We start from the raw sequence: 107,343 nt of genomic DNA on the forward strand, positions 1-107,343 counted from the left end.
AGCGTGTCCGGAGCATGTCGCCTGAGTCAGCTCTCCATACTCGTCCTGAGGTGCGTGCTAGCCGTCTGGTGAAGACTGTGCCAGCCCCACGCACCAGGCCTCCTGTGCACCTCCCCAGCCCTGCACGTCTTGTGCCAGCTTGGTGCTCCAGACCTCCAGTGCGCCTCCACAGCCCGGTGAGTCCTGCGCCGGCTCTACGCACGGTTTCCCCAGTTCGCCAGGAGAACCCAGTGCGGCCTGTTCCAGCTCCCCGCACGTGCCGGGCTAAAGTGGTCATGCAGCCAAGAGGAGCGGTGCAAGTGCTAAGCACCAAAGCTCCAGTGCTCCCCCACAGCCAGGTTCGACTTGTGCCTGCGCTCTGGAGGTGCCGGGCTGAAGTGAGCATTCAGCCTGGAAGAGTGGTGCCAAGGCTACGCACCAGATCTCCAGTGCTCCCCCACAGCCCGGTCTATCCTGTGCCTCCAGTAGGTCTCCCCAGCCTGGTTCATCCCGTGCCTCCTCCACGGACCAGGCATCCAGTAGGTCTCCCCAGCCTGGTGAGTCCGGTGCCTGCTCCACGGGCCAGTCCGGGGCCCGCAGCAAGGGGGCCAAGTCCGGGGCCTGCAGCAAGGGGGCCCAGTCCGGGGCCCGCAGCGAGGGTGCCCAGTCTGGGGCAAGCAGCGAGGGTGCCCAGTCGGGGGCCCACAGCGAGGGTGCCCAGTCCGGGGCCAGCAATGAGGGTCCCCAGTCCGGGGCCCGCAGAGAGGGTCCCCACAATTTTTGTTAGTGGCACTATAGCCCTGTAAGCTTCAAGGTCATTTTGTATTGTTTATTGTTTTTGTTGGCGACATCCTAATAGAAAGGAAAATTTACGCTAACCACGTTGCACTTTGGTCCACTTAATCCTTCCAGGAAGACGGCCATGACACAGATGTTGAGCAGTTGCCATACCAGGTGGTGATGCACCATGCTCTCCATGGTGCTGCTGTAGAACTTTTTGCGGATCTGGGGACCCATGCCAAATCTTTTCAGTCTCCTGAGGGGGGAGAGGTATTATTGTGTCCTCTTCACGACTGTCTTGGTGTGTTTGGACCATGATAGTTTGTTGGTGATGTGGACACTAAGGAACTTGAAATTCTCGACCCGCTCCAATACAGACCCGTCAATGTTAATGGGGGCCTGTTCGCCCCGCCTTTTCCTGTAGTCCACGATCATCTCCTTTGTCTTGCTCACATTGAGGGAGAGGTTGTTGTCCTGGCACCACACTGCCAGGTCTCTGACCTCCTCCCTATAGGCTTTCTCATTGTTGTCGGTTACCAGACCTAACACTGTTGTGTCGTCAGCAAACTTAATGATGGTGTTGGAGTTGTGCTTGGCCACGCAGTCGTGGGTGAACAGGGAATACAGGAGGGGACTAAGCACGCACCCATGAGGGGCCCCCGTGTTGAGGTCCAGGATCCAGTTTCAGAGGGAGGTGTTTAGTCCCAGGGTCCTTAGCTTAGTGATGAGCTTTGTGGGCACTATGGTGTTGAACGCTGAGCTGTAGTCAATGAACAGAATTCTCACATAGGTGTTCCTGTTGTCCAGGTAGGAAAGGGCAGTGTGGAGTCATCTGTGCATCTGTTGGGGTGGTATGCAAATTGGAGTGGGTCTAGGGCAGTGGTCGCCAACCGGTCGATCACGATCAATCTGCAAGGCATTCCTAGTCGATGACCAAATATTTCTGCAGAAAAGCCAAAGGCTTGCGCTCCTTTTTTAAAATCGTGTTGAGCTGTTGCCGGTAGTAGCACTTGATTCAAAAGTCCTGCGCAACCCTTTGGCTTTTCTACTTCCGCTCGGGCTACAGCTGCAATGACTGAATAGCCAAGTATCGATAGCCCTGCGTTTTATTTTTATTAGCAGCTCGTCGTGTCGATTTTAATATTAAGGAATATTTAACTTTCTCTGGTCATAGGAACAACATGAATTTGTGCATGAGGCAGATGCGGTGCGACTCGAGTTTCGCCATCAGGTGGAAGACGGTGTCCCCCCTCTCTGGTCAGTCTCACTGGAGGAAAGGAAGGAGAGAGCAGGGACTGTGAGAGGCGGTTGGGAAAAATCATTTTGAAATGTCATCCAACTTGGAATTCCTAGTCGGAAACTCGGGCATCTTTCTAGAGCTCCGAATTTTCGACCTGAAGATCACTGACGTGGTGATTTGACCTCGTTGACCATCAGATGCAGGTACCAATAGTCCAGTAACATAAAAAAGCTATTTTTTTTTAATTCATGCTCTTACAAGTGCTAAACCAACTGATCTATTTTGTTATCAAACCTGGAGTTTTTAAATTGAATATGGTCTGATTAACAATATTGGCAGGCCAATCATATAGCCAATATGCTGTGATAATGTATTAGGCCTACTGCCCAAACCTCCTTCCTACAAAACTGTTTGTGTGAGGTTAATGTAAAAAAGAATATGAGCAGTAGATCTCAACTTGCTTTTTGACTGGGAAAGTGATCTTGACCCAGAAAAGGTTGGTGACCACTGTTCAAGGGTATCCGGCATGATCATGCTGTTGATGTGAGCCATGACCAGCCTTTCGAAGCATTTCATTGCTACCAAACGTGAGTGCTACGGGGCGGTAATCATTTAGGCAGGTACCTTCGCTTCCTTAGACACAGGGTCTATGGTGTTCTGCTTGAAACATGTAGGTATTACAGACTCGGTCAGGGTGTAATCATTGTGATGACAACACACCAGTGTCTCCCCTACCATTGTACATTATACATAGGAAGGGAGGAGTGTGCCCCCACCAACTCCTTCCCCCTGCCTAAAATAATTAAGCTTAAATGGGTTTCAATTGACAATTCTGGTCAAAGAGGCGCAGGATGTGGATTTGGGGCCTTTGCGCCCCACCTGGAGAAAAACCTAATAATGAGAAACACTGCAACACACAGGGAATCCCTGGCCATAGCCCAATACTAACATTCGTTGCCTCCTCCTCTGCCCCTTCGCTTCCCTGCTCTGCAATGCAGCATCAGCTTGTTTAGCATTCTTACCTCTATCTCTCTCCTTTCCACTCTATCGTTCCATGGGGCGAATTGCCTTGTCACCTAAACAAAAGGCATTGCTTCCTGCATAGAAATGCAACACAGTGAGATGGGCCTGCATCTCTCCCCGGCCCTGCCCATGTAACCCCTTGAATACCAATATTGTCGGCCTAATTTAGAATGTAGATATTTCGATCAAAATGGATACAATGAATTATTTTCACCCATCGTATTCTGTTCTTCTTTTTGCCTGGGCATTGTGGTATTGTGGATTCGTTACAATATATTTAGTTTTGAGTCCTATTGTTTAATTTTAAACATAACAGAGAGGGACAGTTGGGTGTAGTTGTAACCCTATGGTATGTACCAATCCTAACCGTTCAGATCTCAGAGGGAGTCAACGGTAACAAGAGTTATTAGTGATTTGTAATCATCCCCAGCTCACTTTTCTGCAAGGTGCATGAACCACAGTGCCACAGCCCCACTTAGTGGCAAAACCACACAGAGACACAGCCCCACTTAGTGGCTAAACAACACAGAGACACAGCCCCACTTAGTGGCTAAACCACACAGAGCCACAGCCCCACTTAGTGGCTAAACAACACAGAGCCACAGCCCCACTTAGTGGCTAAACAACACAGAGCCACAGCCCCACTTGGTGGCTAAACCACACAGAGCCACAGCCCCACTTAGTGGCTAAACAACACAGAGCCACAGCCCCACTTAGTGGCTAAACCACACAGAGCCACAGCCCCACTTAGTGGCTAAACAACACAGAGCCACAGCCCCACTTAGTGGCTAAACCACACAGAGCCACAGCCCCACTTAGTGGTTAAACAACACAGAGCCACAGCCCCACTTAGTGGCTAAACAACACAGTACCACAGCCCCACTTTTTGGCAAAACAACACAGAGCCACAGCCCCACTTAGTTGCTAAACAACACAGAGCCACAGCCCCACCCAGTGGCTAACCAACACAGAGCCACAGCCCCACTTAGTTTCAAAACCACACAGAGCCACAGCCCCACTTAGTGGTTAAACAACACAGAGCCACAGCCCCCCTTAGTGGCTAAACCACACAGAGCCACAGCCCCACTTAGTGGCTAACCAACACAGAGCCACAGCCTCACTTAGTGGCTAAACAACACAGAGCCACAGCCCCACTTAGTGGTTAAACAACACAGAGCCACAGCCCCACTTAGTTTCAAAACCACACAGAGCCACAGCCCCACTTAGTGGCTAAACCACACAGAGCCACAGCCCCACTTATTGGCAAAACCACACAGAGCCACAGCCCCACTTAGTGGCTAAACATCACAGAGCCACAGCCCCACTTAGTTGCTAAACAACACAGAGCCACAGCCCCACTTAGTGGCTAAACATCACAGAGCCACAGCCCCACTTAGTTGCTAAACATAACAGAGCCACAGCCCCACTTAGTTGCTAAACAACACAGAGCCACAGCCCCACTTAGTTGCTAAACAACACAGAGCCACAGCCCCACTTAGTGGCTAAACAACACAGAGCCACAGCCCCACTTAGTTGCTAAACAACACAGAGCCACAGCCCCACTTAGTGGCAAAACTTCCCATCACAGCTGAGGCCTCCACTTAGTAATACAGGGCTACAAAGTCTGGCAAGTCAGGTAGGTATCTTAAATACAGCAGACTTTGCAAATTAGTGTGAAAATGTTTTAACAATGACTCAACTGAGACCTCGCGCTAATAGTGTTTCAATCGGTGATGTTACTCACTCTGAGACCTGAAGTAGTTGTTCCCCTTGCTCTGCAAGGGCTGTGGCTTTTGTGGAGAGATGGGTAAGGATGCTTCATGGGTGTCAGTTGTCTGTGTGTGCAGAGGAGCCCGGGTCGGGGCGAGGGGATGGACTAAAGTTAAACTGTTGCACTTGCAAGCCGAAGAACACCATCCCAACCGTGAAGCACGGGAGTGGCAGCATCATGTTGTGGGTTGTTTTGCTGCAGGAGGGACTGGTGCACTTCACTAAATAGATGGAATCATGAGAGAGGAAAATTGTGGATATATTGAAGCAACATCTCAAGACATCAGTCAGGAAGTTAAAGCTTGGTTGCAAATGGGTCTTCCAAATGGACAATAACCCCAAGCATACTTCCAAAGATGTGGCAAAATGGCTTAAGGACAACAAGGTCAAGGTATTGGAGTGGCCATCACAAAGCCCTGACCTCAATCCTATGGAACATTTGTAGGCAGAACTGAAAAGCGTGTGCAAGCAAGGAAGCCTACAAACCTGACTCAGTTACACCAGCTCTGTCAGGAGGATTGGGACAAAATTTACCCAACTTATTGTGGGAAGCTTGTGGAAGGCTACTCAAAACATTTGACCCAAGTTAAACAATTTAAAGGCAATGCTACCAAATACCAATTGAGTGTATGCAAACTCTTGACCCACTGGGAATGTGATGCAAGAAATAAAAGCTGAAATAAATCATTATCTCTACTATTATTCTGACATTTCACATTCTTAAAATAAAGTGGTGATCCTAACTGACCTAAGACAGGGAATTTTTACTGAGATTAAATGTCAGGAATTGTGAAAAACTGAGTTTAAATGTATTTGGCTAAAGTGTATGTTAACTTCCAACTTCAACAGTATATTTCATGAATTACTTGAAATTAGTAGACATCTAACAGACTGTGCCTTTAAATAGTCTAGTGAAACATCCAACTCATTTTGTGCCAGAGGTGGGATGGGGAATAGTGAGTGAGGACCATGTTTGGCGGAAACAGACTACATATGGTGGCAAAGCCTAGACCCCGCTAGTGACTGATCGTATTTCAGACATTTGGAATAAGAAAAAGAGCTCTGAAGAAGGCCTTGAGGCAGAAGCATAAAGCGTATTAAAGAGTAGTGATAGTAGCAGTGTGCGGGTTTCTATTTTTTTCTCATCTTGTTCAACTGTTGCCATGCACCTACAAAAAGGGATGGCTCAGATGTGCGAGTGCCCTATGAATTTTTGAGAAACAGGGAATAAAAGGCCCACATCTATGTGTTCACGTGTGCAGTGCATGAAGTTGTATTCGAAATGAACCGATTTCAGAAGTTTAGCCTACTCGTTTGACACTGTTTATACTGCATCAATGCCTCTATGTGCGAGTCCGACGAAGGCACGAATAGTCCTACAGCTGGTTACTGAGGCCTATTGGTTAAAACAGAGAAACACAACCGTGCTACTCACATGCATTATACAACAGACAAATACGTTGGGCTACATCTTCTGCCTTGTCTGTACAGCGAACACCGCTATCACAGATAGATGTGACGCTTCCTTGGGAAATGGTCGGACCACTCAGGATTCAGGAAATCTCTGCCCACACGTTCCTTGGCGTTTATTCCCAAAACTTTTGATTGGCTTTGTTGTAGACTTGGACTTGGAGACAGTGATATTGTTTCATTACGATGACCTGCATGAATGAATTCTGTGTCCAAAAAAATGCAGACCCTTTGATATTGTAGCGTCCCGCACATACAGCTGTGTGTTATGTGTTAGGCTAGTAGGTGGTTGTGTTGTACTTACCAGTACCCAGTGTTCGCTGGGTCCGACATGCCAATCAACCTGCTATCTGCCAATCACGGGAATGCCTGGAATGTTCTGATTCCGGGCATCCTGGCGGTTGGCGGAGTGGCGTGGAGGGGGGTTGGGCAGGGGGATGGAGCATTGGAAGTTAAGACCAGGTTTAGCCTTTGTTCTCTCTCTTACATCTGGGCTTCACAAGAGAAGGTCACAATTGGCTTGTGGGTTATCTTTCATTTATTTGGCGTGGGCTACGGCCAAACAGTATCCTGTGTAAAGTTGGTTTAATAAACCGTCAATTCGTAAACTCAAGCCTCTGTCTGGACAATTGTTCCTTTATGATCTAGTCAGGTCATTACAATATATTTTTTTTATTTTTTATATCAATATGCCTAGATATTTGTTAATGAGAGAATAACGTAAAACCACAGTCTGTAAGATTAATAGTAATTTCAACAAATAAATGATATACCCCATGAAATTCCATAGGCTTATTATTCTATACCAACGTTAAGCCGATAAAGACGATTTGATGCTCCTATAACTAATTTACGAAGTCTATGATCGTATTAATCCCACACAGCCTGTGTGGTGTGGGGATAACTTTGTCCACTGAGTGGGGACAGAGAGCCACATACACAGTTCGGAGTGTAGGCTACTTGGAGGAAGATTGGCCTGACAGTAGTATCATCTTGATTTGAGTTTGTTTGCGAGAGCTGTTGATGAGGGTAGGGCCTCTTTACACTGGGAAAAGTGGACACAGTAAAATGTTTTTGTTTCACCGATACATGTAGCTTATTCTGGGTTTCTGATTGTTGATGTTAGGGTATGCCTTTACATTGTCCCTGGTGGAAACATGTTTCTCATGTAGGCCTCCAAAATACATGGACACAACAGCTCTGGTGAGTGCTGCCGTGGGCCCAGGTTCATGTCAGGGTACCACAGGTTTCCTATGTCCTGTTCTTAATAAAGTGGGTGTGTTCATTCAATAGGATGGCACGGTAGGCTACACCTCCCATTGCTCTGGGGTGACATTTCCCCTATGAAGGCCTACAGATCTTGGATCAGCTTCCTTCCCGGAATCCTAACATCAACAATCAGTGGGGAAAATGCAACACTGGCCCAAGATCAGCCTCTAGGGTCAACTTCACCCTACTCCACACCTCCCATTCGGAGGCGGAGCCCCAAAGTCTCTTTACTTGAAATTGAACAGAGTTGAAGGTACTGCATCATTCTGCCAGCCTCACAGATAGAATTTTAAGGTCTTTCGAGTGGGAGTAGATCGTCAGCTGGACAAAGCTTTTTTGAAGAATGACTTCGAGGTGCCCCAGATGCACAAAAGATGTGTTTTTTGGTAAGGAATAGTTTTTGTAAATTTATAGCCCGCGCCAATGAAAAATGATCTGAATATTGAAGATGATCAGAGAATTTGGATTGCATATATTTAAGAGTGATGGTAATGATTTACGATAATTAAATGAGAATTTACTGAAAGAAAACATTCAAATGGTTATTGTAGGGATAATTTGTGCAGATACGAACATAATAGAATATAACTGAATCCAAACCCTGTATGTCTTGCAAATGCCTTTGTGAAGAGGAGAAAAATATATGTTATGTGAACAGTTTGACATTGAGGCGACCCGGAGCGTGTCGGGGGGCTGCATGAATGCCAAGTTGTCGCGGCTGATGACTTTGGGTTGCAGAACTGTCAGAATAGGCTAAACGTGTAGACTTTGTTATCATAAGATAATGTATTATCAAAATACAATAGAAAAACATAATTAAAGTGACCTTTTCAAAAGCAGGCTAAGGGAATGCATGCATACATTCTTAACCAGATGTCTCTGAAATGTTGACTGATTATTCCAAGACATTCAACGAGGATGAGTTAATACTTTACATGTTTATTTACTTTAACGTATAGGCAAGGTTACACGGGTTATATAAGTTAAACCACTGGAAGGAGGCTACAGGCTGCAGCTCTTGGTTGTTCCCACTCTTGTCTCTGAGCTGAAATACACTTTTGTCTATTGATTTATTGTCTGCAAGTTGAAACCTTATTTATGCTGAAGTGTGGTAACCCGTTATAGGCAGAGGGAGAGGGGTCAAAATGTCCAATAACATTTCAGGGAGAGGGTAGAGTACAAAGTCTGTGTTGGTTATAGCCTACCCTGTGAAACAACATAAAGGAAACCCTATGTATAATGTACCAAATAGAGATATACACTACCATGTCAAACGTTTTAGAACACCAACTCATTCAAGGGTTTTTCTGTATTTGTACTATTTTCTACATTCTAGCATAATAGTGAAGACATAACAACTATGAAATAACACATATGGAATCATGTAGTAATCAAAAAAGTGTTATATTGGAGATTCTTCAAATAGCCACCCTTTGTCTTGATGACAGCTTTGCACACTCTTGGCATTCTCTCAACCAGCTTCATGAGGTAGTCAGTCACCTGGAATACATTTCAATTAACAGGTGTGCCTTCTTAAAAGTTAATTTGGGGAATTTCTTTCCTTCTTAATGTGTTTGAGCCAATCAGTTGTGTTGATATACAGAAGATAGCCCAATTTGGTAAAAGACCAAGTCCATATTATGGTAAGAACAGCTCAAATAAGCAAATAGATTTGACAGTCCATTATTACTTTAAGACATGAAGGTCAGTCAATACGGAACACTTCAAGAACTTTGAAAGTTTCTTCAAGTGTGCAGTTGCAAAAACCATCAGGAGCTATGATGAAACTGTCTCTCATGTAGAAAATAGTAAAAATAAAGAGTAACCCTGAGTAGGTTACTGAATAAGTAGGTGTTCGAAAACTTTTGACCGGTAGATGCTACCCTAATCGGAATAAATAAACAAATGAATGAATTAATAAATAAATGGATGAATGAATGGAGGGGTTTGTATTTCATAGTATTTTTGTGTAATTATAGGGGATTAGTACAAGCAGGTTGGCTGCTAGGTAAAGGCCTTAACAAAGCCTTCCAAACTGGCAGCGACTACAGGGCAAAACAGACCTAATGGACATGGCAAAATGTTCAACCATTGAAGGTTTAAAGGTGCTACACATAATATTTATTAAAAATCTTTGCATTGTAATTTCTGAACATTTTCATAATATACACTACCGTTCAAAAGTTTGGGGTCACTTAGAAATGTCCTTGTTTTTGAAAGAAAAACTATTTTTTTTGTCCATTAACATAACATTGATCTGAAATGCAATGTAGACATTGTTAATGTTGTAAATGACTATTGTAGCTGGAAACGGCAGATTTTTTTTATGGAATATCTACATAGCCGTACAGAGGCCCATTATCAGCAACCATCACTCCTGTGTTCCAATGGCACGTTGTGTTAGCTAATCCAAGTTTATCATTTTAAAAGGCTAATTGATCATTAGAATACCCGTTTGCAATTATGCTAGCACAGCTGAAACTGTTGTGTTGATTAAAGAAACAATAAAACTGGCCTTCTTTAGACTAGTTGAGTATCTGGAGCATTAGCATTTGTGGGTTCGATTACAGGCTCAAAATGGACAGAAACAAAGAACTTTCTTCTGAAACTCATCAGTATATTCTTGTTCTGAGAAATGAAGGCTATTCCATGCGAGAAATTTCCAAGAAACTGAAGATCTCGTACAATGCTGTGTACTGCTACCTTCACAGAACAGAGCAAACTGTCTCGAACCAGAATAGAAAGAGGAGTGGGAGGCCCCGGTGCACAACTGAGCAAGAGGACGGGGTACATTAGAGTGTCTAGTTTGAGAAACAGACGCCTCATAAGTCCTCAACTGGCAGCTTAAATAAATAGTACCCGCATAACACCAGTCTCAACGTCAACAGTGAAGAGGCGACTCCGGGATGCTGGACTTCTAGGCAGAGTTGCAAAGAAAAAGCCATATCTCAGACTGGTCAATAAAAATAAAAGATTAAGATGGGCAAAAGAACACTGGACAGTGGAAGATTGGACAAAAATGTTGTGGACAGACGAATCTAAGTTTGAGGGGTTCGGATCACAAAGAACATTTGTGAGACGCAGAACAAATGAAAAGATGCTTGATGCCATCTGTCAAGCATTGTGGAGGCAATGTGGTGGTCTGGGGGTGCTTTGGTGGTAGTCAAGTGGGAGATTTGTACAGGTTAAAGGGATCTTGAAGAAGGAAGGCTATCACTATATTTTGCAATGCCATCCCCTGTGGATGGCTCTTAATTGGAGCCAATTTCCTCCTACAACAGTACAATGGTCCAAAGCACAGCTCCAAACTATGCAATAACTATTTAGGGAAGAAGCAGTCAGCTGGTATTCTGTCTATAATGGAGTGGTCAGCACAGTCACAGGATCTCATCCCTATTGAGCCGTTGTGGGAGCAGCTTGACCATATGGTACGTAAGTGTCACGAGCACGTGTCCTTGGTGCGCAGGGTACTTGGGTGACTGTTGGAGCATGACCTGTACGTCAAGGCTGAGAAATGCCTGCTCTTCCAGCAGGCCGTCTCCTTCCTAGGGTATCGCATTTCCACATTAGGGGTGGAGATGGAGAGTGACCGCATTTCAGCTGTGGGTAGTTGGCCGACTCCCACCACGGTAAAGGAAATGCAGCGGTTTCTAGGGTTTGCCAACTACTACCAGAGGTTTATCCGGGGCTTTGTTCAGGTAGAGGCTCCTATTACCTCACTGGTGAAGGGGGACTGGTGCGTTTGCAGTGATCGGCTGAGGCGGACAGGTCTTTTGGTCACCTGAGGGCTCTGTTTACCTCGGCTCCCGTGCTGGCGCATCCGGATCCCTCTTTGGCGTTCATAGTGGAGGTGGACGCGTCCGAGGCTGGGATAGGAGCCATGCTCTCTCAGCGCTTGGGTACGCCACCAAAGCTCCGCCCCTGTGCCTTCTTTTCGAAGAAAGCTCAGCCCAGCGGAGCGAAACTATGATGTGGGGGACTGGGAGTTGTTGGCTGTCGTCAAGGCGTTGAAGGCGTGGAGACATTGGCTTGAGGGGGATAAACACGCTTTTCTCATCTGGACTGACCACCGCAATCTGGAGTACATCCGGGCGGCGAGGAGACTGAACCCTCGTCAAGCAAGGTGGGCCATGTTCTTTACCCGTTTTGTCTTCACCCTGTCCTACAGACCAGGTTCCCAGAATGCTAAGGCAGACGCACTGTCCCGGATGTATGACACAGAGGAGCGGCCCATGGATCACCCTCCCATACTCCCGGCCTCTTGCCTGGTGGCACCGGTAATGTGGGAGCTGGACACGGACTTCAAGCAGGCAATACGTGCAGAGCCCACTCCCCTCCAGTGTCCAGCTGGAAGTCTGTACGTTCCGTCTGCTGTCCACAACCGTTTGATCTATTGGGCTCACACGTCACCCTCCTCTGGTCATCCGGGCATCGGTCGGACAGTGCGCTGTCTTAGTGGGATGTACTGGTGGCCCATCTTGGCTAAGGACATGAGGGTTTATGATTCCTCCTGCTTGGTGTGCGCTCAGTTCAAGGCCCCTAGGCACCTGCCCAGAGGGACGTTACAACCCTTACTCGTTCCACAACGGCCGTGGTCGCACCTGTTGGTGGACTTCCTGGCGGATCTTCCTCCCTCCCAGGGTAACATCACGATCCTGGTCGTTGTGGATCGGTTTTCTAAGTCCTGCCGTCTCCTCCCTTTGCCCGGTCTCCCTACGGCCCTACATACTGCGGAGGCTCTGTTCACTCACGTCTTCTGGCACTACGGGGTGCCTGAGGACATAGTATCTGATCGAGGTTCCCAGTTCACGTCAAGGATCTGGAGGGCATTCATGGAACGTCTGGGGGTCTCGATAAGTCTTACCTCAGGTTTTCACCCCAAGAGTAACGGGCAGGTGGAGAGAGTGAACCAGGATGTGGATAGGTTTCTGCGGTCCTATTTCCAGGACCGGCTGGGCGAGTGGGCGGCGTTCATACCCTGGTCAGAGATGGCCCAAAACTCGCTCCGTCACTCCTCCTCTAACCTCTCCCCCTTCCAGTGCGTACTGGGGTACCAGCCGGTTCTGGTGCCGTGGCATCAGAGCCAGATCGAGGCTCTTGCAGTGGACGACTGGTTTAGGCGCTCAGAGGAGACATGGGACGCCGCTCATGTGCACCTTCAGCGGGCCGTGAGGCATCAGAAGGCTGGCTCAGACCACCACTGCAGTGGGTCTGGCTCTCGAAACCTGCCCCTCCGCAAGCTGGGTCCGCGGTTTGTGAGGCCATTCCCGAGGAGAAGTCCTGAGGGGGGGGGGGGGGGGTACTGTTCCTCTCCTTGTTCGGGCTCTCCTTGTTCGCCGGTCTACTAGCCATCGCCGATCCACTTTTCATTTTCCATTTGTTTTGTCTTTGTTTCTACACACCTGTTTTTCATTCCCCTAATTATTGTTCATGTATTTAACCCTCTGTTTAAATACTGGTGTTGTGCGGGATTGTTTAATGTCATGTTCTGTAATGTTGGTGACTGGTTATTTCGACGGGTGCTGTTTCTTGCCCGTACGTAAACGTTGGTGTTCGTGTGTTTGTGTTTGGGCAAGTGTATTGTTTTACCTTGCACCATTCATTATTCTGAGTAAAGTTACGTTGCTCCCAATTCTCTGCTCTCCTGCTCCTGACTGCATACACCAGCTACACCCACCATTCTGACTGTAAGAAGTGCCCATCAAGCCAATCCAACTTGTGGGAGGTGCTTCAGGAAGCATGGGGTGAAATCTCTTCAGATTACCTCAACAAATTGACAACTAGAATGTCAAAGGTCTGCAAGGCTGCAAGGCTGTAATTTATGTAATTGATTCTCCTGCCGGAGTGGCATCTGTTGTAGAAATGGGAAAGGTGTTTTTTGACTTTGTAGCTGTGTTATCTAGTGGACATTGGGTCAAATGGCCATTGTAGAAATTGCTCTGTCATTTCTTGGTTTCAAAAATTCTACACCATTTGCTCAATTTTAGTTTGTGTGAGGATACAAGCACGTAGTAGTGTAGGGAATCATTGTACCATCTAAATTGCTGTGAAAGGCTCAACCTCGAGTCAATCACGGGTCTCCGCCATGTTACAGGGAAATGAGATCCGGGGTAGAGGGAGATTGATTTTGAATGCAGCTTAGTGCTGTTGCAATTCACCTTACATCCACATAGAGGAAATTCTAGGCATAGCACCTTTACGACTTGCTGCCACTCCAATCTGTCCTCTATACATTTTCAATTGATGGGGCACTATAATCACATCAGAGTAATATTGGTTCAGCATTCTCACTCACGAGTGCAACAAATATAGCATATTACAAGGCACGCCTAGAAATATGTTAATTACTGGAAACAACAAGGCCTACTCCATTGTTTTTACTGTGTTGTAATTTTCTCTCTCTTTCTGTCCTGCAGCTGAGAAAGTGAGCTCGCTGGGGAAGAACTGGCACCGGTTCTGCCTGAAATGCAAACGCTGTAACAAAACCCTGTCGGCTGGCAACCACGCTGAGGTAAAAGGAAGGCCTGTGACCGTAATCAAATCAAATATCCTATCTACAGAGAGGGAGATTTTATTTACTTATTTATACTTTATTTAACCAGACAAGTCAGTTAAGAGCAAATTCTTACTTACAATGATGGCCTACCCCGGCCAAACCCTCCCCTAACGCGGACGATACTTGGCCAATTGTGCGCCGCCCTATGGGACTCCCGATCACGGCAGGTTGTGATACAGCCTTAGACCACTGCGCCACTCGGGACGAGAGAGTGAGAGAGAGAGAGACAGAGAGAGAGAAAGAGAGGGGTGTGCTATCTTACCCAAGAATAAAGGGAGGGAGGGAGGTAGGGGGCGAGACAGAGAGAGATACAGCGAAGGGATGTGCTCTCCTACTCAAGAGAATGGGAGAGAAGGAAGGGGTTGCATGGGGACGGAGGGAGTAGGGCAGGCCACTAACCCCCATACAATGTAAAGCTATTTGAGCATAAACTGTATCACAACTAAGGGGTGTTGTCAGTTAAGTGAGTTGCTTTTAGGCCCATATATAAACTCAAATGAAAAGTTGCTGTGGCGCATCTACATTAGAAGTCAGATAACAGTGGCTGTGAAATTCAGTGGCCTAGAAATTCCAATCATCTCAAGAATGAAACTGTTGAGCGGCTATGTTTTTGTGGGTCCCTTTGATTGTAGCTGGTCTGTGAACCAAAGCGTGGGTTTAGAATAATCTGACACTCCTCCTTTGTCCACTCCGATCCCTCACCAGGCATCGTGACCCAGATCCTTTCTACTGTGTCTGTGTCCCAAATGGTACCCTATTCCCTACACTGACCAAAAAAATCCTGTTGTTTTTACAATAACTTAGTGTATATAGGGCACTACATAGGGAATATGGTGCCATTTAGAACACAGGCAGTGTCCTGCCACCTTTCATTGTCCCGCTCAAAAGATTTTCTAGCTCACTGAGCTGAATCGTTCAAGTTCAGAATCTAGGGCTTGTATATCTGACTGCACCCCCATCTCACAGACATGGGACACACACACACACACACACACACACAAACACACTGTGTCCTCCCCTGAGCATGGCAGTTAGCCAGCCTAGTAGTGGAATGGAATGTTAGCTCAGGGGACGTCTCTAATTCGAGTGAATGTTTAATGGAACTCTGTCAAGAGGACTTGTCTCTCGTTTCACCAGGGTGCTTCTTCCTCAAGACAAATATGACACTGAGGATGATGGATGGAAATAACGAAGGGTTGGGGAATGCAAGTATTAAGACTTTAGTAAGAGTCAGGGCCAGTATTCATAAAGCGTCTTAGAGTAGGAGTGCTGATCTAGGATCAGGATCCCACTGTCCATGTAATCTTCCTTAATTAAGATCTAAAATCAAAACCGAGGCTACATCAGCACTCCTAATCTGAGAATCTTTGTGAATATGATCCCAGATATTTGAAACAAAGTAATTCCATTAGTATCTAGAAAGTGTAGGGTTATGTTATTGCTAGTGTAGTATTAACAGTGTAACAGGACCCCACATTTCTGCCTAGTCATGCACAGTATATCCTGTTAAATGTAAGAAAGGAGCTTTACTGTACAGTCATAGTAACAGCAACTGTTCAAGGATGACTCATCCCCACAGTCAGAAAAATAATAAGCAAATCCCAGAAATATACATATCAAAAGAAAGATAACAGAGATTGAAAATAAGCTCAAAATGAAGGCCGCTCAGGTGGGCCTGGACAATGAAGACTCAGCTTGGTGCACGGATCCCCAGTGAGGGTTTATTGTACTAAAAATAGTAAAAGACAATAAATAAAACAATCAATAAACAATGGATAAAAACTACGCAGTGTCGAGCCAGTGGGGGACCACATATGCCCCCTGGCAGGGGGGGGTTTGAGTCCCGACTAGGCCTCTATCTGTGGCTGTCAAAAATTACAGAAGGGGATCAGAATTATTCTAGCCAGTGTCTGGAAAGGCTATATAACACATTCATCTAAATCTGCACTCTAAATTATATTTTTCACTTATCACAGACTCCAAGTAACTGAATTATAGTTAGAGGCCCAATATTCTGGTCAGGTATGGTTGGTCTCCTGACTAGTGTTCTCCAAGTCTCACAGAGTAGGATAAATGTCAAAGGGCTATAGTTGTTTTGGAAGCCTGTTTGATACCCTAACCCAGGGGTAAGTCATCGTCCTGGCCCAAACAAGTCTTTGAGTTGATTGATACTAGGGCTAATGAGACCACATGTGGCTGGAGGCTCCTTATTTGGGGAGGACAGGCTCATAGTAATGGCTGGAATGGAATTAATGGAATGGTATCGAACACATCAAACATATGGCTTTCATGTGTTTGATACCATTCAATTCACTCCAATATTATCAGCTATCCTCCCCTCAGCAGCCTCCTGTGACTGAGGCTACTCATTCAGGTCATTTCAGACCAGTAAGTGACAAAATCAAGCCTTGATTCAGTGTTTCAGTGTACATTCGTTTGGAGACTATGGGGTAGTTGGTTCAGTGGGCCAGGGAACATACAGTTGGTTCAGTTTGCCAGGGAACAGACAGTTGGTTCAGTGGGCAAGGGAACAGACAGTTGGTTCAGTGGGCCAGGGAACAGACAGTTGGTTCAGTGGGCCAGGGAACAGACAGTTGGTTCAGTGGGCCAGGGAACAGGCAGTTGGTTCAGTGGGCCAGAGAACAGACAGTTGGTTCAGTGGGCCAGGGAACAGACAGTAGGTTCAGTGGGCCAGGGAACAGACAGTTGGTTCAGTGGGCCAGGGAACAGACAGTTGGTTCAGTGGACCAGGGAACAGACAGTTGGTTCAGTTTACCAGGGAACAGACAGTTGGTTCAGTGGGCCAGGGAACAGGCAGTTGGTTCAGTGGGCCAGGGAACAGACAGTTGGTTCAGTGGGCCAGGGAACATACAGTTGGTTCAGTTTGCCAGGGAACAGACAGTAGGTTCAGTGGGCCAGGGAACATACAGTTGGTTCAGTGGGCCAGGGAACAGGCAGTTGGTTCAGTGGGCCAGGGAACAGACAGTTGGTTCAGTGGGCCAGGGAACAGACAGTTGGTTCAGTGGGCCAGGGAACAGGCAGTTGGTTCAGTTTGCCAGGGAACAGACAGTTAGTTCAGTGGACCAGGGAACAGGCAGTTGGTTCAGTGGGCCAGGGAACAGACAGTTGGTTCAGTGGGCCAGGGAACAGACAGTTGGTTCAGTGGGCCAGGGAACAGGCAGTTGGTTCAGTGGGCCAGGGAACAATTCATTCTTTATTTTTATGTTCTGATGGTCTCGTATGTCTTTCTGAAATGCTGACTTTGGCTAGAATTTTTTTCTACAGCTTTTTCATATAAAAAAAATACTTGCTGATAGAGTTCACAGGGAGCAGAATTCATGGCATGCTGTGGTTGTACTCTCTAGTCTAGTAGTCTTAACCTCCATACTGTCATTGTCCTTTCATCTGAAGACTAGTTGAATTTTAAAATTGCAATATGTAACATTTTGGGCAACCTGACCAAACTCACATAGAAATATGAGTTATGGATCTGTCATTCTCAAGAAGCAAGTCTAAGAAGCGGTATATCTGTTCTATGTGCGCTATTTCTATGCTTCCTCTTCTTAAGATTAATTTTTGCATCTTTTACTTTTGGTTTCATACACCAGCTTCAAACAGCTAAAAATACAATATTTCTAGTTATGAAAAAAAAAAATCACAGCGGTTTAGATGGTACAATGATTATCTACACGATACTTGCTTGTTTTGTCACATAAACTAACATTTGATTTCTGCATAGTGCACCTTTAAGGGTTACTTGTGGATGGAAGGGTTCACATGCTTGACTTTTGAGAGGTAATTGTTCTTACACAGGTCCTTCTGGACAGTACATGGAATAATGTACAAGCACTGCTAGTTCACTGTCACCAGCCCATATACTGTCTACTTCAGGGGTGTCAGTCTGCCAAAAGGTCCTCACCGTCAACTTTTTCTATGCTCCCTTACTGTCCAGCTTTCATTGTTTTGTGATTACTAGCGTGCTGGACACGGTCAAGAAACTGTATGAATGTAGGTCCATTGTCATTTATACACTGTTTCCATTTGATTTGAGTCATTTTAAAGTATAACAAATTCTCCCCTTCTCTCTCTCAGGGGTCAAATACATTTTTTTCATCAGGGAGGGACAGAGAGGGGACAATGGTTTTTGCATTCCTGAAAGGGTTTCTCATTCGGGGAACTCTCAGTACTTCTGGCTGTTGGGATCATTGAAAATACAGACATGCCAAAAGTCATGGGCACCTGATGTTGGCATCTTTAAAGTTAAGTAGATGTTAAAAGACTAAGTATACATTTATAATGACCTTGTCAGAGAGCCTGTAGCCTACAATGCTAACACATTCATCACATTGAAAAATGCCTGCTCCATGACATAACGCCCGCTAACAAATCTACGCTCGGAAAACAATGGTATAGCAAGGCCTTTTCATTACAACAATTATTATGAGAAAATACATGTACAAATATATATATATATTTTTTTGTCACACAGCAAAATATTTTGTTGCATATGCGACCAAATAGATCGCAGTTTAGAGCCCTGTATCCACATCAATGCAATTGAACCGCAAACAATTGCACACAAAATGCCATTTCTTAATATGTACCTACACAGTGTTACCATTGTTTCTGACAATGTAATAACCTTATGTCATACTGGGATGATCTGAAGCTATTTACGCAGCAAAAGGGTATTTCATTAGAGACTTCAGTGTTTTTGGAGAATCTTCTTTGGAGTTTTGGTTTGTCTTACTTTGTTGTTCTTGTGGCATAAGGGAGTTTGTCAAGTAATGAAATATTATTCTGCTTGAGGAAACACATCTCACACACACATATCTCGCACGTATGCACACAAACACACACACAGATCATTCCTGTGTGTTCAGAGTGAGCTGTGTCCGACAGTGTGTGTGCATTTATTCATATAGGTACTGTTTGAGCTGTGTCACACACAATAACCCAGTGTTGGTCCGAAAAGAGGTGTGTCACATTCATTGCGTGTTTCTAAGGTTGAGTCATAAAAGGCACCCTATTCACTAAATAGTGCACTACTTTTGACCCCATGGGCCCTGGTCAAAAGTAATGCAATAGGGTGCCTTTTGGGACTTACTCTCTATGGTTGGTTTCATATGCAGCCATTTAGATTGAAGAGCTTGAAGAGCCTGGTGAGGTCACAGCATCCTAAATCTCTGCTCTCAGAAGGGTGTTAGTTGTCTAAATATTGCTTTATTCCCAGTTCATGCCCCGAAATGTGAGGGAGCTAGCTAGAGCATATGGAAGCAGTTTGTTCAAATTAAAGTCTGAATTGGGGAGGTGTTTGACAGGAATTTGAGTTGGAAGGATCTCTCTGCTCTGCTCGGCCCAGTCCATTTTAGGACTGACAGAGAGAGCTCCTCCATAATTAACTTGAAGGGGTCAGGAGGAGAAGGCATTTGTATATATTTGAAAGACAATTGCTGCCCAATGGGCCCAGGTCAAATGCAGTGCACAATAAACAGAATATAGGATGCGATTTGTGACAATTCCAGTGACCGGTCAGCGGTCACATTCCTGAAATATAACCTCTGTCTGATTGGTTTAAACCCAATGCTTTACAATGACGCTGACTGGCTGTAAAGTTCAGTTTCAGTGAATTGTGAACCGTTTCAGTAGTTTCAACTTCAGTAAACAGTTTATTTCTGAAATAAGTAGAACTGTTTCAGTAAATAGTAACAGCTTCAGTAAACAGTTTATTTCTGAAATAAGTAGAACTGTTTCAGTAAATAGTAACAGCTTCAGTAAACAGTTTATTTATGTAATAAATAGAACTGTTTCAGTAAATAGTTACAGCTGAAGTTGAACTTAAATTGTATATTTGTTTTTATTAATGAACCATATTCAGCTATTTCTTCTGATTATAGATTATTTGTTAATATTAGACATTCTCTATCTTTCAGCATGATGGACTGCCCTACTGTCACAAACCATGCTACGGAACTCTCTTTGGACCCAAAGGTAAGAGATTACTGTTAAAAAGACTCATCACAAATATATGACGAGGAAGAATGGCTAATAGCATACATATAGGTTAATCTTTGTTGTCCCTGAGGGGGAAATTGTCTTAGATACACAGTGCTGCTGAATTTTAAAAAAATAACCCTATACCCGTTACACACACACTGTCACGCCCTGACCCGAGATATCTCGGTTTTCTTTATATTTTCGTTAGGTCAGGGTGTGACTAGGGTGGGTACGCTAGTTTTTGTATTGTCTAGGGGTTTTGTATTGTCTAGGGTTTTGTAGGTCTAGGTGATTTGTATGTTTATGGTGGCCTGACATGGTTCCCAATCAGAGGCAGCTGTTTATCGTTGTCTCTGATTGGGGATCATATTTAGGTAGCCATTTCCCTTTGGTGTTTGTGGGATCTTGTCTATGTGTAGTTGCCTGTCAGCACTCGTTTGTATAGCGTCACGTTTCATTTTGTTATTTTGTTAGTTTGTGCAGTGTCATTCTTTAAATAAGAATGTACGCCTACAACGCTGCGCCTTGGTCCGATCCTTATAACGAACGTGACAGAAGATCCCACCACAAATGGACCAAGTAGCATGTTCAGGAGGAATGGGAGGAGATTTTGGATGGAGCAGGACACTGGACGCAGGCAGGGGAGTATCGCCGTCCGAAGGAATGAAATTGAGGCAGCGAAAGCGGAACAGCGACATTACGAGGAGTTATACCAACGAGGTAGGTCACAGAAACAACAATAATTTTTGGGGGGGGCACACAGAGTGGTCGGCGAAGTTGAGGGGTGAGTCAGAGACTGCCGACGAGTTATTGGACAAATTGGAGGAGAGTGAACGGAGGGAGAGTTAGAAACCTTTGAGGAGCTGTTGGACAAATTGCAGGAGAGTGAAGAGAGAGAGCTGTTGGTTTGGCATAGTATGCATGGCATTCACCCTGAGGAGCGTGTTAGCCATCCGATGCCACCTGAGTCAGTTCCCTGCCCTCGCCCTGAGGTGCATGTCATCAGCCTGGTGCCACCTGTACCGGTCCCATGCATCAGGTCTCTAGTGCGCCTCCACAGTCCAGTACGTCCTGTGCGTCCTCTCCGCACTCGCCCTGAGGTGCGTGTCATCAGTCCGGTGCCACATGTACCGGTCCCATGCATCAGGTCTCCGGTGCGCATCCACAGTCCAGTACATCCTGTGCCTCCTCTCCGCACTCGCCCTGAGGTGCGTGTCATCAGCCAGGTACCACCAGTACCGGTCCCACGCATCAGGCCTCCAGTGCGCCTTCACAGTCCAGAGCTTCCAGCAACAGTTCCTAGTCCAGAGCTTCCAGCGACGTTTCACAGTCCGGAACCTCCAGAGACGGGCCACAGTCCGGAACCTCCAGCGACGGGCCACAGTCCGGAACCTCCAGCGACGGGCCACAGTCCGGAACCTCCAGCGACGGGCCACAGTCCGGAACCTCCAGCGACGGGCCACAGTCTGGAACCTCCAGCAACGGGCCACAGTCTGGAACCTCCAGCAACGGGCCACAGTCTGGAACCTCCAGCGACGGGCCACAGTCCGGAGCCTACAGCGACGGTCCCCAGTCCGGGGTTCTACAGTGACGGTCCCCAGTCCGGGGTCTCCAGCGACGGTCCCCAGTCCGGGGTCTCCAGCGACGGTCCCCAGTCCGGGGTCTACAGAGATGGTTCCCAGTCCGGGGCCTCCAGCGATGATCTGCAGTCCAGAGCCTCCGGCGATGATCCACGGTCCAGTTCTACAAAAGCGGAGAGATCAACGTAAAGAGGGGGACGGCGTCCAGAACCAGAGCCGCCACCGAGGGTAGATGCCCACACAGACCCTCCCCTATAGGTTCAGGTTTGCGGCTGGGAGTCCGCACCTTTGGGGGGGGGGGGGGGGGGGGGGGGGGGTATTGTCACGCCCTGACCTGAGATATCTCTGTTTTCTTTATATTTTGGTTAGGTCAGGGAGTGACCAGGGTGGGTATGCTATTTTTTTGTATTGTCTAGGGGTTTTGTATTGTCTAGGGTTTTTGTAGCTCTAGGTGATTTGTATGTTTATGGTGGCCTGACATGGTTCCCAATCAGAGGCAGCTGTTTATCGTTGTCTCTGATTGGGGATCATATTTAGGTAGCCATTTCCCTTTGGTGTTTGTGAGAGCCTGTCTATGTGTAGTTGCCTGTCAGCACTCGTTTGTATAGCTTCATGTTTCGTTTAGTTATTTTGTTAGTTTGTTCAGTGTGCATTCTTTAAATAGGAATGTATGTATACCACGCTGCACCTTGGTCCGATCCTTATAACGAACGTGACACACACACACACACACACACACACACACACACACACACACACACACTTAAACACCACCACACTTCATTCAGTATCACAAATGCACTCCTTTCCCCACTCACACAAACAGCCATAAAAGTAGTTGAATGATTAAGAAAACAGTGTTTAAAACATTAGACCATTTTATCACACAGATACTATATGGTTTTTCAAGGCATTTCCAATGCATCAAAGTGCATTGACCTCCTCAGTGTGCTGTGTGGAGCCCAGACAGATATTTATATATCTATAATGACCTCCTGCCCTGGTGTAATGCAGCCTGACCAGAGCCTATTCAATTATTACTCCTAACCAGGTGGGCCTCATTTCTTAAAGTTCCTTCAATTTCAATTTGCTTAAACCTTTGACAAAAATTTGAACCACACCAAAATCCTAGGATTTGTATGTGCCATTAAAAAAGTTGATTCATAATTATGGTGTACACATCACACCACACCACATTACATCATGTTGTTCTACGCAATGGAAGAAATACATACAACTTTGGGTTTATGAAGGCGTGAATGAACTCTGATGTAATCTGAGGTACTTCGCTTTTTTTAAAGTCAAAAGAACCACAAAAGGAGATTTTTATAAGCTCATAACATTTTTGTCTGACTACAGCTGGGGTGTACTCAGAAATATAGGTATTATTCTGGGTAAATATGAGATCCCAATTGGCACCCTATTCCCTATATAGTGCACTACTTTTGCCCAAAGCCCTATGGGCCCTGGTTAAAGGTGGTGCGCTATAAATGGAATATCGTGCCATTTGGACAGAACACAGACATGATTTCACTACTAAGATTTTAATTGGATTATTCCCCAATGTGATGCTTTAATCGTGTAGTAGTGTAAGAACACAAGGGCTTATTGAAGAACTGAAAGAAATATACATATCTACACACTGTTGAAAGCTACCACAGTTTATTGAGTGCAATGTTTCACTCTATTGAAAACCGACTACAGAGGCAACCAGCAACCTATTATGACCATGCCTGCATATTGCATGATTGTTGTTGTAGGGGTGCCATAACACCTGGAAGAGAAAGTGTAATCTAATTTCCTAGATGGGACCTGGGTTCTAGCAGTTAGGGGCCAATAGGGGAGGTTCATCAGACTGGGGAAGTTAAATGTAAAGAGGGTTACACATGTAAAGAGGGTTACAAACTTCCGCTCATATCAAATAAAATTATTTTGAGTAGCTTCATAGATTATCCATAAAGAATGAGATAATCCTACATTACAGTTGAGTTGACCCAGTCCATACATACATACAGAAACAAGGAATTTGTCTGGAATGTGTGTGTCTCTGGTGGTTTGGGTTGGATGGGGGCGGGGTTTGGTTCTGGATGTTTGGATAAAGGAACCTCAAACCCAACTGAAAAACAACAGGCATTTCCCCTTGGCCTCTTCTTCCTCTGTTTTCAGTCTATCATCCAAGATGGGAGTTATGCAGTAGGACCTCTACTGGGGCTTAAAACGTTTCCTTTTTTAAATAAATCACACTGACAACCAAATTCCTCTCCTCTCCTCTCCTCCAGGTGTGAACATCGGAGGGGCAGGCTCCTACATCTACGAGACTCCTCAACCCACCTTCGACTGCCCCTCCGAGGGATCCCCCACCACACCATGGACCACCATGCAGGTCACCTGGAACCAGCCCAAAGGCAAGGGACAGTAGATCCCAGATCTATTTGTCATGCTAAACAATGTCCACAGGAGCTGAGCAAGACAGCACAAACCGATTTGGGACCAGGCTAAAGCGAGGGGAGTAGTAGTATTATTAATTAAGGGAGCTTAGAGTAGCATATTGTCTTGATGAAAAACAAATACCCTCCTTAGCTCTCGCAACCTCGCGCACACACACACTGTTGGTTAAGGGCTTGTAAGTAAGCATTTCACGGTATGTTTGTATTCGGCGCATGTACCAATAAAGTTTGATTTGATTTGAACCTGTCCTTTTTATCAGGGCTGCTCAAATAAACTGGCCTTGCCAAATGCTCCAAGTATGACCGTTAAGGGTTAAATATAGCAACATAAAGGGAATAGAGAGAGGGTTACTCACCATCAAATGGTTGTAACGACTGTCTTGTTTCACACACAAACATACACACACTTGTAATGACCCTCTGTTTGTCACTGGGGAGGAATGAGGCATTTTCATTGGCCAGCTTTGATTGGCTCACTTCCTGAAATATTTTGCCTTAATGAGGCTTTTCCTACAGACGAGCCAATTGTGTTAGTGACACTTCACATGTGACAGGGGACGTAATGTTCCAAGTAAAATTGACACGTTACTTTGAGTTATACAAAAGGATGGCTTGTATCTAAGATACATTTCTAAGATATAAACCCTCTAAATCAGGACCAATGGTTTTGAAGTGATTTGCAGCACAAGAGATGTCTATCTCTGACTATGTCTTCAAAGAACCATCTCTGATTACAAGATTCAAGATTGACCAACAGATCTTTTTAAAAGATCTTCTCCACAATTTGTGATTAGCATTTCCTTTGAAGATTACAATTATTTTGACGGAAGGGGTGGGAGCATTGCTGATTGCTCATTATTACGATTACGATAAAAAACCTTTTTGCTACAGTATGTATCACACTGCGTTACTATTCAATCTGCAAACTGCGTGGTTCACTTAGAATAGATAAGTTGTGTATATTGAATCATTCTGTAAAGTAGGAGATTACATTTATTTTACAGTAGCAGCTGGACTTGGTCACTGGTATGCTGAGTTTGTGTCTGTTCTTATATTTGCTGTCTGGTTGGAGGAATACAATCTGCATGTTTCTGTGGTGTTAACTTCTGAGTTTAAGTGAGGTTAATTTATAAATTTATGTGGGGTGAACTTATGAATAACCTCCAGTCACTGTTGTTTTTCCCAGTTCTTCCCCCTCCAACCAGGACATTTGCTGGAGAGACCTCACTCTGTCCTGGCTGTGAGAAAGTGGTCTATTTCGGTATGTTTTGGTCAGACTGTTATTTTCAACATTTGCTTTCTTATGTTTATTTTCTATGTTGTCAACTACAACGGACTTGTACTGATAGTTTAGCAGATGTTTATATTTTCAAAGCAACATACAGTACAGTGAGTGCATATATTTTGGTGGGAATTGAACCCACGACCTTGTGTAACCTTTATTTAACTCGGCAAGTCAGTTAAGAACAAATTCTTATTTACAATGACAGCCTACACTGGCCAAACCCGGATGACGCTGGGCCAATTTTGCACCGCCCTATGGGACTCCCAATGATGGTCGGTTGTGATACAGCCTGGATTTAAACCAGGGTGTCTGTAGTGACGCCTAAAGCACTGAGATGCAGTGCCTTCGACCGCTGCACCACTCTGGAGACCTTAGCATTGCAATCACCACATTTTTACCAACTGAGCCACACAGAACCATGTGCACTGTTTATTAATGATCCTGACATGCCAGCTGAATGAGGTGGTAGTAGTGACGTGTTTGTCTGTATGTGCAGCAGAGAAGGTGATGTCCCTGGGTAGGAACTGGCACAGACCGTGCCTGCGCTGTGAGAGGTGTAAGAAGACACTGACCTCTGGTGGACATGCTGAGGTATTATATCCACATTATTACTGTAGTGGTTCCCAAACGGTGGGGTTCACCTGAGGGGCAAGCAAAATGTGTACAATTGCAAGAAATTAGCTTTAAAAAGGTAGGTTGACGTTTATTGTCATGAATCTTGCCCTGGTGGCAGAACTGACTGATTTCTGCAAGATGGTGCAAAGTCAAAATTGGCTTTATCCAAATAATTCATGAAAACAAAAACTTTATTTTTGGTCTTAATTTAAGGTTGGGGTTAGGCATTAGGGTTGGCAGTGTGGTTAAATTTAGGAATACTAGATTAAAGGAATACTAGATTTTGGCAAGGAGACCCTTTATCTACTTCCCCAGAGTCAGGGGAACTTGTGGATACCATTTTAATGTCTCTATGTCCAGTATGAAGGAAGTAAGAGGTCATTTTGTGTGCCAATGCTAACTAGCATTAGCGCAATGACTGGAAGTCTATGGGTATCTACTAGCATGCTAGCCTGGAAATGACTGGAAGTCTATGGGTATCTACTAGTGAGCTAGCAGATACCCATAGACTTCCAGTCATTGCGCTAATGCTAGTTAGCAATTGCCCTAGCTCTAGTTAGCAACTTCCTTTAAATTGCACGCTGAGACATAAAAATGATATTCACAAGTTCATCTGACTCCCGGAAGGTAGATAAAGGGCCTCCATGCCAAAATCCCGTAGTATCCCTTTAAAGTAAGGATTAGGATTAAAATCAGATTTTGTGATTTTGTGGCTGTCCCAGCTAGTGATCACTGCAGAGCTGTGAGGAGGGGGGTTAGTGTAAAGGTTTGGAAACCACTGCTGTAGATGACAGAAGCCAGGGGTGCTTTTAAGACTTGCATCAGTATTTTTGTAATGAAATGTGCAAGTGAGGTGATTTTATAAATTTTATTATTAAAGTATCTTGCATCTTCAGGATGCAAACATGGATTTATAACACAATCTGAAGATGCATTGATGTTGGTAAATTAAATCAGACTGAATCAAATCAATAGAAGTGTATTCTATTGAGGGGCAATTAAGAAGAGCTAAATACCCCTTCATGTATGTCTTATTCTGACATCTGTAGTCTAGGGTCATGAGACAGGCTCATGATAAAGAATGGATGTTGAATAATAATATCTATCAGATTCAAAACTATAATATGACATTGCTGATGTTTCCCTTGCTGCAGCATGAAGGGATACCTTACTGCCACGTCCCATGCTACGGCATCCTGTATGGACCAAAAGGAGTGAACATCGGCAACGTGGGCTGTTACATCTACGAGAAAGAAGGCATGGCGCAAACTGAAATACCCAGCCAGTCCTAGCCACACACTGAAAGTGAGATGAATGTTAATAGCCAATAGAAAACTCTGGTTAAATGTCCTCGGTTTGGGGTTTCAGTTTGATTTGGGTAATTTCAGTGACTGAATTGATTTAAATGACTGAATTGAGTGACTGAAGTTGTTGTGATGGAACTGACCACGTGATCACAGGTCAACATGAGGTCATGTTTCTTTATTTGTTTTCATGATCACAGAAATGATAACACATGGAAGGGACATTTACAAAAAACGTTCTGCATTTTATTCTAATGTATTAACGTAATAATGTTTAGGAATATTTAAATCACGTTTGCAACCTAAAGTTATATAGCATTATACCGGCACACTTTAAATGTTTTTACATATATATATATATATATTTAATATATGCGTGTACAGTACCAGTCAGAAGTTTGGATACACCTACTCATTCAACATTTTTTCTTAATTTTTAACATTTTCTACATTGTAGAATAATAGTGAAGACATCAAAACGATGAAATGGCACATATGGAATCATGTAGTAACCAAAAAAGTGTTAAACAAATCAAAATATATTTTAGATTTTAGATTCTTCAAAGTAGCCACCCTTTGCCTTGATGACAGCTTTTCACACTCTTGGCATTCTCTCAACCAGCTTCACCTGGAATGCTTTTCCAACAGTCTTGAAAGAGTTTCCACATATGCTGAGCACTTGTTGGCTGCTTTTCCTTCACTCTGCGGTCCAACTCATCCCAAACCATCTCAATTGGGTTGAGCTCGGGTGATTGTGGAGGCCTGGTTACCTGATGCAGCATCTGATTTGGGCTCATCAAACCAAAGGACAGATTTCCACCGGTGTAATGTCCATTGCTCGTGTTTCTTGGCCTAATTGGTGTCCTTTAGTAGTGGTTTCTTTGCAGCAATATTACCATGAAGGCCTGATTCACGCAGTCTGTTGAGATGTGTCTGTTACTTGAACTCTGTGAAGCATTTATTTGGGCTGAAATTTCTGAGGCTGTTAACTCTAATGAACTTATCCTCTGCAGCAGTCTTCCTTTCCTGTGGAGGTCCTCATGAGAGCCAGTTTCATCATAGCGCTTGATGGTTTTTGTGACTGCACTTGAAGAAACTTTCAAAGTTCTTGAAATGTATTAACTGACCTTCATGTCTTAAAGTAATGACTCTGCTTATTTGAGCTGTTCTTGCCATAATATTTGTATATATTTATTTGACCTTTATTTAACTAGGCAAGTCAGTTAAGAACAAATTCTTATTTTCAATGACGGCCTAGGAACAATGGGTTAACTGCCTGTTCAGGGACAGAATGACAGATTGTACCTTGTCAGCTCGGGGATTTGAACTTGCAACCTTTCGGTTACTAGTCCAACGCTCTAACCACTAGGCTACCCTGCCGCCACCAACTGATTGGCTCAAACACATTAAGAAGGAAAGAAATTCCTCAATTAACTTTTAACAAGGCACACCTGTTAATTGAAATGCATTCCAGGTGACTACCTCATGAAGCTGGTTGAGAGAATGCCTAGAGTGTGCAAAGCTGTAATCAAGGCAAAGGGTGGCTACTTTGAAGAATCTCAAGTATAAAATATTGATTTGTTTAATTGTAGTTAATACATGATTCCACATGCATTACTTAATAGTTTTGATGTCTTCACTATTATTCTATAATGTAGAAAATAGTATAAATAAAGAAAAACCGTTAAATGAGTAGGTGTGTCCAAACTTTTGACTGGTACTGTATAAAATGTGTATACAACAATAGGCTCATATTCAATATTAAAGATTGATTGCATGCATTTGCCAATGGTTATGGTGAAGAATAATGCACAAAGAGTTATGATACATTATCAAAGATAATCTTGTTCCTCATTGATATGAAACAGAAAAGGAGTCTTTTCTAAATAAGATAATGTAATATTGGAATTAAGTGTAAATTATCATTTGTATGTGACGAATAACACTTGAATTATGCTTCACACTTCAGGCTCTCTTTCTCTTTTGTTCTCTTGTATTTCGTTTATCTTTTTTTATAAGATCAGTGAGAGGTTTGAAGGTTGTTTTTGATGTGTAACAAACACACTGAGTGTGCAAAACATTAAAGAACACCTTCCTAATATTGAGTTACACCCATTTTGCCCTCAGAACAGCCTGAATTCATTGGGCATAGACTCTACAAGTTGTCAAAAGCATTCCACAGGGTGCACATTTGGGCATATCAAAAATATATACAGGAAGAATCTTAGTATCCATTTTCCACCTCATCATTGTCCTTTGATTTGAGAGGGATATCTGTTGTTTCCACAACTTGGGATCCAGCCAAACCTTTCCTAGAATGGTACATTAAAGAAATAGATATACAAATCATTGATAAAACATTTACTATGACATTCATAATTATCAATAATCATGTTTAGAAAGAAATTAATTCACCATTTTGACTGAAATCTATACTATGCAACTTTATTGTTACCCTGAAATGATATGGAGATAAAGTCCCTTGTTCTCGGCCTAAGGCTGGGATTCAATCCAAGGTAGGCTATAACGCAACGCATAACAACAGACTTTTAAAGGTAATTTACGCTTGAGCCGACATGCGAAGGGTTTACCATGAATGTGATCTCCCCAAACGTTGGGGAAAATGCCTTTAAAGGTGCAATACACTGTGTGCAACCCAACCAAATTCACTTAAAAATGTATGTTAAAAACCTGTCATTCTCATTGAAAGCAAGTCTAATAAGTGGTAGATCCATTCTATGTGCCCAATTGTTTATGCTTCCTTTCCTTAGTTTAGTTTTTGCGTCCTTTTACTTTAGATTGTGTACACCAGCTTTAAAAAGTAGAAAATACTATATTTTGGGTTATTGAAAATGCAGTATATTTCACAGCGGTTTAGATGGTACAATTAATCTCTACATTGCTTGTTATGTCACATAAACTGAAATTATAGGACAGTATTTTAGAATTTTAGCAACCACGCAATGGTGGAACGATTTCTGCATATTGGGCACATTGTCAGCGGTCAAGTGCGCCGCTCTATAATGCGCTCTATTGCATCCAACCTTAAGTGTCTGTATCACAGAGGCTATATCGTACCCTGTCTGCCAGTCCTCGACGTCCTGGATGGTCTCTGGTAGACAGCGGCCCCGTGTCTCCGGCAGCATCCTGGCCACCAGGCTAGCTAGCAGGGCTATGGAGCAGAGGAGGACCTGTGGAAGGTCCCTCCACACCTCGTCCAGCAGCAGGATCAGAGGGGCCAGAGACACTCCCAGACGACCCATGGATGAGTTGTAGCCCATGCCGTTCTGCCTGAGAGACAGAGAGAAAGACACAGAACACATGTTTTGACATGTCTTTAGTTACACTTTAAATCAGAATCCCAATCTCCTGATGTTGATCTCTTTCTGTATTTGTTCCATTCTTAATGACATTTCCACAGGAAAGTTGAAAGTAAAGGGGCATAGATAGGAAAGTGGCCAAGGTGAGAACCCACATCGCCAGGGGCATGTGGTTTTGAGTCTGCAGTGCAATCACTACCCTAAATCCCCATCAAATATTCATTTGTTAAAGAGAGAGTAGAGAGGAGAATCATTTACCTGACCACAGTAGGGAACAGCTCAGAGCTGTACAACACAACGGTTGTGAAGGATGTTGCCGAGCAACCCTTCCCCAACACCGCCACCACCGTCCTTAAAACAGACATGTCTGAAAGAGAGGATGGGAACAACATGACCTTTAACTCAAAGTTACGCACCTCATTTAAATCTTGAGGATGAGTCCATGAATAACTGAAACAGACTGGAACAGATCCCAGCAGTACTAGATGTGATGACACTTGTAGATTTGTGAATACTCCTGTGGAGTTGTGATTACTCTTGTAGAGTCGTGATTATTCCTGTAGAGTCGTGATTATTCCTGTAGAGTCGTGATTACTCCTGTAGAGTCGTGATTATTCCTGTAGAGTCGTGATTATTCCTGTAGAGTCGTGATTATTTCTGTAGAGTCGTGATTATTCTTGTAGAGTCGTGGTTACTCCTGTAGTCGTGGTTACTCCTGTAGAGTCGCGGTTATTCTTGTAGAGTCGCGGTTACTCCTGTAGAGTCGCGATAACTCCTGTAGAGTCGCGATAACTCCTGTAGAGTCGCGATAACTCCTGTAGAGTCGCGATAACTCCTGTAGTGTTGTGATATTTCTTGTAGAGTCGTGATAACTACTGTAGAGTCGTGATAACTCCTGTAGAGTCGTGATCTAGTAAGTGCCAGGGTATGTTCCACCCCAGCTACACACCTGATTCAACTAAGCATGGTCTTCTTGAGCTATTAGTTGAATCAGGTAGTATGTTAGTGCTGCACTGAAACAAAAGCCTGCACACACTGCAGCCCCTGCTGCAAACCCCAGTTTTTTACATGATAACTCCTATATTTAAGCAATAAGGCCCGAGGAGGTGGGGTATATGGCCAACATACCACGGCTAAGGTCTGTTCTGAAGCACGATGCAACGCGGAGATCCTGGATACAACCCTATTGTCCATATACCACAAACACTGAGGTGCTTTATTGCTATTATAAACTGGTTACCAACATAATTAGAGCAGTAAAAATAAATGGTTTTGTCATACCCACGGTATACAGTCTGATATATCACGGCTGTCAGCCAATCAGCATTCAGAGCTCAAACCACCCAGTTTATAAAAGATAATACTGCCTTCTGGACCGGAGTTGCTCACCTTTCTAATCAACAAAAAAAAGCACTCACCTCGGGGTATGAAGATGTTGATAGCGAGACAGATTCCAGCTCCTAGTAAAGATCCCACTTCTGTGTTTCTCCTGCCCACCTTATCCAGAAGGTAGTACGCTGATAGTTTGGCTGGCAGCTCTATGGCACCGTACACAAACTGGGTCAAATAGATATTGAGTCCAAATCCAGTGATGTTGAAGCTAATGCCATAAAATGTTGATGCCACACCATACCTTCGGTAGGAGAAATCAGGTTGGCATTGTTGGTGTTGTTAAACTGTGTAGACTGATGTCATGTGTCGTGACAGTTTGAGTTGAGCTAAAAGTTGACATTTCATGATATTTTCTTGAATTCATAAATAAATTCTTACATTACTCTTACGTTGTTATGTATAACCAGACTTGATGAACATGCATCTACTAAAGCGACTTGTAACAGACATCATGATCGAGGGGATACTCACCACACTATGCCTGTTAGTAGAGCCAGCCTCCTCATCTTTGGTGTCCTGACCAAGTCCAGGTAGGAGTGAGTTCTGTCTTTTCTCTCTGTCACAATGATACTGGATAGAGTCTGTTGGGAAGAAAAATAGAGGCGGATCAGTTTCTGAATCCCAAATCAACCCCTAATCCTTAGACTCAACCACCTAGGCACTTGTGTACATCTGAACCTATTGGATAAGTAAAGCAATATGGCAAAAATCACACCCAGCCTTTCAGAGGGAAAGTAACCTGGTCCCAGATCGGTTTGTGCTGTCTTGCCAAATCTGACCATAGGAGTTAGCAAGACAGCACAAACAGATATGGGACTAGGCTAGAAGGAAAGGTGAAGGAATTACGATATTGCTTAAACTTCCTGATCCTGATCCGATCCTGATATTCACTTACCTCTGGCGTAATTTTGGATCCAAACTCCTCCTTCTGGTTCATCTGGGCACATTGTTGCAAATAAAAGTTAGCTTTCTCAAACTTCCCATTGGCTATGAGCCACCTGGCTGATTCAGGAATCCACCTATTGGAGGAGGTAAAGATGTAATTCACAGTTACATAGCAACGGTTAACTGTCCATTCCTTTTTTTGTCCGTCCATCAGTCAGACCCTCCCTCTAACCTCCAGGTGAGTATGGCTAGAGCAAGAGGTGAGGTGACCGCTATGGTCAGCTGTCTCCAGTCGGTCACACAGTAGGCTATGGCTGGAATCATGCAGTTACCAAACGTCCAGGACAGGCTGTCAATCACTCCCACCAGCTTTCTGTGCTCAATGTCCACCCACTCCACACCTGAAGAGATGGGACAACACCACAACACAACCCCAGATGAGGAGAGGGTAGTGTCTGGGGTGCAACGTGGGTCATCTGTATTTGTCTAGGGTGGGTGGGCTTCATATTTGAGTGTGGGTGTGTGTGTGTGAGCCTGTGTGCATGTGTATAATTACTGAGTACTGATGAGACGATAACGATGCCGGTGATACCGAACCCAGTGAAGAACCTGAGCACAGCGAACATGATGAAAGAAGTGGAGAAAGCACTGGCAAAACCTAACAGCATGCCAGAGATATAGGACACCAGGAGCATGGGCTTCCTACCAAACCTAGAGAAAAAAAGACATGTAAAGAGAAGGTGAACAGAAACATCTACATACAGATGTAGGATCTTAATTTGATCACCATGTCGCAGAAGACCTTTCCTGCAATGCAGGAAATATAAAATGTGTAGTATATTTGAGGTATAAAAATGCTTCTGATATTTGTAATTTCCACTTTCAGACTTGATTTTCCCTGACCAAAAAATGATCAACCCCTACAAAAATGTCCATTAATTCTAATCCACATAATAATTCAAATTTCCTGTTGCTGCAGGATTATTTTCTATAGCAAACTGGCTCAAATTAAGATCCTACTTCTGTACATTCAGTAGCCTTATCCGAGCCAGAACGGCCCATAGGGCAGGAGCCTCTCCTGTTTCTGTAGCGTGAGGCAGTTCCCTTTTTCAATTAGAAAGATAAGATTATCTTATTATGTAGAGAGAATACAAAAACAAAATTCCTCTTGATTGGATTTATTTAAAAATATTTAAGTCCAAATGCAGCAGTTTTTATATCAACATCAAACCATTATTGGGTAACAATTAAGTACCTCAATGCAACAGTATTCTATTCAAATGGTCAAAAAGAAACAAGGCTATGGGCCAAAACATACTAACACCTGCAAAATCGCGATTTGTCCAAATGATCAATGATTATCGTAGCATCCCATAGTCTGTTGACAGACACTACCATAGCAGTTCTGATACATGCATCTATACATAAGAGATTAGGTTAAAGGTGACTCTAAAATCTACTGTCTGTGAATGAATAAATGACTGTTAACTTACCTGTCACTCAGGCTTCCAAAGGTCATAGCTCCGAACATCACTCCTATGAAGAAGATGGTTGTTGTCGCCTTATTTTGCCCTTTCTGGTCACACACCAAGTCCCACTGATGAGAGAGGTGGAATTAAGAATAAACTCCTTCAATGTATAAATGAGAACGGCTTCTCTACTTTCCTTTTGTGAAAGACTTTCATTGAGTAGCTAGCAATGCAACAATATTCAAATATGCTTTGAAAGTACGAATAACACTTAAATTATATGCAACATCTGTAGTGGTCAAATAATGACATTCAATGAGTACAACATGACCTTTCATTGAATGAGACATTCAATGACTACAACATGACCTTTCGACTTCTATGGTCTTGTGACAAAGAGACAGTAAGACTTACCTCTGTAGCCAGAGTGGATTTGAAGGTGCTGTTGTCATATGCCCATCCATTCTGACAGGGGACTGTAACTAGGTCACAGTCATTGGAGTTGGAAAGGAGCTGGAACTGGGGCTCTGGGAACATCTTACAGGAGCTTGGAGTCCCATCTTCCTGTACTGGAACGCTGACAGTCAGTCTCTGCTCCTGGGTCAGATTCCCAAAGAGGCTGCCATCATCCAGAGCGCTGAGGTCACAGTGGTGAGAGGGCACAGCTGCTATGAAGTTGTTCAGCAGGAAGTGACATGGCAGGGTGAATCGACCAATAAAGCTGATGATAATGATCATCATCTGGAACCGTCCAAATCCATTGACCACCGAGAGTAGGTGTTCGAACTTCATCTTCATCTTCCACTTGGTCCACACAGACTTCTTGTCCACAGACTTCTTGTCCACAGACTCGTAATATCAACAGCAATCCCTCTCTCATTCACCAACGTTGAATCCAAAAAAACATGTCATAATCTTTCACCAAGTCTAAAGGTTGTCTGTTGGTCCCATTGTCTCATTGTTAGGTAAACCATGTGAAATTGATCAATCTTTGACAGTGCAAAACCACTTAAACCTCTTTTGTTTGTGGAAGAATGCCTTCATCTACATTAATTGGTGACACATTGACAGAAAGGAGTTGCTTGAGCAACTGAAGACTATTTCACAATTTCAAACTTTCTAGAATTCAATAACATGTTACCATTTCTAAGTTCAAAATGAGAATAGGACGTGATGTTTGTGCTCTTGCCAACTCCATCACTCATTGTCAAGCCAAACATACATTGTACCATGACAATGGGTGGGTGACAAGGACTTGATAGCATGATGGTACCAACAGGCTGGCACTCAGGCTAGTTCCCACACAAGTTTGTAAAAAGAAAAAAGCGAAAATAGAAGAAGGCTAGATATCTTGAAATGAGACAAAGGCTAGATATCCTGAAATGAGACGAATGCTAAACGAGACGAAGGCTAGATATACTGAAACGAGACGAAGGCTAGATATCCTGAATAGAGACGAATGCTAAACGAGACGAAGGCTAGATATACTGAAACGAGACGAAGGCTAGAGATCCTGAATAGAGACGAATGCTAAACGAGACGAAGGCAAAACGAGACGAAGGCTAGATATCCTGAATAGAGACGAATGCTAAACGAGACGAAGGCTAGATATACTGAAACGAGACGAAGGCTAGATATCCTGAATAGAGACGAATGCTAAACGAGACGAAGGCTAAACGAGACGAAGGCTAGATATACTGAAACGAGACGAAGGCTAAACGAGACAAAGGCTAAATATACTGAAATTAGACGAAGGCTAAACGAGACGAAGGCTAGATATTCTGAAACGAGACGAAGGCTAGATATCCTGAAATGAGACGAAGGCTAGATATACTGAAACGAGACGAAGGCTAAACAAGACGAAGGCTAGATATACTGAAATGAGACGAAGGCTAGATATACTGAAACGAGACGAAGGCTAGATATACTGAAACGAGACGAAGCCTAAAAGAGACGAGGGCTAGATATACTGAAACGAGACGAAGGCTAAAAGAGACGAGGGCTAGATATACTGAAACGAGACGAAGGCTAAAAGAGACGAGAGCTAGATATACTGAAACGAGACGAAGGCTAGATATACTGAAATGCTTCACAGTGTTTTAGATAATATGTTCTATTGAACAGTCCACCACAATAAAGGTATTTATCTGATGGAAAACACAAGTTCCAACTCGTGACAGTGGTTTAAGAGGAAGGAACTAACCCTAACCCTTAGGGTAACTCAGTAGAGGAAACAGATCTATAGAACATGGGTTTATTGCCAAGCCCCACAGGAAGACATACCAACACCAGTATTTATGAAAAACAAAACAGGAGATGAATTGATGACCGTGTGAGAAAAACAGACTACAATTCATTTTACAGTGCTCTTTCACTGTGTAATAACCAGATTAACAAGAACTGTTGTCAAGTGTGTTACTTAAATGATTATATTGTTGTTTTTTGGTTGTTTTGGTTACGTTAGTAGGGCCCTAGTGCATCTATGCTTTGGTCCATCCATTATCTTCTGGCTAGATATTCTGCTCTATGTTCATATTTCATGCGCTTGCTTTAAAACTACTGTTTCTCTGAGTGACATGGATTCACATAGAATTATAGAATCCCTTTGTAATTTAATAGAACGTCTGTGTGGATTCATGCAACTTCAGCTGTTCCATTTCTGTTTTCATCAGAAGTGATTCAGTGGAATGGCACTTTCTCCATTCAGTTTCGCTCTGCAAATGAGAAAAGGTGCAATTAGATGTTAGATGGCCATTTGTCCAATTATGAATACTGATTTAATACTGAATTAAATACCTTTATTTAAAGCATCTTGGTAAAAAAAAAAGTATATCTTGCTATAAGCATGTCTTTATAATGTCTTATAACCAGGCTCATGACAAGTCTTACAATGCATCATATAACTGCATCATAAATGTACAATTTAAGTACTTGATGAATATTGTCATATAAGCAATATGGGCTGTAAAATCATCTATCAATAAATCATAATAAAATCATCAATCAATCAATAATATAGCTGGAGGCTTTAAATACAGTGTTAGCAAATACAATTCCTCCTCTACCTTGGTGACCTTATGTCCTCTATGAACTCTGGCAGGCGAACATTGAGTGTTTCTGGGAGGAGCAAAGCCACTAGTCTGGTACCAACAATCACCAAGCTATTATATTACAGCAGGAAGGACCTCCCAAATATCGTCTAATAGTGTGACGAGAGGGAGCGATGGACACGCCCAGTCGACCCACAAACGAGATGTAGTCAACGCCGCTCTGCATGAGGGACCAAACTTGTTAGTTTGAGGACCAAACTAACAAGTTATTTAAGGTGCAAGAGGAGAGATCTGTGAGGGGAAAAAAACACATTATTATGTAGCAGCATGACGTACTTTGAAACTTCTTGTCAACAATATGTGTTATAAAGAGGCCACTATAAAGAGCAACCCAATGAACAAGTCTCGATATTAGGTCTCTGTTTCTATGAACATCATAACCAAAAAGGGGTCCGTCTCAGGAGGGCAACAAACAACGTTACAAAACATTCAGATATAAATGTATTCTTTAGAAAATAGTTGATTGTCTTGCTACATTTCTATCTGCAACATTGTAAATGACGTTTCACCTCACTGAATACACCGAAGGACTCATTACATTAAGTGAACAAATGTGATATAGTAGTTTATTGGTCACTCACTAAACTACTGTTGGGTAGAGCTCAGTGGTATAAAGGAACATTATTGTGAAGGACGCTTCTGTAATGAGTACGATGGGAGACAGAGCTAGTTTTCAGCACAGGGTCCAGCAGATGTTTCTTTGTAAAGGACCACAGGAGGAGGCAGGTAGCTGGGTCCAGGGGCAGGCAGAATTACACATTCAGGGGATCTACATGTTTGAGAGTGTGAGTTGGAAGCAGATGTTACAGTTTGACAGGCTTTTCCCAAAAAGACCCATGATGGTACAAAACACCCACATACAGTGCATTCAGAAGTATTCAGACACCTTCACTTTTTTCACATTTTGTTACGTTACAGCCTTATTCTAAAATTGATTAAATGTTTTTTTCCCCCCTCATTAATCTACACACAATACCCCATAATGACAAAGAAAAAACAGCTTTTTTTAAATGTTTGCAAATGTACTAAAAATAAAAAACTGAAATATTCCATTTAAATAAGTATTCAGACCCTTTACTCAGTACTTTGTTGAAGCACCTTTGCCAGTGATTACAGCCTCGAGTCTTCTTGGATATGACGCTTCAAGCTTGGTACAACTGTATTTTGAGAGTTTCTCCCATTCTTCTCTGCAAATCCTCTCAAGCTCTGTCAGGTTGTTTGGAGAGCGTCACTGCACAGCTATTTTCAGGTCTCTTCAGAGATGTTATATTGAGTTAAAGTCAGGGCTCTGGCCGGGCCACCCAAGGACATGCAGAGACTTGTCCCATAGCCACTCCTGCGTTGTCTTGGCTGTGTGCTTAAAGTCGTTGTCCTATTGGAAGGTGAACCTTCGCCCCAGTCTGAGGTCCTGAGCGCTCTGGAACAGGTTTTCATCAAGGATCTCTCTATACTTTTCTCCATTCATCTTTCTCTCGATCCTGACTAGTCTTCCAGTCCCTGCCGCTGAAAAACATCCCCACAGCACGATGTTGCCACCACCATGCTTCACCGTGTGGATGGTTTTGACCAAGTGATGAGTGGTGCCCGGTTTTCTCCAGACGTGACGCTTGGCATTCAGGCCATAGAGTTCAATCTTGGTTTCATCAGACCAGATAATCTTGTCTCTCATTGGGAGTCCTTTAGGTGCCTTTTTCTCAAACTCCAAGAGGGCTGTCATGAGCCTTTTACTGAGGAGTGGCTTCCGTCTGGCCACTCTACCATAAAGGCCAGATTGGTGGAGTGCTGGTTGTCTTTCTGGAAGGTTCTCCCATCTCCACAGAGGAACTCTGGAGCTCTGTCAGAGTGACCATTGGGTTCATGGTCACCTCCCTGACCAAGGCCCTTCTCCCCCGATTGCTCAGTTTTGCCGGGCAGACGGCTCAAGGAAGAGTCTTGGTGGTTCTTCCATTTAAGAATGATGGAGGCCACTGTGTTTTTGGTGTCCTTCAATGCTGCAGAAATGTTTTGGTACCCTTCCCCAGAGCTATGCCTCAACACAATCCTGTCTCGGAGCTCTACGGAAAATTTATTTGACCTCATGGCTTGGTTTTATATAAGGTGTGACCTTACATAGACAGGTGTGTGCCTTTCCAAATCATGTCCAATCAATTTATTTTACCACAGGTGGACTCTAATCAAGTTGTAGAAACATCTCAAGGATGATCAATGGAAACAGGATGCACCTGAGCTCGATTTCGATTCTCATAGCAAATGGTCTGAATACTTATGTAAATAAGGTATTTCTGTTTTTGTTTTTTTATACATTTGTCATTATGAGGTATTGTGTAGATTGATGTGGAAAAACAATTGTTTAATCCACTTTAGAATAAGGTTGTAAGGTAACAAAATCTGGAAAAAGTGAAGGGGTCTGAATACTTTCCAAATGCACGGTACCTGAGTGAAGATATGAAAACATGAATGACTGATTCTAAGGCTAACAACTGACAAGTAACACACAGGGCTCAAAATGCAAGTGCAGAAAGAGAAAACAAACTGTGTCGATGGCCACAAGGAACTCAAAGGTATGTAAGTAAGTAAGTAGAAACGTAAAGTGAAGTAAAATCTTAACATGTGTAGCGCATTGTTGCAAAGTCGAATACTACATTATTTGCTAACAATATATTTTAGGAACCAACAAATACCTTGAGGAGCAAATATGTTGAAGACACAGGCTCCAGTCAAAAGCAGTGTCCCAACCTTTCCAGGTTTTCGGCCAATCTTGTTCAAGAAGTGATAGACTGCAATCTTTCCAGGCATCTCCATGGCAACATATATGAACTGTGTGAAGTAGATGTTCATGCCAAACCCAGTGTTGTTCAGGCTGATTCAGTAATATGTGAACACAACTCCATACCTACAGGTCACATAAAATAAGGAACTTAAGAAAAAAATATGCAACAGGTTATACATGTGACATTTTAACTAGCAACTAGTGTCAAATGACAATGGATGGCCCAATGGATGGCCCAATGGAATATGATAAAGTAAGAAGCAGTACTAAGACATTTTAAGAGTTTCTAAGCATGCTGCTCCTTTAAATGTAGAACAAAGAACAATCTGAATAGAACAAAGAACAATCTGAATAGAACAAAGAACAATCTGAATAGAACAAAGAACAATCTGAATAGAACAAAGAACAAGCAAAATAGAACAAAAGAACAAGCTGAATAGAACAAAAGAACAAGCTGAATAGAACAAAAGAACAAGCAAAATAGAACAAAGTACAAGCTGAATAGAACAAAAGAACAAGTTGAATAGAACAAAGAACAATCTGAATAGAACAAAATAACAAGCTGAATAGAACAAAAGAACAAGTTGAATAGAACAAAGAACAATCTGAATAGAACAAAAGAACAAGCTGACTAGAACAAACGAACAAGCTGAATAGAACAAGCTGAATAGAACAAACGAACAAGCTGAATAGAACAAGCTGAATAGAACAAAGAACAAGCTGAATAGAACAAGCTGAATAGAACAAGCTGAATAGAACAAGCTGAATAGAACAAAAGAACAAGCTGAATAGAACAAGCTGAATAGAACAAAGTACAAGCTGAATAGAACAAAAGAACAAGCTGAATAGAACAAAAGAACAAGCTGAATAGAACAAGCTGAATAGAACAAAGAACAAGCTGAATAGAACAAAGTACAAGCTGAATAGAACAAGCTGAATAGAACAAAAGAACAAGCTGAATAGAACAAGCTGAATAGAACAAAGAACAAGCTGAATAGAACAAAGTACAAGCTGAATAGAACAAAGAACAAGATGAATATTCCAAGAAACTTCAGCATTAATTAACATCACAGATCCCTGAGTCATGCAATATATCACTAAATCAGTCATCAACCTTTTCATATGAATAATGTATGAAATCCCAGTGTATTGGAACTGACTTTATAAAAATATTTCCTGTATATAGTAAGCTTACTTACTTTATTGTATTATTTCTTGTGTGTTTTTTCTAGTAATACATTGTTATTGATTATTGCATTGTTGGGTTTTGAGTTAGCAAGAAAGGCATTTCACTGTACTTGTGCATGTGACATTAAAACTTGAAACTATTTCATTTAACCCCTAATTTAACCAAGATCAATTCCCTTGCGGTTTAATGCCTGTTTTTCGAGGGATATTATAATAATACATATTAAAGTATTATACGATATATAACACTATAGAAAACAAAGTACAATCAGTCACTAACTCAGTGAGTACAGTGGAGATTATGCTTATTCCAGAGAATGTCCCTCCAGTGAAGTATCTCATGATACAAAACATGATATAGGAGGTAGAGAAGGCATTGTTTAAGGCAATCACCATATTTGACAGGTACGCTTGCCACCATCAGCGTTTCCCACTGGCCAAATCGGATCAAATAAGGCATTTTAAAGGCTCATACTGTAACGATATTCGTCTGAGGAAGAAGGAGTAGACCAAAGCACAGCGTGGTACGTGTTCATATTTCCTTTAATTAACTGAACACTAAATACAAAAGAATGAGAATAAATTAAAACCGAAACAGTCCCATATGGTGCAAACACTGAAACGGAAAACAACTACCCACAACCCATAGTGGGAAAACAGGCTGCCTAAGTATGGTTCTCAATCAGAGACAACGATTGACAGCTGCCTCTGATTGGGAACCATACCAGGCCAAACACCTAGAAATATAACACACAGAACCAAAACATAGAATGCCCACCCCAACTCACACCCTGACCAAACTAAAATAGAGACATAAAAATGGAACTACGGTCAGGAAGTGACACATACGTGATTATAACATGTTATAAAGCATTATACCGACACACTAAGTGTTTTTACATACACACATATATATATTTAATATATGCATATACAGTACCAGTCAGAAGTTTGGACACAGCAACTCATTCAAGGGTTTTTCTTTAGTTTGACTATTTTCTACATTGTAGAATAATAGTGAAGACATCAGAACTATGAAATAACGCATATGGAATCGTGTAGTAACCAAAAAAAATTGTTTAAAAAATATAAATATATTTTAGATTTTTCAAAGTAGCAAACCCTTTGCCTGATGACAGCTTTGCACACTCTTGGCATTTTCTCAACCAGCTTCATGAAGAATGCTTTTCCAAGAGTCTTGAAGGAGTTCCTACATATGCTGACACTTGTTGACTGCTTTTCCTTCACTCTGCGGTTCATCTCATCCAAAATCATCTCAATTGTGTTGAGCTCGGGTGATTGCAGAGGTCAGGTCATCTGATGTAGCACCATCACTCTCCTTAGTCAAATATCCCTTATACAGCCTGGAGGTGTGTTGGGTCATTGTCCTGTTGAAAAACAAATTATAGTCCCACTAAGTGCAAACCAGATGGAATGGTGGATCGCTGCAGAATGCTGTGGTAGCCATGCTGGTTAAGTGTGCCTAGAATTCTAAATAAATCCCAGACGATGTCACCAGCAAAGCACCCCCACACCATCACACCTCCTCCATGCTTCATGGTGGGATGCACACATGTAGAGATCATCCGTTCACCTACTCTGCTTCTCATAAAGACACGGTGGTTGGAACCAAAAACCTCAAATTTGGACTCATTAGCCAAAGGACAGATTTCCACCATTCTAATGTCCATTGCTCATGTTTCTTGGCCCAAGCAAGTCTCTTCTTAATAATGGTGTCCTTTGGTAGTGGTTTCTTTGCAGCTATTCGACCATGAAGGCCTGATTCACACAGTCTCCTCTGAACAGTTGATGTTTACATGTGTCTGTGTCACGGCCGTTGAATGAAGAGGACCAAGGTGCAGTGTGGTGTGCATACATATTATTTTTATTAGAAAAGACGCCAAACAAAACAATAAACACTACAAAACAAACCGTGAGGCTAAAGGCTATGTGCCATAAACAAAGTCAACTTCCCAATCTCCTCGTGTGCCCCCCAAATTTTTTTCTTGGGGCTGCCTCTCGGGCTTCCATGCTAGCCATGTCCCCTTGTATCGTCGCCGTTCCTTCTGCGCTGTTTCCACCTGCTTCCATGGCAGAGTCTTGTCCCCTGCCATTACCTCCTCCCAGGTCCAAGAAGTCCACTCATCTTTCTCCCGGGCCCAGGATGTCCACTCCTCTTGAGCACACTGCTTGGTCCTTTTATGGTGGATTCTTCTGTCACGTTCGTTGTATGGAGGAGACCAAGGCGCAACGTTGTCAGCGTACATACTTATTTTATTAAAGAAAGAACACTGAACAAACTAACAAAATAACAACACGACCGTGACGCTATATTAAACAAGTGCTGACAGGCAACTACACAGACAAGAACCCACAAATACTCTAGACAAAATGGCTACCTAAATATGGTCCCCAATCAGAGACAACGATAAACAGCTGCCTCTGATTGGGAACCAATTCAGGCCACCATAGACATACAAATACCTAGACTTACAAAAAACCCTAGATATACAAAAAACCATAACAATACAAAAACAAACATACCCACCCTAGTCACACCCTGACCTAACCAAAATAAAGATAACAAAAATAACTAAGGTCAGGGCGTGACAGTCTTATTTATTTGGGCTGCAATCTGAGGTGCAGTTAAGTTTAATGAACTCTGGGTCTTCCTTTCCTGTGGCGGTCCTCACGAGAGCCAGTTTCATCATAGCGCTTGATGGTTTTTGTGACTGCAATTGAAGAAACTTTCAAAGTTCATGAAATTTTCCAGATCGACTGATCTTCATGTCTTACACGGACTGTCGTTTCTCTTATTTGAGCTGTTCTTGCCATAATATGGACTTGGTCTTTGACCAAATAGGACTATCTTCTGTATACCCACACTTACCTTGTCACAACACAATTTATTGGCTCAAATGCAGTAAGAAAGAAAGAAATTCCACAAATGAACTTTTAACAAGGCATACCTGTTAATTGAAATGCATTCCAGGTGACTACCTCATGAAGCTGGTTGAGAGAATGCCAAGAGTGTGCAAAGCTGTCTTCAAGGCAAAGGGTGGCTACATGTAACACTTTTTTTTGTTTTGGTTACTATATGATTCCATATGTGTTATTTCATAGTTTTGAGTTTCTACAATGTAGAAAATAGTAAAAATAAAGAAAAACCCTGGAATGAGTAGTTGTCCAAACTTTTGACTGGTACTGTATATATAATATATATAAACAAATTATTTAACTAACCATTGTAAACCACTTATAAACCACGGAATCACTATAATCAGTATACCATAACGTAAAGTTGCAATATTTCTATACACAATGCAGCTAAGTGAAAGACAACATTCTATTAAACATACTTTTAGAAATGATCAGAGTATTTAATTTCTGCATGAAAATTAAAATGTGTACATTTAACAGATACTCTTATCCAGAGCGACTTTCTCCCTCGTGAGAATTGTACCCAGAACTCTGGCATTAAAAGCCCCATGCTCTATCAACTGAGCCACACAGGACCTGAACACCAATGGTTTAAAGCTTGCAGCTATTTTCCACAGGAAACTTGTGTTGTATCAGTAGTGTTAGTATATGTGAGTTTGTGTGAAGTAGTAAGGGTTCTGTATAGTGCATACCGGTCACTGAAGAAACCAAATAAAGGAGCCCTACACATTACTCCAATGAAGAAACTGGTGGCAGATGTTTTGTTCACCTCTTTTCTATCGCAAACAAGGTCCCACTTTAAAGAGATCATAACAATAACACTGGTGTCACTGGTCTCTTGGGAACAGAACAGCTACAAAGTCAGTCTCTGCTCCCAAGTCAGATTCCCAACTACACTGCCAGCATGGTGTGGCAGGGTAGCCTAGTGGTTAGAGCGTTGGACTAGTGTCACGAACCGACTCAAAGCTCGTAACAAAAGGGAGACAACGTGGAGATAAGGAGTAACAAAATATATATTTATTTAAATAAACTATCTAAGTATAATATACAATGGTGTGTGTAATCAGTAATTAGTAGTGTAAGTGAGTGTTTTGCATGCAGGATGTTGATAATGCAGGATGTTGAAAGATGCCAAAGCAAACAATAAAAAAATAAAAAAACCCACCAAGAAACACAACAAAATCTATAAAGGCGTCTGCATGGAGAGAGTCTCCTCCATGAATGGGGAAGTGGTGTATTTATCCTGGGACACACCGGCCCCAGGTGTTTCCCATGTAGCTGACGACCCTTCCAACTCCGCCCACCGGCATCCTAATAAGGAAACAAGAACAAAGAGAGAATACGGCAGATAGAGTGGGAGGGTCTTCACACTAGTAACCGGAAGGTTGCAAGTTCAAACCCCAAAGCTGACAAGGTACAAATCTGTCGTTCTGCCCCTGAACAGGCAGTTAACCCACTGTTCCTAGGCTGTCATTGAAAATAATAATTTGTTCTTAACTGACTTGACTAGTTAAATAAAGGTTTAAAAAAATACATTAATAAAATATATATAAAAAAATCCAGAGCGCTGAGGACAAAGTGGTGAGAGGGCAGTTGTTCAGTAAGAAGTGACACGGCAGGTTCAAAACTCTCTAAATAAGGTAACAACAACCAGCGCTAATGCTGTCTGCAGAGACAATCCTCTAGCCCTCTGCTCTTCTTACAGTTGATCATTCATTATGTGTGTTGTACAAAAGTTGGAGAGTCAGATAGGACACATGCACCAGCATTTACCAGCATCGTGTTAACCATTAGTCATTGATCATACGCAGAGATACAGTACAAGCTGATAAAGCAAAAGCTTGGTCCCAGTAAATGGGATGCTATATTAAATGTGATGTTATTCATATGTTAATTGTATTGTACGTTTAGGCAAGTGTCACAGGTGTGACAAATGCCTTTAATTACTCTGCACGCTTTTGCCCTAATTGAGTGTTCCTAATTGATTGATTCATGGAGCAATGTGATTGGCTCTGTTTATAACCCTTGTTACCGTTATTTGTTGTGTGGCTCCTCACAGGAACTTAATGCAGTCTGGAGGCATGGTGGATGTCCAGGTTTTGCTAGTGCATGTAGGGTGTCGGTTGTTGAGCGCATGTATAATGGAGGTTGTTTAAGATGAAATTGAAGTCTTTAGAAGCTGGACGCCTCTCTCCTGTAGTCTAAACCGAGGTGTAGTAGGATCTATGCTACTGAACTGTCTAGTCACAGCCCCTTCAAGGTGTGACATTTAGGTGTTGTCGGCACGATTTGGGCAGTGAGTGGATAACACGGAATGGCTTCAAGTGTGTTAATGATTTGCATGTCCCTTCTCTACTCTTTGCATTCTGTTGTGAGTTGACATATTCCTCCAGGTTTCTGATGTGGTTGCAGGTCTGGGGAACTGGCTGCTCCCTCCCCCCTTGTGCATACTTCCTGAGGTGGACTCTTAAAATACTCAGGTGCTATATGGGTGGATGCTGTGCTGGTGTGTGCAAACCATGCTATTTAGTAGCTGGATATGGTGGCACCAGAGGAGACTGCCCGGTTGAAAGCCTCCTCTTATCTGGTGGGACAACTGACGAGGTGTCCCACTCCTAGTGAGCGGTTGGGATTCAGGAAGCATGGCCAAGATAGGACACCTTGCAGCTAAATGGACCTGCTGGTGCCAATCAAGCCTGGTCTGGAGAGGAGCCTATGGGTGTGGTCTACAGATGTGGGTGAGCAACACAGTATGGAGGCCTCCATGGGCCCTAACCTTGAGGAGTAGCTTCAGTACACAGGTGAGGGAGAGAAGCACAACCGGTCAAACTATTGAGCATTCAATATGGAACTTAGGGACAACTAAATGCTTGGAGGAAGTTGTTGTGCTAAGTGTGACAGAACTTGAGCCATTTTTTTGGTGTGAACATTTATTTGCATGTTTTTGAATTGCTAGCATTGCCTTTTCTATTTAGTCAAATGTGTGGACATCTTTTGTCTTAATGGGCGAGCATGTCGCAGGAGTGACATGCCGTTAATTACTTTGCATGCTATTGCCCTAATTGAGTGTTCCTAACTGATAGATTCACGGAGCAATGTGATTGGCTCTGTATAACCCTTATTGCCTCTGAGATAGATGCTCAGATCAATTAACTCAACATTTCTACGATCCACTAACCCTAAACTTAACACTCTGCCATATAGGCCTACTCGGATGTGTTTATGGGCCTGTTTGAGGTGTTTTTGCTTTAGTCCTCAAGTCATGGTTATATATTGCAATTGGGCTAGTAAGTTTATTTTGCAAGTTTATTCTATTCCCAACTATTTTCTGTCAACTGTAAATGCAACTTCTGGATCTTGTCTATCACCTGCCCTGTAAAATAAATCTCACCTGTTTTAGCACCTTAACCTCTGACTCCATCTCAACTGTTTCTGCCCCACACCAACTAAATAGGCTGCTGAATTCCTATTTCATTAGATTTTATTTGCAACATACAAATTAGCTAATGTATTGTAGTGCCTGTTACTAGTCAATAGAATGTAATGGCTGTTTCTGCTAGTGATAGGTAGTCAGGCTAATACCAAACTCTTCAGTCTTCCTGATGTCAGTCTTGGCTCCTTGTTGTAGGCATGTGGCGATAATGATGGGGGGGGGGGGGGGGCTGTGCTTTTTTTACTGATTGGTTCTGATCCAGGAAACAAACATTTGAGAACCAATCCAAGCTCAGCCCATTTATGTAAGACTACTGCATTTACAACAGGCACCTGTCCAGACCAGTGTCACAGCTCTCTCTCGCTGTGTACCATGTGAGTCGTGTCAGCCAGGCTAACTGAGGGACATAATACACTCATATGGAAGCAGGAATAGAGTTAGACTTATGTCTAAGTAGATAATAGGAAGTAGTCAAATTCTCTTTCGTGCTTTGGTCCTTGACACACATTGTGCATAGGTAAGACATCTAACGGCATCAGTCGCTTAACACCGAGTTATTTCTAATGCATGCCCATGGGGAACAACCACGTCTGTAGGCCTAAGCACTAATAGATATTTAAACACATGCCTATTCAATTATATGAAGATCTAGTCAGAGGATAAACATGTATACTTTTAAGATGCAATCAGTGGCCTGTTTTAGCTAACCACCTCGTTAACAAATGGATCGCTCCTAGACAATGTCTTGCTATATAAAGAAGGCATCGAGGCATTCAGTTACTGTTTGATTGAACGGTAGAATGGCCAAAACGACTGACCTAAGAGACTTTGAGCGTGTTATGATTGTCGGTTCCAGGTGTGCCGGATCCAGTTTCTCAAACAGCTGCCCTCCTGGGCTTTTCACACGACTGTCTAAGGTTTATCGCAAATGGTGCGACAAAATAAAATCATCCAGTCAGCGGCAGTCCTATAGGCAAAAACAGCTTGTTGATGAGCGGTCGAAGGAGAATAGCAAGAAGAGACAAATAACCGCGTGGAACGGCACTTCAGGATGCACACCTCGTCGATCCTTGTCATGGATGGGCTATGGCAGCAGACGACCACACTGGATTCCACTCCTATCAGCTAAAAACAAGCTAATTTCCAATAAATATCGAGGGTCTCATTCTGGTGACATGATGCTTGGCTGCCGTTTGACAAATTAAAATAATTATGCTCTTTTGTCCATAATCTCATGTAGGCCAGTGGTTCAATTTTTTTGGGGGGGGTTGCTGTGCCACCAAGTACATTTGGTTTTACCCAAAGTAGGCCTATGCTTGTAGTGGATTTTACCAGAACCTATGGTCTCATGGGTCCTAGCCTTGGTTGGGAAACACTGTAGGTAGTGATGGGTCGTTTGCGAAGAGCCGGCTCATGTAGGTGAACGGGAGAAGGCTCGCATAGAGGAGCCGACTCTATTTATCTGAAAAATTTAAGATATGAATAATCAAAAGATTTAACTTAATAGAATTAACTAATTCAAAGAACGAAAAAATTAAATGTAGGCTTAAATGCTCAAGCACACATTCATTCTGCCTGTCTGCTCAGACTGAAAACAGCTGGAAAATTAGTCGGAGGCACAGTAGCATTTGGATGCATTTGAATAATGTAGACAATGTTAGAGCACAGTAGAATTTGCCAAAACAAAACCTTATATAAAGCCGGTTCTACGCACACCGGCATATGCGAACTGTGCACCCAACTGTGAAGCTAGCCATCATCCATGTCTTACCCACACAATCAAACTGATTGTAAGAGATGCTCTGAAGGTGATGAAGCCCACTGTCCACAAAGTGAAAGCAGCTGTGGAAAACTTCCACAGGAGCACAGTAGGTGCTGAAAAACTAAAATTTACACAATGCCAGATGGGGATGCCTGAGCTGAGGCCTAAACAAGGTGGAATTCAACATTTTATATGTTGAAGCAGTTTCTTGAGTCAAATGATGCCATCGTCTCTACCCTGGCCATTGTCAATGCACCTGTTGATGCTCTGACCCAAGAGGAATGGGAGGTGGTGGAGGTGTACAGAGTCCTGGAACCCTTTGAGCAGGTCACTGTGGAGATCAGTGGAGAGAGGTACAGTAAGCAGTTAATGCTACATTATTTAATCCAGTATTATATATGTATATGAGCAGTAGATGAGAATGTAGTATCAGTAGGAAAGCACATTAACCTGAACTAATAAGTTACTGTTCTCTCTCTTCAGCTATGTGACAGCCTCAAATTATACTCCTGTGTAAGGGTCTGCAGCGAATCACAGCCAGCCACCAGAGAGAAGCAAATGTAACCACAGGACATGTGACAGAGTTGATGGACACCCTATGTTCATCAATGGAATATAATCCCGTAATATCAGAAACCGCTGCACTTGACCCCAGGTTTAAGAAGTTAGCCTTTAGTGATGCCAGAGCGATTGAGGCTCTTCAAAGAATAACCTCAGCAGCAGGGAGGAACAGCCCCAGCAGTCAACTGGCTCTGGCACCAGGGCAACAGGAAGAAGAGGGATCAGATGGAGCAGAAGCACCAGCAGTAGTGCCACAAACGTCTGCTGTTTTACGAGAGAACAACTGAGCACGAAGGAATCCCTCAGCAGATGCCATAATGGAGGTTGAATCCTATTTGGAGGAGCCCCTCGGCTTACTAAAGTCATGACAGGGAGACTCTGCATAGTGGCCACATCCGTTCCCTCGGAGAGGGTCTTCTCGAAAACGGGACAAATAATTACCGAGAGAAGAAACCGCATCAGTGAGGCAGCTTGCATTTCTGAATGCAAATCTCTCATAAAAGCAAGATATGGTCAGTTTTGCTGTGTGCTGCTGGTTATAACATGGCAGTAAACTGGAACCTCTTTTCTCTCTTTAAGTGGGATGCTGCAGTTTTGTACATTATTTATTTTTCTTTATGGTGCAATATTCTATTATGATGTTCAGATTGTATTAGTTTTGAATGGTTAGATTTATATGCACTTTGTTCATATACATTAAATGCGAACGTTAAATAGCATTATTTTTCATAACAAACCAATGCATTTATAAATACATTGTGGTTAAGGTAGAGTATGACTTAATTTAATTATAATTGTTTTTTCACTAATCATAGTCAAACTATCGCAAACTGTTTGACTTGAAAAATAACCGTTTGGGAGCTAAACGAACCGGCTCTTTTTGGTGAGCTGAGCCGAACAAGCCGCCTCACTGAAAAGAGCCGGAATACCCATCACTAACTGTAGGTTATACCCGCACTGTATCAGCTAGCTATTTGCCAGAGCGCAATACCACATTGGGTACATTCGCTACATAACACTTTTTTTGTGACAAAACCATCAGAGTTGAAAATGCAATGGAACACTTTTTTTTTATTCAGTACATGAGAATTTAACCCCAAGTTATTTTTATGTGCACTGTCATCACGCACATACTTTTATCGGCAATAAGTACATTTGATGAAAACACATCTCTGGTGAGAAAATGCGCATATTTTATTTATGTGGATTTGAGAATATTCGCATGAAACTCCGTCACAAATTGGATGGAAACTCAGCTAGTTCTTCTGATATATTCACTATACTTTTGCCATTTTCCTTTATCAATCTCAATGTGAACGTGTTTAATGTGAATCTCAGTAATAAATTGATCTGTCAATTAGATCATTCATTAAATGTCTTACCAATGTTGGTGTGATAGGACAAGTCTGATCCTTTCAGCAGTTAGGAACTACTTCTATTCAAATTTGAATCGTATTCCACGGGATCAAACATAGTTGTCCATGAGAAGTTACACACGGAAATGGATGAATCTATGATAAATACATATTTCTATTCATAAGGGGAAAAAAGTGCGTAAGAATGTTTTTTGTATTGACAGAAAAAAATCTAGTCACAGCCAAAAGCCTTTTAAACTTTTGATTTTGTAATTATTTTGTAATGAATCTGCAAGTATTTTTTTAGACAGGCAAACATGTGACAGGTAGAGGGGTCTTTCGGTTGATAGGCTGGATTTCATTACATTGCAGTCTCCTTCAAGTCGCCCTCCAACCGGTGAAGTTTACTGCTAGCCTTATCTTTTACTGGTAAGCAAAAGCAACTAAACTGGATTTTATTTTAAAGGAACTAAACGACATTTGCCGCGGTTTATGACCACGCTTGCTCGAGAACTGCCTGACACACTATCGCTAAATGTGCCTAGCATTAGCTATCTAACTAATGAGCTTTGCTGCTGGACCTGTATGTAACCTTATACTAGAAAGGACAACTCATGTCCGCTGCACATGTGTGTTAAATGGCGTTCACCGGATTACTTTGAGCTGCTCTAGGATAATGACCTAGCTAGTAACATTAATGGAGTCTCTGAATTGCACAATACCCAGTAGTTGATTTAATTGGACGGACAGGGTAGGAGCCAGTAATTGGCTGGAGAGTGGACATATGTATCAAAACGTCATGCCAATAAAGCGAATTGGAATTAAACTGAGTGAAGCGCTTCCCAGACCTAGCCCTACATTCCTCTGCCTGGCTTTAACTGAGTGAGTCACTGAGGTGTGGCCCAGCGTCAGTTCAGATAAATTAGCTATCCAGAACCAGACAGGCCACTTATCATACCCACTCAGATAATCAACGTCTGCAAGGGAATCCTTTCTCTGGGCTGATAGAGCTAGCTGTTATAGACAGGCAACCACACTCTTTATTGTATAGTGTAGGGCTATCCAACCCTGTTCCTGGAGAGCTACCATTCAGTAGGTTTTCGTTCCAACCATAACCTAGAGCACCTAACTATAGTAATTAGCTGGTTGATAAACTGCATCACGTTAGTTACAACTGGGGTTGGAGAGCCCTGGTAAAGTAGTTGGAAAACAGTTTTTTTTTTTTGCCTAGTGGATGACTAGCTGTGTTGGATGAGTACTTATGTTCATAGACAGGGACTCTAAGCGGGCAAAACATTTTAGTGACTCTTGACAGTGGAGAGAAATGAGTTTCCTGCTATACACATTTTGCCTTGACTTATGCCATTTTAATGATATCAGAGTGAGCATGACTAACAAATCAATGGTGGTCCGTCCCCTGGGCGCCTTCCCCTGCTTTCGGTAACTGGTCAGTATTAGGCCATGATAGCTGGCTAGACTAATTATCAATCTAAAAATGATGACATGGCTAGTTGAGTGACTGACATGATGAGAAATTGCTGATGCACAAGCAAATGTTGAACTTTAACCCATGTGTATTTTACTATTCAAGCTTTAAACAGTAAGTTGAGACCCTGACAGAGTACCTAAAATACAAATTAAATGTTTTTTTGTCGTTGGGGACCTGCTAGCGGCCTGGGACCCTTATGTCGCTTATTATTCCTATCCCTGTTCATAGATTCAAAATAAATTGGTTTCCAAAGCAGGCAATTTGTAAATCAAAATGAACTCTGACTGTTTTGTGTAATGTATACATTTTTTTCTCCCTGCTACAGGTGTAATGGCTGTGCCTCCATCATATGGTGACCTCGGCAAGTCCGCCAAGGACATCTTCAGCAAAGGCTATGGTACTGTACATTTCACTCAAACAAATATACTGTAGTGGTCATTGTTTGTAATGAAACACATTTGTTTCAGAACAGGAAGAACCAATAGGGTGAGTTTATTTGAGGGATTCTAACCCAATTGGCAGGATGGTGTTCTATCTCGGCTCTGCATGTCATCCTGTAAGATATTAGTGTATGAAGTATTACATTGTGCTAACACTGATTTTATTTAATGACTATTTCCCATTTGTGAAATATGCATCAATGGTTGACTGACTTTGCTTTCTCCCTGAAGGGTTCGGCCTGGTGAAGCTTGATGTGAAGACCAAGTCCGGCAGCGGAGTGGTAAGTTGACTTATTTTCTTTCTAATTATGTGTACTTTCAAAATGAATGTAGAACTATCTCTATTCTACTACTGTGTATGTGGTCTTTATGATTGCAGTAATTGTGTAATACTTTGAATTTGCAACCCTGAGAGCTTCACAGGAGCAGTATAGTTCAATACTCTCCTTGACAATAAAACCCCAAGTGAATTAAGATATTTTTACAACATTTGTATTTATTCATATCCTGATGTGAACCTTTTTTACAAATGTTCTGCAGGAGTTCAAAACAGCTGGCTCCACCAACACAGACACCAGCAAGGTGGCGGGCAGCCTGGAAACCAAATACAAGAGGTCAGAGTACGGCCTGACCTTCACAGAGAAGTGGAACACTGACAACACCCTGGGAACAGAGATCACCGTCGAAGACCAGGTTCGGATTCAACAAAGCTGTATTGAAAATGCTTTTTGTAACACAATCGGTGTTGTGTTTGGAGTTTCTCACAATAGCCTTGACACACAATTGAAAAGAAAGCTGATTCAAACAAGTAATGAATGTTCGATATGTAGTGATCACATGAAATGCCGGAAGATCAAACTTGTGTTACCAGTCTGGTTCTCTGTTCTTGTTTTCTTTAGATTGTCAAGGGTCTGAAGCTGACATTTGACACAACCTTCTCACCAAACACTGGGTAAGATTACAAATGTACGATTTCAATGCAGAGGACCAGTTCTAAAAATGTATTCATTCACTACTGTAAGTCACTCTGGATAAAAGCATCTACTAAATGACTAAAATGTGGTTCTAGTACTTAAAATGGTGTTTCATGTGTTTGGACATATGGGTACTGATGCTATTAACATATAGCTAGCCAAGAAGAGTCAGTCCAGCACATAGTGTCCTTACATGAAGGTAACATGATCTGGGGTGTGCAGTCCTCACAGGCTTGTGGGTAGATCTGAGGTGACGGGGTCAGTCAAATTATCTTCAGCCTGAAATGGCACTCATCTGTGTAGAATTGATTATTATTATTTATTATTATTATGTTTTCTTGCTTGTATATTTGAATGGAGATGTTTATTCTCCTAGTTGGGCTCCAGATTTTGACAATTTAATCAAACTATTTTTGGGGTGGCTAAAACCATGATTCGATCAAGCAGTAGCCTAAAGTGCATTACTAGATTTGAATGTTTTATATAAATTGTAAAGTCTTGTCTTTTTCGTCAGTAGGACGAGCTGTCGCTAATGGGGATCCTAATAAAATCCTAATATCCGGATTCCTCCATGAAAGTCTGTGCCCAGCCCCTGTGGCTGTTTCACTCGGCATGCTCTGAGTAGGTTAGAGGGAGGGGGAAAATAGCAACTGCTGTGACTTTTGGAGAGAAGGGCCTCAGCTTTCTGTAGGTATTACATTGTATTTCTCAACTCTCAATACTGATTGTTTAAGCATAGTTTTCAACCAAAATAACTGGTGTATTGCTGAAGTATACAGAGCACTGGTAGTGCACATCGGCCATTTGCGGTCATTGCATAGGCCTATATAGACATCATTGGGTAGTATGCAACAGTTTTTTTTTATTACATTAAATTTACTGTTCGATTAATTAATTACAAGGCTAACTATAGCAGCCTATTATAGCTAATGAGTTTTCACTTCCCAAATGAACCAGCCTATGAGCTATTTGTACATAAAAAGATGCTAGCAAATGTAATGTGTATTGAATAAAATAAATCTGCAATTCTGGGCCCTAATTTTGCGAGTAACGTTATAGCAATAATGACACATTTGTCAACCCATAATGCACATAAAAATATCTTGATCGTGTGTTCCTGCTTGGACATGTTAGATGAAACAATGTATTTCTTGAATTATACCATCTCAGTAGCACTGTGAAATACTTTATAAGATAGCTTTGTGTGTGACCAAAACCTATGCAGTAGTTCCTCCCCAGCCAGTCCACATAGTATTGGCTTTCCTGGAAGTGTAAATCCCGTGGTGACACATGGTGGGCCACATGTTGGGGTTGTGGGGAGGGGGGGGGGTATTGCTGCATGTCCACTGAGCTCTGGGGGAGGTGTTTCCGCTAGGTACAGATATAGGATTTGGGAGGGGAAACTGATCCTAACTTTAACCATTAATGGGGGGGAGGTGCAAAACTGACCCACGGTCAGCATGTAAGGGCAACTTCAGTCTGCTGAATTCTACAGCTTGTCACACTGCCTAGGCTATCAGTTTAGAACTGGCCTTAGTGTCATTTAGCACAAGCATTTTATGGGGCTCATAATGTGTTATTGTAATCTCTAGTTGCTAATGATGTGTGTGAATGGAGGCTGTGTGTTTGTGCACTTACTGTAAACCTTGTTGGCTAGTGTGTAATGACGATCCAGAAAGACATTGCTCAGGATTTGTATTGCTTGTGGACTATTTGATTAGGAACATAAGACTGTGTGGGTGAATTACTACTGGAGTGAGAGGTTTTCAAGCTCTTGGTTTCTCCCAATTGCCTTCATATTCTGTTACTGTTGCTACATTTCCATTAGACTGGTTATTGTTGGCCTGAGCTGTTTGGCTTTTAAATAAAAATATTTAACTTCAGAATGTAGGCTAACAAAATATGTTTTTTGCTACAACGACAGCAAGAAGAGCGGCAAAGTCAAGACCGCCTACAAGCGCGAGTTTGTCAACCTGGGCTGTGACGTTGACTTTGACTTCGCTGGCCCCGCTATCCATGGAGCGGCCGTCGTTGGTTACGAGGGCTGGCTCGCCGGCTACCAGATGACTTTTGACACGGCCAAGTCTAAGATGACCCAGAACAACTTCGCTGTGGGATACAAGACCGGAGACTTCCAGCTACACACCAACGTGTAAGTGAGAGCATACAATGTATACAAGTGTATGAATTTCCAGTCCTCTGCTATGAGCATACAATACCAACTACCTTCAAGGGCAAACATTGTCTATTCAATTGTGTGTATTTAAAAAAAATAAATTAAAAAGCGCACACAATGAACATAGATGACTGGACAGCTGTAGTCAACCTGGAAATTATAGTAATCATTGAATATCTGATTAATAATGATTTAACCAGGGATCAAAACGTCAGGCCCTACAAACTGCATAGCATGGTAAAGGCTACAACTTGACAAATATTATCTTATCACTCCTTCTCTCCCTAATCTTGTCCCTGGTGGTTGTTACAGTAATGACGGTGTACAGTTTGGTGGCTCAATCTACCAGAAAGTGAGTCCAGCGCTGGAGACAGCGGTCAACCTTGCCTGGACTGCCGGCAGCAACAGCACAAGCTTCGGCATCGCAGCCAAATACCAGCTGGACAAGAGTGCCTCCATCAGTGTAAGTACTGTGCAGGAGTGACTCTTTGGGCCAGTTTTCCCAGACAGAGCTTTAGTCTTGTCCAGGACTAAAAAGCTATGTCAATTGAGATTTTCCATTGAATTCACATTTTAATTTTGTCCAGGACTTGGCTTAATCTGTGTCCAGGAAACCATCCCTTTGTCTTACTGTATCCTAAGAACACATGCAAGAAACGCTCAAGTACTTACTAGTGCTGTTTTCTACACTCACTACATACTTACTAGTGCTGTATACAACACTTACTAGTGCTGTATACAACACTTACTAGTGCTGTATACAACACTTACTAGTGCTGTTTTCTACACTCACCTACATACTTACTAGTGCTGTATACAACACTTACTAGTGCTGTATACAACACTCACCACATACTTACTAGTGCTGTCTACTACTGCTACAGCACTCGCCACATTGTCTGGCTCTCCAGGATCAGAGTTGCCCACTCTAGTTTAGAAGGCTGCCGTCGTTAGGAACCTTCCTCTGCCTTTTGGCTCGTAAGTTAAACAATTGATTCTGTTTTTCAGGCTAAAGTGAACAACATCAGCCTGGTCGGTCTTGGATACACCCAGACGCTGAGACCAGGTAAGACCTCGTTTTACAGGAGATTTAAGGATTCTCTTACTGCTGATACTACAGGTTCTCTAAGTTCCCTCAAGTTGAAATGTTAGATTACCACTCTTGTCTGTAGCCCACTACTTCTCTATGAGCAACAGATACTAATGCAACATCCTCTTCCTGAACCAAAGTGCTCAACGTGACCTGCATACAGTATTGCATCTGTAAAAGAAACACATTGTACAGTAAATGGGGTGGGGGGGGGGCGTAGGACTCTTTCAGTTAAAGTGCACGTATACACGCCACCCGGCACCAAAGTTGATTTTAAGATGATGCTTTACTGGAGACTCAAAGCAACGGTCGGCCAATAGAGAGATTTTATGTCAATTTCAGCAACTGCCATCATGCTGTTTTGAAGGGGTGATCTCGACTTGATCGCTAATCATCTCAGCAAGTGAGTCCCCAGTAATGCAACGTCCTATTCACGTTGCTGTCACAGTGTACTGTTATTGTTATAGGTGCACTCCTGCAGTGTTTCAGAAGGCTCAGGTAGAATGATGTTGGACAGACTAGTTTCGCTTTCATTTGAAAAAGGAAATCATTGAGCTCTATAATAGATTTTCTATCCTCAATGATGAGAATGTTGACACCAGGGATGGAACGTAAGGAATTTCACTGCTTTGATAGTAGGCTAGTATGGCACATGTCTCAACAGTACTGTCTTCCGGCCAACGGGCTTGCTTAATTTCCATCTCTGGTTGACACCTATTTGATTTATTTTACCCTCATCCTGAATGCGAGCCTTGTTGTCTCTCCTCTGTTGCAGGTGTGAAACTCACGCTCTCTGCCCTGGTGGACGGCAAGAGCATCAACACTGGAGGCCACAAGCTGGGCCTGGGGTTGGAACTGGAGGCCTAAACTATCGTCACGGCGAAGGGGATAAGGGAATATCAGCAGAATCTGGCCTTATGATGTATTTCCAACTCAAACCAGCAAGAGGATGTAACATGAAAAGGGGCGTGTTCAGAGGCTACAACAACAAGAGAAAGAAGCACTACGGTCTTTTATTTTTTACAGTTTTATGACGGTAGCTATTTCCGTCATTCTTTGGTGTACATGTTTGCTTTGTAGTTTCCATTAAAAGACACTTGCAGTGGGTCAGTAATTTATACACCTTCTCATTGTATCTATCCAACACTGCCATGACAATGAAATGTGCCACACCATTCTCATCCCAATGTGACCAGAAACTTCACTTACAGTGCATTCGGAAAGTATTCATACCCCTTGACTTTTTCCACATTTTTTTACTTTACAGCCTTATTCTAAAATGTTTTTTTACATTTTTATATATAAAATCCCCCCCCCCCCCCCCTTATCAATCTACACACAATACCCCATAATGACAAAGCAAAAATTGAAATATCACAGTGACATAAGTATTCAGACCCTTTACTCATTAGTTGGTCACCTGTAGCTCCTATATTTATCCCTTAAGTATTGTTCTTTATATGGTGAGATGTCAATTGATTGGTTAAATGCGGTGGGTGCTTTTGGTCATACTTACTGATTTGACCACTTCTAACCAATCATTTGGTATTCTGTCTGAAGACATTTATCATTTGCAACCACGTTCTTCAGCATACTATTTCTCTCCTATTTATTTAATTACTGTCGTATGACATCTCAAACCCTGATGGGTATATCAAAGCTGTACATGAAGAACTCTCTTAATCGGAAAAGTTTTTGGGTGGCTTGAAACAGTAAGAATCTAAGTTTGGGTAAAACCTGTAATTCTTGGCCGACCTGGCAGGCTTGCTTTTGTTTTCTGCATTGCTACAGATGACTACAGGAGTGGTTTAATGTTCACAGTAATGCCAAACTGCCTGGATACGGTCTGGCTGTGTGTAGGCTCTCCCAGGAGCTTCATCTGGGCTGGCTGAGACAGCGATCATGGGAAACTTGGGAGATCCCTTTTGTATGTTTTAACTTTTCAATCAAGTGTTTGAGCTCTACAAACCAACTCCTGATTTTTATTTTTTTTGTGTGAGATGATCAACTCGAACCTTGGGAGGTCTTGATTATCAGGGTTTCTTTAAAGATGGGACAATCCCAACCGTAACATTTTAAAATATGTTTATCGACAATCTCACCATGTAAAGGAACAACTTAATTTAAACCATTTATGAAATGCACCTAACTGGATTTGTCAATTCCATCAGACCCCATAAAATGCATTTAATTTGTTGTCCCAAGTGTTTAAATGCCTTGCTTGTTTCATTCTAACATTTAGAGTATTCATGTACTTTAATACAAATCTATACTTTTTCTACCATTGTATAATGCTTCAGGGATAATTTCATTGGCATGTTTTTCTAGATTCAGAACATAAAACAAAACAAGATTCATATACTTAAAAAACAATGTTTCACAACATACAACAATTTCAAAGACTTTACTGAGTTACAATTCATATAAGGAAATAAGTCAATTGATATTAATTAGGCCCTAATCTATGGATTTCACATGAGTGGGAATGAAGATATGCATTTGTTAGTTACAGATACTGTACCTTGAAAAAAATGGGCCTCGGGATCTTATGGTATTTTTGTGCTTTCAAATTGCCAATCCATAAAATGCAATTAGTTGTGTTGTCCATAGTTTATGCCTGCCCATACCATAATCCCACCCCCACAACCATGGACCACTCTGTTCACAATGTTGACATCAGCAAACTGCTCGCCCACACAACACCAACACATGGGTTGGCGTGGTTACACTTGGTCTGCAGTTGTGAGGCCGGTTGGACGTACTGCCAAGTTCTCTAAAACAACTTCTGGCAACCGCTCTGGTGGACATTCCAGTAGTCAGCATGCTAATTGCAAGCTCCCTCAACTTGAGTCATCTGTGGTATTGTGTTGTCTGACAAAACTATAAATGCAACATGTAAAATGTTGGTCTCACGTTTAATGGGCTGAAGTAAAAGATCCCAGGAATGTTCCAGAGGCACAATAAGCTTATTTCTCTCAAATTTTGTGCACAAATTTGTTTCATCCCTGTTAGTGAGCATTTATCCTCTGCCAAGATAATGCAGTTGTGGCATCTCAAGAAGCTGATTAAACAGCATGATCATTACACAGGTGCACCTTGTGCTGGGGGCACTAAAAGGCTAAATGTGCAGTTTTGTCAAACAACACAATGTAATAGAAGTCTCAAGTTTTGAGGGAGAGTGGAATTGGCATGCTGACTGCAGGAATGTCCACCAGAGCTGTTGCCAGAGAATTTAATATTAATTTCTCTACCATAAGCCGAAACCTACAGAGTTTTAGAGAATTTGGCAGTACGTCCAACTGGCCTCACAACAACAGACCAAGTGTATTGCGTCCTGTGGGCGAGCATTTTGCTGACTTCAACGTTGTAAACAGTTGGCAAAAGCAGGCAAAAGCTACGGACAGTGAACACAAATGCATTTTATCGATGGCAATTTGAATGTACAGAGATAACGTGACGAGATCCTGAGGCCCATTGTCATGCCATTCATCTGTTCATCATTCATACGCCGCCATCACCTCATGTTTCAGCATGATAATGCACTGCCCAATGTCGCAAGGATCTGTACACAATTCCTGGAAGCTGAAAATGTACCAGTTCTTCCATGGTCTGCATTGTCACCAGGCATGTCACCCATTGAGCATGTTTGGGATGCTCTGGATTGACGTGTACGGCAGCGTGTTCCAGTTCCCGCTAGTATCCAGCAACTTCACACAGCCATTGAAGAGGAGTGGGACAACATTCCACAGGCCACAATCAACAGCCGGATCAACTCTATGCAAAGGAGATGTGTCACACTGCATGAGGCAAATGGTGGTCACACCAGATACTGACTGGTTTTCTGATCCACGCTCGTAACTTTTTTGTTAAGATATCTGGGACCAACAGATGCATATCTTTATTCCCAGTCATGTAAAATCCATAGCTTAAGGCAATACATTTATTTAAATTGATTTCCTTATATGAACTGTAACTCAGTATGTTACGTTTATATTTTTGTTTATTATAAAAGGCTCAACCGCAAGTCTCTGCCATGTTATGGGGAAATAGGATGTGATGCCATCTTATCAGGTGAAATACAGCACAGTATGTAAGAATAGCTGGAAACAGAAGTGCTCTTCAAATAGCATTTATTGCTCAGCACATTCAGGCATGATCAAATCCCATTATCAACCATTCTCATTATCATCCCTATGCACATTATCATCCATTGGTCAGAAGTAAATAGATACAGCAAAATACAGCTTTTGATTTGTTACATTCAATATTACAGTACATCTCTCTTGCAGGAGTTCATTAATTGTGCCTCATAATCAGGGGCGCATCTTTGGTTTTAGAAGTGGGGGAGCGTTATTATTATTGTAAAAAAAAAATATATATAAAGTTGGATAAACACTCCAAACAGCCTCCCCAACCACTTGGAGGCATCCACATGGTCCTAGAGCACATCGTTGCCTGTTTTGTAACATATTCCAATGATGAAACTGGGGGGGGACAAAAATCTAATTTCAGAATGTGGGAGGGGGACATATCCCCCCGTCTCCAGTGAAAGTTTCGGCCCTGGTCATAATTGACAGTCACGAATCATGATACTTTACATTTTAAGGTGGAGCAGTTCTCATATTGCTTTAAAGGCTTGCACTAACCATGCAGTTTTAAAGAAAACCTCTACTGACCTCTAAATCTAGTCATTATATAAAGAGGTTAAGTCCAAAGTTTTAGGTTTAGCCTGCTTCTCTGCAATTGGCTCAGCAGCTTCTCCTGTTGATGTCTTCTTCGCAGTTTTGTCATCTTTGCTCTCTCCATCACCTCCTGTAAAGCCGTTCTCGTCTATTTTAAATTGCGCCTGTCCTTTTATCTTCTCATCATCTGTCTGATCTTTCAAACCCACGGCTGATACATCCTGTTCTTTCACTGGTGATATCTTTGTAATAGATATCTCAACACTCAGAGGCCTTGGTCTTCAAGCTCTCTGTCTTTGGGTTCTGTAACCTTCTCAGGCTCTTTGTCCATACTTTCCTCTGGTTTCTCCTGAGTTGTGTTGCTTTCTGGCACCCCCCTGTGTGAGTCCTTGCTCTCTACAACTGCAGGCATCTGTTCCTCTGGTGGTGTGATTGTCTTAGCTTTGTCACCACTGCCCATCGTTTCACTCTCTTCTGTAGGGCTGGTCGATGATTCTGGGGTGAGGGTTGAGTCTGGTTTAGGGGTGGTCATTGATTCTGGGGTGAGGGTTGGGTCTGAATTAGGGGATATTTCCTGTTTGGGGGTGATGGTTGGGTCTGGTTTTGGGGAAGTTTGTACTTTAGGGGCGACTGCTGGTTCTGGTTTTGGGGAAGTTTCCTCTATAGTGGTGACTGCTAGTTCTAGTTTTAGGGCAGTTTCTTCTTTAGCGGTGACAGCTAGTTCTGGTGGTGGGGAAGTTTCTAATTTAAGGGTGAATGCTGGTTCTGGTTTTGGGGAAGTTTCTTCTTTAGGGGTGACTGCTGGTTCTGGTTTGGGGGAATTTTCTACTTTAGGTGTGACAACTGGCTCCTGTTGTGGGGATGTCTCCTCTTTAGGGGTGACAGTAGGGTACGGTTTAGGAGATGTCTCCTCTTTAAGGGTGACAGTTGGCTCCTGTTGTGGGGATGTCTCCTCTTTAAGGGTGACAGTTGGCTCTGGTTGCGGGGCTGTTTCTTCTTTAGGGGCGACAGTGGCGTCCGGTTTAGGGGATGTTTCTTCTTTAGGGGTTACGGTTGGCTCCTGTTGTGGGGATGACTCCTCTTTAGGGGTGACAGTTTGGTCCGGTTTTGGGGATGTTTCGTCTTTAGGGGTGACAGTGGGTTCCGGTTTAGGGGATGTCACCTCTTTAGTGGTGAATGCTAGTTCTGGTTTTGGGGACGTTTCTTCTTTAGTGGTGACTGCTGGTTCTGTTTTTGGGGAAGTTTCTTCTTTAGTGGTGACTGCTAGTTCTGGTTTTGGGGAAGTTTCTTCTTTTGCGGTGACTGCTGGTTCTGGTTTAATGGAAGTTTCTTCTTTAGGGGTGACAGTTGGCTCTGAATACAGGCTTGTTTCTTCTTTAGGAGTCACAGTGGGGTTGGGTTTAGGGGATGTCTCCGATTCTTTCCCCTTGTCCTCACTCATTGAGACATCTTTTGTGACCTTTTCTCTGCCATTATGTTCCTTCTGCACAAAACTTTTTACACTATCATCCTTGCTGCTCACTTTTTGCTCTGTCGGACCCACCTCCTTTTTAGGAGTCTTTTGCAAAGGCTCTTCCTTACACTCACTTGTTGTGCTGAGAATTCTGTCTGGCATTTTACCTCCTACTGTTCTCTCATCTTGTGTCGTTTTTACACCAGAATCATCAGGTGACTTCACCTGCTCCACTGTCTCCTTGGTTGAACTGGTGTTGAGCTCTGCAGTGTTATCAGAGGATTCCATGTCCTTCTCTGTGGGCTCAGGGAGATCCTCTTCTTGTGTTGTCACAGCACTCTCTGCCTCTTGAGGTTGGTCTGACTCTCTGTGCTCCTGATCAGGTTTCTGCTCCAGTGTTGGGGCACTCTGGTCTGTCAGATCTACCTTTTTTCCCTCTTTGATGGGACTTTCTTTTGGGCTATCTTGTTGTTGCTCTGTTGGGGCACTCTCCTCTTTCAGATCTACCTCTTTTTTCTCTTGTAAAGGCCTTTCTATTTTTCTCTCCTCTGACACCTTTTTGGGTTCTTTGGAGATGTTCTCTGTGGGGACCTGTGGTTCACCCTTTATTGAACTTCCTGTTTTGCTATCCTCTGACTCTGACGTTTTGGGTTCTGTTGAGATGTCACCATTCATGGGAACCTCTAGTTGGGATTTGCCTTGTTTTGGGGTGTCATCTTTTTCTAATGTCTCGTTTATCTCGCTGTCTAGCTTCTCTGTTGTGTCCAGTTTTTCCTTCTCTCCCTCACTGGTGGCCTCAGCTGATTTGACTTCACTTTGTGTATTTTCACCTCTGTCAATGTCCTCTGTCTTTTTGATTGCATCTGGCTCACCCCCCTTTTCCTCCTCTCTTTCATCATCTCCCTCCTCTCCATTTTCTCCCTCACTAGGGCTAACTCCATCTCCATTTACCTCGACCTCTGCTGATGTGACCATCTGCTGTCTCTTAGACTCTTCCTCCTGTTCACCCTCTTCCTCCGGGGCGTCCACTTCAACATCCACTTTACCTCTAGCTTTCTCTTTCTGCTCATCCACCTGTTCCCCACTTCTCCTCTCAGCTTTGTCACTCTCTTCTCCCTGCTTCTGTCTCAACTTGTCTCCCTCTCCCCCGACCGTCTCCTCGGAGCCTGTCTCCTCAATCTCGGACATCTCCATGTCTCTGGTGGTCTCAGAGATGATCTCCTCAACAAACTTGTACTGGGGTTCAGACCTGCGTGTGGGCCCTCCCTGCCGGGCCAGGCAAGGCAGGGTGTAGACGGGGGACTGGCGGTAGATGCAGGGCATGGAGATGTGGGTGTCAGAGATGGTGTACAGATGGGACTCCTCACCCTCCAGGAGTTTCCTATAGGGAGACGTGTTATTACCATCATGACTATAATACAGATATGTCCCAATGTGTTAGCCTCGTAAATGCCAGACTGATCAATTCTGCACACACACATGTCAGCTCGTGAGAACAGTGTGTGTGGATATGTCTGAATATCCATATCATGAGTAAAGTGTCATTCTGTGTTGTGAAATGGTCTATGTTCATTTGATGTTAAATATGAAATCAAACTATTTCAATAAAATGTCTACTGTTTCATTTGTTTACTATTGACTGTGTTTTGTAGTAATCTCTCACCATCGCTATGACACTTTTGCACAGTTTTGCTGTAACACAGCACTAAGTTGAATCACATGTGTTAGCGCTGGGCTAGAATAAAATGTCCACACCCCGGGTATATTCAGAACAATATCCAGGAACAGACTAAAAATATACAGTATTTTCCTCAGTCAATGATTTTATATATGGGAGAGACAGAGCTGATGTCTCTTACCTGTAAGAGAGAATCTCCACATCCAACGCCATTTTGACATTCAGCAGGTCCTGGTTCTCTCTCAGGTAGCCAGACATGTCTAGTTTAGCATTGGTCAGCTCATTCTCCAGCTGCCTGATAGTGTCCTGGACAGAAAAACACACAATAAGAGTCAATAATAGGGTCAACCAGCCACTTTGTCTGGTATGACAACAAGGAGAAATTTAGGGGGGTAAATATTGTTCTACCCCTATAGGCCTATATGAGAAAATTATATTCCAGTAATGATACAGTTCACATGGGGCCTATATTTGTGGCCTACACCTAGTACATAGACCTGAATACAAATATGAGTCATAAACATGTGGATGTTTACTTACAATTGTTAGAGGTACAAAATAAACCAGTCTACCTGGTAATGAATCATTTCCGCATAGTGACGCTTCTCCAGCTCGTATAGTTGTTTTTCCAGGGCCTCTCTCATTCCTTTACCACAGTCCAGTTCAATTGTCTTCCCCTGCAGGTGCCTTCTATTCTCCTGGATCTCCTGCTGGGTTGCCTTCAACGCCTCTCTGTTACTTTCTGCCGCTTTGGTTAACTTTGCGAACTGGACACGGAAGCCCTCCTCGGCTTGCTGAAAGTCGGAGGTGGCGTGACCTTCTAACTGCACACGGATGTCCCGGAGAGCCTCTGTGATGTCAGGTTTGCCAAACTTGTACGCCTTGACCGTTACTTGAGCCTCTTGGAACTGGGCCACCATTTCTGATACCTCGTCCTCATGGTTCTTCTTCAGGAAGTGGATCTCGTCCACCAGAGATTGCGCTTTCTTGTCCAACTGAAGTTTGGCGAGGTATGCATCGTTGGCGTCCTTTTTCAGCACAAGGATGCCGTTCTCTGCGTTCGAGCGGTCACGTGCCTCCTGCTCATACTTGTCTCTCAAGGTGAGGAAATCTTCCTCCAGGTTCTGATGCTCTATCTCGATCTGACGCTTCTGAAGGGTGATGTCATGAACTAGGTTCCTCAGGTCCATAAGCTCCGGCTCGTGCTCCTGGGCCAGAGACGCAGGGGACTGTGCCTTTAGTTTGATTTCCTCGATTTCCCTCTCAAACAATTCATTTTCATGCTCCAAATGACGCACCTTCTCTATGAATCGGGCGAAACGGTCGTTCAGCCCATGGAGCAGTTCTTTCTCATTCCTTTTTGTCAAAACCTCGGTAAATGGGTTTGATAAATCGAAAAGGCTCTCCGATGATCTCGGAACGGATCCGAATTCGCTCTTCAGCGTCGTCGCATATCCTCTGTTCGTGTATGCGATAGTCGACTCAAAGCCAACGGTCCTGGATGCAGAGGGGGATCCGGTCAGTTTGGGTTGATAGCAGCAATACTCAGCTTGAGCTCCCCTATGCGGAGAACCCGAATGATAGTCCATTCTGTGGCTCATATTGCCTCAGTAAACTATGCAGTGTCAGTGTGCAGGCTAAGCAGCGCGGCTCCTACCTTTTTATACCCCCTCTGTCTGCTCACGCTGAAGAATGGAACTGTCTATAGTGCTGAAAATGTATAGCATCAGCTGTAGGCTTGACTGTCTGCCAACGCTTGCGTCCTCACCTGTGTTCTCTCTCTCTCCGTCTCTCTTTCTCCCTCATCGTTTTGTCTCAGACAGCATTGACGCATAGGAGTTTCACTTCGAAACGTCGGCAGTCTACAATGACACCTCAAAATTAAAAGTCATATGTCTTCAATACATTGTCAGGTGTTCAGACTATTGTTTTATCCAAGGGGCTTAAATAATAGAAAGGGGTTGCAGAATCTGGTTTGGCTGAATGTGTCTGCCTTGTAATTTAACTGTATATTACTGTATATAAGAGACAGTAATGCAAGTGTAAAATAGTAATGTAAGAAGCCAAGACATAACTGCTTCCATTTCTCAGTCAAGCAGCACTTTTCAATGGCATTTCAAACACTTTTCAACCTCATATTCATCATCTCCAGCACCAAACCAGTGAAAATTAGGTTGGAAATGGGTGGAGTTGCCCATTAATCTTGAACCTTTTTACAAATGTCTACATGAGGAAAATGCATGGGTCTGCTTGGCTTGGCGGAGACAGACTGGCTGAAAGGGGTTGGACTGGATGTGTTCCAGTGATACAGCTTTCATTTACACCTCACAGTATATGGTAGGTTGCTCATAGAAATCAATGATGGATTTCAGTGAATAATGTGAATATGATATCACATGATATTTACTCTCTTAATCAGACATGAAAATCTCTATAGAGCGAGATTAGTAAATAGAAAATGTGACTAAACAATGTCTCAGCAAACATATTTTTTATTGTAAAATAGTGTATCATCACTAAAATAAACACTACATTAACTCATGTCACTTGATAGATGTATGTTAGAAAAGGATACACAGTGATTCACATATTTTAACACATTTCATATTCAACATTTTTATAATTTCGAGGTATTGTAATATGTAACACCTAACTGTCCTCACCCCACCCCTATACAAACATAAGTGTTGAGAAAGTGCTTTTAGATCAGGTGAAAGTCACTCAGTAGATACAATGACTGTACAAAACATGAGGAACACCTTCCTAGTATTGTGTTGCACTCAATTCATTAGGGCATGGACTCTACAAGGTATTGAAAGCATTCCACAGGGATGCTGGCCAATGTTGATTCCAATGCTTCCCACAGTTGAGTCACTGTCAACTTGTCTGAATCTCCTTTGTGTGGTGGACCATTCTTGATACGTCTGGGAAACTGTTAGGCGTGTAAAACCCAACAGCGTTGCAGTTCTTGACAAACTTAAACCGGTGCTCCTGGTACCGACTACCATACCCCGTTGAATGGCACTTAAATATTAAGTCTTGCCCATTCACCCACTGAATGGCACACACACAATCCATGTCTCATTTGTCTCAAGGCTTAAAAATCCTTCTTTAACCTATCTGCTCCTCTTCATCTACACTGTTTGAAGTGAACTTAACAAGTGACATCAATAAGGGATCATAGCTTTCACCTGGATTCACCTGGTCAGTCTATGTCATGGAAAGAAGAGGTGTTCCTAATGTTTTGTAAACTCAGTGTATATAAACTGAATTAAAATATAAAATCAACATGCAACAATTTCAAAGATGTTACTGAGTTACAGTTCATAGAAGGAAATCAGTCAATTTAAATAAATCACTTAGGCCCTCATCTATAGATTTCATATGACTGAGAGCGCAGATATGCATCTGTCTGTCACAGACACCTTCAAAGAAAAGTAGGGGCCTGAATCAGAAAACCAGTGTCTGGTATCACCACCATTTGCCTCATGCAGCATGACACATCTCCTTCACATAGAGTTGATCAGGCTGTTGATTGTGACCTGTGGAATGTTGTCCCACTCCTCTTCAATGGCTGTGAGGAGTTGCTGGATATTGGCACAAACTGGAACACGCTGTCGTACAAGTCGATCCAGAGCATCCCAAACATGCTCAATGGTGGTTATGCAGGCCATAGAAGAACTGGGACATTTTTAGCATCCAGAAATTGTGTACAGAGCCTTGCGACTTGGGGCCATGTATTATCATGCTGAAACAGGAGGTGATGAATGGCACAATAATGGGTCTCAGGATGTGGTCATTGTATCTCATTCAAATTTCCATAAATAAAATGCAATTGTGTTTGTTGTCGTCCGTAGCTTATGCCTGCCCATACCATAACCACACCACCACCATGGGGCTCTCTGTTCACACCGTTGACATGAGCAAACCACTTGCCCTCGCGACACAGTACACGCTGTTTGCCATCTGCCCGGTAAGGTTGAAACCTGGATTTATCCGTGAAGAGCACACTTCTCCAGCATGCCAGCGGCCTTCTAAGGTGAGTGTTTAACCACTGAATTTGATTACGACTCCAAACTGCAGTCAAGTCAAGACCCCGGTGAAGACGACGAGCACGCAGATGAGTTTCCCTGAGACTGTTTCTGACAGTTTATGCAGAAAGTCTTCGGTTGTGCAAACCCATAGTTTCATCAGCTGTCCGGGTGGCTGGTCTCAGACGATCCTGCAGGTGAAAAAAATGGATGTGGAGGTCCTGGGCTGGCGTGGTTACACGTGGTCTGCGGTTGTTAGGCCTGTTGGAGGTACTGCCAAATTCTCTAAAACAATGTTGGAGGCGGCTTATGGTAAATAAATTAACATTCAATTATCTGGCAACAGCTCTGGTGGACGTTCCTGCAGTCAGCATACCAATTGCACGCTACCCAAAAAATTGAGACATCTGTGGCAATGTGGTGTGTGAACTCAACTGTGAATGGTCCTGGAGAACCAAGAAAAAGTGTCAAGGGAAGCCAGTTTGGATTTGGCTTCCCTCCTATCACATCACATCGAGAGCAAAACATCATTGACAAAACAACTTGTGTTTGTTTGTGGCTAGCTAGCTAAAATTGACCCTTTCCTAAATTAGCCATGGATGGAGATAGGGGTTTGGACTTGTGTTTTTACTTCATTCTAATACTGGTCAATGATTATAACGGTGATTCTGATCTACCCATAAATTCATACATTGTTGTGCTATGCTGTAGCAAGATTTTTAGCCAGGTAGCCTAGGACAACAAAAAATACAAGTGTATACTGTATGACAGAGTCACAGACCGTTTTGTCAACATGAATGAGAGAATGTCATTGACGTTTCTCTAGAAGTAGATTGAGTCAACATGTTTTTTGCACAAATGTTTCTGGCACAAACGCATGTACACACACACACACACACACACACACACACACACGCACTCGATTGAAATGTAGTTAGAAAAGTTCAGTCAGTAAGGCTGGTCTGAATGGATCGTCATTTCATTCACCTTGTAAACTCTATAACTCACATTGCTTACTTCCTATCTCACTAGTCAGCATAGCAGGTATTTGTATGTTAGTGTTTTTATTGACACCTCATCAGGATAGCTGTAACGGCTCTCGTCGGTGGAAGGAAGAGTGGACCAAAGCGCAGCGTGGAAAGTGTTCATGGTATTTATTTTCAAGAAACACTCAAACAAAAAGAACAAATCCCCAGAAAGCGAACAGTTATGTCAGGCATAGACACTAAACAGAAAATGACACCCCACAAAACCCAAACGGAAAATCTCAACTTATATATGATCCCCAATCAGAGCCAACGATAGACAGCTGCCTTTGATTGGGAACCACACTCTGCAAAACAACAAAGAAATAGAAAACATAGATTTTCCCACCCGAGTCACCCTGACCTAACCAAACATCGAGAATAAATAAGGATCTCTAAGGTCAGGGCGTGACAATAGCCTCACGTCTCTCTTCCTCTTTACCATTAGCAAGCGGGTGGTATGTCCTTCACCTATTTAACTTCCTGCCAATGAGCATGGCACACTAATGCATTTCCACCATACCTACTGATTAACCTATGGGCTCACTCGTGCAATAATCACTTCCCTTTCTGTCAACCAATGGGCATAAATCCAGGGGAGTATGTCAACTCACCCCTTGTGTCTCACTTGATATTTTGGAGCAAAAGTCTTCCAAAGACCTCCCACCTCTCCACCAGCATGTAACCTGGAGACCTGTCATCAGATCCCTCTTCTCCCAGCTGGAGGGTTTCGATGCCAGCTGTCCAGCATAGGGCAATCTGTTATCAGCATCTGGTTCTGTGGAGCATTCCTCTGAGACGAGGCCTACCCCAAAACTACCATATGGTATTCTGTTGTCATTCAGTTAAGCCTGTACTCAATTTAAATCTAATAAAAAAATATTTTAGTCACACCCTGAAAAAAAGAAATCTCTGTGAGTAAAAGGTAGTTATTTAGCTCTTACTGAGACAGAGGTTGATATGCTTTCGAATTTCAAGTAAAAAGTGAATCTCACTCGTACACGTACACGTACAGTACTTGTTGAAAATAGCATCTATTTATTCCAGCCCTTCATGTTTACCACTTCTCCAATAAATCCCCAATAAATCACAGCGGGTTTGGAGTAAGTATGGGTTAAGCATTTGTAATCACGTGTTAGTATGAGTTAGCATGAGTTATCATTAGCGTTTGATAGCCAGGGTGAGTCCGTCACCCACAGTGAGCATGCTCAGATCGATCCTCTGGTCTGTGTGGAGTTTCTTGTTGAGCTTGTCCAGAGCCTGGGAGGTCAGGTCATCAGGAGCAGGGTCCACCACTTTACCACTCCAGAGTACCTGGGGGGAGAAGGTGGGGGGATCAGAGATACAGGTGAGGTGTCCTGTGGTCAGAAGGTCAGAAAGACAGGTCAAGGAAGTGTAATTAGATAGACAGGTGATAAACATGTCAAGGAAAGGTAATTAGATAGACAGGTGATACACAGGTGAAGGAAGAGGATTTCAGATAGACAGATTAGAGGAGTGAAGTGAAGTGGGAGACAGGTGAGGAGAGAGGCTCAGACTGAGGACAGAGGTGATAGGTTTCCCAAAGATTGGAAAGCTGCCGCGGTCATCCCCCTCTTCAAAGGGGGAGACACTCTAGACCCAATCTGCTACAGACCTATATCTATCCTACCCTGCCTTTCTAAGGTCTTCGAAAGCCAAGTCAACAAACACATTACCGACCACTTCGAATCCCACCGTACCTTCTCCGCTATGCAATCTGGTTTCAGAGCTGGTCATGGGTGCACCTCAGCCATGCTCAAGGTCCTAAACGATATCATAACCGCCATCGATAAGAGACATTACTGTGCAGCCGTATTCATCGACCTGGCCAAGGCTTTCGACTCTGTCAATCACCACATTCTTATTGGCAGACTCGACAGCCTTGGTTTCTCAAATGACTGCCTCGCCTGGTTCACCAACTACTTCTCTGATAGAGTCCAGTGTGTCAAATCAGAGGGCCTGTTGTCCAGAACTCTTGCAGTCTCTATGGGGGTGCCACAGGTTTCAATTCTCAGGCCGACTCTCTTCTCTGTATACATCAATGATGTCGCTCTCACTGCTGGTGATTCTCTGATCCACCTCTACGCAGAATTCCCCCTTTGGCCGCCTCTCCTTCCAGTTCTCTACTGCCAATGACCGGAATGAACTGCAAAAATCTCTGAAGCTGGAGACTCTTACCTCACTCACTAGCTTTAAACACCAGCTGTCAGAGCAGTTCACAGATCACTGCACCTGTACATAGCTCATCTGTAATTAGCCCATCCAATCTACCTCATCCACATACTGTATTTATGTATTTATCTTGCTCCTTTGCACCCCAGTATCTCTACTTGCACATTAATCTTCTGTACATCCTACCATTCCAGTGTTTAATTGCTATATTGTAATTACTTCGCCACCATGTTCTATTCTTTTTCTTTTTTTCTTTTTATTTTACCCTTTTTTCTCCCCAATTTCGTGGTATCCAATTGTTAGTAGCTACTATCTTGTCTCATCGCTACAACTCCCGTACGGGCTCGGGAGAGACGAAGGTTGAAAGTCATGCGTCCTCCGATACACAACCCAACCAAGCCGCACTGCTTCTTAACACAGCGCGCATCCAACCCGGAAGCCAGCCGCACCAATGCGCCGGAGGAAACACCGTGCACCTGGCCACCTTGGTTAGCGCACACTGCGCCCAGCTCGCTACAGGTGCGCGATGAGACAAGGACACCCCTACCGACCAAGCCCTCCCTAACCCGGGCGACGCTAGGCCAATTGTGCGTCGCCCCACGGACCTCCCGGTCGCGGCCGGTTACGACAGAGCCTGGGCGCGAACCCAGGGACTCTGATGGCACAGCTGGCGCTGCAGTAGCTGTACCACTGCGCCACCCGGGAGCGCCACCCACTGCGCCACCCAGTAGCTTAACCACTGCGCCACCCGGGAGGCCTATCTTTTCATGCATCTGCATGAGTTAGCTTGTTAGATCAAATTGATTGCATGCTGGCATTATTCAAATCATATTCAAAATCACGACTCGCTTGTAGGAATAAAAGTTTGGGCATAGGCTACTCACATTATCGATGGCAATGATGCCCCCTTGTCTCACAAGCTCAAGAGACTTCTCGTAATATCTGTCATAGTTCCTTTTATCCGCATCGATGAACACAAAGTCATAGGTTCCAGCTTCCCCAGCAGCTATCAACTCATCTAGGACAAACAAAAAATCACATTAAAAGGGATTGAACCGTTTCACAACGGAATCGTGTTTGGGTTCTTTAAAATCAGTCACCTACCCAGTGTTTTTATACACATTTGAAGATGGACAGTAATTTTATCCTCGACTCCGGCCTAGAGAAGAAAAAGGTAGTTAGGTACATGTCTTTCATTGTCAAGGCATCTTTACTGTAAAGTCCATTTAGATGTTTCAATGTTACATTTTGACTTGATTTCGAGTTTAGATTGTTTGAAGCAGACAATACCAACCATTTTCTGTCACAATGGTTGAACTGTGTTGTGTACAGTAGTATTTCTACTGTTGGGGTTTGGAGGGGGGCATTAAGTTCATTGTAGTGCTAGGCTTTGCACCTTTCGTTGACACATTCTTCTGAGCAGACGGCCTCACTACTAGCATTTTGTGAAGTCTGACTGACAGATGTTAGATACAGAATATGCTATATTGAAGCTTTTGGGGAGACAATCAATGTTTCTGAATTCCAACGGGTTGAATGGGTTTAGATGTTGCATTGGGGTTGAATACTGGACAAACAGATCTAATTCCTGTCTAGAGGAATATTGGAGCAAGTAAACTAGCTGAATGATTAGCGGCATGTTGATCTGACCTCTTTAAAGAAAGGTTTAGCAATGTTCACGTATTCGTCGTCTATTTCACATGCTACCACTTGACCACTCTCTGGTACAACCAACGCCATGTTCAGGGTGTTGTACCCTGTGTACATCCCTGGAGAGAGGAAAATATTAATATTAGTCTCTTCTGATATTATAATGAGGGCAGTTCATTCAGAATTAGTGAATGTTGAAAAGATTGGCACAATGAAATATGTTACATATAATATAGTAACATTAAATGTTTTCAGGATTAAGCTTGTTTTATCATTACATACCAATTTCAATGGTTTTGCTGGCATTGATCAGTTTGGCCAGATTTGCCATCAGTTGTGCTTGTTCACTAGCAACCAGCATGATGCTCCATGGGTCCTCAAGGGTTTTCTGCAACATGAAGGAAGGAGGATTTTAATTGTATTTATTTTATTTAACCTTTATTTAACTAGGTAAATCAGTTAAGAACAAATTCAATGATGGCCTATCAAAAGGCAAAAGGCCTCCTGCGGGGACGGGGGATGGGATTAATGTTTTGTTTTGTTTTTATTTTTTTTAAATATAGGACAAAACACACATCACAACAAGAGAGACAACACAACACTGCATAAAGAGAGACCTAAGACAACAACATAGGAAGGCAGCAACACATGACAACACAGCATAGTAGCAAAACAACATGACAACAACATAGTAGCAACACACAACATGGTACAAACATTATTTGGCACAGACAACAGCACAAAGGGCAAGAAGGTAGAGACAACAATACATCACACAAAGCAGCCACAACTGTCAGTAAGAGTGTCCATGATTGAGTCTTTGAATGAAGAGATTGAGATAGAACTGTCTAGTTGAGTGTTTGTTGCAGCTCGTTCCAGTCGCTAGCTGCAGCGAACTGAAAGACGAGTGACCCAGGCATTGTGTGCTTTGGGGACCTTTAACGGAATGTGACTGGCAGAATGGGTGTTGTATGTGGTGGATGAGGGCTGCAGTAGAAGGTTTTATAAATAAGCATCAACCAGTGGGTCTTGCGACGGGTATACAGAGATGACCAGTTTACAGAGGAGTATAGAGTGCAGTGATGTGTCCTATAAGGAGCATTGGTGGCACATCTGATGGCCGAATGGTGAAGAACATCTAGCGAGAGCACCCTTACCTGCCGATCTATAAATCACATCTCCATAATCTAGCCTGGGTAGGATGGCCATCTGAATTAGGGTTAGTTTGGCAGCTTGGGTGAAAGAGGGGCGATCACGATAGAGGAAACAAAGTCTAGATTTAACTTTAGCCTGCAGCTTTGATTTGTGCTGAGAGAAGGACAGTGTACAGTCTTGCCAAACATGACCTTTGTTAAGGAGGTGTTCAGAACAAGGTTAAGGGTTGAGAAAGCTTGTTGGACACTAAGAAAGCTTTGTTATAGAGTGTTTAACACAACATTTGATTTCAAACATATACAAAAAAACATTACTTTTTTATGACATAATCTAATCAAACAATGTAATTACGCTGTATTGCAGCTTCAGCACAGTGTTTGTATAGTACTGTGCTGACCTCTAGTGGTTATAGTAGCCTATTTAACTGTCATGATACTGTAGAAAACCAGAATCTCTCTGTATCTATCTGGTTTGTATGTACAGTACATTCCTGCTTTTCATCTCATTAACACCCTGGTTCTCCCCAGTCTTACAATTCCAACCCTAGCCCTAGTTTCATGTCCTCATCCCGGTTCAACCCTAACACTAGCCTCAACCTCAACCCTAACCCTGGCTCTAACCCAGCCCAGCCTTACCAGTCTGAGTTTGGTCATGACAGGATGTTCTCTCAGTGAGTTGTTCACGACATACTGCAGCACTGGGTTGTTCTTCCCTCCACTGTGGCTCTTACCTGGCAGGGCAGATCCTATTCCTGTGCCTGACCAAAAAAACATCAGTTACAAATTTAGTTTGGCATGGTAACCCATCTAAACATCATTTTGATTGTCAGCCCCAAAGCCATGTTCACAACCATGGCTAATATTGATTACAGCGGGTTCAGGATTTAGCAAGTTAACCTTTGTAAAGAATTCTTTACTGTCAACATCAGGAAAAGAAATTGAAGTGCTTAAAGATGTTACAAAGATGGATATTCTCTGAGTCTGTGCCCTTGTTTGGCATGTAAGGAAAAAACAGAATGGTGTGGGCTTACTGGTTAAAAACAGCTGAATTTGCCAGCTCAGCCAATGAGATGTGCATGAACTTGGATATTCAAATGATCTACCAACTCAGAGTTCCATGTGGGGACAAGCTGCTCTGGCTGCACCTGATGTCCAGCATGCAGACTTGCCTTTGCAGCTTGTGAACCACGTTGTGTGGAGATTCTGTTTTACCACTCTTTCTTGTTGGCTAGCCATCTATCTACGTTTGCAGCGATTGCTAGCTAAGTGTTTCTTAACAGCAAACTACGCTGCTGCACTGCGTGAATTCTAGAACATTGTCTACTCACAGTGATGGCCATAACTTACACACTTCAATGCAAAATGTCATATGTCTATTCACCTGTTAAATACATTCTACTGTATGTTATAAACCAGCTTCCTTTCTGTGCATAGAGCAAAATACTTGAATTAATAGCGTATCTAATTGGCCCAGTTAAATGAGAGATGCGCATGGTAATTGTTTGTAGTCTGTGGCTACTTCGGGAATATGAACCCATCATGGCCGAAAAGGTTTAAGAATTTATTCTGCAATGGTTCTGAAAATATGTATTATGTGTATAAACGCAATATTGTCTACTAGAGAAATGTGAAATTACAGTATTCAGACGAAAACTACAGAAGTAACCTACAACCATCTGTGCCACAGTTAATAAACTGTGCTCTGGATCCGAGCTCTGGATCGGATGGTTTAGAGTAAAATAGCTTGTCTATTTACTACTATGAAGTGGGTGCAATTAAACGAGATATGGGACAAATAGTATACAGTACTTGTTCTAGGTCTATGTGCTAGCAACCTGGTGAGTATGAAACCATCACAGAAACGGTGAGGAATTTATTATGCAATGATCATGTAAATTAAATAAATAATAGCCTATAAAATGTATGCCTATTTCTAATTATTTTAAAATGCAAAGATGAATTAAATAGATTTTCTCTCTACTCACTAACAGCAAATTATTAACCTGTTTATTTTTATGAACAAGCATGTCCAGTATATTTCCCACATGCACAACATACTAATCTACTTGCCTGCTTGCAATGCAAAACTTCAACCACTAGAAAGTGCATACACAGTCTAAAGTTTGCTGGAAGGTGAGCACATTTTCAAGTCAAGTTCAGTTTTTATAAATTCTAACTTTTGTGTGAAAACTGGTACATGCACATTTTGGGGTATATTTTGTATGTAAATGTTTATAAATGAGGCCCCTGAGCCTAGGTCTCCCCCTAGTCAGCAGGTACTGTAGCCTAGTAGTTAGAGCCGAAAGGTTGCTGGATCGAATCCCCGAGCTGACAAGGTAAAAATCTGTCATTCTGCCCCTGAACTAGGCAGTTAACCCACTGTTCCCCGGTAGGCTGTCATTGTAAATAAGAATTTGTTCTCAACTGACTTGCCTAGTTAAATAAAGCTTAAATAAAAACATTTGTCTCCTCTCTAATGGAAAAATTGCACAGCGAGATATTTACCTGTTAGTGCAAGAACAAGCTGAAAGCAGAAATACATCTTGATATCTGGAGCCATTTTGGAAGTGTCTATTCAGCTATATAGAGTGAACACCAAAGAGACATTATTGAAGGAATGTGGGTCTACTATTTAACCAGAGTGGATGGGAAAGTCCACTGGCCTCCATGTGTGTTTGTTTTGAACTATCTTTTAGGGTGAGGGACAAGATATCGACCACTCTGTATGTAGATGTTTCACAAGAACACTTTCCTCACAATGTGTTTTCCAAACACCACCCCATGATGTAAGAGTGGAGTTTCCAAGGTGTCAGCCATAGGGAACCACTGTTTGAGGCTCACTGTATGCAGTAAAGAGGGTCAAATAATACATACAAATACTACATGTGTAACACAGACACTGGGAGTTAGGAAGCAAGTACAGGGGGTGAATTTAATAATAACTAGAACAACACAAAACAAGAGTTTAGCATCTGGACATGAGAAAGATAACTAATACTGCCTGGGGACACAACCAAAGGGAATGACAGATATAGGGGAGGTAATCAGAAGTGATGGAGTCCAGGTGAGTCTCATGAGGCGCAGGTGTGCATAATGATGGTGGCAGGTGTGCATAATAATAAGTAATGAGTGCCAGAGAGGGGGAGCTGGAGTAAACGTGACAAGATGTGACATGCTTTGCCCCCCGGTGGCATAACATTGGGGTTGAGTATGAGCAACACTGTTCAATCAGATTGGGCAGGCAGCCCAATTAAGAATCAGGATCCTTTTTTTCAATTTCCGGCTAAAATACCCAAATCTAACTGCCTGTAGCTCAGGACCTGAAGCAAGGATATGCATATTCTTGATACTATTTTTATTTTATTTTATTTTTATTTCACCTTTATTTAACCAGGTAGGCAAGTTGAGAACAAGTTCTCATTTACAACTGCGACCTGGCCAAGATAAAGCAAAGCAGTTCGACACATGTAACAACACAGTGTTACACATGGAGTAAAACAAACATACAGTCAATAATACAGTAGAAAAATAAGTCTATATACAATGTGAGCAAATGAGGTGAGATAAGGGAGGTAAAGGCAATATATAGGCCATGGTGGCGAAGTAAATATAATATAGCAATTAAAACACTGGAATGGTAGATTTGACAGTAGATGAATGTGCAAAGTAGAAATACTGGGGTGCAAAGGAGCAACATAAATAAAGAATGGAACTGTCTATAGTGCTGAAAATGTATAGCATCAGCCGTAGGCTAGACTGTCTGACAACGCTTGCGTCCTCACCTGTGTTCTCTCTCTCTCCGTCTCTCTTTCTCCCTCATCGTTTTGTCTCAGACAGCATTGACGGATAGGAGATCATTTCACTTCAAAATGTCGGCAGTCTACAATGACACCTCAAAATTAAAAGTCATATGTCTTCAATACATTATCAGGTGTTCAGACTATTGTTTTATCCAAGGGGCTATATATCTTTCTTTGTTTGGTTGATTTTTTAAATATTATAGAAAGGGGTTGCAGAATTTGGTTTGGCTGAATGTGTCTGCCTTGTAATTTAACTGTATATTACTGTATATAAGAGACAGTAATGCAAGTGTAAAATAGTCATGTAAGAATGACCCTAAGCCAAGACATAACTGCTTCCATTTCTCAGTCAAGCAGCACTTTTCAAGGGCATTTCAAACACTTTTCAACCTCATATTCATCATCTCCAGCACCAAACCAGTGAAAATTAGGTTGAAAATGGGTGGAGTTGCCCATTCATCTTGAACCTTTTTACAAATGTCTACATGAGGAAAATGCATGGGTCTGCTTGGCTTGGCGGAGACAGACTGGCTGAAAGGGGTTGGCCTGGATGTGTTCCAGTGATACAGCTTTCATTTACACCTCACAGTATACGGTAGGTTGCTCATAGAAATCAATGATGGATTTCAGTGAATAATGTGAATATGATATCACATGATATTTACTCTCTTAATCAGACATGAACATCTCTATAGAGAGAGATTAGTAAATAGAAAATGTGACTAAACAATGTCTCTGCAAACATATTTTTTATTGTAAAATAGTGTATCATCACTAAAATAAACACTACATTAACTCATGTCACTTGATAGATGTATGTTAGAAAAGGATGCACAGTGATTCACATATTTTAACACATTTCATATTCAACATTTTTATAATTTCGAGGTATTGTAATATGTAACACCTAACTGTCCTCACCCCACCCCCTATACAAACATAAGTGTTGAGAAAGTGCTTTTAGATCAGGTGAAAGTCACTCAGTAGATACACTGACTGTACAAAACATTAGGAACACCTTCCTAATATTGTGTTGCACTCAATTCATCAGTGCATGGACTCTACAAGGTATTAAAAGCATTCCACAGGGATGCTGGCCCAAGTTGATTCCAATGCTTTTGTCACTGTCAAGATTCTGTCAAGTTGTCTGAATCTCCTTTGAGTGGTGGACCATTCGTGATATGCACGGGAAACTGTTGAGCGTGAAAAACCCAACAGCATTGCAGTTCTTGACATACTAAAACCGGTGCTCCTGGTACCTACTACCATACCCCATTGAAAGGCACTTAAACATTTTGTCTTGCCCATTCACCCTCTGAATGGCACACACACAATCCATCTCTCAACTGTCTCAAGGCTTAAACGTCCTGAAAATTTGTGATACATCTCATTTGCATAGAGTTGATCAAGCTGTTGATTGTGACCTGTGGAATGTTGTCCCACTCCTCTTCAATGGCTGTGCGGAGTTGCTGGATATTGGCACAAACTGGAACACGCTGTCGTACAAGTCGATCCAGAGCATCCCAAACATGCTCAATGGTTGGCATGTCTGGTGGGTATGCAGGCCATGGAAGAACTGGACATTTTTAGTTTCCAGAAGTTGTGTACAGATCCTTGCAACATGGGCCGTGCATTATCATGCTGAAACATGAGGTGATGAATGGCATGATATTGTGCCTCAGGATGTCGTCAAGGTATCTCTGTGCATTCAAAATCCCATAAATAAAATACAATTGTGTTTGTTGTCATCCGTAGCTTATGCCTGCCCATACCATAACCACACCACCACCATGGGGCTCTCTGTTCTCACCGATGACATGAGCAAACCACTTGCCCTCGCGACACAGTACACGCTGTTTGCCATCTGCCCGGTACGAATGTAACCTGGATTTATCCATGATTTATCCACTTTCGCAGCATGCCAGCAGCCTTCTAAGGTGAGCATTTAACCACTGAAGTGATTACAACGCCAAACTGCAGTCAGGTCAAGACCCTGGTGAGGACGACCTTTGCCTTCCCGGTGCTAGGGATGCTGAATCAAGTGCATCTACCCCCAACAGCAAAAAAATAAATTTAAAAAAAGAACCGAAGTCTTTATCGTTTGGTTTTTTACAGAATTGTTTGGTGATCGACTAGGAATGCCTTAGAGATCGACCGGTTGGGGACAACTGCTGTACTCGAAATGTATTTAGGAAAGTTCAGTCGGTAAGGCTGGTTTGAATGGATCGGCATTTCATTCACCTTGTAAACTCTATAATTCACATTGCTTGCTTCCTATCTCACTAGTCAGCATAGCAGGTATTTTTATGTTAGTGTATTTATTGACACCTCATCAGGATAGCCTCACGTCTCTCTTCCTCTTTACCATTAGCAAGCGGGTGGAATGTCCTTCACCTATTAACTTCTGCCAATGAGCATGGCACACTAATGCATTTCCACCATGCTTGCTGATTAACCTATGGACTCACTTGTGCAATAATCAGACTGGGACTGGGAACCCTCGTTGCGGGCCCCGGACTGACGAGGCTGGGGAGACCTACTGGAGGCCTGGTCCGTGGAGGAGGCACATGATGAACCAGGCTGGGGAGTCCTACTGGAGGCCTGGTCTGAGGAGGAGGCACAGGATGAACCAGGCTGGGGAGACCTACTGGAGGCCTGGTCTGTGGAGGAGGCACAGGATGAACAAGGCTGGGGAGACCTACTGGAGGCCTGGTCCGTGGAGGAGGCACAGGATGAACCGAGCTGTGGGGGAGCACTGAAGATCTGGTGCGTAGCCTTGACGCCACTCTTCCAGGCTGAATGCCCACTTTAACCAGGCACCTCCAGAGCGCAGGCACAGGTCGAACCGGGCTGTCCATTGAGGATTTTCAATGTGCTTTAAGTTACATTTTGATTTGATTCCGAGTTTAGATGGTTTGAAGCAGACGATACCAACCATTTTCTGTCACAACTGTTGACCTGAGTTGTGTACAGTAGTATTTCTACTGTTGGGGTTTGGAGGGGGGCATTAAGTTCATTGTAGTGCTAGGCTTTGCACCTTTCGTTGACACATTCTTCTGAGCAGACGGCCTCACTACTAGCATTTTGTGAAGTCTGACTGACAGATGTTAGATACAGAATATGCTATATTGAAGCTTTTGGGGAGACAATCAATGTTTCTGAATTCCAACGGGTTGAATGGGTTTAGATGTTGCATTGGGGTTGAATACTGGACAAACAGATCTAATTCCTGTCTAGAGGAATATTGGAGCAAGTAAACTAGCTGAATGATTAGCGGCATGTTGATCTGACCTCTTTAAAGAAAGGTTTAGCAATGTTCACGTATTCGTCGTCTATTTCACATGCTACCACTTGACCACTCTCTGGTACAACCAACGCCATGTTCAGGGTGTTGTACCCTGTGTACATCCCTGGAGAGAGGAAAATATTAATATTAGTCTCTTCTGATATTATAATGAGGGCAGTTCATTCAGAATTAGTGAATGTTGAAAAGATTGGCACAATGAAATATGTTACAAATAATATAGTAACATTAAAAGTTTTTATCATTACATACCAATTTCAATGGTTTTGCTGGCATTGATCAGTTTGGCCAGATTTGCCATCAGTTGTGCTTGTTCACTAGCAACCAGTGTAACCGATGTGAAATGGCTAGCTAGTTAGTGGTGATGCGCGCTAATAGCGTTTCAATCGGTGACGTCACTCGCTCTGAGACCTGAAGTAGTTGTTCCCCTTGCTCTGCAAGGGCAGTGGCTTTTGTGGAGCGAAGGGTAACGATGCTTCGTGGGTGTCAGTTGTCTATGTTTGCAGAGGGTCCCTGGTTCGAGCCCGGCGAGGGGACGGACTAAAGTTAAACTGTTACGTTGATGCTGTTGACCCGGATCACTGGTTGCTGCGGAAAAGGAGAAGGTCAAAAGGGTGGTGAGTGTAACTGATGTGAAATGGCTAGCTAGTTAGCAGTGGTGCGCACTAAGAGCGTTTCAATCGGTGATGTCACTCGCTCTGAGACCTGAAGTTCCTTGCTCTGCAAGGGCCGCGGCTTTTGTGGAGCGATGGGTAACGATGCTTCGTGGGTGAATTTTTATTTTATTTAACCTTTATTTAACCTTTAGGTAAGTCAGTTAAGAACAAATTCAATGACGGCCTATCAAAATGCAAAAGGCCTCCTGCGGGGACTGGGGCAGGGATTCAGTTTTACATATATATTTTTTTAATGTAAGACAAAACACACATCACGACAAGAGAGACAACACAACACTGCATAAAGAGAGACCTAAGAAAACAACATTGGAAGGCAGCAACACATGACAACACAGCATGGTAGCAACACAACATGGTAGCAACACAACATGGTAGCAGCACAAAACATGGTACAAACATTATTGGGCACAGACAACAGCACAAAGGGCAAGAAGTTAGAGACAACAATAGATCAGGCAAAGCGGCCACAACTGTCAGTAAGAGTGTAAGTCTTTATTGAAGACTCATCTCTTCAGTAGGTCCTATGATTGAGCCGCCCTTGCTTTGTCTGCCTGACCGGTTCCCCTCTTTCCACTGGGATTCTCTGCCTCTAACCCTATTACAGGGGCTGAGTCACTGGCTTACTGGTGCTCTTCCATGCCGTCCCTAGGAGGGGTGTGTCACTTGAGTGGGTTGATCTTCCTGTCCGGGTTGGCGCCCCACCTTGGGTTGTGCCGTGGTGGAGATCTTTGTGGGCTATTCTCGGCCTTTTCTGAGGATGGTAAGTTGATGGTTGAAGATATCCCTCTAGTGGTGTGGGGGCTGTGTTTTGGCAAAGTGGGTGGGGTTATATCCTGCCTGTTTGGCCCTGTCCAGGGGTATCGTCGGACAGGGCCACAGTGTCTCCCGACCCCTCCTGTCTCAGCCTCCAGTATTTATGCTGCAGTAGTTAATGTGTAGGGGGGGCTAGTGTCAGTCTGTTTTATCTGGAAGATTTCTCCTGTCTTATATTTTATTAATATTTTAATTTCACCTTTATTTAACCAGGTAGGCTAGTTGAGAACAAGTTCTCATTTGCAACTGCGACCTGGCCAAGATAAAGCAAAGCAGTGTGACACAGACAACAACAGAGTTACACATGGAGGAAACAATAAACAAGCCAATAACACAAACAAGTCAATGACACAGTAGAGAAAAGAAAGTCTATACACAGTGTGTGCAAAAGGCATGAGGAGGTAGGTAATAAATAGGCCATAGGAGCGAATAATTACAATTTTAGCAGATTAACACTGGAGTGATAAATGAGCAGATGATGATGTGCAAGTAGAGATACTGGTGTGCAAAAGAGCAGAAAAGTAAATAAAATAAAAACAGTATGGGGATGAGGTAGGTAGATTGGGTGGACTATTTACAGATGGACTATGTACAGCTGCAGTGATTGGTTAGCTGCTTAGATAGTTGATGTTTATTAAAGTTGGTGAGGGAAATAAAAGTCTCCAAATTCAGCGATTTTTGCAATTCGTTCCAGTCACTGGCAGCAGAGAACTGGAAGGAAAGGCGTCCAAATGAGGTGTTGGCTTTGGGGATGATCAGTGAGATATACCTGCTGGAACGTGTGCTACGTGTGGGTGTTGTTATCGTGACCAGTGAACTGAGATAAGGCGGAGCTTTACCTAGCATAGACTTATAGATGACCTGGAGCCAGTGGGTCTGGCGATGAATATGTAGCGAGGGCCAGCCGACTAGAGCAACAGGTCGCAGTGGTGGGTGGTATAAGGTGATGTGGTAACAAAATGGATGGCACTATGATAGACTGCATCCAGTTTGCTGAGTAGAGTGTTGGAAACTATTTTGTAGGTGACATCGCCGAAGTCGAGGATCGGTAGGATAGTCAGTTTTAATAGGGTAAGTTTGGCGGCGTGAGTGAAGTAGGCTTTGTTGCGAAATAGAAAGCCGATTCTAGATTTGATTTTGGATTGGAGATGTTTAATATGAGTCTGTAAGGAGAGTTTACGGTCTAGCCAGACACCTAGGTATTTATAGTTGTCCACATATTCTAGGTCAGAACCATCCAAGGTGGTGATGCTAGTCGGGCGGGCGGGTGCAGGCAGCGAACGGTTGAAAAGCATGCATTTGGTTTTACTAGCGTTTAAGAGCAGTTGGAGGCCACGGAAGGAGTGTTGTATGGCATGGAAGCTCGTTTGGAGGTTAGTTAGCACAATGTCCAAGGAAGGGCCAGAAGTATACAGAATGGTGTCGTCTGCGTAGAGTTGGGTCAGGGAATTGCCCGCAGCAAGAGCGACATCATTGATATATACAGAGAAAAGAGTAAGCCAGAGAATTGAACCCTGTGGTACCCTCATGGAGACTGCCAGAGGTCCAGACAACATGCCCCCCGATTTGACACACTGAACTCTGTCTGCAAAGTAGTTGGTGAACTACGCGAGGCAGTCGTCAGAAAAACTAAGGCTATTGAGTCTGCCGAAAGGAATACGGTGATTGACAGAGTCGAAAGCCTTGGCCAGGTCGATGAAGACGGCTGCACAGTACTGTCTTTTATCGATGGCAGTTATGATATCGTGTAATACCTTGAGCGTGGCTGAGGTGCACCCATTACCGGCTCGGAAGCCGGATTGCACAGCGGAGAAGGTACGGTGGGATTCTAAATGGTCAGGGCAGGATGGATATCCGGTGTCCTGTGTGAATTTAAGTGTGCTCTCCTTAAGACCATGCCTCAGGACTACCTGGCCTGATGACTCCTTGCTCACCACTGCTGCTCCAGATTCAACTGTTCTGCCTGCGGCGATGGAATACTGACCTGTTCACCGGACATGCTACCTGTCCCAGACCTGCTGATTTCAACTCTCTAGAGACAGCAGGTGCGACAGAGATACTCTGAATGATCGGCTATGAAAAGCCAACTGACATTTACTCCTGAGGTGCTGACCTGTTGCACCCTCGACAACCACTGTGATTATTATTATTTGACCCTGCTGGTCATCTATGAACATCTTGGCCATGTTCTGTTATCATTTCCACCCAGCACAGCCAGAAGAGGACACCCCTCATAGCCTGGTTCATCTCTAGGTTTCTTCCTAGGTTCTGGCCTTTCTAGGGAGTTTATCCTAGCCACCGTGCTTCTACACCTGCATTGCTTGCTGTTTGGGGTTTTAGGCTGGGTTTCTGTGCAGCACTTTGTGACATCAGCTGATGTAAGAATGGCTTTATAAATACATTTGATTGATGGTCTCCATGTGTGTTTGTTTTGAACTATTATTTTAGGGTGAGGGACAAGATATCGACCACTCCTTATGTAGATGTTTCATAAGAACACTTTCCTCCCAATGTGTTTTCCAAACACCACCCCATGATGTAACAGTGGAGTTTCCAATGTGTCAGCCATAGGGAACCACTGTTTGAAGCTCACTGTATGCAGTAAAGAGGGTCAAATAATACATACAAATACTAGATGTGTAACACAGACACTGGGAGTTAGGAAGCAAGTACAACGGGTGAATTTAATAACAAATAGAACAATACAAAACAAGAGTTTAGCATCTGGACATGAGGAAGATAACTAATATTGCCTGGGGACACAACCAAAGGGAATGACAGATAAAGGGGAGGTAATCAGAAGTGATGGAGTCCAGGTGAGTCTCATGAGACGGGGTGCACCTTACAATGGTGGCAGGTGTCCATAATAATAAGTAAACTGCCGACAATGAGGAGAGGGGAAGGGGGAGTAGACGTGACAGTACCCCCTCCCTGAAGCGGGGCTCAAGAAGCAGGACGCCGACCAGAGGAACGGTCCCGAGTACCAGGAGCAGGTCGGTCACCTCTGATGAGGCACGGGAACCTGAAGAGCCAGCTGAAGCGCGGGACCAAGTCGAGCCGGCTGAGGCATGGGAAACAGTCGAATCGGCAATGCAATAGAAAGGCCAGACAGTGATGTATGATTCTAGGTGTAATTTAGATGTTGTCCACAAGATGAGGGCAGTGTGTGCAAAGTTTACTGATCCAGCAAAGAATTACATCACTACGCAATATGCTGTTTCATGTCTTCCAGGTGTTTGCCCAAATGTGCCAAATTGGTCAATTTATACATTTTTTTAAATTTGTTATTCTTTTTTAACCCCTTTTTCTCCCCAATTTCGTGGTTTTCAATTGTTTAGTGGCTACTATCTTGTCTCATCGCTACAACTCCTGTACGGGCTCGGGAGAGACGGAGGTTGAAAGTCATGCGTCCTCCAATACACAAACCAACCAAGCCGCACTGCTTCTTAACACAGCGCCCTCCAACCCTGAAGCAAGCCGCACCAATGTATCGGAGGAAACACCGTGCATCTGGCAACCTTGATTAGCGCGCACTGCGCCCGGCCCGCCACAGGAGTCGCTGGTGCGCGATGAGACAGGGATTTCCCTACCGGCCAAACCCTCCTTAACCCGGACGACGCTAGGCCAATTGTGCGTCGCCCCACGGACCTCCCGGTCGCGGCCGATTACGACAGAGCCTCGGCGCGAAACCAGAATCTCTGGTGGCGCATCTGGTGCTGCAGTACAGCGCCCTTAACCACTGCACCACCCGGGAGGCAATTTATACATTTTCAAGTAACTATAGCGAACATACAACAATGCTATGGTAATAAAATTGTTTAAGTTTACACACTCCCAGGAATGTCATACATGATGGGTCATTAGCTTCCTTACAGAAAACCTTCACACATCTAGAGGGCTGGGCGGGGTGTGTGTAGAGCCAGAGAAAGCAGTGGGGTCAAACTGCGGAACCCAGTTCCTACATTTGAATATAAAAATATATATTTTTAAACAAGACAATACTACATTTTTTATCTGGGACCCTTAGGATGACAAATCAGAGCAAGATTACTGAATGTCAGTACATTATTTAACTTCAGAGGTGAATGTATCAAACCAGTTGCAATGATAAAAGTGTTTTGTTGTTGTGCACTATCCTCAAACAATGGCATGGTCTTTTTCTGCTGTAATAGCTACTGTAAATTGAAAACAGCAGTCAGATTAACAAGAATGTAAGCTTTCTGCTCACATAAGACATGTCTATGTCCCGGAAAGTTGGCTGTTGTTTACAACGTCATTCTAGTAACATTATCACATACTGAGCAACAACTGTCGTAGTATTAGGGACACCAATCCCGTAGAGGTTAAAGACTTTGTTAAAGGGTAAGTTCACCCTAAGATCAAAGTTTCTTAGTAAATAATCTATCTAAAATCAGCCTTAGTTGAGCTGAATCTATATTACATAATACACATTTCTTGTAGATGTCTTTTAGTGTTTAGGCCTCAATCACAACTGAATGAGAAAGATTGGCACCATTTCAATACAGCTAACATTGCAGCATTTCCCTTAAACTATCTCACATCTTCCTATTTGGCTGGGTTAAGACAATAGAGTATGGTTTTTGTTTGCAAGTCAGTCACACTGTTTTGCCCCTGCGTGTTTCCCTTTAACTATCTCACAACTTGCTGTGTTCTATTTTAATTTTACTAGGCAAGTCAGTTAAGAACAAATTCTTATTTTCAATGACAGCCTAGGAACAGTGGGTTAACTGCCTGTTCAGGGGCAGAACAACAGATTTGGAGCTTGTCAGCTCAGGGGGTTTGAACTTTCAACCTTCCGGTTACTAGTCCAACACTCTAACCACTAGGCTACCCTGCTGATCATTTAATTTATGTGAACTTGTTGGCAAGGAACTTTTGTTTGCATCCCTGCATCCATAATTGGGGAATTGACATAGTAAGACAGAGGAAGCTTGCTGTCCTTGCTGTGTTGTGAAACAACAACTCTAGTTTAACTTCTAGGGGTAGGGGGGGACTTTTCAAAACAGTTTTGAAAAGTCCTCTCCCTTCCCCTAGAAGTTAAACCAGAGTTTCCTCTGTCTTCCTCTGTCAATTCCCCAATTATAGATGCAGGGATGCAAACAAAAGTTTGTTGCCAACAAGTTCACATAAATTAAATGAGCCAAGAAATGGGCCAATAAAAGGGCACTATAAAATGTGCAGTTTTGTGACACAGCACAATGCCACAGATGTCTCAAGTTTTGAAGGAGCGTGCAATTGGCATGTTGACTACAGGAATGTCCACCAGAGCTGTTGCCAGATAATTTTATATGAATTTCTCTACCATAATCCACCTCCAAAGTTATTGGAATTTGGCAGTACGTCCAACTGGCCTCACAACCACAGACTATGTGTAGACCTTACAGTGAAATACTTACTTACGAGCCCTTAACCAACAATGCAGTTTTAAGAAAATACCTAAAAAAAGTAAGAGTAACAAATAATTAAAGAGCAGCAGTAAATAACAATAGCGGGGCTATATACAGCGGGTTCCGGTACAGAGTCAATTTGCGGGGGCACCGGTGTCGAGGTAATTTAGGTAATATGTACATGTAGGTAGAGTTATTAAAGTGACTAAACTTAGATAATAGCAGAAAGTAGCAGCAGCATAGGGAGGGGGGGTGTCAATGCAAATAGTCTGACTAGCCATTTGATTAGATGTTCAAGCTTGGGGGTAGAAGCTGTTTAGAAGCCTCTTGGACCTAGACTTGTTGCTCCGGTACCACTTGCCGTGCGCTAGCAGAGAGAACAGTCTATGACTAGGGTGGCTGGAGTCTGACAATATTTTGGCCGTTCCTCTGACACCGCCTGGTATAGAGGTCCTGGTTGGCAGAAAGCTTGGCCCCAGTGATGTACTGGGCCGTATGCACTACCCTCTGTAGTGCCATGCGGTCGGAGGCCGAGCAGTTGCCATACCAGGCAGTGATGCAACCCATCAGGATGGTCTCGATGTTGCAGCTGTAAAACCTTTTGAGGATCTGAGGACCCATGCCAAATCTTTTCAGTCTCCTGAGGGGGAATAGGTTTTGTCATACCCTCTTCATGACTTTCTTGGTGTCCTTGGGCCATGTTAGTTTGTTGGTGATGTGGAAGCCAAGGAACTTGAAGTTACCCTTACCCTTCAGGAAGTCCAGGATCATGTTGCAGAGGGAGGTGTTCAGTCCCAGGGTCCTTAGCTTAGTGATCAGCTTTGAGGGCAATATGGTGTTGAATCTGAGTTGTAGTCAATGAATAGCGTTCTCACTGTAGTTGTTCCTTTTGTCCAGGTGTGAAAGGGCAGTGTGGAGTGCAATAGAGATTGCATCATCTGTGGATCTGTTGGTGTGGTACGCAAATTGGAATGGGTCCAGGGCTTCTGGGATAATGATGTTAATGTGAGCCATGACCAGACTTTCAAAGCATTTCATGGCTACAGACGTGAGTGCTACGGGTCGGTAGTCATTTAGGCAGGTTACCTTAGTGTTCTTGGAAACAGGAGCAATGGTGGTCTGCTTGAAACATGTTGGTATTACAGACTCAGACAGGGAGAGGTTGAAAATGTCAGTGAAGACACTTGCCAGTTGGTCAGCGCATGCTCGGAGTACACGTCCTGGTAATCCATCTGGCCCTGCGGCCTTGTGAATATTGACCTGTTTTAAGGTCTTACTCACATCAGCTGCAGAGAGCGTGATCATACAGTCGTCCGGAACAACTGATGCTCTCATGCATGTTTCAGTGTTATTTGCCTCTAAGCGAGCATAGAAGGTATTTGATTGATTTCCTTATATGAACTGTAACTTATTATGTTGTAGTTATATTTTTGTTCAATATAAAGTGTTCAACTGTGAGTTTCTACCATGCTTTGGGGAAATAGGATGCGGGCAAAGGGGAGATTTATTTTGAATTCAGCCTAGTGCTGTTGGAATTCACCTGCTTCTACATATGGGATAAATTATGAGAAATTATATATGTGATGCCATCTTATCAGGTGAAATACAGCACAGTATGTAAGAATAGCTGGAAACAGAAGTGCTCTTCAAATAGCATTTATTGCTCAGCACATTCAGGCATGATCAAATCACATTATCAACCATTCTCATTATCATCCCTATGCACACTATCATCCATTAATGAGAAGTAAATAGATACAGCAAAATACAGCTTTTGATTTGTTACATTCAATATTACAGTACATCTCTCTTGCAGGAGTTCATTAATTGTGCCTCATAATCAGGGGCGGGGGGGGGGGGGGGGGGGGCGACATGTCCCGTCCCCGTCCCCAGTGAAAGTTGCGGCCCTGGTGATAATTGATAACCATGATACTTTACATGTTAAGTGTCAGTTAGTATTTTAAGGCGGAGCAGTTCTCATATTGCTTTATAGGCTTGCACTAACCATGCACCTCCTGTAAAGCTGTTCTAGTCTATTTAAAATTGCACCTGTTCTGTTATCTTCTCATCAACTGTCTGATCTTTCAAACCCACGGCTGATACATCCTGTTCTTTCACTGGTGATATCTTTGTAATAGATATCTCAACATGTTCAGGTTTTAACTCAGAGGCCTTGGTCTTCACGCTAACTGTATTTGTGGGTCCATCTTTGGGATCTGTAACCTTCTCAGGCTCTTTGTCCATACTTTCCTCTGGTTTCTCTTGAATTGTGTTGCTTTCTGGTGCCCCCCTGTGTGAGTCCTTGCTCTCTGCAACTGCAGGCATCTGTTTCTCTGGTGGTGTGATTGTCTTAGCTTTGTCACCACTGCCCATCATTTCACTCTCTTCTGTAGGGGTGGTCGTTGTTTCTGGGGTGAGGGTTGAGTCTGGTTTAGGGGTGGTTGTTGATTCTGGGGTGAGGGTTGAGTATGGTTTAGGGGTGGTCGTTAATTCTGGGGTGAGAGTTGAGTCTGGTTTAGGGGATATTTCCTCTTTAGGGGTGATGGTTGGGTCTGGTTTTGGGAAAGTTTCTACTTTAGGGGTGACTGCTGGTTCTGGTTTTGGGGAAGTTTCTTCTTTAGGGGTGACTGCTGGTTCTAGTTTTGGGGAACTTTCTTCTATATGTGTGACTGCTAGTTCTGGTTTTGGGGAAGTTTCTACTTTAGCGGTGACTGCTAGAGATGATTTTGTGGAAGTTTCTTCTTTAGCGGTGACTGCTGGTTCTGGCTTTGGGGAAGTTTCTTCTCTGGTTGTGACTGCTAGTTCTGGTTTTGGGGAAGTTTCTACTTTAGTGGTGACTGCTCGTTCTGGTTTAGGAGATGTCTCCTCTTTAGGGGCAACAGTGGGGAACGGTTTAGGGGATGTTTCTTCTTTAGTGGTGACAGTGGGATACGGTTTAGGGGATGTCTCCTCTTTAGGGGCAATAGTGGGGAACGGTTTAGGGGATGTTTCTTCTTTAGTGGTGACAGTGGGATATGGTTTAGGGGATGTCTCCTCTTTAGGGGTGACTGTTGGTTCCTGTTGCGGGGATGTTTCTTCTTTAGCGGTGACAGTGGGGTACGGTTTAGGGGATGTCTCCTCTTTAGGAGTGACAGTTGGCTCTGGTTGCGGGGTTGTTTCTTCTTTAGGAGTGACAGTGTGCTCTGGTTTTAGGGAAATTTCTACATTAGTGGTGACTGCTGGTTTTGTAGAAGTTTCTACTTTAGCGGTGACTGCTGGTTCTGGTTTTGGGGAAGTTTCTACTTTAGGGGTGACTGCTGGTTCTGGTTTTTGGGAAGTTTCTTCTTTAGGAGTGACAGTGGGGTCTGGGTTAGTGAATGTTTCATTTTTAGGGGTGACTGCTGGTACTGGTTTTGGGGAAGATTCTTCTTTAGGGGTGACTGCTAGTTCTGGTTTTGGGGAAATTTCATCTTTAGGGGTGACTGCTAGATCTGGTTTTGGGGAAGTTTCTTCTTTAGGGGTGATGGTTGAATCTGGTTTTGGGGAAGCTTCTTCTTTAGGGGTGACTGCTGGTTCTGGTTTAATGGAAGTTTCTTCTTTAGGGTTGACAGTGGGGTCCGGTTTAGGGAATGTGTCATCTTTAGGGGCGACTGCTGGTTCTGGTTTTTGGGACGTTTCTTTTTTAGGGGTGATGGTTGGTTCTGGATTTGGGGATGTTTCTTCTTTAAAGGTGATGGTTGAGTCTGCTTTTGGGGAAGTTTGTTCTTTAGTGGTGACTGCTAGATCTGGTTTTGGGGACGTTTCTAATTTAGCGGTGACTGATAGTTCTGGTTTAGGGAATGTCTCCTCTTTAGGGGCGACTGTCGGGAATGGTTTAGGGGATGTTTTCTCTTTAGGGGTGACAGTGGGGTACAGTATAGGAGATGTCTCCTCTTTAGGGGTGACAGTTGGCTCTGGATGCGGGGTTGTTTCTTCTTTAGGAGTGACAGTGGGGTCCGGTTTAGGGAATGTGTCATCTTTAGGGGTGACTGCTGGTTCTGGTTTTGGGGACGTTTCTTCTTTAGGGGTGACTGCTGGTTCTAGTTTTGGGGAAGTTTCTTCTATATGTGTGACTGCTATTACTGTTTTTGGGGAAGTTTCTACTTTAGGGGTGACTGCTAGAGATGATTTTGTGGAAGTTTCTTCTTTAGCGGTGACTGCTGGTTCTGGTTTAGGGGATGTCTCCTCTTTAGGGGCAACAGTGGGGAACGGTTTAGGGGATGTTTCTTCTTTAGTTGTGACAGTGGGATACGGTTTAGGGGATGTCTCCTCTTTAGGGGCAATAGTGGGGAACGGTTTAATGGAAGTTTCTTCTTTAGGGTTGACAGTGGGGTACGGTTTAGGGGAAGTCTCCTCTTTAGGAGTGACAGTTGGCTCTGGTTGCGGGGTTGTTTCTTCTTTAGGAGTGACAGTGTGCTCTGGTTTTAGGGAAATTTCTACATTAGGGGTGACTGCTGGTTTTGGAGAAGTTTCTACTTTAGCGGTGACTGCTGGTTCTGGTTTTGGGGAAGTTTCTACTTTAGGGGTGACTGCTGGTTCTGGTTTTGGGGAAGTTTCTTCTTTAGGAGTGACAGTGGGGTCTGGGTTAGTGAATGTTTCAGTTTTAGGGGTGACTGCTGGTTCTGGTTTTGGGGAAGATTCTTCTTTAGGGGTGACTGCTAGTTCTGGTTTTGGGGAAATGTCATCTTTAGGTGTGACTGCTAGTACTGGTTTTGGGGAAGTTTCTACTTTAGCGGTGACTGCTGGTTCTGGTTTTGGGGAAGTTTCTACTTTAGGGGTGACTGCTAGATCTGGTTTTGGGGAAGTTTCTTCTTTAGGGGTGATGGTTGAATCTGGTTTTGGGGAAGCTTCTTCTTTAGGGGTGACTGCTGGTTCTGGTTTAATGGAAGTTTCTTCTTTAGGGTTGACAGTGGGGTCCGGTTTAGGGAATGTGTCATCTTTAGGGGCGACTGCTGGTTCTGGTTTTGGGGACGTTTCTTTTTTAGGGGTGATGGTTGAGCTTTGTTTTGGGGAAGTTTCTACTTTAGGGGTAACTGCTAGTTCTGGTTTTGGGGAAGTTTCTACTTTTGGGATGACTCCTGGTTCTGGTTTTTGGGACGTTTCTTCTTTAGGGGTTACTGCTGGTTCTGGTTTCGGGGAAGTTTGTTCTTTAGGGGTGACTGCTAGATCTGGTTTTGGGGAAGTTTCTAATTTAGCGGTGACTGATAGTTCTGGTTTAGGGAATGTCTCCTCTTTAGGGGCGACTGTCAGGAATGGTTTTGGGGGTGTTTCCTCTTTAGGGGTGACAGTGGGATACGGTTTAGGAGATGTCTCCTCTTTAGGGGTGACAGTTGGCTCTGGATGCGGTGTTGTTTCTTCTTTAGGAGTGACAGTGGGGTCCGGTTTAGGGGATGTGTCATCTTTAGGGGTGACTGCTGGTTCTGGTTTTGGGGACGTTTCTTCTTTAGGGGTGATGGTTGAGTTTGGTTTTGGGGAAGTTTCTACTTTTGGGATGACTCCTGGTTCTGGTTTTTGGGACGTTTCTTCTTTAGTGGTGAATGCTAGTTCTGGTTTTGGGGAAGTTTCTAATTTAGCCGTGACTGCTAGTTCTGGTTTTGGGGAAGTTTCTTCTTTAGCCGTGACTGCTAATTCTGGTTTTGGGGAAGTTTCTTTTTTTGCGGTGACTGCTAGTTCTGGTTTTGGGGACGTTTCTTCTTTAGTGGTGACTGCTAGTTCTGTTTTTGGGGAAGTTTCTTCTTTAGTGGTGACTGCTAGTTCTGGTTTTGGGGACGTTTCTTCTTTTGCAGTGACTGCTGGTTCTGGTTTAATGGAAGTTTCTTCTTTAGGGGTGACAGTTGGCTCTGAATACAGGCTTGTTTCTTCTTTAGGAGTCACAGTGGGGTCGGGTTTGGGGGATGTCTCCGATTCTTTCCCTTTTTCCTCACCCATTGATACATCTTTTGTGACCTTTTCACTGCCAACAATTTTTACACAATCATCCTTGCTGCTTACTTTTTGCTCTGTCGGACCCACCTCCTTTTTAGGAATCTTTTGCACAAGGTCTTCCTTACACTCACTTGTTGTGCTGAGAATTCTGTCTGGCATTTTACCTCCTACTGTTCTCTCATCTTGTTTCGTTTTTACACCAGAATCATCAGGTGACTTCACCTGCTCCACTGTCTCCTTGGTTGAACTGATGTTGAGCTCTGCAGTGTTATCAGGGGATTCCATGTCCTTCTCTGTGGGCTCAGGGAGATCCTCTTCTTGTGTTGTCACAGCACTCTCTGCCTCTTGAGGTTGGTCTGACTCTCTGTGCTCCTTCTGATCAGGTTTCTGCTCCAGTGTTGGGGCACTCTGGTCTGTCAGATCTACCTTTTTCCCCTCTTTGATGGGACTTTCTTTTGGGCTATCTTGTTGTTGCTCTGTTGGGGCACTCTCCTCTTTCAGATCTACCTCTTTTTTCTCTTGTAAAGGGCTTTCTATTTTTCTCTCCTCTGACACCTTTTTGGGTTCTTTGGAGATGTCCTCTGTGGGGACCTGGGGTTCACCCTTTATTGAACTTCCTGTTTTGCTATCCTCTGACTCTGACGTTTTGGGTTCTGTTGAGATGTCACCATTCATGGGAACCTCTAGTTGGGATTTGCCATGGTTTGGGGTGTCATCTTTTTCTAATGTCTCATTTATCTCGCTGTCTAGCTTCTCTGTTGTGTCCAGTTTTTCCTTCTCTCCCTCACTGGTGGCCTCAGCTGATTTGACTTCACTTTGTGTATTTTCACCTCTGTCAATGTCCTCTGTCTTTTTGATTGCATCTGGCTCACCCCCCTTTTCCTCCTCTCTTTCATCATCTCCCTCCTCTCCATTTTCTCCCTCACTAGGGCTAACTCCATCTCCATTTACCTCGACCTCTGCTGATGTGACCATCTGCTGTCTCTTAGACTCTTCCTCCTGTTCACCCTCTTCCTCCGGGGCGTCCACTTCAACATCCACTTTACCTCTAGCTTTCTCTTTCTGCTCATCCACCTGTTCCCCACTTCTCCTCTCAGCTTTGTCACTCTCTTCTCCCTGCTTCTGTCTCAACTTGTCTCCCTCTTTCCCGACCGTCTCCTCAATCTCGGACATCTCCATGTCTCTGGTGGTCTCAGTGATGATCTCCTCAAAAAACTTGTACTGGGGTTCAGACCTGTGTGTGGGCCCTCCCTGCCGGGCCAGGCAAGGCAGGGTGTAGACGGGGGACTGGCGGTAGATGCAGGGCATGGAGATGTGGGTGTCAGAGATGGTGTACAGATGGGACTCCTCACCCTCCAGGAGTTTCCTATAGGGAGGCAGAGAGACGTGTTATTACCGTCATGACTATAATACAGATATGTCCCAATGTGTTAGCCTCGTAAATGCCAGACTGATCAATTCTGCACACATCCATGTCAGCTTGTGAGAACAGTGTGTGTGGATATGTCTGAATATCCATATCATGATTAAAGTGTCATTCTGTGTTGTGAAATGGTCTATGTTCATTTGATGTTAAATATGAAATCAAACTATTTCAATAAAATGTCTACTGTTTAATTTGATTAGTCTTTATTTATTATTCACTATTGACTGTGTTTTGTAGTAATCTCTCACCATCGCTATGACACTATTGCACAGTTTTGCTGTAACACAGCACTGAGTTGAATCAGATGTGTTAGCGCTGGGCTAGAATAAAATGTCCACACCCCGGTTATCCTCAGAAAAAGATCCAGGAACACACTAAAAATATACGGTAGAGTTGATGTCTCTTACCTGTAAGAGAGAATCTCCACATCCAAAGCCATTTTGACATTCAGCAGGTCCTGGTTCTCTCTCAGGTAGCCAGACATGTCTAGTTTAGCATTGGTCAGCTCATTCTCCAGCTGCCTGATAGTGTCCTGGACAGAAAAGTACACAATAAGAGTCAATAATAGGGTCAACCAGCCACTTTGTCTGGTATGAAAACCAGGATATATTTAGGGGGGGAAATATTGTTCTACCCATATGGTCCAATATGAGAAAATTATATTCCAATAATGATACAGTTCACATGGGGCCTATATTTGTGGCCTACACCTAGTACATAGCCCTGAATACAAATATGAATCATCAAAATGTGTATGTTTACTTACATTTGTTAGAGGTACAAAATAAACCACAGTCTACCTGGTAATGAATCAATTCTGCATAGTGACGCTCCTCCAGCTCTTGTAGTTGTTTTTCCAGGGCCTCTCTCATTCCTTTACCACAGTCCAGTTCAATTGTCTTCCCCTGCAGGTGCCTTCTATTCTCCTGGATCTCCTGTTGGGTTGCCTTCAACGCCTCCCTGTTACTTTCTGCCGCTTTGGTTAACTTTGCGAACTGGACACGGAAGCCCTCCTCGGCCTGCTGAATGTCGGAAGTGGCGTGACCTTCTAACTGCACACGGATGTCCCGGAGAGCCTCTGTGATGTCAGGTTTGCCAAAGTTGTATGCCTTGACCGTTACTTGAGCCTCTTGGATCTGGGCCACCATTTCTGATATCTCGTCCTCATGGTTGTTCTTCAGGAAGTGGATCTCGTCCACCAAAGACTGCGCTTTGTTGTCCAACTGAAGTTTGGCAAGGTATGCATCGTTGGCGTCCTTTTTCAGCACAAGGATACCGTTCTCTGCGTTCGAGCGGTCACGTGCCTCCTGCTCATACTTGTCTCTCAAGATGAGGAAATCTTCCTCCAGGTTCTGATGCTCTATCTCGATCTGACGCTTCTGAAGGGAGATGTCATGAACTAGGTTCCTCAGGTCCATAAGCTCCGGCTCGTGCTCCTGGGCCAGAGACGCAGGGGACTGTGCCTTTAGTTTGATTTCCTCGATTTCCCTCTCAAACAATTCATTTTCATGCTCCAAATGACGCACCTTCTCTATGAATCCGGCGAAACGGTCGTTCAGCCCATGGAGCAGTTCTTTCTCATTCATTTTTGTCAAAACCTCGGTAAATGGGTTTGATAAATCAAAAAGGCTCTCCGATGATCTCGGAACGGATCCGAATTCGCTCTTCAGCGTCGTCGCATATCCTCTGTTCGTGTATGTGGTAGTCGACTCAAAGCCAACGGTCCTGGATGCAGAGGGGGATCCGGTCAGTTTGGGTTGATAGCAGCAATACTCAGCTTGAGCTCCCCTATGCGGAGAACCCGAATGATAGTCCATTCTGTGGCTCATATTGCCTCAGTAAACTATACAGTGTCAGTTTGCAGGCTAAGCAGCGCGGCTCCTACCTTTTTATACCCCCTCTGTCTGCTCGCGCTGCAGAATGGAACTGTCTATAGTGCTGAAAATGTATAGCATCAGCTGTAGGCTTGACTGTCTGCCAACGCTTGCGCCCTCACCTGTGTTCTCTCTCTCTCCGTCTCTCTTTCTCCCTCATCGTTTTGTCTCAGACAGCATTGACGGATAGGAGATCATTTCACTTCAAAACGTCGGCAGTCTACAATGACACCTCAAAATTAAAAGTCATATGTCTTCAATAAATTGTCAGGTGTTCAGACTATTGTTTTATCCAAGGGGCTATATATCTTTCTTTGTTTGGTTGATTTTTTAAATATTATAGAAAGGGGTTGCAGAATCTGGATTGGCTGAATGTGTCTGCCTTGTAATATAACTGTATATTACTGTATATAAGAGACAGTAATGCAAGTGTAAAATAGTCATGTAAGAATGACCCTAAGCCAAGACATAACTGCTTCCATTTCTCAGTCAAGCAGCACTTTTCAAGGGCATTTCAAACACTTTTCAACCTCATATTCATCATCTCCAGCACCAAACCAGTGAAAATTAGGTTGGAAATGGGTGGAGTTGCCCTTTAATCTTGAACCTTTTTACAAATGTCTACATGAGGAAAATGCATGGGTCTGCTTGGCTTGGCGGAGACAGACTGGCTGAAAGGGGTTGGCCTGGATGTGTTCCAGTGATACAGCTTTCATTTACACCTCACAGTATACGGTAGGTTGCTCATAGAAATCAATGATGGATTTCAGTGAATAATGTGAATATGATATCGCATGATATTTACACTCTTAATCAGACATGAAAATCTCTATAGAGAGAGATTAGTAAATAGAAAATGTGACTAAACAATGTCTCTGCAAACATATTTTTTATTGTAAAATAGTGTATCATCACTAAAATAAACACTACATTAACTCATGTCACTTGATAGATGTATGTTAGAAAAGGATACACAGTGATTCACATATTTTAACACATTTCATATTCAACATTTTTATAATTTCGAGGTATTGTAATATGTAACACCTAACTGTCCTCACCCCACCCCCTATACAAACATAAGTGTTGAGAAAGTGCTTTTAGATCAGGTGAAAGTCACTCAGTAGATACACTGACTGTACAAAACATTAGGAACACCTTCCTAATATTGTGTTGCACTCAATTCATCAGTGCATGGACTCTACAAGGTATTAAAAGCATTCCACAGGGATGCTGGCCCAAGTTGATTCCAATGCTTTTGTCACTGTCAAGATTCTGTCAAGTTGTCTGAATCTCCTTTGAGTGGTGGACCATTCGTGATATGCACGGGAAACTGTTGAGCGTGAAAAACCCAACAGCATTGCAGTTCTTGACATACTAAAACCGGTGCTCCTGGTACCTACTACCATACCCCATTGAACGGCACTTAAATATTTTGTCTTGCCCATTCACCCTCTGAATGGCACACACAAAATCCATGTCTCAACTGTCTCAAAGCTTAAACGTCCTGAAAATCTGTGATACATCTCCTTTGCATAGAGTTGATCAGGCTGTTGATTATGACCTGTGGAATGTTGTCCCACTCCTCTTCAATGGCTGTGCGGAGTTGCTGGATATTGGCACAAACTGGAACACGCTGTCGTACAAGTCGATCCAGAGCATCCCAAACATGCTCAATGGTTGGCATGTCTGGTGGGTATGCAGGCCATGGAAGAACTGGGACATTTTTAGTTTCCAGAAGTTGTGTACAGATCCTTGCAACATGGGCCGTGCATTATCATGCTGAAACATGAGGTGATGAATGGCACGATATTGTGCCTCAGGATGTCGTCAAGGTATCTCTGTGCATTCAAAATCCCATAAATAAAATGCAATTGTGTTTGTTGTCATCCGTAGCTTATGCCTGCCCATACCATAACCACACCACCACCATGGGGCTCTCTGTTCACACCGATGACATGAGCAAACCACTTGCCCTCGCGACACAGTACACGCTGTTTGCCATCTGCCCGGTATGAATGTAACCTGCATTTATCCATGATTTATCCACTTCTGCAGCATGCCAGCGGCCTTCTAAGGTGAGCATTTAACCACTGAAGTGATTACGACGCCAAACTGCAGTCAGGTCAAGACCCTGGTGAGGACGACGAGCACGCAGATGAGCTTCCCTGAGACTGTTTCTGACAGTTTATGCAGAAAGTCTTCGGTTGTGCAAACCCATAGTTTCATCAGCTGTCCGGGTGGCTGGTCTCAGACGATCCTGCAGGTGAAAAAAACGGATGTGGAGGTCCTGGGCTGGCGTGGTTACACGTGGTCTGCGGTTGTTAGGCCTGTTGGAGGTACTGCCAAATTCTCTAAAACGATGTTGGAGGCGGCTTATGGTAAATAAATGAACATTCAATTATCTGGCAACAGCTCTGGTGGATGTTGCTGCAGTCAGCATGCCAATTGCACGCTACCCAAAAAACTTTAGACATCTGTGGCATTGTGGTGTGTGAACTCAACTGTGAATGGTCCTGGAGCACCAAGAAAAAGTGTCAAGGGAAGCCAGTTTGGATTTGGCTTCCCTCCTATCACATCACATCGAGAGCAATACATCATTGACAAAACAACTTGTTGTTGTAGCTAACTAGCTAAAATTGACCCTTTCCTAAATTAGCCATGGATGGAGATAGGGGTTTGGACTTGTGTTTTTACTTAATTCTAATACTGGTCAATGATTATAACGCTGATTCTGATCTACCCATTCATACATTGTTGTGCATTGTTGTAGCTAGATGTAGAAGGCTAATGTTAACTAGTGTGACGTCCCTGGGTTTTTCAGCGGGGATATCGACAATGCCGCTGGAGCATGCTTTTGCGGCACAGTCTATAGCGCCCTGGACTTCGGGTTAGAAGGTTATTACAAAAAATACAAGTGTGCACTGTACGACAGAGTCATAGTCCGTTTGTCAACATGAAAGAGAGGATGTCATTGACGTTTCTCTACAGGTAGATTGAGTCAACATTTGTTTTCAACTTGCATACACACACACACACACACACACACACACACACACACACACACACACACACACACACACACACACACACACACACACACACACACACACATATATATATATTTAGCTTATATTGATTGGACTAAATCATTTTTGGTATCTTTTAGTTGTCACTGTATTAGACTAATCAATGTGATTTGATGATGTTGAATTGTTTCAGTTGAAGTGGTGCTGGATCGAACTGACCAAGTGTCGTCCGGGTTAGGGAGGGTTTGCCCCGGCAGGGATATCCTTGTCTCATCGCGCACTAGCGACTCCTGTGGCGGGCCGGGCGCAGTGCCCGCTGACCAAGTTGCCAGGTGTAAGGCTGGCAGGTCTCAAGGCTTATGAACTAACAGGTTATAGTGCAAACAACGCAATTATCACAACACATCGGTTGTAATATGGCTTTATTTTCTGTTGTGATAATTGTGTTGTTTGCTCTATAACCAGTGATTTTACCAACACAACTCTACTGATTACAGTCTGTGGCTCCAGGAAACTGTGCAGACACAGTTACCTGAGCTATATGATTGGCCACCGGTTGCTCTCTGGGCCTGCCGGGTAGGTGGAGTTCTACATTCAGACACATGAAATGGTAAAAAAATGTGAACACTTTGCCTTCCCGGTGCTAGGGATGCTGAATCAAGTGCACCTACCCCCAACAGCAAAAAAATACATTTAAAAAAAGAACCAAAGTCTTTATCGTTTGGTTTTTTACAGAATTGTTTGGTGATCGACTAGGAATGCATTAGAGATCGACCGGTTGGGGACAACTGCTGTACTTTAAATGTATTTAGGAAAGTTCAGTCGGTAAGGCTGGTTTGAATGGACCAACTCTATAATTCACATTGCTTGCTTCCTATCTCACTAGTCAGCATAGCAGGTATTTGTATGTTAGTGTATTTATTGACACCTCATCAGGATAGCCTCACGTCTCTCTTCCTCTTTACCATTAGCAAGCGGGTGGAATGTCCTTCACCTATTAACTTCTGCCAATGAGCATGGCACACTAATGCATTTCCACCATGCTTGCTGATTAACCTATGGACTCACTTGTGCAATAATCAGACTGGGACTGGGAACCCTCGTTACGGGCTCCGGACTGACGAGGCTGGGGAGACCTACTGGAGGCCTGGTCCGTGGAGGAGGCACAGGATGAACCGAGCTTTGGGGGAGCACTGAAGATCTGGTGCGTAGCCTTGACGCCACTCTTCCAGGCTGAATGCCCACTCTAGCCAGGCACCTCCAGAGCGCAGGCACAGGTCGAACTGGGCTGTCCATTGAGGATTTTCAATGTGCTTTAAGTTACATTTTGATTTGATTCCGAGTTTAGATGGTTTGAAGCAGACGATACCAACCATTTTCTGTCACAACTGTTGACCTGTGTTGTGTCCAGTAGTATTTCTACTGTTGGGGTTTGGAGGGGGGCATTAAGTTCATTGTAGTGCTAGGCTTTGCACCTTTCGTTGACACATTCTTCTGAGCAGACAGCCTCACTACTCCACCCACAGCATTTTGTGAAGTCTGACTGACAGATGTTAGATACAGAATATGCTATATTGAAGCTTTTGGGGAGACAATCAATGTTTCTGAATTCCAACGGGTTGAATGGGTTTAGATGTTGCATTGGGGTTGAATACTGGACAAACAGATCTAATTCCTGTCTAGAGGAATATTGGAGCAAGTAAACTAGCTGAATGATTAGCGGCATGTTGATCTGACCTCTTTAAAGAAAGGTTTAGCAATGTTCACGTATTCGTCGTCTATTTCACATGCTACCACTTGACCACTCTCTGGTACAACCAACGCCATGTTCAGGGTGTTGTACCCTGTGTACATCCCTGGAGAGAGGAAAATATTAATATTAGTCTCTTCTGATATTATAATGAGGGCAGTTCATTCAGAATTAGTGAATGTTGAAAAGATTGGCACAATGAAATATGTTACAAATAATATAGTAACATTAAAAGTTTTTATCATTACATACCAATTTCAATGGTTTTGCTGGCATTGATCAGTTTGGCCAGATTTGCCATCAGTTGTGCTTGTTCACTAGCAACCAGTGTAACCGATGTGAAATGGCTAGCTAGTTAGTGGTGATGCGCGCTAATAGCGTTTCAATCGGTGACATCACTCGCTCTGAGACCTGAAGTAGTTGTTCCCCTTGCTCTGCAAGGGCAGTGGCTTTTGTGGAGCGAAGGGTAACGATGCTTCGTGGGTGTCAGTTGTCTATGTTTGCAGAGGGTCCCTGGTTCGAGCCCGGCGAGGGGACGGACTAAAGTTAAACTGTTACGTTGATGCTGTTGACCCGGATCACTGGTTGCTGCGGAAAAGGAGAAGGTCAAAAGGGTGGTGAGTGTAACTGATGTGAAATGGCTAGCTAGTTAGCAGTGGTGCGCACTAAGAGCGTTTCAATCGGTGATGTCACTCGCTCTGAGACCTGAAGTTCCTTGCTCTGCAAGGGCTGCGGCTTTTGTGGAGCGATGGGTAACGATGCTTCGTGGGTGAATTTTTATTTTATTTAACCTTTATTTAACCTTTAGGTAAGTCAGTTAAGAACAAATTCAATGACGGCCTATCAAAATGCAAAAGGCCTCCTGCGGGGACTGGGGCAGGGATTCAGTTTTACATATATATATTTTTAATGTAAGACAAAATACACATCACGACAAGAGAGACAACACAACACTGCATAAAGAGAGACCTAAGAAAACAACATTGGAAGGCAGCAACACATGACAACACAGCATGGTAGCAACACAACATGGTAGCAACACAACATGGTAGCAGCACAAAACATGGTACAAACATTATTGGGCACAGACAACAGCACAAAGGGCAAGAAGTTAGAGACAACAATACATCAGGCAAAGCGGCCACAACTGTCAGTAAGAGTGTAAGTCTTTATTGAAGACTCATCTCTTCAGTAGGTCCTATGATTGAGCCGCCCTTGCTTTGTCTGCCTGACCGGTTCCCCTCTTTCCACTGGGATTCTCTGCCTCTAACCCTATTACAGGGGCTGAGTCACTGGCTTGCTGGTGCTCTTCCATGCCGTCCCTAGGAGGGGTGTGTCACTTGAGTGGGTTGAGTCACTGACGTGATCTTCCTGTCCGGGTTGGCGCCCTACCTTGGGTTGTGACGTGGTGGAGATCTTTGTGGGCTATTCTCAGCCTTTTCTGAGGATGGTAAGTTGATGGTTGAAGATATCCCTCTAGTGGTGTGGGGGCTGTGTTTTGGCAAAGTGGGTGGGGTTATATCCTGCCTGTTTGGCCCTGTCCGGTGGTATCGTCGGACGGGGCCACAGTGTCTCCCGACCCCTCCTGTCTCAGCCTCCAGTATTTATGCTGCAGTAGTTTATGTGTAGGGGGGGCTAGTGTCAGTCTGTTTTATCTAGAGGATTTCTCCTGTCTTATATTTTATTTTATTAAATATTTTAATTTCACCTTTATTTAACCAGGTAGGCTAGTTGAGAACAAGTTCTCATTTGCAACTGCGACCTGGCCAAGATAAAGCAAAGCAGTGTGACACAGACAACAACAGAGTTACACATGGAGGAAACAATAAACAAGCCAATAACACAAACAAGTCAATGACACAGTAGAGAAAAGAAAGTCTATACACAGTGTGTGCAAAAGGCATGAGGAGGTTATTTACAGATGGACTATGTACAGCTGCAGTGATCGGTTAGCTGCTTAGATAGTTGATGTTTATTAAAGTTGGTGAGGGAAATAAAAGTCTCCAAATTCAGCGATTTTTGCAATTCGTTCCAGTCACTGGCAGCAGAGAACTGGAAGGAAAGGCGTCCAAATGAGGTGTTGGCTTTGGGGATGATCAGTGAGATATACCTGCTGGAACGTGTGCTACGTGTGGGTGTTGTTATCGTGACCAGTGAACTGAGATAAGGCGGAGCTTTACCTAGCATAGACTTATAGATGACCTGGAGCCAGTGGGTCTGGAGATGAATATGTAGCGAGGGCCAGCCGACTAGAGCAACAGGTCGCAGTGGTGGGTGGTATAAGGTGATGTGGTAACAAAATGGATGGCACTATGATAGACTGCATCCAGTTTGCTGAGTAGAGTGTTGGAAGCTATTTTGTAGGTGACATCGCCCGAAGTCGAGGATCGGTAGGATAGTCAGTTTTAATAGGGTAAGTTTGGCGGCGTGAGTGAAGTAGGCTTTGTTGCGAAATAGAAAGCCGATTCTAGATTTGATTTTGGATTGGAGATGTTTAATATGAGTCTGTAAGGAGAGTTTACGGTCTAGCCAGACACCTAGGTATTTATAGTTGTCCACATATTCTAGGTCAGAACCATCCAAGGTGGTGATGCTAGTCGGGCGGGCGGGTGCAGGCAGCGAACGGTTGAAAAGCATGCATTTGGTTTTACTAGCGTTGAAGAGCAGTTGGAGGCCACGGAAGGAGTGTTGTATGGCATGGAAGCTCGTTTGGAGGTTAGTTAGCACAATGTCCAAGGAAGGGCCAGAAGTATACAGAATGGTGTCGTCTGCGTAGAGTTGGGTCAGGGAATTGCCCGCAGCAAGAGCGACATCATTGATATATACAGAGAAAAGAGTAAGCCAGAGAATTGAACCCTGTGGTACCCTCATGGAGACTGCCAGAGGTCCAGACAACATGCCCCCCGATTTGACACACTGAACTCTGTCTGCAAAGTAGTTGGTGAACTAGGCGAGGCAGTCGTCAGAAAAACTAAGGCTATTGAGTCTGCCGAAAGGAATACGGTGATTGACAGAGTCGAAAGCCTTGGCCAGGTCGATGAAGACGGCTGCACGGTACTGTCTTTTATCGATGGCAGTTATGATATCGTGTAATACCTTGAGCGTGGCTGAGGTGCACCCATTACCGGCTCGGAAGCCGGATTGCACAGCGGAGAAGGTACGGTGGGATTCTAAATGGTCAGGGCAGGATGGATATCCGGTGTCCTGTGTGAATTTAAGTGTGCTCTCCTTAAGACCATGCCTCAGGACTACCTGGCCTGATGACTCCTTGCTCACCACTGCTGCTCCAGATTCAACTGTTCTGCCTGCGGCGATGGAATACTGACCTGTTCACCGGACATGCTACCTGTCCCAGACCTGCTGATTTCAACTCTCTAGAGACAGCAGGAGCGACAGAGATACTCTGAATGATCGGCTATGAAAAGCCAACTGACATTTACTCCTGAGGTGCTGACCTGTTGCACCCTCGACAACCACTGTGATTATTATTATTTGACCCTGCTGGTCATCTATGAACATCTTGGCCATGTTCTGTTATCATTTCCACCCAGCACAGCCAGAAGAGGACTGGACACCCCTCATAGCCTGGTTCATCTCTAGGTTTCTTCCTAGGTTCTGGCCTTTCTAGGGAGTTTGTCCTAGCCACCGTGCTTCTACACCTGCATTGCTTGCTGTTTGGGGTTTTAGGCTGGGTTTCTGTGCAGCACTTTGTGTGTCATGTATTGTCATGTTGTGTCTTTCTGTCCTTTCCTTTCACCCTGTCTCCCTCTGCTGGTCGTATTAG

The 107,343-nt window shown here is 43.4% G+C and overlaps 6 protein-coding genes and 1 long non-coding RNA gene across 8 annotated transcripts; 2 read left to right on the top strand and 5 right to left on the bottom strand.

The window, feature by feature from the left end:
* The first annotated feature begins 7,779 nt into the window (after positions 1-7,779).
* On the top strand, positions 7,780-29,278 carry LOC110530572 (cysteine-rich protein 3). Of its 2 annotated transcripts, none has more exons than XM_021613766.3 (7): positions 7,780-7,917; positions 13,948-14,042; positions 20,021-20,078; positions 23,944-24,069; positions 25,298-25,372; positions 25,893-25,987; positions 27,166-29,278. In XM_021613766.3, the coding sequence occupies exons 1-7, from the start codon at positions 7,875-7,877 to the stop codon at positions 27,301-27,303; spliced, it is 630 nt and encodes a 209-aa protein (XP_021469441.3). In that variant the 5' UTR covers positions 7,780-7,874; the 3' UTR covers positions 27,304-29,278. The 2 variants fall into 2 exon arrangements, with proteins under 2 accessions (XP_021469441.3, XP_036842796.2); XM_036986901.2 differs by having other exon boundaries at positions 25,896-25,987; positions 27,166-27,361.
* On the bottom strand, positions 27,479-35,299 carry LOC110530583 (solute carrier family 22 member 7). Its single transcript, XM_021613778.3, has 10 exons — positions 34,796-35,299; positions 34,406-34,509; positions 33,469-33,623; positions 33,145-33,313; positions 32,923-33,046; positions 32,499-32,608; positions 32,054-32,268; positions 30,894-31,002; positions 30,394-30,606; positions 27,479-29,627 (listed from the first exon to the last, which is right to left on the bottom strand). The coding sequence occupies exons 1-10, from the start codon at positions 35,177-35,179 to the stop codon at positions 29,540-29,542; spliced, it is 1,671 nt and encodes a 556-aa protein (XP_021469453.2). The 5' UTR covers positions 35,180-35,299; the 3' UTR covers positions 27,479-29,539.
* A 12,031-nt stretch (positions 35,300-47,330) lies between these two features.
* On the bottom strand, positions 47,331-51,634 carry LOC149985669 (uncharacterized). The gene is made up of 2 exons (XR_016497557.1): positions 51,528-51,634; positions 47,331-49,915 (listed from the first exon to the last, which is right to left on the bottom strand). It is a non-coding gene; the product is annotated as an uncharacterized LOC149985669 (long non-coding RNA).
* Positions 51,593-58,787, top strand: LOC110530588 (non-selective voltage-gated ion channel VDAC2). The gene is made up of 9 exons (XM_021613789.3): positions 51,593-51,929; positions 53,315-53,386; positions 53,661-53,710; positions 53,970-54,122; positions 54,329-54,381; positions 56,328-56,555; positions 56,892-57,042; positions 57,588-57,645; positions 58,445-58,787. Exons 2-9 carry the CDS (start codon positions 53,320-53,322, stop codon positions 58,534-58,536), a joined length of 852 nt encoding a protein of 283 aa, XP_021469464.1. The 5' UTR covers positions 51,593-51,929; positions 53,315-53,319; the 3' UTR covers positions 58,537-58,787.
* An 11,863-nt stretch (positions 58,788-70,650) lies between these two features.
* On the bottom strand, positions 70,651-78,217 carry LOC110530609 (catechol O-methyltransferase domain-containing protein 1). The gene is made up of 7 exons (XM_021613824.3): positions 78,041-78,217; positions 76,172-76,293; positions 74,664-74,769; positions 74,382-74,500; positions 73,836-73,890; positions 73,616-73,749; positions 70,651-71,852 (listed from the first exon to the last, which is right to left on the bottom strand). The coding sequence occupies exons 1-7, from the start codon at positions 78,093-78,095 to the stop codon at positions 71,700-71,702; spliced, it is 744 nt and encodes a 247-aa protein (XP_021469499.1). The 5' UTR covers positions 78,096-78,217; the 3' UTR covers positions 70,651-71,699.
* A 12,961-nt stretch (positions 78,218-91,178) lies between these two features.
* Positions 91,179-95,661, bottom strand: LOC149985670 (uncharacterized). The gene has a single exon (XM_090242353.1). The coding sequence runs from the start codon at positions 95,637-95,639 to the stop codon at positions 91,575-91,577; it is 4,065 nt and encodes a 1,354-aa protein (XP_090098479.1). The 5' UTR covers positions 95,640-95,661; the 3' UTR covers positions 91,179-91,574.
* On the bottom strand, positions 95,658-98,492 carry LOC118966721 (neurofilament medium polypeptide-like; the record flags this gene model as incomplete). The annotated part of the gene is made up of 3 exons (XM_036989927.2): positions 97,707-98,492; positions 97,314-97,438; positions 95,658-96,846 (listed from the first exon to the last, which is right to left on the bottom strand). Coding segments are annotated over exons 1-3 (2,100 nt in total), but the record flags the coding sequence as incomplete, so codon positions are not given.
* Between the last annotated feature and the right edge of the window lie 8,851 nt (positions 98,493-107,343).

The sequence above is a fragment of the Oncorhynchus mykiss genome, chromosome 1, assembly GCF_057628025.1.
Source record: "Oncorhynchus mykiss isolate SJ-2025 chromosome 1, ASM5762802v1, whole genome shotgun sequence".
Taxonomy (NCBI): Eukaryota; Metazoa; Chordata; class Actinopteri; order Salmoniformes; family Salmonidae; genus Oncorhynchus; species Oncorhynchus mykiss.

What these genes read in the sequence shown, in the direction of transcription:
- LOC110530572 (XM_021613766.3), top strand. Translation starts at nt 7,875, where the DNA reads ATGACTTCGAGGTGCCCCAGATGCACAAAAGATGTGTTTTTTG. An exon ending in AACTCTCTTTGGACCCAAAG is followed by an intron (nt 20,079 to 23,943) that starts GTAAGAGATTAC and finishes CCTCTCCTCCAG; the next exon opens with GTGTGAACATCGGAGGGGCA. An exon ending in TGAGAAAGTGGTCTATTTCG is followed by an intron (nt 25,373 to 25,892) that starts GTATGTTTTGGT and finishes CTGTATGTGCAG; the next exon opens with CAGAGAAGGTGATGTCCCTG.
- LOC110530583 (XM_021613778.3), bottom strand. Translation starts at nt 35,179, where the DNA reads ATGAAGATGAAGTTCGAACACCTACTCTCGGTGGTCAATGGATTTGGA. An exon ending in CTAGCCATACTCACCTGGAG is followed by an intron (nt 33,047 to 33,144) that starts GTTAGAGGGAGG and finishes CTCCTCCAATAG; the next exon opens with GTGGATTCCTGAATCAGCCA. An exon ending in CTACTAACAGGCATAGTGTG is followed by an intron (nt 32,269 to 32,498) that starts GTGAGTATCCCC and finishes CTCCTACCGAAG; the next exon opens with GTATGGTGTGGCATCAACAT.
- LOC110530588 (XM_021613789.3), top strand. Translation starts at nt 53,320, where the DNA reads ATGGCTGTGCCTCCATCATATGGTGACCTCGGCAAGTCCGCCAAGGAC. An exon ending in TTCCAGCTACACACCAACGT is followed by an intron (nt 56,556 to 56,891) that starts GTAAGTGAGAGC and finishes TGGTTGTTACAG; the next exon opens with TAATGACGGTGTACAGTTTG. An exon ending in CACCCAGACGCTGAGACCAG is followed by an intron (nt 57,646 to 58,444) that starts GTAAGACCTCGT and finishes CCTCTGTTGCAG; the next exon opens with GTGTGAAACTCACGCTCTCT.
- LOC110530609 (XM_021613824.3), bottom strand. Translation starts at nt 78,095, where the DNA reads ATGGCTCCAGATATCAAGATGTATTTCTGCTTTCAGCTTGTTCTTGCA. An exon ending in TCATGACCAAACTCAGACTG is followed by an intron (nt 74,770 to 76,171) that starts GTAAGGCTGGGC and finishes TTCATGTTGCAG; the next exon opens with AAAACCCTTGAGGACCCATG. An exon ending in CAGCAAAACCATTGAAATTG is followed by an intron (nt 74,501 to 74,663) that starts GTATGTAATGAT and finishes TCCTCTCTCCAG; the next exon opens with GGATGTACACAGGGTACAAC.
- LOC149985670 (XM_090242353.1), bottom strand. Translation starts at nt 95,639, where the DNA reads ATGCCAGACAGAATTCTCAGCACAACAAGTGAGTGTAAGGAAGACCTT.